General features: G+C 53.8%; 1 protein-coding gene across 1 annotated transcript; it reads right to left on the bottom strand.

Annotated features, from left to right (window-relative positions):
• Nucleotides 1-8,871: 8,871 nt before the first annotated feature.
• WFS1 (wolframin ER transmembrane glycoprotein) lies at nucleotides 8,872-88,901 on the bottom strand. The gene is made up of 15 exons (XM_021677666.2): nucleotides 88,447-88,901; nucleotides 87,127-87,251; nucleotides 85,321-85,401; nucleotides 85,043-85,176; nucleotides 76,227-76,353; nucleotides 65,119-65,210; nucleotides 62,530-62,659; nucleotides 35,412-35,517; nucleotides 32,521-32,735; nucleotides 23,163-23,245; nucleotides 22,435-22,579; nucleotides 20,449-20,619; nucleotides 18,868-18,948; nucleotides 16,072-16,217; nucleotides 8,872-11,414 (listed from the first exon to the last, which is right to left on the bottom strand). The coding sequence occupies exons 1-15, from the start codon at nucleotides 88,899-88,901 to the stop codon at nucleotides 9,606-9,608; spliced, it is 3,900 nt and encodes a 1,299-aa protein (XP_021533341.1). The 3' UTR covers nucleotides 8,872-9,605.
• Between the last annotated feature and the right edge of the window lie 36,690 nt (nucleotides 88,902-125,591).

Here is a 125,591-nt window from a genome sequence, read left to right as displayed (position 1 = left end):
TTCGGATCCCTACTTTTGTATCTTTGGGGTAAATACCCAGTAGTGCAATTGCTGGATCATATGGTAGCTCTATTTTCAACTTTTTGAGGAACCTCCATACTGTTTTCCAGAGTGGCTGCACCAGCTTGCATTCCCACCAACAGTGTAGGAGGGTTCCCCTTTCTCCGCATCCCTGCCAACATCTGTCGTTTCCTGACTTGTTCATTTTAGCCATTCTGACTGGTGTGAGGTGGTATCTCATTGAGGTTTTGATTTGGATTTCCCTGATGCCGAGCGATGTTGAGCACTTTTTCATGTGTCTGTTGGCCATTTGGATGTCTTCTTTGGAAAAATGTCTGTTCATGTCTTCTGCCCATTTCTTGATTGGATTATTTGTTCTTTGGGTGTTGAGTTTGATGAGTTCTTTATAGATTTTGGATAGGCACCTGGGGACTTTTAAGGGGATTGGGGGCGAGATTCTGGAAGAGACAGGGCTGCTGGCCTGGGGATATGCTGGGGGCGCAGCTATAGGAGACCCAGGTTCAATCCCAGGTTTAATCGCAGCCTCGTCACTGACCAGCATATAGGTTGTATCTGTTATCTACTGCCACCTAACAAATGGCCCCCCAGTGTAGAAGTCTGAAACAATGGCATTTATGGTCTCACACGGTTTCTGAAAGTCGGGAATCGGACATCGGTGAGCTGGGTGTTTCTGGCTCAGGGTGTCCTTCATCTGTGAAGAACGGACTGGGGCGGAGGTTCTGTTTCCAGGCTCACTTACACGGCTTGAGGCTTTGGTTCCTTGCCGCGTGGGCTGTTCCCAGCATAGCCTACTCACCCGGGGTGACCGATCTAAGAGAGACACAGTGCCCAAGCCGAAAGCCACGGTCTTTCTGTAATCTCCGAGGTGCTACCTTGGATTGGTCACATAGCCCGATCCTGGGCCATGGGGCAAGAAGCTGCAGCAGGTGGTGGGGGTCCCTGGGGGCCATCTGGAGACTGCCACAGGGGTCCCAGCAAGCCACTGCACTTCTCTGAGCCCAGGGTTTGTTTACAAAGCAGTGACAATAACATCGACCGCATGAGGGGTTTTCGAGAGACTCAGGGGTGCTGATGTCCACAAAGCCACTGTCATGGCATCTGGCACGTGGGAGGTGCCGTGTCTCTGTAGAGACCTAGCCAGCCGTCCCCCGACCCCTTGCCCTGGGCCCAAGTGCCCTCCTTGGGAGGGCTGACATCCTGAGGGCTCTTCCAGCTCTGAGGAGATTGGGAGGCAGGGGGGTGAGCTGATCTCCTCACCGCTGGTCTCCCGGTGGCTCTCAGGGTCAGGTGCCCCTTAGCCTCACCCGGGGGCTCTCCCAAACCCCATGGCCCAGCCATCAGCATCTCGGACTGGGATTCATTCAGCATAGGAACTTTTTAAAGCTCATCAGAGGTGGGACGTCTGGGTGGTTCAGTGAGCTGGGCGGCCGACTCTGGATTTCAGCTCAGTTGTTATTGCGGGGTCGTGGGACCCAGCCCCATGTCAGGCTCCGTGTGAGCGTGGGGTCTGCTTGTCCCTCTCCCTCTGCTCCTCCCCCTGCTCACTCTCTCTTGCACTCGCTCAGGCTCTCTCGATAGACTAAATTAACAAAATCTTGAAAAAATAATAAAGCTCATCAGAGGACTCCGCCATCCTCAAGAGACGGGTTATTCTGTTAATTAAATAGGAAAACAGTGCCTTTCTGGAGAGCAGGAAAAGCAAATGATCTATATTTTGTTGGGGGGAAGCTAAAAACTGTGTGTGGAACAGTTGATTTTCACCACTTCTGGAAAGAAAGACCCAGCGCCCTGGTCTTCTGTTCTGTTTCTCCCAGACTACTTTTCAGGGCCACCTGCAGAAGGTAACCACGTGACAAAAACTTGAACAAAGGCTTATCAGCTCTGGGGTGGTTTCCTAGCAACAGAAAAGCTTTTCATGCTTGAAATAATTGCCCAACTTGCAAGTGATTCATTTCAAACAGCCATGTCCCTTTTTTATTTTTTTTTTTAAAGATTTTATTTGACAGAGAGAGACACAGCGAGAGAGGGAACACAAGCAGGGGGAGTGGGAGAGGGAGAAGCAGGCTTCCCGCGGAGCAGGGAGCCCGATGCGGGGCTCGATCCCAGGACCCTGGGATCATGACCTGAGCCGAAGGCAGACGCTTAACGACTGAGCCACCCAGGCGCCCCTGTAGATTCTTTATATATTTGGATACAAGTTCTTTCTTAGATGTATGAGCCACAAATACTTTTTCCAGTCTGTAACTTGTCACGTTATATATTCTTTTTTTTTTTAAAGATTTTATTTATTTATTTGACACAGAGAGAGACAGCTAGAGAAGGAACCCAAGCAGGGGGAGTGGGAGAGGGAGAAGCAGGGAGAAGCAGGCTTCCCGCCGAGCAGGGAGCCTGATGCGGGGCTCGATCCCAGGACCCTGAGATCATGACCCGAGCCAAAGGCAGACGCTTAACGACTGAGCCACCCAGACGCCCCCAAACAGCCATGTCCCTTTTTTAAAAAAAAACAAAGTCCCATTATCTCTACCTGGAGACTGTTCACATTTCCACAGGGCCCACGCAGTCGGATGACATGATGAATTTCAGGGAGGAGGGACTGAAATCTGCAAAAGGCAGTGCCAGCATTCGGACAAAAGTACAAATGAAAATGGAAAGGAATCCATTATTGGAATCATGCAAAAGAGAAGTCTAAACATGCAAAATAGATATGAACGTTTGGAGCAGTGAATTATCCATTTAATTCGTCTGTAAAGCCTATGAGAGGTGCTGATGACCATCTTGTTCGTGAACGTGCCAAGTAAGAGCTAACTTCACCTTGGAAGGATCATCTTTTCTTTTGGCAAATCTACTTAATCATTCGCCCGACGGAGGGCTTCTGAGCACCCACCCGTGTGAGCAGCACGGCTACCCCGTGGCTCCAAGCTGGGACACTGGAGCCCAGCGCTGGGACTCACATTCTGGCTTTGGTGGGTCCTTGGGGATGTTACCCCCACCCCCCACCTCCGTGCTTCTCAGTTTTCTCACCTGCAAAGCATGGAGAATGACAGTATCTAGCTCGGGGAGGTGGTGTGGGTTAAACAAGAGAATCTTTACATAAGTGGTCAGCCCACAGCCGAGCTCCCTGGGAGCCTGTTAATGACATCATCGCTGGTCCCTCCCACTGTGACCCCACCTTCAGCGCAGCCCTGCGGAACGCTGCATCATGGCCCCCACCATCCTTGGGGGACACCGGGGACAGCCGGCGTCCGTGCTGAGCATGAGGAGGGAGCACGGGGGTTAGCTGCAGCCCAGATCCACAGGCTGACCAAGGCTGGCTGGTCTCATCTAGGGTTCGAGGGTCTCCGCAGGACCCCTGGCGCTGCTGGCCCGAATCGGGATTCCCTGCAGCCGTGCGGGGTGGGAGCATGGTGGACGTCTGCCACTTACAGCCCCAGCAGCCTCTTTCCCTCTGGGCTCTGCCCTGGCCAGGGAAATCCCTGCTCCCGCTGAGCACGGGGTGGCCGGGGGTGTCAGTGCCAGTGCCCTGTCCCCCTGGCCCCAGGGTTGCCGTGTGGCTCCTGTCAAGAGCCAGGAGAAGAACGGCCTGCGAGGCCCAGCTGAGCCCCATGACTGCGGAGTGCCTAGTGTGGTGGCTTCACTCCACAAGGCTGGCAAGAGAGAGCAGGCGCAGAACGCGCCTCTGTCCTTAAGGCCACCGCCTAGAAGTTGCCCGGGTTCCCTCCGATCACTCCCGCTGGCCGGAAATGCACCGGGCCAGGGAGGCTGGGAAACGCGGTACTTGCCGCAGGCTCGGCTCCGAGTCAGGTGCTACTGCTGTAGGAGGGCACCTGGGGGGACATCGCGGTTGTGTCTGCAGAAAGCCGGGCTGGTGCGCCTGCCCCTCAGCGCTCGGGCCCAAACAACTCCCAGAGAAGCCGGAGTCAGCCAGAAGCCGCCAAACGATCCTGGCGGAGAGAGGACGGCCGCGGCCACTCGGTGTGACTGTCGCCAGCTCCCGGGGGCCTGCTTCCGGACGGTGGCATCAGTGCCCAACTGCTGACTCTCCCACAGCTTAACGACCCACTCAGGGCAAACAACGCCGCTTTCTGAAGGTGCCGACAGTGAACCGGGGAGGAGTGGGGGCAGGGGCCGCGGGACCAGGGCCCTGGGTGGGAACCTCAGCCTGAGGGCAGGCGCAGGTGAGGCCACAGGAGGACGAGCAGGGTCCTGACATGCGGACTGGCTCCCGCTGGAGAGCCTCTGCGTGGCTGACTTGGCGGGGTGGGGCAGGGAGTTTTGGTAAAAGGAAGAAAACCCCTCACTTCCAAGGGTGAGAAGCAGAGCAGGAGGCACCTGGGGGTGGGGTCTCGGGAGCATGGGGCTCCTGACACTCCCAACCATGCTGTACTCACGGGGAGTGTGGAGCTCCCTGACCCCTGGGCAGGGGCAGTGCGTTCCGGGACCCTACAGCTGGCCCACATCTGATGCCTGTCGCTCCCTCTTGGGTGGGCCCGTCACCATCAAAGAGCCTGGGCCTGGGGCACCTGCGTGGCTCAGGCGGTTAAGCGTCCGTTTCTACTCAGGTCATGATCTCAGGGTCCTGAGGTGGAGCCCGCATCAGGCTTGGCGCTCAGTGAGGAGTCTGCTTGTCCCTCTCCCTCCCCCTCTGCGCCTCCCCACCATGCTCTCTCTTCAACTGGAGGAAAAAAAAAAACAACCAAAAGCCTGGGCCTGTTTTCATCAGCAAGCCAGGGGGAACGAGTGCTGGGACAGGCAGCTCGCGGGACGGGCCCCGCAGGGACAGAATGGAGGAGGCAGCTGGGAGGCGAAAAGGACAAGCGAGAGGAGTCCTCAGGTGCTGGGTTCAAGGAGACACAGAGAGATCAGGACGTCAGCCGAGGCCCAAGGAGCGTCCCCGGGCCGGGGTGTCAGAAGAAAGACCACCAGGTTCCAGTGGCAGGCGGGTGGCCAGCAACGCTGAGCCGCCGGGCCGGGGGTGAGGCCACACCGGTCAATAGAGACGCCGAGGTCGGGGAGGCAGAATGTGGACGGCGGGGCTCCCCCCAGGGCTGTGCTGTGCCGCCCGAGGATTCGGGGTGCTGACAGGCGCTTCTGCCTCCAAGCCGGGTAAGAAGGAGAGTGGAGAAGGAAGAGAGAGTGGACCGGGAAAGAGCCCCAAGGTCCTGGGAGGAGGGACGCCCACGCCAGCCCCTGCTGCCCACGGCCTGTCACACAAGGGCAAGTCTGTCCCTGCCGTTCGGGGCGCCCGCCTCTGTCAGCTCGACACTCTGAAGAGACCTCATGGTTCTTTGTGCCACCCAAGTGGGTCTTCCGTGAGCAGCTTCCTGGTGCCATATTGTTCCCCAGAAGCATGACCAGACGCCCCCCCCACCCCAGTGCAGACCCTCCCTGATGCTCCCTGGACGGTGGGCCCAGCAGGGGCTTAGACACGGTGTTGACTGACAGCCGGCTGCCCCTGGTTCTTTCCTGCCGGCCCGAGGGACAGCCCCTCTGGGCGGTGTTGTGGAGAGAGAATTTAAGCCCCAGCACAGTGTGATTTCTTCGTGGCCCCGGGAGAAAGAGTGGGACCTGGTTCCCATCCCAGCTCTGCTCCCTCCTAGCCACGTGATGTCGGGCAAGTCCTGCCCCATGACGCTGAACGATGCTCATATGTGAAATAGCGTGTGTGTGTGTGGGGGGGGTTTATGTGGGACCTCTGTGTGTAGTCCAAGTGAGTTCATGCGAACGACGTGCCAGACCCACAGCCCAGCTCTGAAACTGGTTTCGGGGCACCCTTGGCCCCCAGCAGCGTGAGCTCAGCAAGTGCGTCCACAAGGCTGACACCCGGTCCTGTGCCGGGTGGCAGCAGCCTGGTTATCACCGGGAAAGCGGGACAGCCAGCACGTCGGGGAGCCCCCGGGGCCACGGGCGCCAAGGACAATCTGATGGTCATGGCTCCTTGGAAGTAGCCGGAAGAGCAAGTGTCCAGAACTGAACGGCTCACAGCCGGCCAGGTCGGATGAGAAGCAGGGGACAGCCTTTCAGGGTCTTACTGGGGCCTTGGCTTCGGAGCCAAGAGGGCCTCCCAGCTGCCCAAAGGACCCAGGCGCCCTTCCAAACTGGCCGCTGGACTTGCAGCTGTGTCCAGCAAGCCGTGGCCTCCTGGGCCATGCCTGACGCCTTCCAGTGGGTGCCCCGAATGATACGTAGTCCTCTGACCTCTCCAACTGCAGTCCCTCCCTTGCTATCAGAATGGGGAGCATCCTGTCCTTCCAGAGCCTCCTGACCCCGATTCCACCCCAGGCTGGAGGGCTTCCCTCCCTGCTTCCTGTGTCTGAGGTTAGGGGGGGCCCTTCTGATGTAATCAGGGCCACTGACATCCGGCCCACGTGACTTTCCTGGGGGTGGGACCTGGGTTTGACTCAGACTGGGGAGCAGCAGCATCTGCTCAGCATCACAGTGCAATAAATATTTGCTCATGGGTGGCAACAAGTATATTCAAGACTCATTAGTTAAGTTAAATAAGGAATGTTTTAGGTATCGGCCAAGCTTTTCTGAATGTGCAGTCATGAGGAATTAAATCTGTGATGCAGGACGGAGGGCGGGACTGTGTTCTGGGGGGCCTGGGGGGGTAGCTGCAGGCAGGTCATCCTGACACCAGGCCCACTCAACCAGACCCAATCTAAACATGGTTATTTAAGTAAAGTTTAAGTTTTTTTTTTTTTAAAATTTTATTTATGATGGGGAGGGAGGGAGGGAGCAGGGAGAGGGACAAGCTGACCCTGTGCTGAGTGCCGAGCCCAACTCAGGGCTTGATCCCAAGACCCTGAGATCATGATGTGAGCTGAAACCAAGAGTTGGACCTTAACTGGCTGAGCCACCCTGGTGCCCCAAGTTTAAGTTTTTATTTTTATTTATTTATTTTTAAAGATTTTATTTGAGAGAGAGAGAGAGCACAAGCAAGGGGGAGGGGAAGAGGGAGAGGCAGGCTCCCCACTGAGCAGGGAGCCCCATATGGGGCTCGATCCCAGGACCCCGAGATCACGAACCGAGCTGAAGGCAGATGCTTAACTGACTGAGCCACCCCGGCCCCCCAAGTTTAAGTTTTTTTGTTTTTGGATTAAACTTTATTCACCCCCTCAATGATTTTTTTTTTTTTTTAAGATTTTATTTATTTATTTGACAGAGACACAGCGAGAGAGGGAACACAAGCCGGGGCAGAGGGAGAGGGAGAAGCAAGCTTCCCGCTGAGCAGGGAGCCCGCCGCGGGGCTCGGTCCCAGGAGCCTGGAACCATGACCTGAGCCGAACGCAGACGCTTAACCACTGAGCCACCCAAGCACCCCCCAAGTTTAAGTTTTTAAAAAGCTAGAGGGAACCTTACAGGTGGTGCAGTGAGGGTCTAAAGGTGCAGGCCTGGAAAGCTTGAACCTGCCCGAGGTCAGACAGCTGGGAAGGCACAGGAGAGGTACTCCCACCTGCCATGGATGATGTTGCTCCTGAATTTACAATAACACCTTCTTCACCCTGTGGATTGGAGTTCTGTACATTTAGTTGAGAAAGGGTTTCATGGCTAAGTTCTGGAAACCACGGATATAGCCCAGACTGTTCTGCAGATCAGGGCACAGGCCTGGGGACGGGGATGGAACCGCTGCCGGCCACACAGGGGTTTGTGATGGAGGCAGGAGGTCTGGGGTCCAACTCCCAATCTGGGGTGATCTCCCTGAGACCACACCATCCCCTGCACTGAGCAGGCGGCTCTGCTGGGGGCCGAGTGGCAGCGTGGCGGCCCAGGGGACAGATCTCAGTGCAGCCCTGGTCCCGCGGCTAGTGTGCAGTGTGAACCCGTCTCTGAATCTGTCTTCCCCTCCGTGTGTCAGAGTTGTCCCCGTACATCCCCTCTCCGAGTGCAAGGATCACATGAGGTCACCGCGTTCCCCCCTCTCTGGACCATCAGTGGGGACTCTGGGAGGCAAGGACACACTGTGAATGCATTTTGTGGCCTCGCAAATCTGGGATCAGAGAGGGGGATGGGCTGAACTTTCACCTCCCCTCACCGCCCAGGGAAGGAACCCGGGAGCAAACCCCGCACAGAGGGATGCCGCCCTGCGAGCACCCCCAGCACGCAGGATTTCAGGCAGACCCCCAGATGATGCAGGAGGAGTTGACACGGGAGGGGTGCAGCTGCCACCCGCCGTGGCCAAACACAGGCAGCCACCCCCGGAATGGTCAGTGCAAGGTCTCCAAACCACAGAAAGAATGTAGAAAGGACTCCAGGTTTCCTGACCTCTGCAAAGACACGGACCCACTGCTCACCGGGGGTCTGCCCCTGGGGAGGAGCGGGGTGGTGACTTTGTCCTCAACCTCAGGGAAGAAACAAAAGACCTGGGGGACTCAAGACACAGGTCGCTGAGGGGGCATAAGTTTACGGAGGGACCAAGCTGCTCTAGCACCCCTAAATGGCTGAAGTTCTGATTGTCTTTCTGTGGCATTATCATTGTGCATCACAGGACATGGTTGCACAAACTTCTTGCCCACGGTGGCTGCTCCAAACCACGAATAACCACGTGTGTGCCATCTGATCCCTGACCTGAGTCTCACAGATCCCTGGGACCACGGGGGCTCCTCCGCCCGTAAGACATGATGCACAGCTGGGCAGCCGTGGGCAACACTGGGGAAGGGGCGCCAGGGTCCGCGCACTGACGGGGGACGGGGAGGGGAAGGGGGGTGGTCAGCTACTGAGAATGTCAGTTCTGCTCTTCGTAAGTCACTTTAGTGAGTTCACTGCAAGTACAGACAGCTGTTCACGAATGTCCAAGAAAAGTTTAAATAAAGAAAAGACAAAGATTTCATGAAATAGTTTTATTTTGGCTGTTTGAGGACCTTCACTTTCTGCTTTCCAGTACTGAACGTGGCCAAGCTCTTCTGGGCGCCACAAAGGGACACTCCAGAATCTTCCCAATTCCTGGTTCCGGTGGATGCAGCAAGACCCTCGTCAGCTCGCCCACACCCACCCGACAGGAGAGCCGCAAGGCGGGCCGTGGGACCCAGAGCCCCGCCAGAGCGCACTCTGCCCGGAGCCACCGCCCCCGCCAGCCTCGGCGCGCCGCCGCAATCCGCAGGAATCCGCCGGAATCGGGGCTGACGGGCTCCCGGGCCTGCCTCGGCCCCAGATCGGCAAACGGCGTCCAGGCTCAGCAGTGACCAAATAAATAAGAAATGCTCTCAGGGACTTCACACAGCGGCACACGTGATTCTTTAAAAACAAATCCAACACAAAGGGGAACAGGCCCGGGGGAGGGGGGGGGGCTTGGAAGTGGCGGCGGGGAGCGGCTCAGCCGTAAAGGGCTCTTCCGTAAAGGGCTCTTCGGGGCGAGGTCGTGGCTGTGGGTCGGCACTGCATGCAACTCCCCAGGGCGCCGGCGCTGCAAGGGCCCAGAGCGGGCGCTCCCGGCGGGGGGCGGGGGGGGCGTGAGGGGGGCTGGCTGCACGTGCCCGGGGTCTCCGGAGTACGCACGCGCACGCACGCACGCGCACGCACGCGGCGTCAGCGCTGTGCCGGCTGGCCGGCGGGCCACACGGGGGCGGGTCCTGACGGCGCACGCAGCCTCACACCGCCGACAGGAACGGGAAGAAGAAGAAGTCGAAGGCGAACTTGATGGCGCCGTGGACGGTGCTGCGCCAGTCGTGCTCGATCTTCACGTGCCGCTGGGCCGGTGACAGCCGGGCCATGCAGTTGAGGCAGCTGATGGCCTTGAGCTCGAAGACGGGCCACTTGCTGCCCAGGCGGCCCTCGAGGACGGTGCTGAACTCGATGAGGCTGCCCTGGCGCAGGCTGAGCAGCACGTCCTTGAACTCGCCGCTGGCCCGCAGCACGATGTCCTTGGTGACGTCGTCGTCCTCGGGGCTGCGGGAGCCGTTGGCGCCGCTGTACGGCATGCCCACTGTGATCTCGAACTTGTAGCGGTCGAACTTCCTGATGTGGCAGGGGTGCTTGGCCAGGCGCTTGAGGCGGCAGAGCTCCTCCTCGGCCGTGGAGGCGTTGCCGGGGCTGCAGGCCGGGTAGGCCTCGCCGTACAGGCAGCGCATCCAGTCGCCGATGAAGAACGGCAGCATGTTGATGGCCGACTCGGCGCTGTTGTCGATCTCCGTCACCCGCACGTACTTGAAGCGGCCCGTCCACGTGACCCGGTGGCCCTCCAGGTGGCTGCACAGGATCTGCGTGCGGGCCATGTTGGTCTCCTTCCAGGCCCGGGGCCCGCACAGGAAGCCGTACTGCTGCCAGGTCAGCGTGGAGTTGTAGACCTTCATGCCCTCCGACCGGTACACGTAGAACCAGCAGAAGAGCACGATGGCCGTGAGCCACACCAGGATGAGCTTGACGACAGAGCTGCGCGTCAGGGACTTGACCATCTCCACCACCGAGAAGCTGGCCTTGGTCCAGCAGCGGAACAGCAGGGGGATGCTGCACACCACCACGGTGACGACGATCTTGGTGAGCTCCAGGGTCAGGAACCAGCGGGCAAAGTGCACCACGCCCATCAGCGCCAGGCCCGCCACCAGGATTGGGAGGGCGAACAGGAAGAGGCAGTAGCCCATGGAGGCGCGGACCAGCCCGAGGCCGGTGGACTCGAGCAGGATGACCACAGACAGCTCGCACCACATGAAGCAGACCAGGTAGGGCACCAGGTAGCAGTAGGTGCCCTTGAAGTTCCTCAGCTGCGCCATGCGGAAGAAGAGGTAGAGCAGGTAGACGTAGAGCAGGCAGGGCAGGCTGACATTCAGGACGACGAGGTGGCCCACGGGCACGGTGAAGAAGGTCTGGCCCAGGAGCTTCAGGTGGTGCCAGTCGAAGGGCAGGGTGGGCAGCAGGGAGAGCAGGCCGGCGGCCACCTCGGTGACCAGGGCCCTCCTGGTGTAGGGCTCAGCGGAGGTGCTCAGGCTCGCGTAGCTGGTGGCGGTGAAGAAGATGGACACGACGGCCAGCTCAGAGCAGGGGATGCAGTCCTTGCTTGCGATGGGGAAGGAGAAGATGACAAAGACGACGGACAGCAGGAAGTGGAGGTAGGGCTCCAGGTGGTTCCAGCCGAAGTTCACCTCAGCCTGCTCCACGTCCAGGTTGGGCTCGAAGCGCAGGAGCAGGCCCGTGAGGGTGCGGAAGCTCTCCCAGGCCCTGCTGTCTTGGAAGACCTTGAGGGTGCAGATCACCATGGAGACAAACGACAGGTAGAAGACGACCAGGGGGACGAAGAAGGCGAAGAAGTCGATGGTCAGGTTGCTGATGATGAAGAAGAAGAGGAGGGCGTTGATGTGGTGGGTGGGGACGATGGTGGACAGCCAGTGCATGCCCGCCCGGGAGGCCACGTCGATTAGGTACTCTTTGATTTCCATGATGGCATGCAAGGGGTACTTGACCACCTGGGGGGGGGGTGGACACAAAGACAGGGCATCGGAAGCAAGCCAGCACTGGAGCCCCGCTGCCATCCTCAACACTCTGCCCACCACCCAAGCTCTGCTCCAAGTGAACGGCTCACCCCGGAGCCCCTGGTCCCAGCGGGTCCTTCCCCTGGTCAACACCATGTCCGTGCCGTGACGTCGTCCCCAGGCTCTACGGTCTAGACCGAACCTCTCTCAATCCCACCCAGTCCTGCAGGTCCTGGCTCCTCTCCTCTAGGCCGCTGGAGTCCATCCCTTGGCTCCCCTCCCGTCCCAACCTTCTGCCAGGGTTTCCGGACTCCTGTGAGCCAGTGTCCCCTTCTAGACCTCAAGCACCTGGAGGAACGCACCTGGCTCCCCTCCTCCCTCGCCACAGGGCCTCGCTGGTGGAGACAGGAGCCCTGGCTGCCAGGGAGGGAGAGAGGCTTGTGACCTGGCCACCCCTGAGGCAAGGGCTGCCCTCCCGAGCCTCGGCCCCCCCCAGTCCATTAAGGGCAGAGGAACCGATACTTTCAAGCCCATGACGGGCTCTGCACATCCCAGGAGCGGCAGCGGGTGCCGGGACTCCAGAAGAAGGGCTCCGTGCAAACGTGAACCGTGGGGGCTTGGCATGTCATAACCAAATGGAGATGATTCATCTGTAAGGGGCCAGAGGAGACGTGCTCGCTCGTGGCGGTGGACCCTGAGAAGCAGCTGCCTGCTACCACCTGCCTACACAGAACAGACACACAACCCCCGCGGCCGCTCCCACAATCTGCACCCAGTACAAAGGGCAGGGTGACCCTCAGACTTCACACAGCAAAGAATGAACGAGGGATGTGGGGGAGGTGAGCAGGGTGAGGCAGGGGGTGGTTCTGCCACCCAAGCCAGACCCTACACCTGTGCACAACTCCCAGAGGCTTCCGGCCCTGCCAGGGCTCAGGGAAACGAGAGAGAGGCTGGAGGTGCCAGCCTTAGGTGGTGTGGCGTGGAGGAGGGCAGGGATCTGGGTGTGTCTGGAGGGCCAAAGGCGTGGACCGCTGACTGCCCAACAACGCCCACGTGTAGGGGCAGGGAAGCCTGGTGATGTGACAGACGCCCGCCCCTGCCCGGGTGAGGTGGGCAGCATGGCCTCCGCCTCTTCTGCCTGGCTGGAGCGTGGAGAAGACTGGCCAAGGAGGGGGATCCTGGGGGGATTGTAACTGAGCGACCATACCCGGTGTGGCTGTCATCTGTCCAAGAACCTTGGCTGTCAACTCAGGATGATCTGGAAGCAACTGGATAGTGTGTTTTCCACAGATGAGAGGGAGCCGGGCTCATACAGGAGTCGGAGATATTAAAGAACGTGTGTGCGTGCACGCCTGTGCACACACACGTACGTGTGTGAAGAGCTGCATTCCTTCTTACACATCTGTGACAGCCCACTGACTCTCGTTCTAGAACAAGCAAGGAAGTGAACAAACGACCCCCCAGCTCACAGGGGCCACCCTCCTACGTGACCGGGGATGGGCACTGGCGACATCGGGCCCCGGAATGTGAGCCTCGGCGGGTACTTTTGAGCCGCTGTGAACCCGGACTCGCTCCAGGCTCCCCTGGAAGGGGCCCTCGGACACAGAGCCAGGCCAGCTGGCCCAGAGTCCCTGCATGCCCCTGCGTGCGTCAGCCGTGGCCGGAGCAGCTAATCCCCCCGGAGGCGGCCCCGCCAGCGGCAGGACAGACCACAGGCATCCCCCGGGGCTGCCTAGCTCACTGCCCTCCTCTGTGCAGGCAGCCCGAGCCTGAAAACCTGAAGATGAATCTGACTTTCTCCCCTCACCTTCTGAACCATTCACACCTCTTCTTTGTGCCCCTGAGGCCACACAACAGGGTGGAGAGGAACTTTAAGAAACAATGAAGCTTCTCAAAAAAAAAAAAAAAGCAATCTGGAACTAGAGGGTATCATGCTAAGTGAAATAAGTCAGTCAGAGAAAGACAATTATCATAGGATCTCACTCATATGTAGAATTTAAGAAACAGAGGAGCACGGGGGAAAGGAGTGAAAAATAAGACAAAATCAGAGAGGGAGACAAACCATAAGAGACTCTTAGCTCTAGGAAACAAATGGAGGGTTGCTGGAGGGGAGGGGGGTGGGGGGATGGGGTAACTGGGGGACGGGCATTAAGGAGGGCACGTGAAGTGATGAGCACTGGGTGTTACATATAACAGATAAATCACTGACCTCTGCCTCTGAAACCAGTAATACTCTATGTTAATTGAATTAAAAAGAAGAAAAGACAATGAAGCTTCTTGAACATGATGTCCAGTGGTGTCCGGCCTCTGTCTGCACACTGAGGTGCCTGGGCCACCAGGACCAGGGAGTCCCCTCCTTTCAGGGCCCCAACTTGGCCCCCGGGAGCTTCCACCCAAACCCTCCTCTGGGGGCCCCACCCAGCTGGGAAACTGAAAACCTTTTCTGTAGACCAAGTCCAACAAATTAAAACGAGCTGTTCTCTGAGCAGGAAATAAATTTTTAAAAAATGAGCAGGGAGTCTGTTCTATGACAGGACAGCATCTGTCACCAGGCAGGTCACAGCAAGGCCATCTCAACCCAAGCGAAAGCGTGCACACAGTGGACTTCCCGATGACTCAACGTGTAACTGTGGATTTTTAAATATTGCTAAATTTACTCTGCCCCGAAAGGCTGGGGCAGCGCGGGGCTCAGAGGCTGGAGCGCGCCTGTGGGGGCCACGCCGGCTGCCGGAGGCGCCTGGCATGTCGCGGGGGCGGGAAGAGGGAGCGCACGGCCCTTCCCCGGGCTCCACAAGGCCACGAAAAGCTGGGACAGCCTTCGGTTTTAGAGACGCCTGCTAGGATTCATCATCTCTTTTACAAAAGACTTTTAACGAGACAAACTGTAAAGGCATCAAAGTGCTCTGACCATTTCAAAAACTGAAAAGAAAACAGAGCCTCTTTTACTTCTTGTTAGAATACTTTAAATCTCCTTCCCAAAAAGGACTCTCAGACATTTCTGACAACACTGAGCTTGTCACCCATAAGAAGGGGGACATAATTTACCGTCCCAACCAGGCTGCCGTGAAAGCGGGCACCGTTAGCCACTATGCTGGGGCGGGGCATGCACGGCCTGCCCCTAGTCCTCCGGACTCGCCCCTTCACCTTCGACCCTCGCTAGCATTTGGGGAGCGCCTCCTCTTGCCCAAGAACCAGGGCAAGCGCTCCACACTCCTCCTCCCATGTCCTAGGGAAACTAACAGCATCTGTCTGTGAACACACTTAGCCCAGGCCTGTCCAAGCGGACCTGCGGTAACAGCCGTGAGCTCCCTTGGTCAAGCTCCTTGGCCCTCCTGGGCTGCGGCTCAGAACCTCATCCCGGATGCAGCCCCTCTCCTCGGCGGACTCCCTCAGCCCGCTGGTCCCGAGTGTGGCCACCACACCGGCCGCCCTGGGCCACCGCATCTGCCCCCCCGGAGGGCGCCCGATCTGAGCCTCCACATTCAGGCTCCCATGAGGGGCTACACGGAGCTGCCTCCAGTGAGGGGACTTCAGCGCACCTCCTGTCCCCGCCACTCCCGCCCGCTGGGGGCCGCGCCACCCCCTGCCCCCCGCCTCACTGATGGTGCTTCACACACACGCCTGCTGAGCTCAGAACAATGGACTCTTGGATGACAAACGCCACGGGCCTCAGGACGATTCGTGGGCTCGGAGCCCCGTGTGCTGACGGACCTGCCTGGGTCGGGTGGCCGCACTTGGGGAAATCCTGGTGTGTCTGCCAAGTGGGAGAGCCGACCTGGGGAACCCAGGAGAGCATGGCATGGCCATGCTGACCGCCTGCACCGTAGGTCTCAACCACGTGACCCAGAGCGTGAAAGCTGTCACACCAGGGCCATGGCCCGCCATTCCTGGCTTTCTGCACCTGTTTGTGGGCTCTGCGCTCGTTCTTCGCTGGCCAATGGCAGGGCAAGGGTGCCTCCCTTCTGGCCAGCCCGCCGGGACGTCCTCGCGGCTAGCCGCACCTCACCCACTCGTCCCCGCAGATCTGGGCAAACAGCTACCCCGGCAGGATCCTCATGGTCTCTGAACACTAGCACTCTGCTTTTGCGGGAAGGTATCTTTGAGAAACCGACCTCCGTTCCGTGCCGTAAATGGATCATTTTTCAAACTGAGAAAGTCTAAGTGAAAGTCAGACTCTAGTGCATGGCTCACTGCTGCCCACAGCGCTTTGCCGACAAAGACACGAGGCGGCTCATCCGTCACTCCTGAGCAGGCCCGCCCCCAGTAGCGCCCTTGGCTTTGGAGGCTGAGTGCGTATGAAAGGTCCCCAGGAGGAGAACACATCCTGTCCTCCAGGCAAAGAGACGGGGAGCCTGGGGAGGTGTGGTGAGCGAATAACCATGGGGACCTGCTTCTCCCTCTCCCACTCTTCCTGCTTGTGTTCCCTCTCTCGCTGTCTCTCTCTGTCAAAATAAATAAATAAAATCTTAAAATAAATAAATAAATAAGCATGGGGACCACCCTTACAGGATGCGCCTCCAGGGACAAGCTGCACGGTCCGGAAGGCTCCCGTGTCTGGCAAGGGCCTCCCCCCTACCCCTCCCTGGAGAGCACCAGGTGCGTGCAATGGCAGGTGGGGGCCCTGGTGTTAGAGCTCTCCGGGCCCGCTCACCCTCAGGCGCAGGGGCAGGTCCTCAGGGCTCTTGCCTGCCAGCTCATCGTCATCATCGTCCTGCAGGAACAGGTTGGCGGGAATGATGCCCTTGGCATACTTCTTGGTGATCTCCACGAAGTCGTCCAGTGCTATGTAGCTCTTAGCTGGGCACAAGAGAGAAGGGCACAGGGTCACCCCACACAGGGACAGGCCAGGCCGCGAAGGTGGCTGGGACCCAGCGGAGAGGGAAGCCGAGCAGGCTCGGGAGCCAAGGCCTCTCTGTCCGGGACAGACAGGTGGGCAAGGACGGCCGGCGGGGAGAAGAGAGACGGGACGGCCTTCACCCCGCCTCCTTGCCTTGGTGACATGCTGTCCCTGCCCTGAGCTTCCCTCTGCTCAGCTCTCAAGCCCAGGGTCTGCCTGAGCGGGCCGTGTAGCCACCTTCACCACCAGCGCCTTCCTGCCCCCTCCTTCAGCCCCGGCTTCTCACAGGCTTGCTGACGGTGGCCCTGCAGCCCTGCCAACTACTGACCCCTCCACTCAGCATGCAGACACTGAGGGCCGACCCAGCACTGGGAATACCTGGATCTGGCACCAACCCAGCGTGGGCCCGAGTCTGGGCTCCTGGTCTAGCGGGGTCACACTCAACAAGGCTGACCGCCAGACGAGGCCGGCTGCTCGCCACGGTCATGTCTACATCAGACTGTCCTCCAGGCAGGGAGAGGGGAGCCAGGGAGGCGCGGTGAGTGAATTAACCCAGCGGTCACATCATGTGCGGGCCACCAGCTGTGGGGCCGTCACTCACCAGGTGTCTCTGGGGCCGCCCGTGTGGGGGCTGTGTCCTGGGCACTGGGGACACTGGGACAGAAGCCGACCGCAGAAGAGAGCAACAAGCAGCAGCAAGAGCAAAGGCAACAGTGTCAGGAACGAGGCGAGCACCCCGGGAGAGGGCAGGCTGCGGACCAGGGGCTGTGTGCTAACCTGGGGGGCCGGAAGACGTCCAGGACTGCACCCGGGCCACAGGGCCACCGTGAGATGGGGCAGCCTGGGGCGGGGCCCGCACTGGTGGCAGGTGGACACGCGAGGCTTGAGCTGACACGAGACAGACAGTGGAGAAGACAGGGCCCAGTGGCCTGGCCCGGGCTATGTGTTGGTGTCGTGGGCGGTCTGACACCATGAGACCCGCCCCGAGGCACAGAGTGTGGATACAGCGGGGTCTGAGGACGGGTCACCAGTGACTTGGACAGGGCCATTGCGGTGGACGACGAGGGGGAGGGCCCAGAGAGAAGGGGGAGGGGAGCCAGGATGGTGACTGCAGATGCCCCTCTCCAGCTTTGTTAGAAAGGGGAGCAAAGAAACAGGGTGGTTGCTATGGGAGCAAGGGGTCCAGAGAGTGTCTCATCCTTTTTTTTCTGAGGTGAGGGGAATAAGCACATGTTCATAGGCTGCTGGGAATGTCCTGGTGGGGAGGGGCCAGGAGCCTGGACCTGAGGGGAGGCTGGCCCGGCTGGCTGATGGCCGGAGGGGGGAAACCCCTGGATGGCACTGTCCACACCCACCACGGAGGCCTGGAGAGGCCATGTCTCTGCCCAGCTCTCACCTCGGGTGGGCTTCAGACCCATCCCTCTGAGCCCAGAGCACGGGGTCTCCCCCAGGACCCCAGGACGTTCTAGCAGTTACCAGGTGCACAGGAAAGTTCTGAGCGGTTAAGCATAAGGTGACTAGGGTGGAGAAGGCAGAGCCAAACTCTCTCAGGAGGAATTACCCCTCACTGACTTCTGCCCGGAGGCGCCTCTCACCCCAAACACAGACTCCTGGCACCTCTGTACTTAAAACCCATCTAGAACCTCTGAGTCCTCTGCTGTCCATCAGCCAGGGTCCTACACTGCTTTGCGTCCCCCAAACACAGCAAGAAAGCACATGTGTGCATCCGTGCCTGAGGCCCTGGGAAAGCCAGACTTGGGATTTGATACGTCACCAGAGTTCCAACAACACCTCACGGACGGACTGCTTATTGGCCCGATGGGAAGGGGTGTGTGTGCCCCTCTGTACGATGCCCCCTGTCCTGCTCCAACAGAAGCTCTCAGGACTGGTGGGGCCCTTGGCCCTCTAAATCTGACTGTGCACAAGGGGAAACCAAGCCCCAGAGAGGAAAACCAGGCCTGCCTGAGGTCACAAGGAGTGTGGCAGAGCTGGGGGAGGAGCCGGGCCTCCTGTCAGTGCTGAGCAGCCCCTGGGTCCCTCCTGTCTGGTCTCCTACGGGACGGGGGCCCTGGCCACCAAGACCAAGAGTCTGCCCACACGGCTGGGCAGCTGCACATGGGAGGATTGAGGACCTCTCCTAACTGGATGTCCCAAAGGCACCCACTTCTGCGTGCCCCCCAACCCTGCATTCCTCACCTTCCCACAGCCCATGCTCGGGGCAGCCCCCACACTCCCTGCTGGGCGCCCCCTCACTGGGCCTTTGTGTGTGGTTCTCCCCCCTTGCGCTTCAGGAGCTGCTTCCTCACCTTGCTGACCTGCTCAGGCACTCACGCACCACCCCCGCTCCGTCCTGCACGGACTGTGTTTACTGCCCTCTGTACCGGGTCTCTTTTCCCTCCTACCGTGTGCTCCCGCTGGGCAGGCTCCAGGGCCCACTGCCCAGAACACTGCCAGCCCCAAACAGACTGGACTGAAGACCCATCATGCCTCCAAGACCCTGGGGGCCTCAGGCCTGGAGTCTGCAACAAGGAGTGGACGTGGTGCCCAGGGTGGTGGGCGTAACTGCTCAGCCAAAGGGGTCACAGGTGCAGGACAGGAGGCCATACTCACATTCGCTGCTAACCAAGCGTTCCAGTACACGCCTCTGCTTCTGTAGGGACTTGGGGACCGGGCCTGGCTGTGTCCCTCCATCTGTAGATGACAGAGCAAGGAGAGAATCAAAGCAGGCTGTTCCCATGTGCCCTGCAGCCCTCTAGAAACTGGCCCATGTGCTCCCGGGGTGTCCCCGAGCTCTGGGGACCACAGGGCCTGGGGTCTCCCCACAGCCCTTGATGGGCAGAGTGAGGGCCACCTCTCGGCCCCTGCTGGGCACAGTCATGCCCTCTACCGATGCAGCCTTGGCAACAGACACACAAGTTTCTGGTCAGCATAACTTATCCCCAAATACCTCTGCTGGCATCATCCCTTGGCATGATTTTCCTCTGGAAAAGACTGAGCTCTCTGGGGGCCGGGCCTGGCCGTCTCCCCAGCCCTGCGGCTGGAAGGCGCTCCACACGAGTCTGTTCAGCGGCTGAGCGCTGAGCCCGGACTGAAGTATTCTGCCCTTTTGTCAACATCCACCCCCTGCCGCACCCTCAATCTGGTGAGCATTCAAGTCTTCTGCATGCCAGGCACCAAGGCATGCCTTTGCGGAGTCAGGTCAGGCAAGAGACAGACAACATGAGGGGAGAGGCGCTGTGACCCAGAGAGACCGAGGGCCATGGAAGGGGCTTGGTCGGGGAGGGGGGCAGCAGGTGGGGGCTGAGCTGCAGCACTGCAGGGTCTCTGGGGCCCCACAGGGGTGGCCCTAAGCTCGTCACATCAAGCATGGCTCTCCAGGGTGCTGCCCCTCTGAGACCCAGGCCTCATGGACATCTCTGCTCGCCCCAGCACATAGTCTCCCCAACCCCTGTCCAGAGAGCAGGCTAGTCCCCAGAGGGTCTAGCTGGACAGGAGTCCTGCCCGGAGACCCCAGGAGAAGGGGCAAAGGTGTCTGCCCAGCAGCCTTCTCTACTGCTCTGCTGTGTTGGGAGGGGACCCCAGTCCTGGGGGGCCAGAGAGGGCTGGGTGCAGCCTGGGCAGAAATCACATCTGAACAGCTAGAGGCAGGTGCTCCTCCAGTAACGGAGAGGGAAAAGTCAGGTCAGGCCTGGGGAATGGAGCAGCCACGCCCAGTCAGGGCCGCCCGTTCTTCTGCCCCATCTGTCCTTCCGGCTAGTTGCCTGCTCAGAAGGCTGGGGGAGGGGCTGTGGAGGCCGGTGATGAGGCCTGCCTCAGGGAGGCCGTCCGAGCCACAGTCGGCTCAGTGCCCCCTGGAACCTCGGGGATTCAGGGACCCAGGTCCCTGCCCGCATCTGTTACTCTCCCCCGGCTTCTGTCCCCTCAGGAGGAACAGGACACCCTGAGAATGACAAGATTTGTGGTTCTGCCCATGGACTGCACCAGAGCTCAGGGCAGGTAGGGGACCCCAAGGACAGGATGACACCCCAGGAGGGACCCTCCCTGGGCCTTAGAGGACACCTATGAGGTCCCCACAGCAAGGTCCCTGGGAGCCCCCAGTTAGGCTCCCAGCGTCTCCGCAGGGCTCCCATAGGGAAGCCCCAGAACTCCCACAGAGAAGCCCATGAGCTCCCCATGGGAAGGCTCACGTACCGTGCTCATTGACCTGACCAACGTTCTCGAGCAGCTCTGACATGGCCACCTGCTTCTTCTTCTTGGGGTTGAGCTTCCAGTACATGACCAGGGCAGCCTTGCGCACAGCCCGCTCCAGGTCCGTCTCAGAGGAGAGCTGCTTCACCTCTTGCTCGTTCTCAGAAGTGATGCCTACAAGACAAGAGGCATTACCGGCCTTGTCCCGTCTGCCTGGGGGCCGCTAGTGACGCTCTGAGCCCTGACCAGCCCTGCCTGCAGGGGCTTGGGAGGGGACTCACGCAAGATGCTTTGCAGGCACCCCTGGTCACCAGGGCAGAAACAGACATCCGACCAAAAAGGACATCTGGCTAAAGACCCTGCTGGGACCCACTCTCCAGATTGGAGGTCAGCCTGGTCCTTCAGTGGACCCTCCCTGGAGTGACCCCGAGGACAAGCACATGCCAGGCCTTCCATGCTCCTGGCAGACCTCCCCAGATGACCCCCCCAGCAGGCATGTGCTAGACCTTCTTGTGCTCCTGGCCCACTTCTCTGTCCAATTTCCTCCTCACAAGCACCGTCGGGAGTAGGTACCGCTCCCTCATTTACAGATGGGGAAGCCGAGGCACAGGGGTGTCCTGGCTTGCCCGAGGCCAGGGAGTCGGAGCAGGCAGACCGGCAGGTAACCATGGGAGTCAGAGACAGGTAACCACGGTGACCGGCCTGGGTGCAAGAGCGGGCCTCCCCTGCGTCCACAGCTCTTCACAGGCCCTGCCCCTCCTGAGGCGGCTGGGAAATCTGGTTCCCGCACAGCCAGCCCTTTCCCAGGGAGACAGAGACTCCCCGTGGAGAGAGATGGGCACAGGTTTCACAGGCTGGTCTGCGGCCGCCTTTTTCCCTTCACCCCCAACTGTCAGGGCCATCGGCGGCCCCCCACCAAGAGCAGTAAGACTTGAGATGGGGGACGGGATTTTTTCTCCCTCTAAACATCTTCCAAATTTTCCACCTGAGCGCATGTTTCTTTCAAGATCAGGAAGCACTTGGTGTGAAACAGTGGGAGGTGCGGGGCACGCAGGGATTCCCATGGCCCCCTGCAGTACACGCCCTTGGGCCTGGTCCTGACCGGGCCCCCTCCCTCACTGACTTGCTCCACAATGGGAGGGCAGGCTGGTGAGAAACCCTGGCTGACAGAACCCCTCTGTTCTGTTTTCAAAGGCATCGGTCCAATTTCCAAAAAAAAAGGAAGATTCTATGTAATAAATGTAACTCTTAAAAACATTATGATACAAAACCAGAAGAAAACACACCAAACTAGAGAGCATTTCTCTGGGTTTCAAGGTTATGGGTAATTTGCATCTTTTTACTCTCTATATATTCCAAGTTTTCTATGATAAATATAAGACACTTCTACAATCCAGAGAAAATCATTTAAAAAACCCTTTATGACACACCCTTCCGTTTTTCTCTGAAGTTGAAACTTCCACAAGCACCGCTCATGGCCCCAGGGACGAGCCACATCCCCAGGGCAGGATAATGGAATAAGTGGCCGTGTGTGGCCGGGCTCAGTCTCACTGCCCCCCCACCCCCACCCGCTCGCTTCCTGGCGGCGAATGCACCTGAGCAGTTCTTTACTGGCCTGCGGTCCCCCAGCTGTTCAGCCCAGACTGGATGCAAAGTCAGCCCAGAAAGTTCCATCCTGACCTCAGGCCACTGTCACAGTCTCCTACTGCACCCTGTGAAGCTGACCGCCCGCAGGCTCTACGATCCACTCCTCGGTCAAGATTAGAAGCCAGCAGGGATCTACCGACAGACACCAGCACACACTGAAGAGGGGGACAGCGGCTTTGCTCACTACACATCCCATGTCATGCTCCAGAAACGTCTACATGACAACCCGCCGGCGGAACAGAATTTACACCTGCTGCAGATTTCCTGGCGTCACCTGCTGATTTAGCCAGCAGCGCGTGTCCCTCAGGTGGGATGCCTGTACCGAGCCGCCCGCGGACCCACCTTTCCTGTCCGCCAGGCACCGGCGAAGCAGCTTGACAGCCTCGCGCCGGCCCTGCTTCGCGGCAAGGATCAGCCAGCCCACCGCCGTGCAGCTGTTCAGTTCCTCGTCCACGGTGCCGGCGAGCTGCAGGTAGCGTTTCCCCACCTGCGGCGAGAGGCCCGTCAAGCCCCGCCCCGCGGCAGCACCCCCCTCCCCCCACCTGCTGCGCCAGAGCTCCTGCTCCGCGTCCTGGCCTCGACCTGCTCCCCACAGCCCCGCAGGCTGGGGCTTCCCAACCCTCTCCTGCCCCCCGGGGCTCCTGGCTAGCCCGCCTCCCCACCCCGCTCACCCTGGGCCAGGAAGACGCGGCGGGGGGCGGGAATAGGGGTCCCCTGGGCGTCTACGCCCGGTGGGGCCTGTGGGACCCTCGGGGCCCTGGCTCCTCAGAAGACTGCGGGGAGGGTGTGGCCCCCCCTCCACAGATGACAGGAGGGGGGCCGGGGCACCGAGGGCTGGCAGGAGGCAGGGAAGGCATCCTGGAGGAGGGGGTGCCCAAGATGGGGTATGAGCTGGACATGGAGAGAACACGGGGTCCACAGAGGGCGGTGGGGGGCAAAATGACACAGAGAACATGGGAACACTACAAACGGGAGCCCGGCAGCCCTGCTCCCCATTCACACGGCACCGGCCTCTCCTGGGGCCACTGTGCAGGGGCCGCGGGCTGAGCCTCCCAACATGCGGTCCTCACCTCCGTCTGTGCCTTGGGGTCCCCCGCCTTGGCCTTCTCCAGGACTTCTTCAAAGGGCACCTCCACGTCTCCCTCCATGGGCCCTTTAACACAGGAGAAAAGCAGACAGAATGTTGCGAGGCTGGTCCTTGTTGCCTGTTTGGGAGTAGAGGGGACTACAACGATGGGCTCGGACCCAGGGCAGCTTCATTAAAATCCAGGTCAGATGCAGATAGAATATGCCAGAATGCTGCCTTCCAGTGATGCAGACAGCCCTGGACACGGACAGCAAAACTCCCACTGACGGTGGTCTTCAGTAACAGCTCAGAGCGGCGGGAAGGACAAGGGGGCACAGACCCCAGTCCTACCCTCACCCCTGAGCTCAGGCCTGCTTGAGCTGGGCTCTAGAAAGATCCCGGCACCCCCGTGCCCCAATAAACAAACCAAATCCATGTTTTCCAAGACTGCCATCTATATGCACATGATTTTTGGAGGTCACAATCGGTGCGCGCACGCACACACACACATACACACATGTTTATGACAGTGAATCGTAACCAATTTCCCACATTACTCTGGTGAAATGCACCGTTTCCACGGTTCAGAAACCCAACGGAGAGACATGCTCAGGGTGCTGGGCCTTTACATTATTCCCAATATTCACTAATTTTATAAAATGGTGCCACAAACCACTCTGCGTATACGTTTTCTTTTGGGGTCATTCTCCCAGCGTAGGTTCTTCAGGTGCATTACTAGGCCCAAGGGCCCAAACATCATACGGCTCACGCTATAGTCTCCTTTCTAAAAAGTTATCCTGAGTTACGAAAGCCAACTTTCACAACCTTACCAGCAATAGGCAGCATAACTAACAATTTTAAAAAATAGTTTTTTGCTTTGTTTTATTATTTTTTATACTTTTTACCAGTCTGATTTATACAATGAATACTCAGGGCCTCTACCCCGCTCCACACCCCACCTTGGCAGGTACGACAACACACCTCTAGGCAACCCGTGGGATGGACCACCAGCACTACGGACTCCACTGTAGGTGCTCAGTAGACACTGACAGCCTCTCACTCTCTAGAAGTTTCTGGAAACAAAAATGGTCCCCCGTAGCACCACCCGAGGACCAGCCCTCCTGATGGGTTCATCTAGGCCTTTCCCAGCACCAGCTCTGCCAGGCTCGGAGCTGGCTCTGCGGCCACCAATGCCACCAGCCCGTGTTCCAGGCACCCGAGTCCACAGGACACAGGACTCCGGGAGGAGGCGACAGGGGCCAAGGTGGAGAGGCACGGGGGACTGCAGACAGCTCAGAGTGCGGAGGCTTCTGAAGACCTCACAGCTCAGGTACACACTGCGGCCCTCTTGGGGGATGGCTGGAAAATACCAGGCCACCTCTCCCTGAGATCAGACCGGGCTTCCTCACCGAGTTCCTCAGGGCCCCTGCCCAACGTGGCCTCAGCATGCCCACCCTTCCCTCGTGCCCAGGACCTCGGTGCCTCCTGAGCCAAGGCCACCTCTCCCTTCTGGCCGCTGTCACCCACCCCCTCCCCAGCCCCCTGGCCCCTGGATGCACTCTCTGGCCTAGAACAGGAGAACACAAAGCCCTAGGTTCCAAGCCAGTCCCTTCCACGGGCTCCCAGGGGAGCAGTGTGCGCACGGAGGGAAACCTGGCCTGTGTGTGACTCTGCCTTTAGCATCCAAGTGCTGCGTGACCCACCCAGAGTCATTTTCAACCCAATCGTTAATATCCATCCAACGGGACGGTGAAGGACAAGACACTTTGTATTAAGTGACTGGGCCAGAGTTGGCATTCCCGAAGTGGGGGTTTCTTTTCCCTCCCCACTTCCCACCTCTCGGCTGACCCCAGGGCCTTTGCTGCTCACTGACACTGCACTTCCCACTGCAGTGCCCACCAGGCAACCTCCCACAGGTTCAAAACTTTTCTTGACTAGCTGAATTCACAAGCCCACGTTCTTTCTGTATTTTAATCAGAATATAGAAGATTCAAGCATGTATCTGCTGGCTAAAGATTCTGTCCATGATTAATTTTTCACAGAAGTTATTCATAGCCTGACATTTCAAGAAGTCTCCCCAGTAGACAGAACCTCCTTGAAACACACACCACACCTTCTTCGTGATTCCAGTTTCCACTTGGCACTGACAGAAATATTTCTACAACTACTCAAATGTTGGGCCCATGCTGCAATCAGAGGGCTCTGGCTCTTTTCATGTGAGGAGTCTTCCCACAGGTCAAGGGCTTACTGTTCAGTGTCATAAAGAATACCCCCCAGAGCTGGCTGAGTCAGTGTGGACCGAGGACCATGAAGCACACTGTTCTTTGCATGCACGACCTGCATTCCTGGCTTTTTCTGGTCCTAGCACTTTGATGTTCCTTTTGGGTACCCACCCTTCCCCATCTCGGCCGTCAAGTTCTGGTGGCACTGTCCCTCACCCAGGCTGCGGGGAGGTGGGGGGGTGTGCAGCAGGGGCTCCGTCTCCCTGACCACAGCACTTGGTTTTCAGGGATGGACACAGACCCAAGCCAGGTGGGGTTTGTGTTGAACTGCTGGGAAACCAGCCTCCTCCTTCCGCTAGGTCTCGGCTGATGGACGTCAGCTGGGAGCCCGGGAGGGCCGCCCAGTGAGGAGAGCCCACCTGAGGTGAGGGAAAGCGGAGCTGGGGTTCCTGATCACATCATCTGAGCCCCTGGATCCAGTCCTGTGTGAAACCAGCACACCCTACGCTCTACAGATACCTGGAACTGAGAAATTCCTCTCAACCCGTTTTTTTTTTCTGGCTTATGTCAATGTGCATCGTGTCTCTGTGTCACTTCAACTGGAGGGGTCCTGACTCTAACTCATTTTTGAAAGGCTTCCTGTCATAAAGCAGCAGTAATCAGAGCTGCGTGGCCTTGGGCAGGTCTGCACACCTCTGCCAGAGCCCATGGAGGACCACGTCCACACCCATCCCCATCTTTTCATTGTTTTTCTCCCCAGATCCTGTGCATTAGAAAGATGTGTATGTGCCCTGCTGACTTGGTACATGACCTTCATCTTCTCGGACCTGGCAAGGGGAGCACAGCCCCAGGACGCTGTCTCCTCTCCCCAGCGGGGTCCTTTGCCGTTTTCCCACCGCAATCTGGGACGTGGTGTCTCATAGCTCCCCCAGGCTTCACGGGGACACTCTGTCCAGTGGGTGGGTCTGACCCAACGCACCCCAGCTGCCGGCACAGCGCTGGCCCCCGCAGCTCAATAAGCAGTGCAGGATGGAGGGATGAGGATGGGGGCCACCGGCGGCAGGATGGCGGGCAGGGTCTGCGGCATTCCTGTCTCCCTATATCCTGGCGCAGGGACACAGGACACGCTCCACACGGTGACTGCGCTGCAAGTTCAAGCCCCTGCCCCTGCGGCCGGAGCAGGCGCTCTGCAGAAAGGGAGAAGGTTGGTGAGCAAGCCCCGCGCCCACTCTGGAGCGCATTAGGACCCTGAGCCGTGAGCGGGGAAGCCCGTGCACGAAGCTCTCCCAGACATAGCGGGAGCAGGACAGAAGCTGGCTCCCTTGCTCCCTACTGCTGCTAGCTAGATCTGCTGAGTGCATGCCAGAAGCTCCGGGAAGGGGAGGGCCACCTGAAGCCTGCAGGAGGAGAATGACGCAATACTCCTGTCTTCAGGCGGCTGCTGTCAGCTCCTTCCTCACCGCCCCCCAGCCTCCTAGACTCCCTGGTCCTCTCAGGGCGCCCGCCATGGGGGCTGCAGGGAAGGGCAGGGTGAAAGGCAACCCAGGGTACATCGTGTGTCCTCCTCGTTGTTGTGGCCACCTTGTACCAATGTCCCACACATGGGATGGCTGGGCTGCCCTACACCAACAGGGTGTCCCACACACACGGAGCTGGGGACGCCTTGCACCAGGGGGGTGTCTTGTCAGCCTTTGTGATGCTGACTCTGGTTCTCATGAACAAACAGGGTGAATAATCCTTGCCACCCCATCTCTGCCCAGGGCTGGCTAAGCTGAGGCAGGGTGTCCTGGCCAGGAGGTCCACTCTCCTGACAGCCTCGGGCACGGGTCGTGGATTCAGCTCCTTATCACACACCCAGTAGATGTGTACTGAGTGCTAGCCGCGTGCCAGCCGGGGGCACCAGGAACTAAGGGCACCAAGCTGAATGAGGCAGGACCCCCGCCTTCAAGGCCCATCCAGGGGCTGGGCGAGGACTGTCGCATTTCATCAGTACGGGCTGTGGAGGTGTCAGAAGTCATAGATCCTGATGGGGGGGTGGGCGGTGCTTCCTGGAGGAGGTGACGCCTGAGGCTTGGAACGCAAGTAGATAGTTAAAGGTAACTGATGAAGGCACACGGCCAAGTTTCCAGAGGTCTCAGGAAACCACCACACCCAGGACTCACCCAACCCTGCCACCCCGCCGGCTCACGATAGGGCATCCTATAGCGAGGGGGTCATCACACGGGCACGACCATCAGATGGAGCAGGGCTTGTATCGGGGTCAGGACAAAATATCGTGTGTAGAAAAGTCCCTAGATTGTCATTGGCCAGCACCTTGACCAGAGCACAAAAACCCCAGCTGTTTATCGCTGTGACTTGTCCCAGGACGGCAGGGCCTCAACACTCTGCATCTGCTCACACTCTCACATTGGCATCGGTCCCGACCGACCAGCTCTGCACCCCAGCACCCACCCATGGCTCCAGCCAGAGACCTGGGGGCCAGCCTTGCTTCCTTTGCCCCCTCTCCACCGCCCCTTGGCCACCGCTCTGCCCAGTAGCTGGGGTGGCCTCCTCTTTAATTTGACACAGAGCATGTCATTCCTCTGATTTAGACCCTCTAACGCTCCCCCAAACACCCTTCTTATCATGACCCTTGAGGGCCTGCCTGGCTGACCTCCTGACCCTGCACTCTGACCCCTGCCCAGGGGGCCATCAGTCTTGGAGCCCTTGGGGTCCAGCACACCCCCACACTGTGCAGGTCCTTCTTCATGTAGTCACCCGGGATCCCTCCTGGAGGTCAGGGCCCCACCTGCCTCACCCATTGTCTCTTGCACCTGCTGGGCAGGTCCTCCATCAGCACTGGGGTGAATGCTTCCTGGCAGCTACACCTCTGCCCAAGGGTTCCACCACCCCCGTCTGTGGCCCCGCAGCTGGGAGGCCTCACGGCGCTGGCGGTCCCGTGGCGATTAGCTGGGGCCCACCGCGGGTAGCAGAAAGGGTGTCTGTCGCTCCCCAGGCCCCCACAACATCAGCTGTCCCCTGCACAGTGCCTGCCCTTCAGGATGGTTACTGTTTGCTTCTGGCTCTCCCTGGCCCAGGGCTCCTGGAGGGCAGGCCTGAGCCTCACCAGAGATCACCCTGAGGGCCGGCTGACGAGCCCAGACTCCAGCCCAGCTGGCTCTGCTTCAGTCCTGCGCCGGGCTCCCTGGAGAGGCGGCGCAGAGTACTGGGCACACGCGATGCCCACCTGTGGCCCTCCGATAAGCAGAGAGTCCCAGAGTGTGTTCAAATCTCGACCTCATGGCTCACGGGCTGGGGGCCCTGGGGGCACCCACTTCACCTCTCTCTCTAGGTTTTCCTGTCTGAACATGTTGGAGAAGTGAGCGGGCTAATGCCCGGCATGGAAAGCGTTACTTCCACACTCATGCTCGTTGTGACCTGTGGGTACCTAACCGGGGCTCGTTACACCTCTGTAGACACACAGGTGAGGGAACTAACCGAAACAGGCCCACAGAGCCCTTCCCCGGCAGCCGCTCTCTGGGCTGCACAGGGCCGGCAGGGTGGGGCCCACTGCGTTCGCCTCAGTGACCTGTGAGGGACGCAGAGCAGCACGGCCTGGACATGGGGGCTGGGACCCCACGCCTGCAAGACTGCCAGGGCCTGCTTCTCTCCCTCTTTAGGGGGGCGGATGGCAAACAGAGCCCATGGCTGTTTCCTGACTCCCACCTGAAGCTTCTTGCAGTCTTGCTGCTGCCCTCCGAGGACGGTCTGCACTCAGATTGAAACCAAGTGTGCTTCCAGCCCCGGTTTCTGTGCTCTGCAGCCGTGAGGCATCGTGGCTCAGAGCCCAGGGTCAGGACCCCTCGTCTGCCCAGAGGCCTTGGAAACAGAGCAGAGAACACGGCGGATCTTTCAAGGAGATGCAAAGATCAGAAGTGCCTAAGGACTGGGTGAGTTTCTGGAATAAATCAGGCACTGGCCTGGCGTGAACTTGCACAGGGGAGACTCTAGCCTGCTTCCACCACAGCTCGATCTCCGCTGGGCAGGGCTGGTGTTAACCTGGGAGATTCGGGTCACCTGTGGGCCCGTCACTTGGCAGCTGGGTGCTTGGGCAAGTCTGTGCCTCAGTTTCCTCATCTCTAAGTGGGGTAACAACAGAGCTGCCCTCACAGCTAATCCCCATGAGGGGATCAGATGTGGCCCACGGAAAGCCCCGAGGACAGGGCTGGCCACGTGGTACACACAGATGTGCGCGGCAGATGCTCATCGTGGGTTGGGGGTTTCTGCATGGGCGGCATGGCTGAGCTGGGGGTGGTCATCTTTTTTTTTTTTTTTTTAAAGATTTTATTTATTTATTTGAGAGAGAGAGAATGAGAGAGAGAGAGCACATGAGAGGGGGGAGGGTCAGAGGGAGAAGCAGACTCCCCGCTGAGCAGGGAGCCCGATGCGGGACTCGATCCCGGGACTCCAGGATCATGACCTGAGCCGAAGGCAGTCGCTTAACCAACTGAGCCACCCAGGCGCCCTGGGGGTGGTCATCTTAAGTAGCGGTCTCTCTAGAGGAAGGAAAAAATGACAAAGCCTGGGGGAGCTGGAGAAAGGGGAGGTGAGGTGTGACCAGGTGGCGGCAGGGGCTGGACTTCCTTAAGTCGTCCAGACCACCTAGGGGAACGAAGCCTCCTCTCAACGGCCTGGGACTGAGGAGAGATGGCCCAGCATCCCGCCCATGGTGGGGGAGGGGATAAAGAAAGCACCCCCCCACACACACACACACCACGCACCGTGCACATGGCCAGCCTCCCTTGGGGGAGAGAAGAAATCTGGAGCACACACATAGCAGCTAGACACGCACAGCCCCGAGCTAACATGAAGCCAGTCACCAAAGAGGTTCGTGGGGGGGTGGTTTGTAAAATAGCAGGCACCCCCCAGGGGGTCTGAATAGGATCTCGGGGAAGGAACCAGGGGACCAGGCTGCTTGGTGACATGAAGCACAAGGTACGCATCATCTCTGGGCCCCCACGCCAGGTGCCTGTGGGGACGAAGGGGCCCCGTCTCAGCACAGCACCCCCAGCTCCTGCGTGAACCGGGGCCTGAGGGATGTCCACCGAGGTGCACGGTCCCGGCACTGGTGTGATCTCCACGCAACACCACGTTGCTGGTATGGTCACGCCCACTTTACAGGTGCAGAAACAGGCCCGGTATGGCGTCCTGACACCCTCAAGGACACATGGCTCAAGGGCATGGGCCAAGAGGGGCCTGTCTCTGGCCCTCCCTGGGCCACCTCCGGGCCCTGACAATCAGTAACAGCTTGTGTGTACAGACACGTGCTCCAGGGAGTCCCAGCTGGGAAATGTTCATGGAGAACCAGCGCTGGAGCCAAACTGCAGAAAGCGTTTTATAAACTGTAGGTTTCAACACAGCGAATCACAAAATCCATTCAGCTGTCCACGAGCAGCATTGCTTTTACATAAAAGGAACAGAATGGCCCTGATCAGACTCCGCACGCGCGGTAAGGAGAAGCGGTGTTTGGGAAGTCTCTGTTCCCACTGAGTGCGTGTGAGTGCGTGTGCGGGCGTGCATACACACACGTGTGCGGGCATGCACGTCAGCTGAGGGTGGCACGGTATTTCCTGCTGTGGGTCGAGGCCAGAAGTGTAGGAAGCAGTGGTGCCCTCCGAGCGGGTAGGGTTTCAGCAGGTGGAGCTGGGGAGGGCACATTTTGGGTGGAGCTTCCCGCCTGGCAAAGGGAGGTGGGGAAGCATGGAGGCAGGCCCGGAATACGGGGACCAGTGTTGCTGTGCGGGGAGGTGGGGACCTGGTGCGAGCGGGACGGCACGACCCCATCTGTAATCGGAGCGAACGGTCTACACGGTAGGGCTGGTTCCCTTGAGAGGAAGACACCCAGCGTGCTGGAAAGCGCTGTGGAAAGTACCAGAAAGAGCAGTGCGGGGTACCAGTGACATTTCCCACGAACATCAGAGCCAGAGGCCTGGGGCTCCTCCCCCCCACGGCAGCCCCTAGAGCATGAAGAAACTCTCAGACAAGGCTGGGGCTCCGGCCCAGGGACCAGTCCTGACCCCAGCTCCCTCCTGGCGTATCTCCATCATAGGCCAGAGCCACGACCATTATCACCCTGAGCCCTCCTCCCTCCCCCCTCTCGACCCTCACCTGGGAGGCCTGGGGCTCTCACGGCCCCACCTCTACCCTGGGCGAGGCCGCCTCTTCCTGCCAGCCCTCGCCCCTGCCAGGCCCTCTCCTCCCATCCTAACCCTTGCTCGGCATCTCCTCTTCCCACAGAGCAGGCTTCCCACCACCCCAGCCCTGGGTCCAGGGCCACTTCGGTGCTCCCCAGGCCCTATGCTTCCCTCTGCTCCCCACCACACTGGACTGCTGGGGGTCGGGGGCAGACCTGACTCACCTGTGAAACCCGTGGCCACTCAGGGCCATGCTCATGAGCAGGAGGTGGACGGAGGATGGACAAAGCCCTAGCGCCCCTGCCCCAGGGTCAGCGAGGTGGCCGGCCCCATGACCCACCGTCCTGTCCCACTCAGGTCCTCACACCAGCTCACCTCTGCCCCTGGGAGGTGCCTCCGGGGAAGGCCTGGGGGAGCAGAAACCTGAGGAGGCCCCAGAGTGGCGGGGGGTGGGGGTGGGGCGGGCAGCCTGGGGATGGAGGACAATGGTCCACAGCGCACTGGGGACCCAGGCCTAGGGGCATTCCACGGTGGCAGCCGGATCCTGAGGGGAGTGGCCAAGGACCAAGTAGAGCTGCCGACCAAATGGCCCTGATGGGCAGGGGACCACGTGGGCTCCCCGAGCGCTGTGCGGGACTAGGGTGGAGGGTAGTCTTCCTCTCACTGCTCTCATACTCCAGCGCCTGGTGCAGAACTGCCTGGTCCAGAACCAGCCCAGAGTGTGCACAGATCGGCACTGGAGCCATCAGGTCATAAATAAAATAGGGAAATGTGACCTCTGCTACCCTCCAAGTGCCTGCATCAGGACCAAAGCCCACTGTGCAGGAGACAGCCGAAGAGGCCTGGCCCGCAGGAGGAACTGGGCAGGGCTCCTGGGCTGCGTGCCAGGACTCACTGCTCGCCCGGCTTCCACGCAACAGCCCCGGCGTGCGTTCAGGACAGCCAGCTTCCAGCCCCAGCCCCTTACCTGTTTGATCTGCTCTTTCTCGGCTCCGAGCACTCGGGGCCTGGGCCACAGCTGGGGCAGCTGTGTCTCCCACATCTGGTCCAGGAGCTCGGGGCGCCTCACTCTTGTCCTGTTCCATTGAGGCAGTGGCATTGAGCCTTGAGCGGGCCTGGGGCTGCAGGGGTGGTGGAGGCTGTGGGCCAGAGGGGCAGGCAGGGGGGGCACCGGAGTCCATCCTGCTGGCGAGAAAAACCGAGGGTCAACACAGAAGGGCGGCCAGGCCCAGCCTGCTCTGGCCTCGAGTGTTGGGCAGAGAGGGGACAGAAAAGAGAAATGGGGTGGGGAGCCACCTCATGTTCTATGTGGGATCTCATTCAACCTCACAATAGCCCCTGAAGACCATGCCCATTTTACAGATGAGGAAACTGAGGGAAGAAGTTCACTCAAGGCCTCTGGCTCAAGGGGTCCCACAGCAGGCATGAGCTCGGGCCCTACATCGTGAGGCCTGGAGTCCCTGCTTCACTGGATACGAGCCATCTGACCTCAGTGTCCGCATCTGAGTGGCAGGGATGGTGCAAAGCTGTGAGGGTCCAATGAGATAATCCACATGGAGCACTGAGCATGGTGCCTGGCTCGGGGGGCTGCAGGGTGGCCTCCACATCGTATGTCTACCCCCAATCCATGAAGGTGACCCTACTTGCAGATGTAATTAAGGATCTTGAAATGAGATCATCCTGGATTAGGGTGGGCCCTGACCAACAACCAGTGTCCTGAGAAGAAGAGGAAGGAAACACAGAGAGAAGAATGCCATGTGACGGAGCCAGGGACAGGAAATGTGGCTGCAAGCCAAGGGCCACCAGGGATCATAAGCCTTCAGCAGAAGCCAGGAGAGAGGTGGGGAAGGATGGCCTCTCAGAGCCCCCCCAAGGAACCAATCACAGAGCAAGAGTTAAATAAATGTTAGCAGGTAAGTGGAAGGGAGGAGGGGAGGGGTGGGGGGACCAGGAAGCGGGGAGGCAAACAGCCCATTGAGCCAGGATTTAGGCAGATGTGCCCGACTGCAAAGCCCTCCATGCGAGGCCTAAACCGCTGGGCTAAGATGCCACCAGATACGAATACGCACTAAAAAAGCAGAGCGAGATGCCTAAGAACAGGGAACGAACTGGAACAGACTAGGCAGCGTGGTGGTTCTACAGCCCTCTCATGACAGGCGAAGGGGCTCAGTCAGTCAATAAAAGGGACCTCATGTGCTGATTAGCAAAACGGCAGGAACCACCACTGACACAATTGAGGGCAACAAGTCACCGAGCCTGGAGCTGAAAGCCCTGGGAGGTGCCCCAGCCCCAGGATCCCCAACCCGGGGACTCAGGATGGACTTCAGGGGACACAGTCCCCTGAAACTGCTGGGATGACGTGTGCACTGGGTGGGGGACCCGGTGGCTTTTCCTCAGACTCCGAAAAGATGCCGTGACCCTCCACAGACTCAAGGCCACGCCCACCCTCTTCACTGCACTGAGGAAAGTGAGTGCGGAGCAGGGAGAGGCTGCCAGTGTGGAAATCTGGCCCCACGCCCCCAGCTTTGCGGTCCTGAGCAGGCCACGCGCCTCTGCTTCCTCCACTGTAAACGGGACAATCCTCTCAAGTGAGGGCCCCTTGGGGACCAGATGTGACTACAGGCTGCACACGGGGGCCAGGCATCCCCAAACGCCCAGCGCCAAGCACCAGGCCTGCCAGGGTAGGGGCCCCCTGGATGTTTCTGGAGACAAATGTCACAGGAAGAGTTGGGGCGGCCCCAGGTGCCACAAGCCTGTTCCCCGGGGGGCTACACAACCATGCCTGCCCTGTCCCTGCCACAGTGGGTCCTGAAGACGGGATCTGTGTCCATCACTCCCAGGAAGGAGGCACTCCTTGCCCCCAGCTCTGCGGTCCTGAGCAGGCCATGCCCCTTGAAACAGTTATTTTGACTGCCGTGCGACATGCGTAATACTTAGCCCAGAGGCCAGCCACAACCTGTGGTTGGTTTCCTGCAGTTCCTACCAGAATGTGTTTTCCAACGGAATATGTCCTTGTGGAGCACCTGGGAGAACTAGCTTGGGTTTATTTGGTTGGTTGGAGGTCGGATGGCTCGTGCCCGGTGAGGCAGGGACTCCAGGCCTCAAGACGTAGGGCCCAAGCTCATGCCTGCTATGGGACCCCTTGAGCCAGAGGCCTTGAGTGAATTTCTTCCCTCAGTTTCCTCATCTGTAAAATGGGCATGGTCTTCGGGGGCTATTGTGAGGTTGAATGAGATCCCACATAGAACATGAGGTGGCTCCTCACAGATTTCAATCTGGTCATTCCTCCGTCTGAAGGACTCAGTCCTTATTTTAAAACATCCCCCAGAGGCAAGACCAGAGCACGGCCGAGCCACATAAATCTGCTTGGAAATCAACGCACTGCTTCATGCTGTTTCCAAACTGTAGGCTTCAGGGAGCCCAACAAGGAGGCGACTTCTGTGAAACTCGCCATTTAGCCACAAGTGTAGACCAGAGTGAGCACGTAGCCAGCCACGGGCGGGGGAGACCCACGGTGACGCGGCACACGGAACCCAGTCACACAGGTCACCCCCTGACCCAAGACAGCAAACACGTCAGTTCTTTAGACCACATGGGGCCACATCCTGCCAAGCCACCTCTCGTGGCCTGCTGCCCCCAGAATCAAGGGCCACCTCCTTGGAACAGCAGAGCGCAGCTGGCCTTGACGAGAGCCAACTTGCGTCGGGAATAGCAGCAGGAACGGACGTGTGTCTGGGCGCGCTCTGCTCTCCGCGCTTGCCGTGCACGGTCTCGGGGTGCCGCACACAGTGCTGTAAGCCAGGTCCTGCCACTAGCCGGTGTGACAGACGGACAGGTGGCTTAGCCTTCAACCCTCACCCCATTTCACAGATGAGGAAACACAGGTCCAGAAAGGTAGGACCCGTGCTCGAGGCCACACAGCTCACGGTGTTGGAGCTGGAATTCAAATCCACCAAGCCTGTTTCTGAAAAAGGGGCCTCTCACAATCCGACCCCGACCACGCCTGCCCTGTGCTCTGGCAGAGAGAGAGCCCTCTTCCTCCAGTGCAGGGCCCAATGTGCCTCGTTCCCGGGAGCGTCCCCGATGCCTCTGCTGAGTCGTGTCTCAGGTAGTATCCCCCTCTACCAGGAGACCCCAGGCCAGGAGGGACACAATTTTACTACCACGAGACATGGGGAGTGAGTCTCAGTTTTACCCGGGACCTGCAGCTACTTAATCTCACTGTGTCTCAGTTTCCTCATCTGTAAAATGGGAATACCACCTCCCATGTAGGGGTGCCATGGGGATTAAGGGTGTGAAAGAAGAGAAAGTAATCTGCAAACTATGAAATATTAAAACGAACAATCAACCAACCAACCAACCAACCAACCAAATAAACCCAAGCTAGTTCTCCCAGGTGCTCCACAAGGACGTATTCCATTGGAAAACACATTCTGGTAGGAACTGCAGGGACCCAACCACAGGTTGTGGCTGGCCTCTGGGCTAAGTATTACGCATGTCGCACGGCAGTCAAAATAACTGTTTCAAATAAAATCTCTGCTTAGTAAGAATGGATGAATAAAAGAAAATTAATTTTCGGATTCTCTAAGAGTTGGTCAAGCCCTTTGGGGAGCAAAGGGCTTATTATTTTATTTTATTTTATTTTTTTAAAGATTTTATTTATTTATTTGACAAAGAGAGAGATAGCGAGAGCAGGAACACAGCAGGGAGAGTGGGAGAGCGAGAAGCAGGCTTCCTGCTGATGTGGGACTCGATGTGGGACTCGATCCAGGGACTCCAGGATCATGACCTGGGCCGAGGGCAGTCGCTTAACCAACTGAGCCACCCAGGCGCCCAGGGCTTATTATTTTAAAGCAAACGAGACAATTCACTGCCAGGGTTGGGTCACAGGGAGGATCCCAGACCATCTCCTGGTGGAAGGACCCACACAGGGTCTGGCCTTTCCAGCTGTAACACGTTCTCTTTCCTGGGGTTCTGGGAGCCTGCATCTCATTCCCCTGGAGCACCTGCAGCCTTGCCTGGCACGCATTGGTGGCCTAATGTGCAAGGCACACCGGGACAGTCTGCCCTCAGGGAAGCAACAAGCTTATAGGACCTTGCTGTGTGACTTTAAGCAATTCCCTCCCCCCAGACCCCAGCATCCTGATGGCAAAACAGGAGCGTCTTCATCCAGCTTGGCCCCAGCTCCAAGACTCCTCCAACCTGCCTGCTGGTGGGGCGGCCAACCCCACTGCCCCCTGATGGCCAGGGCGGTAGCCTGGAAACCTGTCATTGTGTAAGATCCAAAAAAACAAAATGGCTGGCATTCTTTCCACGTGAGTCCCAAGGCATATTTTTATCCCATCAAAACACAAAATACCAGCACCAAGGAGCTTGGCTGAGGAGCTGCCACCCCTAAGGAGGGCTGCAGGGACCATGCATCTATGGAGACATGGAGCAGAATGACCCCATGTGGCCTTCTGCCCCAAACGCTCTAATCTGTGTGCAGGCTGGCCCCCGCTCTGGTCCCCCGGGGGGGCAGCCCCACCTCTGAAACAAGCCCCCATGGGAAGCCTTAAAGTTGTTCAAGTGCCCTCTGACCAGAGCCGCCACACTACCATCCCAGCCCCGGGGAATAAGCAGGGGTGCCCACAGGTGTCACACACAAGGGGGTCTGACACCAGCAAACTTGCCAGCACCATGCAGAGATGGCAGTTAGGAACATTACAGCCCCTCAGCACGGTGCTCCCCTACAAAGATGTTAACCATGACCCCGTATACAAATAAATGTTTAAAGTCGAGGAAAATGTTGGTGTAACACTGTTAAACAGGATTTAAAGCAGCATAAGAATTATCCTGTCTCTTTAGAATGAAAACGAAATCTACCTGCAGAAAAAGATGAAAGAAAATGTCCCCTGAACTGTTAATACTGGCTCTCTCTGGGTGGAGGGATTATGAGTGGTTTTATTTTATTCTTTTTCTAAATGTATTTCCCTGATTTTCTATAAAAAATGTGTAAGGTGTTTGAAATGAAAACAAAACATATTTTAAAACCCGCCTGTGACTGAGCCCTAAGGGAAAGGGCCCAGGGGTTCTCAGGGTCTGAGAAGGCTGCTCCAGCATGGCCCAAGGCAAAGGGCTACTCCTCAAGACAAGGGCACAAAGCCCTTGGAGGCTCCCAGATACTTATTTTTGCTCCAGAGTATTAAGGGCCAAACCAAGGAACATTCCGATTCCACTCAATGTGCCAAGTCCATAGAAACAAAGTGGGAGGCAAGTTGGGAATGCCCAAATCCTTGATCAAGGACAGCCACGAGTGTCTGCCCAATGCCGAGCCCACACAGCACACCAGGCACCTGCTCTGAGCCCAGCCCCGGCGGGTCAGCAGACATGGACTGGGGGCTGATCCTTCGCTGGGCACTGTGCTGGGCCTCCCGGCCCCAGACAGCACTCCCATAGGGCTGGCCTTCGAGCAGCTCATGCCCAGTGGGAAGGATGACACCTAAACAGACAACTACAAAGATGGAGCAGCATTTGGGGTGCAAGCACCCAACGGGGGGTCTCACTCAGCTTTGGAAGGCAGGGTAGGGATTGTGGAAGAGAGCCCTTGGCTCAGCCTTTAAGACAAGCAGGTGTGAGCCAGGTGAGGGTGGAAGGAAAGAGGAATGGAGGAGTGTGGGCATTCCAACAGGGGACTGCCCAGGAGAAAAGACAGCAGAGGGAGAGTGACCAGCTATGTGGCCAGGAAGGTGTGGATGGCTGGGAAGTGACCGCTGGGGATGGGACACAGGAATGAGAGAAGAGGCTGTGTGGGCAGCTAGGGCAGGTCCCAAGGGCCTGAAGGACTCCAAGCTTTGGAGGCAGGGCTGAGCCTAGGGCCAGGAGGAGTTCGGAAGGACAGTGCTGAGCAGGGAAGTGATAGTTAAAGAACCACTGGGGCTGTGTGGGGACAGGATGGAGAGCCCAGGAAAGGGGCTGGGTGACCATCCAGGGAAAGGTAAGGAGGCCTGGTCCAGGGCCAGCATCTGACAGCAGCTCTGGGGCCAGAAGAGACAGGAGTATCACCAACTGAATGTGAGGGGTGGGGAGCAGAGGGTGGCTTGGTTTGTGGCTGGGGGCCACAGCAGTGGTGCCACTTTCTGGGGTGGGGACGTGGGAGAGGGCAAGAGCCATATAAAGCATAAAGCTCCCTGCCTGTTATGATTCTTCTTATCACCATCATAGACCAGGGCTTGATCTCTGTCCCAGAGCTCAGGCACTTCTGGGGGCCGGGACTGAGCTGGGTCTCCTCTTTGACCAGCCCCCAAGGCCTGTCCAGCCCTGGCGTAGGAGGGGCTGGGGAGGCGTGAGCAGGGAGCCCTCCACATAGTCTTCCATCCTGGCAAAGAAGGTGTGATGTGGTCTCCCAGCAACCTTCCCTGTTTTCAAAGGTCCATCTGCTTGGGGGTTGGGGGGTGCAGGGGGTGCAGCAAAGGAGTGGTTATGTAAGGGAACCTTCCTCTAAATCTCTGGTCAGACACCATGGGGCTCCCGTGAGAATCACAGCCCCTTAGAGACACAGGGGCCAGGACGGGACCATGGAAAGCGTGGCCTCTGGGTTTCCGTTGATATGGCTCCCTCACTAGGGCTGCAGTGAGAACAGGCGACCAGCATGGAGGGTACCCAGGGCACTCTGCAAGTGACAGATCCCAGCAGAAGGGAAAGCCCTTTATAAACAGGCCAAATGCCAGGGGTCACTGTCCAAGGTGAGGAGAGGCAGGACTGGGCTTGCTTGAGGAGAGTGCAGATCAGGGTGCAAGTCTTCCCCCAGGCTCTTTGTGGTCCTGGGCAGGTCACCAATCCCCAGTAAGCCTCAGCTCCATAATGTGTCTACTGGGGCTATAATTCCCACTCCTATAAGCCGGGTGGGGGAGGGGAGTGTAAATATTGTACAAACGTTAGCTCCTTAGAATTTCTTAACATCAACTACAAAAACTGTTGGGAGGGTATGGTTTCATCACATCCCTAAGGGCTGGGCGAGATTCCTCAGAAAGTTTCCATCTGTCACAACAGAAATTAATGGTACGGAGGGCCGGCGGCCAAAGGCCGGCTTCACCCCAGCAGGGGCCGGGAGGGACTGCCACTGCCCCTGCCTGCCCCCCTTACCGAGGAGGAGCCCCAGGGGGAGAGTGAGCGCCGCACTGATTCTAAGTGGGCTCTGGGGGGGTTCAGCCTGACCCAGGGGCTGCCCCCTCCGGCGGGCCCGGTCCCCAGTGCGGGCTGGACCCCGGTCGCCCCCGCCGCCCCAACCGCGTCCCCGTGGGCACTGAGGGCCGCCCTGGGTCCCGCCGACGGCCGCGGGGGAAGGGCCATGACTGGGCACCTCGGGACCGGCGCTGCGGGGTGCGGGGAGGGGCGCCTCCGGCCACCCTCTGGCCACCCGCGGGTCCCCGGGGGCCACGGGTGCTGGCCTCTCGGTGCTCGCAGCGCGCGGGGTCCTGCGACTCCCGAGGGGGCGCGCACCCCCCCCAGGAAGTCTCAACCCAGGCCTGGGCGGGGGTCGCCCTGGGCGTCGCGCTGCGGGACCCCAGCCCCCCACTTTCTGGGGAACTTGTTGGGGGGGCGCTGGGAGCAGCCGCGCAGATGGAGAAACTGAGGCCCAAGGCGGGCGGCGCCTCCCGGGTCTCTTTCCAGTCCCCCGCGCGGCCGTCCCCCTCCCCGAAGTACTCACCCGCCCGCAAGTGGGCCGCACGCGACTCCGCGACGCCTTCGGACCTCAGGGCCTGTCGCAAAGTTGCTCGCGAGGAGCCGGACGCCCAGAGGCGGGAGCTAAGCAGCCGGGCCGAGCTAGAGACGCGAGCTGCTGCGGGAGCCGGCGAGCGGGGCCCACCACGGAGGGGCAGGGCTGGGGGCGGGGCCGCAGGCCGCGCTCCACTCCCGACGCGGCTCGCAAGACGCGGCGCCGGCTCGGCCCGCTGTGCGGCCGGCACGCCTGCCAATCACCGCGCGCCTCCGCCAATCACGGGGCGCCTCGCCTGGCCGCCGCAGACTGCCCCCTGGTGCCGCGGGGCCGGAGGGCGCCGGGAGGGCGGGTCCGAACCGCCCAGAGCGAAAGTTTCTGAGCCGAGTCGGCCCCGGCCCGGCCCACCGCGTCGTGGCCCGGCCCCCGCCCCCGCCCCCGCCCCGCCGGGCCACGCCCACAAGGCATTCCATCGCAGAGGGAGGCCCCTTGCCTCTCTGTCAACAGGTGGTTGGACCTTTGGACAAGACGAGGGCCACCTTTCACCCACCACTCTGGCCCCAAGGTCCCCAACTTCAGATTCATAATCGTTGCTATTGCAGTATTAACTAACAATTGAGTGCCTGCTATGCGCCAGACCCCTAAATTCCAGCCCTGCCAGAGACAGAGAGGGCTCTCCTGATACAGTGATAGACAAATATGGCCCATTTAAATGTGTACAAGTAACCAAGTGCAGCTTTAAATGCACGAAATTAAATGCAATGTCGCACGCTTTTCACGAGGTAATTATGGGATTCGTTTAAGAAAAGATATCAGCCCTGATGCAAGGCTCAGGCAGTTTGGAAACGCTCTTCTTTCAATCTCACCTCTGTGTCTGAGGAGGTGCAGCTTGGAGATGAGGGGAAGGGTCTATCCTTAAGTCAGGGCCTTGGGAATGTGAGGTCGTGGCCCGTGACCCCCCCCCGGGCTGTGTCTGCTCTGTGTCTGGTCCTCCTAGCCAACCTGGGATGCCTGTCCTGGTCATCATGACAGAACCTGGCTCAGAGTGGCTGCCAGAGATATGTTACCAACATGTGGGGAGCAAAGATCCCAGATGGTTTTGGAGATGGATTCTATATACTGAACACACAGCCCTGGGGACTTTCATCAAAGCTGTGTGATTCACACCAATCACCTCATCTGATTCTTCAGCTGCGCCCCCTCCCCCGGGGCTACCCCGTCTCATCTAAGGCTGTGAGGCTCACAGGGGAAGGAAGGAAATGGGCACAGAGCAGCACCTGCTTGGCCCCAGGTTCAGTTTTGGGGGGCTTTCATACATTGAGGTTTTCACTGCACCCCTAATGAGTGCATGGGGCTTGTTTTAACAATGAGAAAATTGAAGTTCAGACATGGGTAGTTATTTGCCCAATGCCACACAGAAATCTTTCACCTCTTATAATGTTTTTATTACAGAAAATTTGGAGAATTACAAAAGGTAGAAAGAAGAAAAAATCATTCAAAGACTATTACTGTTCATGAGTTGGGATCTATGCATATTGAAGAAGGGGTTTCCAAAGGTCCCCGTTTTCACACTGCAAGTGTGTGCACATACCTTTTTAATTAGGGCCAAGTCCTAGAAACAGAAGCACTGATCCTGGTAGGCTCTTTCAGGTCTCTAGATACATTTTTACAAAACAGATTTCTCAATATTGTTTCCAGTTCACATCTGAGGGGTACACACTGGCATGGGGAACTACCTTTTTAACCCTTTTCCTACTACAGTAAATGAAAAATGGCCTTCGTAACCTGCATTTCCATGCTAACTAATGAGGCTAAACTTTTCATGTTTCTTGATTTTGTTTTTTTTTTTAAGATTTTATTTATTTATTTGAAAGAGAGCATGAATTGGGGCAAGGGGGAGAGGGAGAAGCAGACTCCCCATTGAACAGGGAACCTGACCCTGGGCTTGATCCCAGGACCCCAGGATCATGACCTGAGCCAAAGGCAGATGCTTAACCGACTGAGCCACCCAGGCACCCCTCATGTTTCTTAATTTGAAAAGCACCTACTTTCTGATTCATCTATTGGGCTTCTTAGGTTCTTTGAAAACCGATGAGATGAGTTCTTCTATTTCCAGCCTACCTTCTTTACCACCTGTCCTCCCCATCAGCTGGCAGGACGGGGGCAGACCTGAAAGGCCTGTGCAGCCCACCCTTGGGGCCAGCAGCCATCCTCGCACCTGGGAGGCTGGGAGCAGACAAGCCTCCTCCAGGGACATGGGAGCACCTTGCCAACGCTGTCTTCCTTGTCTACAAGAACATAAATGACTCGTCATTCACCCCCTTGCTGGTTGGCCACCACCCAGGAGACCACCATAGCCTGGTCCTTACGGGCCTGACACACGATCACAGAGAAGCCAAGACACTCCCCTTCAAGGGGACTCAATAAGCAGAGGACGAGGATGGGTTGAGCAGCCAGGGCCCAGCCTGGAGGCACTCCATGGAGCGAAAGACCTTGAAAATCATTGGCAGATTCAGAAGGAGAACCATCAGGGCGAAGAAAATGAGCCAACAGGAAGATAACATGGAGCAAATGCCTTTCAGGGTGGAGGAAAAACACGTGAAAATCCTCTGGGAGAAAACGAGAGGCTGCGGGCAGTTCCAGGAGGGAGAGCACCCACCTCTCAGGAGCACCAGAAGGAGTTGGTGGGCAGACAGCAGTGAAAGAAACAAGGAAATTTCCAGAGGAAAATGTCTTGGGCTGAAGCTCTGCGGTGAAGGCTCCAAGGTCCAGAATGGGAGACCATAGCTAGCAGAGTTCCAGAAAGAACTAGTCCCAGGTGAAGGCAGGAGAACCAGCATAGTGCCAGTTCTTAGGGGACCTCGGAACAACTTCCAGGGACTGTGATGATCTGATCAAGGACCACTACCCCTGCTATGATGGAATTCTGCTGGGGAAAAAGAAAGAAAATACCCCACACGGCAAGATGCACAGAGGGTCCCTTTTACCCACAGAAGGTTCCCTCTCACTAAGACAATTCAAGTACAGCAGAGATCTCAAGATAGAACAGAAGCAGAGAACAGAAAATGCTGGTGGGCAGTGACCCTTGCAAAATGCTCGATTTAATCTAAATATGCCTGGGATTTTGTACGATAATTGCTAAGTAAGAATTCTTGAAATCTGTGCCCCATACTGTAAGGGAAACCCATATTCATCTGGGAGTAAACATAGAATCAATCTCAGCCACCCCCGGAGTTGAAGGAGCAACGGGCCCTGGAGAGTTCGGAGGGATGTTCTCGCATCTGGTGGCAGGGAGAGGCTTGGACAAAGGGCTTGCTCTGCTGTGAGCAGGAGGGGTGGGAAAGGAAGAATCTTGTGGGGGGTGCTGTTACTGCTTACTTTTCCTACATTCACAAGGGAGTATCGGTGTAATTATGACTATCAGGAGCTGGAAGAGGCAGGAGGGGGGAGCAGGTGAGGGTGTCGAGAGTGAACAGGGAAGCAAAATTAAGGAAGGAGGAAAGAAAGAAATGATAGCAATAACAAAGTTCAGTCCAAGTAAACACAAAGTGAGGCAAAGTAAATAAAACCGCACATATTGGCTTTCGTATACAATGGGAATGGGCTGAATTTCCCATCAAAAGCCTATAAGATTGGGGTAAAAATAAAAATCCAATAAAGTTGCAATTTACAAGAAATGCCCTCCAAACTGACGAGAAATAGAGGCCCAAAGTGCACAATGTTTGAAAATTGAAATTAAAAAATGACAAGAATGGCAAATTTGTATTACATCAGGAAGAATTCAAGGCAGAAAGCATTCACAGGAACAAAGAGGGATATTACGTAATGGTGCAAAGTACAATCCACAAAGATTCAATAATCATAAATCTGAATGTACCAGAAAATACAGCGGCTCTGATGTGCTGTATTTTATGTGATGTGCTTTTATATGTCACGGTGGCCAGGCCATGGTACCTAGCTTTGGTCAAACACCAGTCTAGATGTTGCTCTGAAGATACCTTTTAGATGAGAGTAACATTTGAATTAGTAAACTTTGAGTAAAGCCGATTACTCTCTGCAATGTGGGTGGGCCACATCTAATCAGTTGAAGTCCTTAAGAAAGAAAGACTGAGGTCCCCTGATGAAGACAGAATTCTGCTGGCAGGTGGCCTTCGGGTTTGAGCTGCAACATCAACTCTTCCCTGGGTCTCCAGTCTGCCATCCTGCCCTGCAAACTGGATTTGCCAGCCCCCAAAATCGCATGAACTGATTGCTTAAAATAAATCTTTTTCTCTCTGTCTTTATAATGTGTGTGTGTGTGTGCATGTGTGTGAGTGTGTAGGGCAGGAAGACTGTCTTCCCTCCCCCACAGAGCCAAGTCCTGAGCTTGGATGGATGAATAAATGAATGAATGAATGAACAAACGAACGAATGAATGAACAAATGAACAAGTTGCCCTATGCAAGGACCTCATAAGGAGCTCTTTCTTGTCATCAGGACAGTGCCCAGACTCTTTAATGTGACATCTAAATATGCCTCCCACACTTCAGCCCTCGGATTTTTTCTACCCGCTTTCAGAGTCTGCATTCATGTCCCCATCCCACTTCCTTCCCTACCTGCTGCTTAATCCGTCAATTTACCCAGCAGACATTTAACCACTTCCCACCCGTTCCAAGCCTTGGGCTGCATGCCAAACCTACAAAGAAAAGTGAAGAAGGAGGTTGATGAGTTATCTTCTGGAGGAGAGCTGGGTTAGGGGTTTTTGCAGACTGTCAGTGCACTAGACCGAAAATGACCCCCCGAGATACAGGTCCTGCTTCCCAGGACCTGTGCATGCTAGCTTATTTGGGAAAAGGTGTTTGCAGATGTGACTGGATTACATATGCTGTGTTTGCAGATGTGACTGGATTACATATGCTGTGTTTGCATGAGATGGGGCAATTCTCCCAGATTCTTGGGCAGGCATCTAGATGCAATCACAGGTGTCCTTCAGGAGAGAGGTGGGGGCTGGGGGAGTCCACCACACGCAGAAAAGGCAACATGGAGATGGATCAGGAGACATATGGAGATGATGGCCTTGAAGATTGGAGGGATGGGGCCATAAGCCAAGGAAAGCCTGCTGGCATCGGAAACTAAAAGAGGCAAGAAATGGATTCTCCTTGATTTTTTGGCCCAGTGATCCTGATTTCAGACTTCTGGCCTCCAGAATTGTGACAAAATACATTTCTGTTGTTTGAGCTCCTGCGTTTGTGGCAATTTGTTATAGCAGCCTTGGGGAACTAATATAATCAGCGATGTGTCAGAACTCTGGTGTCACTATTACCTGGTGTCCCCATGGGGGCCTGCAGATGAGCTTGGGTGCGGCACAGAAATTCCGACTCTTGGCAAGCTGGCTTGGGGTAAACACAACTGGAGCACTGAATCAGCCCCTTGACATTCAAATCAATATTCGTCAGAATCAAGGAATCAAGGGGCCAAAGCACCCTTTGTGGTTCCCAGGAGAATAAGCAAGCGGTACTGATAGTTGGGAGATGAGCTCAAAAGACCAGGCTGAGTGTTCCAGAGGTTCTATGGCTCTCACGACATCTGCGGCGCTCGGTGACCTCAACTCTGAGTGTGTGGGTTAGTCAGATAAGAAGGACACATGGGAACATGCCTGGCATGCCCCACTTCGGACAGCTACCACCGTGTGACCTCAGGACCCCCCCATATCGGTGTCTGCCCCAGAGCGAGGCCCAAGAATCTGCATTTCAATGGTTGCCCAGGGAAGTCCTGACCTACAGGGGGATTCGATACCCATGACTGTAGAGCTGAGTGATTGCAATGGATCTGTCGCTGGGCCAGCAGGCACTGGAATCCTTCACCTGGACAAGTGTTCAAAATGCAAAACCGCTCATGCTTCCTGAGTCAGAATCCACATCTTAAAGAGACACCCCTGTGATCTGTATAGCTATTAAAGTTGGAGGGGCCCTGCTCTAGGTAGGAGGCTCCCAGCCCAGGCTGCACATATATCAGAGCCACCGAGAGCCTGTCCTGCCCAGGCCAGCAGAACTGGAAGTCTGGATTCTGTGGGCCATCCTGGAGAGATAGGGAACTGAGGAGCCACATTCAGGATTTAGCGAGGTCTAGAGTGCACGCAGGTCATGCTCCCACCGCAAGCAGGATCCCTTCCCAGCTTCCTTGCTGGAGGCTGTCCCACCCACCCTTGGCCACATCTAGGACAGAAAGGTCCCTGGTGTCACTTCTCAATGGATCTTCCTGATGCCATGGCCAACCGGGTGGCCTCCCTCCAATTTCTGAGGAGCTGGAGGCTCCCCACGGTCACACCATGGTCGGTGGCAGAGCATTTGCTCTGTCCTCTTCTCCCTCTGTCCCTCCACCCACGCACCCCCATGTCTCACGAGCAGCTCCCCTCCCTCCTTTCCTACGCTCCCTGATGGAGGGCTTGGTGCTGGTCACGTGGCTCTGTGTCACCAGGACTGGGTGCTACATCAGGGGCTCCCAGCCCCACCCTCCCACGCCCGCCTCCATACGTTGTCTTGCGGCCAGGCAGCTGAGGCCCCCCACGAGTCTGAGTCGTGATTTACTCAACTCCGAAGGCGGAGAGTTAATGCCACTTAATGGCCTTGTGATGAGTCACCAAGTACATTGTGAAGTTTCATATGGGAAAAAGAGCATTGAGAATGGGCACGTAACTTTGAGGCAGAAGAAAGACAAGTGGCCTGCAAGAAGAGAAGAGCTTTCCAAGACCTCTCCTGTGTCCCGTCACCCCACTGACACTAGCCATGAGCCATTGGTCATTAGTCGGCGTTGTCCAGAGAAACAGAACCGATACAACAAATATAGAGATATAGACACACGGGGGATTGGCTCACAGACTTGCAGAGGCTGAGAAGTCCCACGACTCTGGGGGCCCGGGAGAGCCGTAGTACAGCCCTAGTCCAAGACAGAAGGCCCGAGCCCCAGGAGCGCTGGTGTCCAGGGGCGGAAGAGGAGGGATGTCCCAGCTCAAGCAGAGAGCCCTGCTGCACCTGCGTGTTCTCTTCAGGCCCTGACCGGATTGGACGGTGTCCCCCACACTGGGGAGGACGCGCTGCTAAGCTCTCGCGGAGACATCCTCATGTGCTCAGAAGTGTGCTTTAACAGCTCTCTGGACACCACTCAGCCCAGCTGAGTCGACACAGGAGCCCCTGGGGACGTGGCTGGGTGTCACCAGGGCTGGACCCAAGGGCTGTAGTGGCAACTTTTGCTGAGCACGTGCATGAGCCTGGCGCCCCGCCATCTCCCATTTGATGGCCAGGCCATCTCACACACGTCCCCCATGGACGGGGGCACAAAGAGGTGCCTCCCTGGGCGTCACCCACGGCAAGGAAAGAAACACCCCGTCCCTGCTCTGGAGGGGCTAATGGGCTGGTTGGGTTCAGAAGCCAGAAAGCCACCCACCTGTTAGTAAACACAGGATAACCAGGGAGAACCCACACTGGCCTGCAGATTCCTGACATTGGGAGAAATTGCAACCAACTGCGGTGGTCAGGGAAGGCTCCCTGGAGGAGGTGCTGACCTAAATTTTTTTTTTGTCCTTTGTTTGCTTGTTTTATTTATTTATTTATTTTATTTAAATTCAATTAGTTAACATACAGTGTATCATTAGTTTCAGAGGTAGAGTTCAGTGATTCTTCAGTCTTATATAACACCCAGTGCTCATTACATCACGTGCCCTTCTTAATGCCCATCACCTGGTTACCCCATACCCCCACCCCCCGCCCCTCCAGCAACCTTGTTTGTTTCCTATAGAGTCTCTTCTGATTTGTCTCCCTCTCTGATTTTATCTTGTTCTATTTTTCCCTCCCTTACCCTATGATCTTTTTTTTTTTAAATAGACTTTATTTCTTAGAATAGTTTTAGGTTCACAGCAACATTGAGTGGAAAGTACAGAGAGTTCCCATATGCTTCCTGCCCTATGCACATTCTTCCTTACTATCGGTGACATCCCACACCACAGCGGCACATTTGTTACAATCAATGAACCTACATCAACACATCACAGTCACCCAAAGTCCTGAGTGTACATTATGGTCACCCTCGGAGCTGTACGTTCTCTGGGGTTTGACAGATGTATAATAACACGTATCTACCATTACAGTATCACACAGAGTGGTTTCACTGCCCTAAAGATCCTGTATGATCTGACTATTCATCTTCCCCCCAACCCCAACAACGACCCATCCTTTTCTGCCTCCACAGTTTTGCCTTTTCCAGAAGGTCATGTAGCTGGAATCATATTCCTTTCCCTGAGTAATGTGCATCCGAGTCTCGTTTAGTCTTTTCATGGCTTGAAAGCTCATCCCACTGCAGCGCTCAATAACATTCCATGGTGTGGATGGACCACAGTCTATCCATCACCTACTGGAGCACCCAGGAGGTGCTGATTTTATATCACAGAACTGAGCATGAGAGGGTCATCAGGTAAGTCTGGCTAAGGTGACTCACAGACCTCTTGGAGGGTCACCTCGCATCCCCCGGTCCCCTGTAGGTTGTCGGGACAGTCCACGAGTGCTCAGTGGGACTGCTGGATGCTGGTTCCTTCCATAGCACCCAGAAACCATCGCCACCCTGTACTGAATGGTTACTATACCTGGTGGCTCATTACATTCACACAATGGCCCTGGGAGGCAGGTATTATCCCCAGGTTACGGACGGGGAGCAGAGGTTCTAACAGGTTGAGGAACGTGCACAAGATCATGCTGAGACACCTCTTTGATCGGATTGTCCCCAATCCCTGCTGGCATGCCACTCCCATCCCCCCTCCCACCGTAGACCCCATGTCTGAAACCCAACAAGCTCCCACGTGGGGCGGGGTTCATGTGGCCCTAAAGCACGTACACCTTGTGTCACGAAGGGCCTCTTTGAAACAAACGCCCCCGCGGTGTGGGTTCCTCACATCTGTGCCTTTCCGGGGCTGGAGGAGGGTGCGGCTTCTCCTCCCTCCCTTCTGAAGCGAAGTATGCTTTCAGTCCTGAGTTCCAGCTATCATCGTGACAAAACCCAGAGCTGGTGGGAGAGGGGACGTCTTGCTCACTTCACCAGGAAACAATAGAAGAAAATGTAGGCATTTCAGCGCTCGGGAAATGTCAGGGGGAGGTGAACACTACCCGCTTCAAAACCCTCCCCAAGACTTTGCAGACGGTGCTCAGAATAACAGATACGAGCCGCGGGGAGACTGACAGGGAAGACTGAGGGAAAAGCACTTCTGATGTTTGTGGGAGCAATTTGGACACTTAAGCAGAAGAGATACTGTTTTTGACAATTGTTGGAAATATAAATTACCCAGAAAGCTCACTGAGATCACAGATAATTGTTTTCTTTAAAATTTCGATACAATGGAAGCTGTCAGGTTCTGATTGCAACCTGCTTTGGGGCATGCCGGGGAACTTCTGGTACGAGAACAGAGCAGGAGCCTGGGTACGACGTGATCCTGGTGCTCACTTTGGGACTGTTATTGTGTGGGGCGTGAGATGTTGCATGGATTCATTGAATTGAACATTTTTTCCTGGAGGAAGCACAGTGTCAGTAGCTAATCTCAATGCCGCTTGCCTTTGTCCTGCCTGAGGCAGAGACCACAAGCTGCCATCCTCAGTGTACATCTGCCCTTCAGCCCTGAGCAAAGGGGAGGTGGGTCTGGCCCGACGTCAGCATGGAGACTGGCCTGGGGAGACGCAGGGGCCCAGGACACATGCCATGTCAAGGGAAGCAGGTAGTGCTTTTCCGAATAAGGCTCAGACGCATGCATGAAGGCCTGTGGAGTCCAGCGGTGCCTGGGGGCCGCTGGGGAAAGGGTAACATTGGAGCTGGGGCCTACAGAAGAAAGGGAGGTTTGCTCTAGGAAGGGGAAAGCAGGGCCCTTGAGAGAGAAGGCAGGAAGGGATGGGTGCAGAGCCATGGAGGGAAGTGGAGTAGGGGGTCCTGGCAGATGTTTGGGCTGCTGAGAGCAGAGGTGGTGGGGGCAGCTGCCCATGAGGCCAGAGAGGACCAGATTTTGGGGGGGGTGGAAATTGTCTGATAGGGAAAGGAATAGCACCCCGTTCCCCACACTCGCTTGTCCCAACGTGGTCCCCTGTGGAGAGTGAAGGCATATTTCATGAGCCTCGGTCATCTATTACCGCGTCCTAAACCATGCCTAGACTTAGCAGCTTGAAACAAGTGCTTTACTTGCTCATAATTCTGGGGTCAGGAATTTGGGCAGAAGTCAGCTGAGTGGGTCTTTTGCTCTATGTGGCATCAGCTGGGGGCAGTTGCTCCGATGCATGGAGCTGGTGGTGAGCAGGGCTGGAAGGTCCAAGAAGGCTGCATTCACATGAAGAGGATGTTGGGTGTCCTCCAGATAGCTTCTCTCTCTCTAGGGCTGCTTGGGCTTCCTGCTGACGTGGCAGTCTGGGGCAGTGCGGCATCTTGCATGGCAGCTGGCTTCCATGCAGGGATTGGTTCTAAGGTGTGCAAAGCAGAAAGTGCACATCTCTTAAGGCCCCGCCTCAGAAGTTAGCATTTACTTCCACAAGATGTACACGGGCTTTTGTTCAAAAGAGTCACAGAGAAACCAGCCCAGACTCGGCGTGATGGGTGATGCAGAACATGCGGGCATTTTTAGTGTCCCACAGCAAGGGAGCCCCAGGACATTGAGTGAGCAGCTTGGTTTCACAGCCGAGGAGGGCAAAGTCAGAGCTGAGCTTCTCTCCAGGGCGCCCCACCAGGTTCCTTCTCTGTTACACAGTCCTCCATGGCACGTGGTCAGTTTCCTGTGAAACGTGAAATAGTTTCCTGTGAAACTATTTCAGCTGAAGAGTCAAATTGCTGGAATCAGGGCTCTGATTTTCTCCTCCACTGAGTGCACGGGACTTTTTAAAGTGTCTGTTTAGCGGAAGGAAAAGAGCAAGTAGGAAGACTTTGTCTTTGGGAAAAAAAAAAGAAACAGGAGACAATGATACTAAGCAACAAATTGAAGGTAAAATGAGCAGCACCAAGTTAAATAGGGCTTTCCAATCTTTGTCACATCACAGCACACACAGAAAAAAGTACTTGTGCAGACTGTGGTGAATGGTTGAGGTTACTTGCGTGGGTGCTCACTGGTCCCTGGAACTGTGTATCCCCGTGCTGAGGAAACCACTACCCAGCACACAGGAACCCATCTATGATCACCAGCATCACCATCATCACCATCACCACCATCACCATCATCACCATCATCATTACCATCATCATCATCACCATCATCACCATCATCATTATCAACACCATCATCACCATCACCACCATCACCACCATCATCACCACCATCACCCCCATCACCATACCATCATCATCATTATCATCCCCAGGATCATCACCATCACCACCATCATCATCATCATCACCACCATCATCACCACCATCACCACCATCATCACCACCGTCATCATCACCACCATCACATTCTGCCTGACTGTCATCTATGGAGGATGTGTGTCTGTCTCAGCTCTATTCAGAGGGCAGGAAGGGCAGCCATCACTGCTGAGGGCCTGCTGGATACCAGGAGCTGTGGAAGAGGAACTCAAGGGTCAGAGAGATGAAGTGACCACATCCAACATCTAATGCATGGCTGTGGTAGGATTTGAATTTAGGACATTTGGCCATGCCCTAATTGGGGACATTTGGCCGTTCTGGGGGACAGAAATTAACCCCAACCCCAGGCAGTCCCTAACAAACATTTCGGTGGCTCTCGCCCCTAGCCACACTCAAATCTCTTGGAGAACTTTTAAAAACACAGATGCTCAACAGCCCCCCTACCCTGCCAACACACTGATTTTTGATTCTGCTGGTTTGGGTGAGGATGCCCAGGGACTGTGATGCGAAGCCCAGGTGAGGGCCACAGTCTGTACGTAGGTCACATGCCCAACCCTACACTAGCCCAAATAGCCCTATCCCTAAGGGCCCAGCACCCAGGACAGAAGCAGGAGAGAATTTCACAGTGAGAACTTCTTTAGGGCCTACAAAGAAATTATTATGCACATTCAGAGGCAAAAGAAGGTATTTCTACCTGGGGGTTCAGGGAAGAGCAGCTAGGGTGGGCACTTGGCATTTGAGCTTTAGTTCAGTGAACATCCAGTTGTCCTTTGATCACAGATTGCAGAGAGCGGGTTCAGGCAGATGGAGCAGCGTTCACGAAGGCTTGGAGGTGGGTAAGTGGGGATGCCTCCGATGGTCTCCCCACTTCCACCCTTGTCCCCCATCTCAGTTTGCTGGGGCAGCCAGGGTGATGTCAGGTCTTGTTGTTCCTTGGACTAAACCCTCCAGGGGCTCTGCCTCTCTCAGCGTAGAAGCCGAAGTCCTTCCAGTGGCCCCCGAGGCCCTTGGCGCCATGTTACTCTTGGACCCCATCCTCCACTCCTTTCCTTTTGCTCCCTGGCCTCATGCTGGCCTTGCTGGTCCCAGAACACACTGAGCCCACTCTTGACCTGGGGTCTTTACACCTTCTGTTCTCTGCCTGGATGCTATTCCCCAGCCCCACACTTCCTGGTCTCGGCTCAGGTGCCACTGAGAGGCCTTCCCTGACCACCTCGTGGAACATTGCAACCCTGCCGTTCCATCCCCCTTGCTTCCCTCCCTGCTCATTGCCATAGTTTACGGTTGATTTCTTGCTTGCCTGTCTCCCCTTGAACATGAGCTTGGCCAGGGCGTGGTCTTCTCTGCTCACTGCTGCCTCCTCAGGGCCTGGAGCAATGCCCGGCACCTGGTAAGGGCTCTATAATAGGGGTGACAGAAGGCGGGTGGGCAGGCTGACTTGGGCTTATGTACCAACGCAGCCCATGGGCCTGATTGGCAGGGGGGCTGCACGTGCATTAGCAAGATGGTTGTGTCCCAACTCTGAAGGACATTGACACCAGGCTGAGGCGCGCGGGATCATCTGCTCCATCGCTCAGGCAATAGGCAGCCACTAGGGGCTTTTGAGCAGGGGGATGGCATGGTCAGAGCTGTTACCAGGCTCTGGGATGACAGCCCACCACGTGGCCCACCAGGCTGGAGTTAACGTCTCTGGGGCCAAGTGGAGAACCGATGGCACCCAGCTGTGAGCAGAGAGACCCCTTCTCTCTTTCTGGCAGAAACCCCCACAACACTAGGATCATGGGCAGCCCCTGCAGGCCTTGTCCTGTTCTCCTGGCCAAGGCTCTGAGCTCCCCTCTGGGTAGCAAGTCCCCGTGAGAACATCAGCTCCCACGGGCTATTTCCCCCCAAAGACCCAGTCAATGAGAATCCATCCAACTCCCGAGGAAGGAAGCCTTGAGCAAGTGGGCTAGTGCCCTCAGCCCCTGGATACTTAGGCTCTAGTTCCAGCTTCCCCATTGATTCCTCTAGGGACCCGGGAGAGCCACATCCTTCCCTGGACCTCAGTCCCCATCTGTGTGATGGTTGGTTTGGTCCAGCTCTGTTCCTCTGCCATCTTATGCCTCTCTACCCATGCTCAGAACCCTCTCTACGTGGCACGGAGATGAATGTGCCATGGCCTCCTGAACGCCAGGTTCCTTAAAAGTCCAGACCTGCCAGACACCCTGAATTCCAAGGCACAGCCCCTGGTCTCCTAGGGCCCTGAAGGCCAGAAAGAGGACATTTTACTTGTGGAGACAGGAGCCTGGAACTTGGTTCTATTTCTTTGGCAAAGTCGGGGGCCCAGGACAGAAAGCTGCAACAGGAAGTGAGGGGGACCCTGAAAATCTCATGGTCCAACTGCCCATACTTTATGGATGGAGGCACGTAGGCCAAGAGAGGAGAGGCGGCTTGCCCGAGCACTGGTCCTTGGCTCCCCCAACCCACCAGGCTGGCCTTTACCTGGGGTTTCCCCTGGGAAAACCAGCGATCTGACCTCAGAAGTGTGCCCTTTGCAAATGCATATTTCTGATTAAACATGCCTTTGAGGAGGTAGGCAGAAGTTCCAGTACTGGGGGAAATGGCAACTCCCAGCGCTGTTCTTGACAGCCTCTCCCCTCCCCGAACTCTTGGTTGGCAAAGCAAATCATTAATCACTTGGCTCTGGTGACCTCTAGTGGACAGACTTTTAATAGCAACACCGAGGACGCAAAGGGACAAAGAGCCTGGACAGGTTGTCCCCAAGCGCTCTATCTAGGGTGGTGGGTCTTAGACTCCCACATGCCTACACTTCATCTTGGAATAAATAGCATGAGAATGCAGAGTCTGCCTCCGCAGGTTTGGGGTGAATTCGAGATTCTGCATCTGTCCCGTGCTCCCCGTTGGTGTCGATGCTCCGGGAGCTTGTTACCTGCATTACCATCACTTGGCTATGTAACTGGTGCAGCTCAGTGGAAAATAAAAATGTGGGGCCCCTTTTGATTTAACTTAAAAGCAGGGGGAAGTGCAGTTGAAAGTATTAAATATAAAGATCTTCCCTTTAAAATATTTTATTACTTATACACTATGGTTGCGACAACAAGGGACACATGGGTCACAACACAAACTTGCATATTGTAAAACCAACATTTTTGGTGTCATAAATTATATAATACAACAAATAACAATACCTTTTTAATGGGAGAGCTTGATTATAAGATTTCCCGGATTTGCTTTACTGCAAATTCATTAATAGGTCATCGAAATGTGTATTTTAGCAGCTCGTTTTCAATCAGTATAATGGGACGGGACATCCAATGCTCTTGGCAAATTCAAGGTCACAGATCGTTTTCGATAATTTTTCATCTTGAGGACCTTTCTGCTGGTTGCAACCGTTACTGGGGCTGCTGAGTATTCTGCAGGTTGTGATAACATTGGGATAAATTTCAGTTCAATTATTGATTTGAAGTATGAATTTTAGCATATCTAGAGCTGAGGGTTGTTGCAGAACATTTTTCTAAAAAGATTCAACTCTTTTTTTTTTTTTTTTAAAGATTTTATTTATTTATTTGACAGAGAGAGACACAGCGAGAGCAGGAACACAAGCAGGGGGAGTGGGAGAGGGAGAAGCAGGCTTCCTGCCGAGCAGGGAGCCCGATGTGGGACTCGATCCCAGGACCCTGGGATCATGACCTGAGCTGAAGGCAGACGCTTTACGACTGAGCCACCCAGGCGCCCTAAAAAGATTCAACTCTTTTCAGTAAGTCCGTTTCATGCAAGTCTGAATTTACTTTTAAATGTAATTTTATACCTGTTATTTTAATGTCTAATGTCTGACACTTCCTGTAACCCGGGGTGGTTTTACAAAAAACCACGGTGGCTTCATGATTTGTATATAGCTCAATCTCCTGCTTATGCATTCTATCACTCCATCTTGAATTACAAGGGAAAACTTAAAAAATTGTCTTCCTCTTTTTTTATTTTTTAATTTTTTAATTTTTAAAAAATTTTTAAAAAATTTTATTTATTTATTTGACAGAGACACAGCGAGAGAGGGAACACAAGCAAGGCGAGAGGGAGAGGGAGAAGCAGGCTTCTCGCGGAGCAGGGAGCCCGATGCGGGGCTCAATCCCAGGACCCTGGGACCATGACCTGAGCCAAAGGCAGACGCTTAACGACTGAACCACCCAGGCGCCCCCTTCCTCTTTTTTTAAAAAAAATATTTATTTATTTGAGCAAGAGAGAGAGAGCAGGAGAGAGAGAGAGAATCTCAAGCAGACTCCCCACTGATTGTGGAGCCTGACGTGGGGCTCGATCTCATGACCATGAGATCATGACTTGAGCTAAAATCAAGAGTTGGACACCCAACTGACTGAGCCACCCAGGCACCCCCAAAATTGTCTTCCTCTTTAATAATGGGCTTATCAAACTTTGTACAGAAACAGTGTTCTTTTCTACCGAATGTAACAATCTTTGCATTATTCCTAATTCTAAACCTTAGGATATTTGCTTTATAATGTTGTCATAGTTTTTAAAACCAGAGATTCTAAACTCATTGAAGAATTCTAGTAAGTGCCTTGCTTTATTGCAATGTCCGCGTGTTCACTTCTATTCTGTAATAACTTACTGACGGAGTTTACTGCCGAAGCCTGGCAGATCCTGTCCTGGTGCTCAGGCCTGAGAGTTAATATTTATGCAGCTGCTGAAAGGACAGCTTCTGGGCAGGGAGGGGCCAGCTGGTCTCCCACCGCAGTCCAGGCACCGATCCTCGGGGAGCCCTTCCCTCTCCCAGGGTCGCCCACTGCTGCCATTGTCACCATCAGCCCCTGTCATCCAATGGCCAGGCCAGCTTCTTGGAGGATGTGCCGCCCACTGCGTCCTCTACTCAGGGGCACGCTCCGTTACTCCAGCAGACGTCACTTACAAAACACGAGTTCAAAGAGAAACTTAATAAGATTTTCAAGAGGATGACAGCGGAGCATGACCCCAAGCGGACCTCTGTGTGACTCCAGAGGCAGCACACCCGGGAAGCTGGCCCGGACTAGCATCACGGCCGATGTTGACCGAACTCGCCACATGCCAGGCCCTGGTCTACGGACCCATTCAGTCCTCACAATCCGGTGGGGTCCTGCTATCAGCCCTGTTTTACAGATGGGGAAACTCAACATGCTGCCCGTGAACTCAGCCCAAGGTCACGTGGCAGCAAGTGGGAGCGTCCGGACCCCAGGCAGTAGGGCTCCAGAGCTGTACCATTGAATCCTCCTTCTGCAGCAAGAGGATGAACAGCCCCCTCTGGCTCTCGGGAGCGTTCGTGTCTCACCCCAGTGCATGCCCGCAGGGAAGCAGGGCCAGATGCTCAGCCCTGGTTTCTTGCCTCCAGCATGAAGAGAGGCCAGAGTTCAGGCCTGGAACTCCCACCTACCGAACTTCAGGGCGCTGGGGTGAGGATGACTGAGAAATATTTTAAACTGTGGATAATGACCTATAAAGAAGTCCTGAAGTCAGTTTGGTGGGCCGTGCCCGGCAGTTTGAAACCACGAAACCGAAAAAGGAGACAGAGGGTCAGAGTGCACCCCTGAAGTAGGGCAACTATTGTTTTGCATTGGGTTGAGTTTTAGATCTATTTGTGTGTGCTGGGTCACATGTTAATTGCATTTCTTTCTGTGCCTCCTTGGATTCTTCTGTTTCAGCTCTGCTGGCTGGGGGCGGGGGGCACACTGGACATGCTGTCCAAGTGTGGCCCCCATTCCTGAAATCCAAGTCCCACCACCCCAAGCGATTTGGTTTCCCTGGGGTGGGTCCCGTGGAGGCCTGGGCCCGGAGCCAGACCTGCAGGGAGTCACATTTCGGGGGTGAGAGCAGGGTTGCTGCAGGTGCGCGGTGAATGGAATTGCTTCGGCCAAGAGGTTCGGATGTGGGGACAAACATGAGACCTGTGTAGCACCCATCAGGGGGTCAGTAAAGGTGTCCTTGTCACTGTATGTCCCAGGATGGGTCCTGGGACAGCTGTTGTCAGTAACAACGGGAACAACCGTGTCTGGAGCCCCTACAGCAATGTGTAGGCACTGTGCCGGGTGCTTCATAAAACACAGCTCCTCTTCCTCTTATAATAACTCTGCCAGGCGTTGATATCCCTATTTTACAGATCAGAACACTGAGGCTCAGGGAGCAGGTGCCTTGCTCAGAGCCCTATGGTTGCTATGTGGAGAGAACATTTGGGTGTGGGTACGGTTTTGGCTTTCAGATGTCAAGTATTAAACCCGAGCTAGTCGACCTCCCTTGCAGTACGTGGCGATGTGCTCCAGGTCCCACAGGCTTTCAGAGGTAGAGCCGAGGCCAGAACCCAGCCTGCCCAGCAGCCACAGGTAAATCCTTCCACCTGCCACCTGAGGAGGCCGGCCCTCACCTCCTGGACCCCTGGGCCCGCCCCCTTCTCACTTGGGACCTTCCACTCCCTGCTTCTCTTGGCTGTTCTGTGAGAAAGTAGGAGTCTCAGACCCTGGCAGCCGGGGAGAGCTCAGCGACCGCCACCAATTTGCTGTGTGTCCTGGGAGGAGTTCGTCTGTTTTCCCAGGGATGAAATGCAGGGTCGAGCTGTAGAAGGTACCTGGCCTGTGAGGCACTCGCACTGGGTTTGCCAGAAAAAATTCAGGATGTCCAGTTACATTTGAATTTTAGATAAATAATCAATTTTCAGTAGCAGTATGTCCCAAATATTGCACAGGATATACTTACACTGAAAGGTATTTACTGTTTATCTGTGTTCAAATTTAACTAGTGTCCTATATTTTTATATGCTAAATCTGGCAATCCTCTTCAGGGTCTCATTTGGATAATTTGGGTGTTCTTATTCAGTAGGTCTTGCTGAGTGTGCACACGGGGACAGCCTCTGTTTGGAGGAGCTCTTGACCGGGGGCAAAGAAATAGAATGGCCAATGACCATGGGCTGTTGGCAAGTGGGGGGTCAGCGTGAATAGGGGTGGGGTAACTGTAGGGAGGGAGAGGCTGAGCTGGTTTGGAAAGAGGAAGACGTGCCAGTGCCAAGGGGCTGACGGCCCTGCAGGCCCCAAGGTCAGAGCCACACCTGGCCTGCTCGCTGATGGCATCTCAGGCAAGTTACGTCTCAGGCTTCTCTCCTTCCGTGCGTAAATGGCTCGATGAGACCTGCCTTGCACCAGTGTTGGATGCAGGAAATGAAATGATGTATACAAAGTGCCAAGTACAGAGCAGGCCACCAACAAAACCAGTGAACGGTTATCACCCTGACGTTAAGTCTAGCAATAAACACGTCCAGAGACACACCACCCATGTCTCCTGAGTGGAGGATGATGCTGGGTTCCTTTGCAAGGCCTCCAGCCAGCCTGCACACAGGCCTTCTCAGGATCAGAACAAGCTGGTTTCCTGCTATAGAAATCATGTCCCCTGCAGTAGACACTGCCCTGGGCCCTCCCAGTTCTGTTCTGCTCCCTTTTTCCTAAGCCAACCCAGCTTTGCTCCAGGCAGTTTTCAACTAAAACTACACTTCCCAGCCTCCCTTGCAGCCCTCTTGCTCAAAGGCTGCCATCTTGGCCCCTGAGATGTAAGTGGGAGTTGCTTTCTGGAAACTCTTTCTAGAAAGTAGGGCTTTTTGGAAGCTCTTTAAAAATGAGGCAGACCGGCTGTCACCTGCTTCTTGTCCTTCTTCCTTGCCCCCATCCTGCCTGGAGTGCAGAAGCAATGCTGGAGGCTAGGGAGCTACCTTGGGGGCAAAGGATGTACACACAAGAGCCACACGCCGGTGCCCGCACCCCTCTTGGTGACTGCTGTCCCAGCCCCTGCTGCTCACAGCTGGACTTTTTATTATGTGGTGAGGCCACTGTGGTCGGGTCTCTGCTGCAGGCAGCCAGACCCAGCCCCTAATGTCTATACCCTGTGTGTGTGGAAATCACCATGACCCCTCACCCCCATCTTCTGGCTGCAAATCCATTAATAGGCTAGAAAGCCTTACAACAGTCCCATAATAGACACTGTTGATGCCCCAACCACATCCCTTGTTCTTGCCACCCCAGGGGCCCCCTGGCCAGCCTTCTACCTGTAGCATGCATTTCCCAGCCCAAGGCTCTCTGGTCTCCCACGCTCCCTTTACCCGCTGCACAGCAGGCCAGAAGGACAGGGGACTAACCCTCAGGAAGCCACTCTCCAGCAATGATTGAAGGGAGTGCTGGAGGTGGGACGTTCCCAGGTAAGTGTCCTGTAGTGGCTCCCAGGGTTTTCCCAGGGCTTAGCCTGTAGTTGCCTTCGCTGGTTTCTTGGTAAGATAGCTCACCCTTTCCTGGCTGTCTCCCCTTCCCTACTCCCCAACCTGGACTCAGGTCCCAAATAGCCCATTTGCATGCAAACCCTGATCCCAGAGTCTGCCCCCTAGGGGACCCAAACTCAGACAAGCTGATCATCTGACTTGATCTTCACCCCATCCTTTGAGGTCAAGCCTTATAACAGCAGAGGAAACCAAAGCGTGCCCGAGGGAAGGGCATGTTCTCCGAGAGCAGGCTTGCACCGTACTCCCTGTGGAAGTCACATGTGGAAAGGCAGAAGCCCTGGACCCAAATCTTCCCAAATCAAAGCTGCTCAACTCTTTGCCCCCAAGAGGAATACTTACAGAGCAGACACTGCTCAGCCCAGGCATAAAAGACAGATGGAGTCTGTTGCACAAACATACACACACAATTTATTTTCTCCGGTCAGTAGATCCATCCTGACTGTCCCGTATGTAAGTCCCAGAATCTTTGGTCCTTTCTCCGCGGAGAGAGGTGCCTCTGTGGAAGCTGAACCCGGAGCTCCTGGGAGAGGTCCTGGCCGCGGGTGCGGGGGAGGGGCACCACTTTACGCTGCAGAATTAGAAGGGGCGTTCAGAGCAGTTTACTGCCACAAAAAAGGGGTAGAGCCCAAGGGCTCTTGCAGATGTCAGCACAAACCACACCTGCTCTCCATTCACCTGACCTCACCTCGAATACTCCTGGAGGCCTACTAGGCACTGGGCCTGGGGCAGAGAACACACACGGGGTCTTGAAGGAGGAGGCCCCTGCTCCCCGACTCATCCCTGGAGGAAGGTCTGGGACTCAAGCTCATCCCGGGATGGCTGGGTTTATTTCCCATGTGCCACCCCTCTGAGCCTGCGAGCTCGGTGAGGTCATAAAACATCTCCTCTAATTTCTGAGTTCCTGGCATGGGGCCCAGCGCTTGGCATGCGCGGGATGTACACAGATGTCTTAGGAATGAACTGAGTGTGTGGTCTGGAGGGGGAGCGGCTGGGAGCAGAGTGGCCAGAGCAGAGAAGGTGCTGGGGCAGGTGGCTTTATGAACGTTAAAGAATGTGCCTCCTATCTGCTACCCACACCTGATGCAGACCCATCCTCTTCTTCTATAGGAGCCCTTAAGCCTGGTCACCTCTCCTTAATCCTATGTAAGTGTAAAAATTCACATGGAAGTCATGGCAAATGCTCTCAATCAGGATAAAGGGCTGGGAGGGGAAGGGGGTGCATGGGAGAGGAAGGTCTCCAAGTTTCTGAAGCAGCAAGACCTATTCCCCATCTCTCAATGCCAGAGCCCTTGGGCTGAGGCTTTGCTATTGAAGAGAGCAGGAGTGCTTCCCCGTTCCCAGATGTAGTGTGTTCTGGACTCCCTGCTCCACGGTGATGGTGAAACCCTGGAGGTCCCCACGTCAGTGCACATTCGCAGGGGACCGGTGTGCTGGGGTCGCGACACCCCGCCCTGCAGAGGTTAAAACGAGCGGAGCTGCACTCATGGATGGAGAGGTCTCTAAGACACATACAGAACAACACCCTGACGGTGATATGCACACATTTGTGCCGTTAGCAGGAGACGGATAAGCCGCAGACGGGCGAGTTTGCCTCTTGTCTGGACAGTGTGGGCGGCTGGCCCATGATGCCATACCGGGTCTGAAAATGTTGAAAACCGCCAGACTGGTTGGTAAGCAGCCACTGCCCAAGGGGCCCCCAACTGCCAAGACCCCACCATCAGTCTAGCAGGAGGCCCAGCAACCCTGTGCCAAGGTCATGGTCCCCCAGTGTCCCCAAGAGTTCCCGTTGTTTTTAATTTTTAATATCACCCCATTCGTGGATGTATAGAAAGACATATGGAAGGAGGACATGCATGAAGATGCTGACAGTCACAACCTCCAGGGCCAAGGGTTTGATGGGGGTCGGGAGAGAGTGAAGGGAGTGGTCGTGTGTTATGTTTCCTACAAACAGTCATGTTTAAGTATTTCACGATGAAATGGTACTCATGAATTTTTTCTTTAGAGAAAAAGGTACTCCGTAAGTTACCACCTGAGGACACAACCATCTCCTTGCTATGTCCCCCCCCTCATTCTGCGTTTCCAAACGTCCCCGCCTCTGCAAACATGGGGTCTCCTGCCCGGTGTGCCTGTGACCCTTTCTCTGCCTGATGGGTTTGTGACTGGCTTCCTGAGCCCAGCTGGAGTGCCCCTTCCTCTGTCAGTCCCTTCTAGAAGCCCACAGATAAACAATTGCCTCCTTCCTGAGCCCATGACCTCTGTCCATGGAGGGCAGCCCCCTCCAGGACACGGCTGGCCAGCAGCCTAGTAACCCAGGGTCTGACTCCCTGACTAACTCTCGAGGCCAGGGGCTTTTGGTCTCTTCCTCCCCGAGGTGCCCGGCCCAGGGCTTGGATTTGGGATCACCAGCACCATGTTCATTTCCACACCCCCACCCCCACACCCAGCACAGAGCCGGGGTGCGCTGGCCGCGTAGGAAAGCGCACTGTGTCAAGAAATGGGGGAATGCAGTTGTGAACAGGTGAGTGGCCAGGAATCCCCCGTGGCCTTGATTTTGCTGGCCAGTGAGGACCTAGAGGGCTGCATGGGGCACGGGGAGTGGGGAGGAGCTGCCTGAGACAGGGGCTCACCCGTGTCCATCACCTGCAGGCCGAAGTGGGACAACATCAGCACCATGTTCAGGTTCTCAAACTCCTTCTCCAGGACGATCCCGTAGGTCTTCAGGCCCACCAGCTCTACCTCCAGCCTCTGCTGCTGGTCCTGAAAGGGGTACCTAGGGGTTCACGGCCGGCCAGCCCTCGGCAGGAGCACAACACGCCAGCGCGTGAGTGCGTGAGTGCGTAGACAACAGAGTGAATAAAGAAGTACATAAATATGCATATAAGTGAATAGGAAAGTACATAAGAAAAAGAGTAAGTAAATACATATATAAGTAAATTAAAAGTAAATAAGTAAATAAGCAAGGAAATAAATAAGGAAATAAAGTACAAAACAAGTAAATGAATAAATAGGTAAGTAAATAAGTAAACTCCTAAGTCAACAATTAAACAAGGAAGGTCTTGCGGCTGCTCTTGCAAGACACACCCACAATCCTCAAACGTCCCAGATCCCCCCCGCCCCACTGCTCCCGGAAGCAGGACAGCCAGCCACAGACAGAGCCCCCACCCATTAAAATCTTTCTACGCCCCCACCCCAGGCCCATTCTGCCTCACTGTAGCTCATTCTATAGGCTGGGGAAGCACGATTCCCGGAATCAATGCCCGGCCGGGCCCTGCAGCCAGGTAGGGGGGCCTGGATGCACAGCGGGGCTGGACTTCTGAGCTGGCTGTTTTCAGGCTCCCAGCCACATGGCCCCACGGCAGAAATTAGGCCTGGGCCAGGGAAGACGTGGCCAGCCTCAGGGTGAGGTGCGTGCGCAGGGGGTGGGCTCCCACCCATGGAGAAAGTGTATCTATATGCCAGGGCCTCGGCAGCAGGGGGCACAGTGGTCTCCCCCTAAAGATGTGGATTGGGATCTCAGTGAGCCACCCCGCTCCCGAGGTCGTGGACAGTAATGGGCAGGCCCCCACCCCCCATGGCACACACCTTTCCTGCCGCCCAGGCTGCTGGGTCACGTTGTGGTGGCTTTGGATAGCTAGGTGTTTTCTTTCCTGTTGTTATTTGTGGGTTTTTTGTTGTTGTTGTTGTTGTTGTTTAATATTCACTGTTCTTCAGGATTCTTTAACAAGCTGCAGGAAAGGGGATGAGCTACACTCAAAGGAACCGGGAACTGCAGTGGAACTTAGGGGAGCACGGAAGTCTGAGGTGAAGAGCTTGCTGGAGGGAGCAGGGGGGCGGGGACAGCCCCCAGAGGGCGATCCTGTGACGGTGACACCATCGGGTGCCAGGTACCCCTCCAAGAACTCCAGGTGGAGTCGGGGAGTTCGTGGCTCACGACCACCAGAGGGGGCAGACCCACCATGACCCCCCAGCTGACACATGAAAGACCGAGGACCAGGGCCATTCTCTCGGCACACAGCTGCTGAGGGCAGAGCCCGGTTGGATCCCCTAGAGCCTGTGGGTGACCCTTGTAGGCGTCCCTCCCGAGGGGAGCCTGAGGATGAGCAGAAGTGGACAGAATGTTCAGCGCGGGGTCATTTATAATAGAATACCTGGGTGCGACCCAAGTGCCCAGGGACTGGGAAACGGGGACTCAATTAGGGTTCTTCTGTCTGACGAAACATTATACGGTCACGAGAGGCAATTCGTGAAAGAACATCGAAGGAGACGTGCAAACGCTTACCGTGTAATAAAATGGAAACCGTAGGAGTCAAAACTGTGGTTTTTCATCCCAATCTTTTCTGTCAGTCTGTCTGTCTCTCCACCTCCCTCCCTCTCTCTCCCTCCACAGAGGGAGACATACTTATTTAGACATAGAGATCCATGATAACATATAGACAGTATAGACGTATTTATCTACATGAATAGACAGATTTAGCTGTGCATAGAAAGCCCAGACACTGTTGCGCTGAAATGCTAAGGATGCTTGTCTAACGATTGGATTTAAATTTTCTTCACACTTCCGAAATTTCAAAATTTTCTTCCATGAATATGTTAATTTTATAATCAGAATAAAATAACACATTTAAAAACTGTGACTTTTGGCATGGTTTCACCTCATTTTCTTCTCTTCGCTTTCATTAAAATAGATGCCACCCATGGATGCCTAAATTTATGCATACTTGTCCATGGAAAGGCATCCACCGGCTGCCTCCCGGCCCCCCTTCTTGGGGTGTGTGGTCCAGACCATGGATCCCATAACGGGACACACGCAGGGACACTCATCATACCCCCAGCTCTAGTCGGGAGGGGCTGGGCACAAACTGGGGGCCACCAAGAGGGGAATGGGGACAATGGCCCCAGTGAGAAGTAATGGGCCAAACGCCACATGGCAAAGTGGTGAACACGGAACACTGAGTGGAATAAGCATGCAGCACGAGAAGGCTCGTGGCACAATTTCTGGGCATCAAAACCAGACAGAACACTGCATTTTACAAGGACACATAACATGCATGCTCGTGCCTGGATGGTGTGGAGGCGAGTGAAACTGGGGTTTGTGATGCGGTGTTTTGAGCAGACCGTGTGGTCTTCATCCCTGCCTTGCTGACACCTCAGGGCCCTGAGCTGAGCAGGGGGCCACGGAGCCAGGATGTGGATGCTTCCCTCCCCGGGCGCCTCACCTGGAACTCTACCAGCTGCCTCTGCAGGGCCTCCTGCTCCACTCGGGCTCTTTCTAGAGTCTTCCTCAGCTCTCTGAGCTCAAATTCCTTGACTGGGAGGAAAGGTACGAGAACGCCATCTTTTTCTGTTCTTTTCCATCAAACACCTCCCCTTCTCTTTGAACTGCCCCCTCCCCCCCGCCAGGCAACAGTCGAGGCCCCCACTCTGGGCAGGTCATCCCCCAAATCCTTTCTAAGAGAGTTCTTTCTTTCTCTGATAATATGAAGGACATCTCTGTCCAGTGGGGGGGTGGGGAATGTGCAGACACAGAAAGGAATAAAGAAACACATAACCCCCTCCTCTTGCCTGCTAGAGATAACCACCGTTAACATTTGCGTGGATTTACCTATGTGTAATTTCACATACTTGACTGTGGGGAAGTTGTGAAGAACACAGGTCGTGGAACCCAATGGCCTGGGGTTAAATTTCAGCTCAGCCATGGACCAGCTCTGCAACCATGGGCAAGTTACTTAACCTCTCTGTGCTGCGCTTTCCTTATTTTATTTCAATGTTTGTCTTTTTAATAATCTCTATACCCAACGTGGGGCTCGAACTCATGACCCCGAGATCAAGAGACACATGCTCTTCCGACTGAGCCAGCCAAGCACCCCGCACTCTCCTTTTTTTAAAAGGAAGAGATACTATTACCAACCTCGCAGTACTTTTATGGGAATTAAAAGAGGTAATTTGTCTAAAGTTCTTGGACCTGTGCCTGGCTCAGTGGATGTTCTTGGTTATTTCCCATGTGATTATTATTTTTATTTACTGTTATTCTCCTAGATGGCATTTTTTTTTTTGGTTCCACTTAATATCATAACTTCTTATTGGACGTTATTCTGACTAGGATCATAAAACCTTAGGTTACAAAGCTACTGGGAAAGTGCTGAACTTGACTACTTACTTTTCAGAAGTTTAAAGATAAACTCTTGCAAGAAACACAAGTCGAATGAAGCAAAATGCTTCTCTGGAATCAGGCCTCCTAGCGCAAGTGGATCGGGCCACTCAGCTTCCTCCTCTGAGTCTTCTTTGTGCAAATTTTGACCTTCCTCTTTCTCCAGAGGTTCCAGATGCTTTAAGCACTCAGTGGAATCTTTTTCGAATTTCCCTAAAAAGCAAAGAAATCCCACGGGGAAGGTCAGCCCCATGAGCAAAAATGAGCAGCATCTCTGGACCTGGCCCTGTGTCCAGATGCAAGCAAGGCAGTCCCTGCTCCGTGTCCCCGGGGAAGAAGACAAATAAGCGGAATGCAGGGGGCCCTGGGCCAGATGGGTGGCAGCAAGGGGGCCTCCTGGGGGAGGAGTCCTTGGCTGAGCTCTAAGTCATGGTACCACACAATTTGCCCATTGAAAGTGCTGAATTCGGGCGCCTGGGTGGCTCAGTCGTTGAGCGTCTGCCTTTGGCTCAGGTCATGATCCCGGGGTCCTGGGATCGAGTCCCACATGGGGCTCCCTGCTCCGCGGGAGGCCTGCTTCTCCCTCTCCCACTCCCCCTGCTTGTGTTCCTGCTCTCGCTGTCTCTCTCTCTGTCAAATAAATAAAATTAAAAAAAAAATCTTAAAAAAAAAAAAAAGTGCTGAATTCAGTGGTTTGTAGTATATTCAGAGTTGTGCAGTGATCACCACAGTCAAGTTTGGAACATATTTATCACCCCAAAAAGAAACCTGGTGCCTTTAGCCACCTCTCACACCTCCCCACCTGCTCTCCCCTCCCCCAGCCCCAGGCAACTGCTAATCTGCTTCCTGTCTCTACAGATTTTCTTATTCTGGACCTTTCATACTCCTGGGACCAGACACTATGTGGTCCTCTGTGACTGGTTGTTCAATTTACCATGTGTCCAAGGTTCACCCACACTGCGCCATGCATCAGTCCTTCACTCCTTTGCAGGGCAGAATACTATTCCATGGCACAGGCCCACATTTTGTGTGTCATTCTTCTGGTGATGGACGTTTGGGCTCTTTCCACTTTGGGGCCATCATGAATAACGCATGTCATGCACGTTCACCATGTCGTGTGAACGTACGTTTTTAGTTGGCTGGGTATCACGCTCAGGGGCGGCGTCTGCAGGGTCATATGGTGACTTGAGATTTAACCTGCTGAGGAACCACGAGGCTGTTTTCCCCTCCAGCAGCAAATCAGGGCTACAGTTCTCCCACATCCTCACCAATCTTGCCTTTCTTAGGGTCTCGGGAAGGATGAACAGGAGGGAGACTGGCGTGTGGATTAGGGAGGGCCCTCTGGGGACAAGGTAGCGGGAGGGGGGGAGGGGGAGATGCACAGGCACCGCAGGGCAGGGGCCACAGGAGGCAGGCGCTGCTGACACACTCTGGCCAAGGTCCCCGTAGTGCTAGGGGGACCCAGGGTGTCCTGGCGTGGAGAGGCTGCCCCAAGATCGCCTCCTCCAACCCTTACATCAGCCCGATGAGGTCCTCGGTCACTGTTCCCATTCTGCACTTGCAGAAACAAGGGCCACGGGTGGAGGTTTGTCCAGGGTGTGGAAGGGAGTAAGGGGCAGACAGAGCAGGGATTCATGCTCAGGCCCTTCGCGGCGATGGCGCTGCTCCCCGAAGATGTCATCGGGGCGGAGAAGCCTGGGGGATGCTCCATGCAAAGCTGACATCAAATGTTAAAAAACTGTGCCTGCCTATGGGGACAGAAGACGACTCAGTGCTTGCCCAGGAGCGGGGGTGGCTGCTAATGGGCCTGAGGCTTCTTTTGGGGGCGATGAAAACGTGGTACCCTTAATTGTAGTCATGGTTGAAAGTATCCGAATATTCTAAGAACTGCTTTCAGTGGGTGAACTTGAGGGTACGTGAACTCTGTCTTCACAAGGACAGAGTTCTGGGGCCTCGCCCCCTTGAGTGGAAGCAGAGACTGGGGTCAGGACAGCTCAAGTTCTTTTAGGGGGGGATCAACGAGGACAGGTGATCCTGGGGCTCACTCTGCCTCGGGCTGGGGAGGGGCAGGGCAACAAAGCCAGGTGAGGCCTGGGCCCCCAGGGGAAGTGGGGCTGACCCCCCTCGCCCCGCAGGACCAAACCTCAGAGGCTCAGAGACGGCGCCGTCCCAGCAAAATTGCAGCCGTACAAGCAGAAACGGAAAAGCTCTCAAGAGCCCGGCCATTAAGGTAAAATCTGTAGGCGGTTTAAAGGGAAGACGGAGTGAGGTTTGCCCATGCCTGTTTCCTTTTCAATAACCGCAGAGGCCCTCAGAGAGTCGCACCGATTGCAGCCGCACGCAGCGACAACTTCATGGTCCCCCAGCACACGATTGTATAGATTTTGAAATAAGCCTTAACTCGCTTCAGCGGGTATTTTACACAGTGCAACTCCAGGCATCCGAGCGTACAGGTTATGCTCAGCTGCAGGTAATGAGATGCATTTTCATCTTCGTTGCCATTACTCACCTTAAACAAGACATTACTGAAAACGGTTTATTTGCTTTTAAACCGCAGCCTTACCGTGGGCCTGCGGTACCTCTGTGCACGCTTTCATCAGTGTTTACTACCTACTCGGGGTCGGAGGGCAGTCCTGACCCACCCCCGCCTTCCCGCCGGGAGCGCAGACCAGTGCGTGTGCACATGTATGTCACGGGGTGGTGTTGACAATATGGGATGATCCTCGTACAGCCAAAGGTATGTGTGGGGCCTCAGGAGTCCCAAGGAAGCCCCCCACCCAAGTCTGGGATCAAGGAAGCCGTCGGAGGAGGTGGCATCTCGGCCGTGCCAGGCTCACACAAGGCACCGATGTCGGTCCTCAGAAGAGCCCCGAGGGGTGGGCAATCTCATCCTTCCTTCACAGATGAGGCAGTGGAAGCACAGAGAGGTTAAGTAACTGGCCCCAGGCCACACAGCAAGCATGGTGCCGAGTAGGGGCTTAGGTCCGATCTAGTGGAATGGTGGAAAAAAGAAACAGTGTCACCCCCTACTGCTGCACTTGATGTAGCTGCTCTCATTCTTGGGGGATCTTTGCCAGCCCCAGAGCACGCCTGCGATGCTAGGTGGTGTAATCATCACGGGGCCTCCCTGTGCTGTGGGATTCATTTCACTTGAATGCAAGACATCTTAACGCGATGCTGTTGTATTAATCTGCACACTTCAGTTTCCTTGGGGCAGAGCTCTGTGTTATTCTGTCTGCGTCCCTAGCATGTGGCTCAGTGCCTGGGAAGGAGTAAGTGCTCAAGGGTTATATGTTGAACATGTTCATTCATGCATGCACGCATTCACTCCACAAACATGCATGCAGAGCCTGCTAGGCGTGCCGGGCATGGTTCTAGGCCCAGGAGGTACTGCAGTGAATGAAAGGGAAATATCCTGAAACACGAGAGGCTTAAATCCTGGAGAGAGACGGCAAACAACATAGAGGGCAAAGAGGTTGCTAGAAGATGGCAGGATGGAGAGAAAGAAGGCAGGGGAGGGCGGGAGGGGTAGGGGGTACACAGCTGTGCACACTGCAAGCTGTCTTCCAGGAGGTGACACCTGAGCAAGACCTGGGCGAAGGAGCAAAGGGAGGGAGCGAGCCCGTGGTGACTTGGACACAGAGGCTGCAGGCAGGGAGAATGTGAAATCCAGGCCCCGAGGTTAGTGAAGAGGCAAATCACACAGCAAAGGAAACCATCAATAAAACAAAAGACAACCTACCGAATGGGAGAAGATATTTGCCAATGACCTATCCAGTAAGGGGTTAATACCCAAAATATGTAAAGACCTTATACAGCTCAACACCAGAAAAACAAAAAACCCAATTAAAAAATGGGCAGAGGACCTGAACAGACATTTTTCCAAAGAAGACCTACAGATGGCCAACTGACACATGAAAAGATGCTCAGCATCACTCAGCATCAGGGAAATACAATCCAAACTACAAGGAGATACCACCTCACATCTGTCAGAATGGCTAAAATCAGCAACACGAGAAACAACAGGTGTTGGCGAGGATGTGGAGAAAAAGAGACCCTCGTGAGCTGTGGGTGTGAACAAAAACTGGTGCAGCCACTCTGGAAAACAGCATGGAGGTTACTCAAAAAATTAGAAATAGAGCTACCCTGTGATACAGTAATTCCACTACTGGGTGTTTATCCCAAGGAAAATAAAAACACTCCTTCAAAAGGACCTAGGCATCCCTATGTTTATCACAGCATTATTTACAATAGCCGAGACACGGAAGCTGCCTGAGCCCATCCATAGAAGAGTGACCAAGGAAGGTGTGGTATATACATTAACTGCGGCACTTACGACAACATGGATGGGACTAGAGGGTGGCGTGCTAAGCGAAATGAGTCAGAGAAAGACAGATACCATACGATTTCGCTCATATGTGGAATCTAAACAAAAAAAAGACCCAATGAATAAACAAACAAAAAGCAGAATGAGACCTATAAATACAGAGGACACGCTGCTGGTTGCCGGGGGCGGGGGTGGGGCGGGCGCGGGGACGGGGGATGGGGCAAAGGGAAGGCGGAGGCACGGGCTTCCAGGCATGGAATGAGGAAGACATCTGGAATAAAAGGCACAGCCCAGGGCGCAGACTCAATGACACCGTACCAGCGTTGTGCGGTGAAAGGTGAACAAAACGTTGAAACTAGCTGAATCACTAGGTTGCACGCCAGAAACTAATGTCACATCGTGTGTCAACTACACTCAAAAAGAAAAAAAATCAGTAAAACAAATGAAGAGGCTACTCCGTAGGCTCTTCCCTGAAGACCCACCCCCTCCCGCGTGCACGCCTGATATTAAGAGCATTTGGTTAGATCCGGTCTTAACATTCAAACGGAAAAGCAGGGTGGGCGGGTTACCTGTGAGGTTCTGCAGGTGCTGCTTTCCCAGCAGGTGCTCCTTGTTATGCAAGGAGCTGAAGAACTGTCTGCAGGTGCTACAGTACCAGGTCGTTGCCTTCATCCCCCTGCGGACAGAAACGTTTCGGAGGCGGGCGGACGCGCGCGGCGATCCCACCATCTCTGAACGTACACTTGGCTCAGAGGGGCTTCCGCACGGCTCTCGGGCTGGGCTGCGTCCTGCTCGTCCCTTCTCCCCCGGGGAAACCACTTGCCGGCTTGAGGCCTCTCCAAGCACAGCTGAGAATTTCAAATCATCCCAAGACCTCTGTCACCGAGTGGGAAATGCGAGGAATGGGGCCAAGAAGGAAGAGCGGGGAGTTCTGGTAACTGGCGGGATTGTTTGAGAAAGCGCAGAACCAACCCTGGGTTCTGCTTACTTGCAAAGAGTTTACTTTGAAATCCTAAACCAGAATGAGCTCTATGACTGAATAACAAAAATGTGTCCTTTTATCAAAATATCTGTGCACGAGCCCATAGGTGCTTGCATGTATCCACGGGCTATTTCTGGAAGATGCCCTAGAAGCTGGGTATAGTGGATGTCTTGGGATGCAGAGGTGGGCTGGTGCCTGTGAGCAGGACCCACCTCTTCCCAGAGGCCTCTGTGTGCTGTTTGCATTTGTTTTTACCATGCACATATATTATTATTATTCTTTTTAAAGATTTATTTTTTCACTTTGCGGGGGCAGAGGGGGAGAAAGAGAGAGTCCTAAGCAGACTTCTTGCTGAGGGTGGAGCCGGACATGGGGCTCAATCTCATGACCCTGAGATCACAACCTGAGCTGAGACCAAGAGTCGGATGCTCAATGGGCTGCACCACCCAGGTGCCCTGCACATATATTATTTTTAAATGAAAAACCTAATTAATTAAGAAACATATATAACTATATGCATTTGCTTATGTTTATTAGTTCGGGGATGTAAAAATTCCCTAAGCTTTTGGAAGAGATGCTTCCTGACAAAGACTTATACGTTTTCCTGACCCCGGGCCAGCCAGACGCTGATGAGACTCAGGACGTTCTGCAGCTCACTGATTCTTAGGACTTCTGTCCCTTATCAGAGAGGAGCTCCTTCAGCCTGGAGATGTGTCCTCAACCTGGAAGAGGTCGAGTGATTTCTTGCATACCCTCTTGCCTACCTCCTGCTAAAGTGGAAGGACCCTGCTAGGAGAGGGCAGTGAGGGAGGAGAGCCCTGGGAGCTCCAGAGAGGGAGAGATGGGGGAGGGCTGCTGGAGAGCCCCGAGTCAGGAGGGAACTTGAAGGGAAAGGGGTCTGTGGTGCAGCACATCCGAGAAAGGGCCTGCCCCCGCCGGGGGCTGGTGCCGAGACATCAGAGTAAATGTCCAAACTCAGCTCACATGCACCTCAACACAAAGTTCTGCACTCTCACGTTTGCTTATAGAAATATATCCTTATCATACAATCCATCATGACAATGCAGGATGACCCTGGGAACAATTATGGAAGGGACCCCACCCTCATTCAGATGATCCCTACCACCAACCCTCTTGCAACCTGAAGCCAAGATTGAGAAGGGCTGTTAAGCGAAAACAAATCGCAAGGTGCCCAAGAAAAGGTGTCAAAGAAAAAACTAGCCAGGAACCATTTATCTTGTAATCTATCATGCTGTATATCTAGTCACACGGCCCTCAATAGAAGCGTGAGGTCTTCATCTATTAGAATCAATTCATGTTTTCAACTTCCAATTCAACCAGAGGTCACTGAGCACTCCGTTCACAGTCGCGCTCTGAGCTGCGTGTCGTGAGGACAGCAGGAGCTTGTCTGAGGTCACAGGGTGGGTGAGGAAGAAAGGGGAGGCTCTGGATCAGCAGCTGGCAGCCCTCCAGGGCAGGTGGGCACATGGAAGGCAGAGGAGACTGGACAGGGAGATGGACGCCAGGTCATGGACAGCCTAACATATAGGCAGTGGGGCGGGCGCAGGCTCCGGGGAGGGGTGCCTGCGTCGGTGAGAGAGCACCGGGCTGCACAGGGCAGAGGAGGGGCGAGGGGCTTCTGCCTCCGCAGCCCCGCCTGGGCCCCAGGGGGCTGACCTTACAGGCAGACGACAGATTTAGGAAGTCCTTGGCACTGTAAGTCCTCAAATCATTTTATCATCATGATAGAAGGTGGTGTACTTAAAACAACTTTTAAAGTTATTATGAATGCATGCTTAAAGTAATAAAAAAAAAAAAGGGGAGGTGTAAAGTAAAAGTGTGCCCCATCCCATTTTACTCCCCCTGGGTGAGAGTTTCTTGTGTGGCCTTCCAGAAAATTTCAGCATAAGCACATCTGGCTGCCCCTTAAAATTCATTTTCAGTGATTCCTTGTTTGTTAGTGAAATAGATATTTCTTTGTCAGTTAAAGCTCAAACGGAAAACACCTACCAATTACATCGCAGCTCGTACCGTCCGGCGACTCCAGGCACGGCTGCCCTGTCCTAGTCCCCATGTGCCCACTGTCCGCTCCCCGCAGCCCAAGCGGCCCTCCGTGCCCCAAACGCCCTACGCGGGCTCCCTTCCCTGGGTCTCTGCCCATCCTGTCTCCTCTGCCTAGAGCTCAGCTTCACGTCCATCTGCACCCAGCATGCCCAGCATGCCTTCTGGGAATTTCCCACGTATTCTCAGGACTCCTCATTAGGGGGAGTCAGAATCGCCTGCTGTGTGAGTAACACCCCCAGACAGCACCGGCCTGTCTCCATCATAGCCAATTCCTGGAATGATCTCCTGTAGCTTCTGTCATCAGTCACCACACCTGGTGATGTAAAGGAGCAGAACTCATTCTCCCAGAGTCCTGGAGACCAGAAGTCCAAAATCAGCCTGGCGGGGCCAGAATGAAGATGTTGGCAGGGCCATGCTCCCTCTGGAGGCTCTAGGGGAGAACCTGTTTCTGGCCCCTTCCAGCCTCTTCCGGTGGCTAACGACATTCCTCGGCACGTGGCCACATCACCTTGACCTCGGCTGCTGTGGTCACGCAGCCTTTCCTTCCGTCTCCCTCCTGTAAGACCACCTGTGGCTATCTGATGCCCTTATTTCAATTTCATCACATCCCCAAAGACCCGCCCCATTGTCCGTAAGGTAACATTCATGGGTCACAGGTACTGGGACCTAGGTATCTTTGGGGATGAACATTTTTCAGTCTCCCATGCCCGATGAGGTGATGTTTCAAAACCACTACCCGCCCCCCACCCCTGAAAACAAATACTTACATCAAGTGGTGAGAACGGAAGGCCCTCCCTGTCCAATCTGTTTCCTGGTGTGCCTGGTCCTGCTGGAAGACAGGTGGCATCAGAAAGCATCTGAGGGAGGGGTGGTCACCTTGAGGGTCGGAAGTGCTTCCCGAGGCTAAGAAGTGACCCCAGGCTCCTGCTGGAGGACCAGGGCTTGGCTTCAGCGGCTCAGGTCCCACTGAGGTCTGAACGGCCCTAAAACCCACGAGGCTACCCCTGACTTCCATGTATAAGCATCTGACCAGCTATGGAACGATGAGCCAGAAACCAGGAAAAAACGAAAAGAGTGCATTCTTCTGATTAGCATGGCCGATTCTAGGTGATGTTAAAAAAAAATTGTTTATTGTAATTAATAGATTTTTATATGGTAAGCTTTAAACAATTACCATGTTTTCCATCAGGCAGTAACACAACTTGTTTGTTTAAAAACCACGCTCTATTGGAATGGCCTTTCTTTGTAGCACACTAGCTTTCTGTGTGGGGACAGTCTCCAAACAACCACAACGGTTAGCAGGCCGAGGGGCTCCCACGAGCCTGAAGGATTAAGTAAGACGAGGTGTTCCCTGCTAAGTCTGACAAGTGGCATCCTTAGGGAGGAAAACACCAGCAGGGAAGACAGCTGCTCTCAGTGGACCCTTGGCCAAGGGTCTCAGGGCACAGTTTTCTTAGCTCTGACGTTCATAGCGAGGACCGGAGGCCCCACTATGCTCAGGGATTGTCCGCTAATAGTTACATGCTAGATCAGTGGTTTTCAGGTTGATGGTTTTTTAATCGGCAGGTGCTTGATTAAAAATAAATGTGAGGTGGAAACCCAGTACGTACAACGCGCCAGAGTGGAGAGGCCCGTGGACCAACTTGGTCTTCTGCTTGTTTTTATAAATAAAGTTTTATTGGCACACAATATACACTGTCTGTAGCTGCTTTCCTGCTTCAACCAGAGCTGAGCGGTTGTGACAGAGACCACGTGGCCCACAAAAGGTAAACTATTTATGGTCTAACCCTTTGCAGCAGTTTGCTGATCCCCGCTCTGGATGAAGCTGGGGTGGGGTGCCTTTGCTGCAGAGCGAAAAGAGGGGGGTAGCCAGAGTGAAAGCTTGCTGAACTCTTGCCACGTGCCAGGCACCAAGCTCCCTACAATTTAACCCCTCTGCTCTGCACCAAGCCCGGCCCAGAGGGACTGATTACAGCCGATTTTCATGCGAGGACACCGAAGCACAGACTGCTTCAGTGGCTCGTGCTGAGTCACAGAGCCAGCATGTGGCAGAGCCGGGATTTGAACCCAGGCACTTGGACTCCCGAGCCCACGCCCTGACCACTGAGGCGAGAGCTCAGGTGGGAGTGAGAAGTGGCAGCGTGGGGGCCCGATGGGCTCTGCGTGGAAGCCCTGGGGACGGTGGTCAGCCCCAGGCACGGAGAGTGCAGGGCACAGCACTCCGCATGGACGGTGGTGGACCCCAAACCACTGAGGAGGAGCCCACCTCCCTGGACCTGAGCTCCCAGGCCCCTGCTGCTGAGGACTCCCAACACTGCCCCATGGGCATGCGCCCCTAGGAGGGGGCTGGTGATGCCTTCCAATGAGGAGGAAGAGACGATGAATGGGAGGTGCCCTCCATGGTGAAGGCATGGTGAGTAGACACTCAATAAATGCAGCTCTCTTCTCTTCCTTCGGCTGGGACCCCCAGAGCTGGACCCCAAGACAAGGATTTGGTGTGAGTGGTGTTTTGGGTGGTGATGCCAGGAAGCATTGGTGGGGGTGGGGGCCGGTGAGTGGAGGACAGGAAGAAAGCCAGTGCAGGGTGTCTTGCTGGGCAGGGGCCACCACAATCCATCTATTGGATAAAGGGCTCATATCCAAAGGATAAGAGGATGCGGCTTTTAAACTGGAGGTGACTGGTGTGAACACTGGGTGGGGTTAGGGCTAGCCCCAAGGGCTTTCTAAACACGCCTCATGCTCAAAAAAATCCCAGAGTGGCAGGGAGAGCTAGCCCCAGCCCCCGTGGCCGGGCCCCACTCACCCAACAGTGTGCGTGCCTCGTGCGCTGCTTGTCTCTGCAAGAAGGCTTGGCACGCCTGGGAGCTCTGGTAGGCCCGCAGCTCACGGATGTAGCGTTGCTTGTCCTCATCCGCCTCATAAACGTACCTCTGGAAGAAGGAGCACAGTGGTGACTCTCAGACTCTCCTGATCTGGGAGGTGTGGGGGGGTGGTCTTCTTGTCCAATTTGCCTTGGGTTCTCTAGGAAGGTCCCAAGAAGCTACTACCCAGCTTCTGCTTGCACACCCCTGGGATGGGGACCTCACTACCCACCAGCAAGTTCATTCCTTGTTTAAATGATGCTGACCCTACAGAAGGTTTTCTTCCAATCGACAGGAATCTGCCCCTCCCCCCACCCTGAGGCTTTCACCGTTCTGTCACGTGTGATCTGGTGATTGCAGAGGAGGGTAGCACTATTAGGTCCCTCTCAAGGGACATGCCACTTCTATTCAATCATCACTCATACAAAATCAGTGCTTTACCCTGTGCAGCGTGCTGGGCTGGGTACTGTTGATAAAGAGACAAATCAGAGCCAGCCCCAAGCTACTCCCTCGGCTACTGTTTTCCCTCCATCAGAAACACCCATCTCAGGGTGCCTGGGTGGCTCAGTGGTTAAGCGTCTGCCTTCGGCTTAGGTCATGATCTCAGGGTCCTGGGATCGAGCCCCGCGTCGGGCTCCCTGCTCAGCGGGAAGCCTGCTTCTCCCTCTCCACTCCCCCTGCTTGTGTTCCCTCTCTGGCTGTCTCTCTCTGTCAAATAAATAAATAAAATCTTAAAGAAAAAGAAAAGAAAAGAAACACCCATCTCGCCTTTCCTCCTCTGGATAAATGCTACTTATCCTACAAGATCCATCATAGAACATTTATTTACCTCCTCAAGAATCTTTTTCTGATACCCTCAGGCTGGGCTGTGCCCTCAGACCTCCTGGAGCATGCCAGTCCCTGGTACAGACCTTTGTCCCAGGCAATCCTCACCCTAGATTGTATGCGTCCCCTTCAGGGGTCCTGACCCCCTTGACTCTGAGCCTCTGAGGGTGGGGACTTTGACTCATCTCCAGCCACACCAGGCAGGTGTAACCCAGGGACAACAGGGGGACAGCATGGGTGGTGTGGGCGGGGGAAGTTTGTCCCAAGAACACTTGTCGGGTAATGAATATCCACAGTGGTTATTTACTTGAGGCACTTGGTAATTTGAAATAAATAATCATGTTATTAAGTTAAAACTATTTTAAAGCATTGATATGCTGGGTTGGTCCTCCTAAAGTGTGGAGCAGGCCATCAGATGACCTCTTTCCTCAGGCTTCTGGACCCTCTTTCCACCTGTCAGGGGGCACACAGCCTCAGCCCCATTCTTACAGGGACCTGAGTCCCATCAAGGGGACAGCTGATGATGGTGTAAGGCAGGGTTTTTAAAACTAAGCTTTGGAGGAGCTCCAACCATGGCAGCTGGGGCAGGGAGAGGGTGGAGGATTTCTGAGATCATGAAAATAGCTCAGTGATACCCTAAACCTTGGATCAGAGACTCTGCCTCTGGATGTCCCACCAGAGATGCGCTAGGCTTTGCCAGCACCCTGCTTATTTGCACAGCAAATTGTAATTTTGTCTCAGCCGCTCAGACTGGAGTGTTAGGGGGTTAAGTCACTGTAACAGGTGGGGACCTGCCCTAACCATCCTCACCCAAGTGTAACCACAGTAGCTTTGCTTTAATTGGTTTGACATGTTAACATGTGTGTGATGGGGACACTTCCTCCCCACTTCTGATGTTTCCATTGGCTTAAACCTCCTGCCTCTCCTGTACTGGCAGAAGGAGTGGCTTCTCTGAGTCATAAGCCAGGGCCAGAATCAGAGATGCTCAGTGGAGTCCCGCCTTCTCTCCCCTCCTCTGAGACCAGCTGTCTAGCTCTTGGCCACAGTCAGGGGCCTGCCCTGTCCAGGACGGCCAGGGGTTGTCCAGTGCCTGGGCACTGGATCTATTTCCCAAGTGGTTGTAAAGCTGGGTTGTAAGACGAGGGTTGATATGGACACCCCCCCCAACCCCAAATAAGGACTTCTCCCTAATAGTTAATTTGAACCCCGGGTTTTCTGTGGCCAACACAAGTTGAAAGTGCAGAGGTTTAAAGACGTTCATCTCAGGGTCATTGCATTTGACCCAAAGAAATGACACTCTGAAGGCAAGAGGCTGTTCTGGGAAAAATATGGGCTTTGGGGTCAGACCTACTTAGAGGGGGTTTGGGAAGGCTTCTCGTAGGAGGTGACGTTGGAGCAGGCATGGCTTGACCAGTGTGGTTGACAAGTATAGAAGGGGGATGGCAGAAGTTGACAGGGGACACATTTGCCCTACTAAAGGGGCTTTGGCTGTACCCCACAAGTTGGTGTTTCCTCCCCTGTGACCCCAAGAACATACTGCGGGGAAGATTACAGGTGCTCTGTAGAAAGGGGGTTCCATGTAGAATTAGTTTGAGAACTGTCTCACCCTAGAGCTGAGACTCGGAGACTTTCATGCCCCCAAAGTGCTTTCCTCCATCTCTCCCTCCACGCCTCCCTCCACGAGAGCATGGGCCTCAAGTGAAATACTTTTTAAGTGGGGCGCCTGGGTGGCTCAGTTGGTTGAGCGACTGCCTTCGGCTCAGGTCATGATCCTGGAGTCCCTGGATCGAGTCCCGCATCGGGCTCCCTGCTCGGCAGGGAGTCTGCTTCTCCCTCTGACCCTCCCCCCTCTCATGTGTGCTGTCTCTCATTCTCTCTCTTTCAAATAAATAAATAAAAATCTTTAAAAAAAAAAAAAAAAGAAATACTTTTTAAGTAAACAGAATCCTATTAAATGCTCCCAAAACCTTCTGCAGAGGGAAAAACCTATTTCACAGGACTTACTACAGAATTTCCCAAACTTATTTGACAACTTACCTGTTTCGTGGGTTAGTCATTCTGCTTAACCCAGTTTGCTAAATGGTGAGTGCCAAAAGCAAGGGAGAACTGGCAATTGCTTTTAAGGGGTGGGGTGAGAGGCATCTCATACCTGCTTTCCAGAAGGTTCCCTGTGGCTCCTGTGTGAATAGATGGGCTGGGGGGGGACAGCCCCAGATGGAGGCTGTTGGGGGCCACTTTCTCCTCATTCTATGCAGAAAAGGACTTACTTGCTTTTTCTCTTGAGACAGCTGAGCCCACTGAGCCGCCAACATCTTCGTGATTTCCGTAAATGGCAGATCCGGGTGCCTGGCCCTCAGCTGGCTCTTCTGCTCGTTTAGGAAGATCCTGTACCTGTGCCGGGAATGGAACAAGCAGCAGCTCTGAGCAACTGCAGGGGGCTGGGAGGGGCAGTGGGCCCGGGGGAGTGATTTCCACTTCTGGTTTTTTTTAAATAAAAATAAGTAATCATTGGTTTGCCCATAGTTCCAATCTAACCAGTGAATGGAGGTTAATTCAAGAGGGGGAAATACTCAAATGGCTGATTTATCCAGAGACTCATGAAAGACAAAGGAGCCAGAAGAGGCTCCCCAAGGTAGAGGCACGAGGCATGCCAAGAGGGGGCGGCAAGTGTGAGCCTCAGTTTCCCCCTCTGTGGAATGGATGTACATAATGCCACCTGTCCACAGGGTTATAGGAGATGGAGAAGAAGGCCTTCACCCTGAGAAACATGGGGATAAAGGGAAAAGAGCAGAAGCTTCTAGAACAGCAGGGTGACCTGCAGAGCAGTGCGGAGTGACTGTCATGGGATCTGTTTTCTGCAGCCCAAGATGCCAGGGGACAAGGGACAAGGTTTCAGGGCACTGGGAGGGGCGTCTTGAGCCTTGATGGTGGTTAACTAGCTCACCCCAGAGCACCCACATCTGCAAGCCTGGAAGGGAAACCAGACCTACTTGGCCCCAAAGCCACCCCCTTCTGGTCTGTGACCCACACACAGCTCTTCTCTCCTCTCCTTTGAGCATCAGAACCTTATTACAGCTTAAAGAACTAACAACCCCCACCCCCTCCCTATGGTGTGTGGCCCCCCCCATTGGAAAACAGATCAAGGCTGAGATGGGGTCACGGCCAGGCCCTGCACACATGGCCACTGTATTAGCACACCGTCAGGTAGTCTGCCCCGTCTTACCCTGTCATAGGAGCACGGGGAACAGAAATATCCCTCGGTGGTTTCCTTTTCCTGCCTTTGGGCCAGCCCCCTTTCCTTTTCTGAAAGAGAAATAGCAGAGGAAAAAACCTCAAGACTGTCAGTCATGATTTACCATATTCCCATCAGAGTTTACATCAATAATAACAGGACACTAAAGTGTCCTCTCCATCCATGTGGCCTCTCACAACCTAGCAACTCTGCAGAGTAGAGATGATCCCCTGAACACGAGAGGACTGAGGCATGGAGATTCGATCACTGCCCCAGTCCCCAGCAGGTGCGGGAGTCGGGATATTCCTTCTCATCCAAGCTGCAGAATGCTCATTGGGCATGATCAACAAAACAACGCAAGGTTTAGGTAACTAGTTGCACAGGAGGAAGGGACCAAACCTCAGCACTGGGGCAGGGGATGGGCAAGAGACAGAAGGTTAACACATGAACTTGACTGGAGCCCAGCCCGGTTCACATCTCAGTTCTGCCACTTACCTGCTGTGTGGCCTTGGGCAAATTAGGAACATCCCCATGCCTCAGTTTCCCCACTTGTAAAATGGAGATCATGATAGTCCTTACCTGTGGGCTGTGGTAAGGACTAAGTGTGCTAATATTCGCATAGTTCTTAAAACAGGGCCAGGCACCCAGGAAGTACTCAGTCAGTGCAGGCTGCTATGATTGAACTCTCTCCCACTGAAGCCAGTCTTGGGAGAGAGACCCAAGCTGCAGACTTACTCTTCCATTCATTGTGTGTGTTGGATCCATCGACACTGCCTAATCCTAACCCTTGCTATCATCAGGGCTCTGTGCCTGCTCAGAGTCTAGATGGCTGAATAGGACACAGGCCTTGCCCTCAAGCAGCTCACAGCCCAGTGGTGGAGGCTGACTTGTATAGAAATAATTGCAACAATTCATTACAAGGGGTAGAGGTTACAGAATGACAACCTGGATGTCCTTGCACTCAGGGCTCAGATTCCAAGTTTTCTAAATCAAACATATGCATGTGCCCAGAAGAGTAGAGAGAACTCAGAATGGGTCCTTGTAAACCTCTGTTTCAACTGTTCCAGCTTTTCTGTTCAAAGCTTCACCCCAGACATGCCCATTTCGGTCTTCCCAGGGCCAGGGGATACAAAGCTGGCCTGTGACTCAGCAGGCTGCCTGGGCAGATGTGCTGGGGACTGAATGACAGAGAAGGTCAGGACAGCGGTTGGCATCAGGGGGCTTAAGGAGCAGGAGGGCAGAGCTCAGGCCAGGAAGAGGCAAAGAGCCAGGATAGCAAACATGTGTGGTAATGAGATAGTGCCGCAGAGTACCCAGCAAGGTGCCAGGCATGCAGTAGGTGCACAATAATGACACTCTCCCTCGCTCCCTTCCAACGCACAGACTACGCTGATCCCTGGAGTCTGAAAGTGAAGAACAATTCTTTCAGGACCCTGGAGAGCTCCCAGGGCCTGAGGTCTGCGCTGATTTCCTGTGAGGGACATACCCCCGTAACAGTGGAGCTCACCAAGGGCTTCCCAACATGTGCGGTCCCGAATGTGAGTCTCACATCCCCCCAGTGAAAGTAAATATTATCATCATCCCATGCCGCGGGAAGACACTCAGAAAGGTGGTGTGATTGGCCACTGAGTAGCCGTGCCAAGCCGAGAGCCGGGAGCACGCCGTGGCTTCTGTTAGAGCCGTGCCTCCTGAGGGAGACCCCACAGCTGCCTGGGGTCAAGTGGCACGTGGGGTCAAGTGGCCAGCTCACCTCTGCCCTGCCTCCCCGCCAGAGCTGCCCCCTTCTCTCTGCTCAGCTCCTCTGCTGTAGCACAGAGGGGAAGTTGTTTGTTTCCAATTAGAGGAAACATTTCCATGTATTTTATTGTACTTCTCTATCTCCTCGTATTATAAATCAAAATAAGTGTGCTTTTTTATAATTTTACTGCTGTCCTTGGCCCTTTGTTTCAGCTTCTTTATTACAAGAAAATCTTTCCTGAGTATTCTCTTAGTTTGCCCACAAACTATAGTCATGGAGACAGGGGCGCTTGGGATAAGCCACTCTGAAGCCTTTTGTTCTTCCACCAGTTCTCACACAGGATTTGCACTTAATTGACTCTGCCCTAAATAGATCTGGCCATTAGCACATGGTGTTACTGCGTGTAGAACATTCCCATCCACTTGAGGACACCCATTAAAAAGGAGAAGGCAGCGCAGAACATGGTGAGCAAGACAAGAGTGAAGAAAACAGTGTGGTTGGCAGTGAACAAGAAAGCCCACTTTCAGCAGAACAGAGGGTCGATTTTGCCATTTTGATTGTCAAAATCCAAGGGGGGGAAATCCCTTCCGAGAGGATTCTTGACCAGCACAGACTTTTCATATTCAAATTGCAACAGACGGTGAATTTTGGATATTTGGTTCAATAGACAGAATTTTCTTTTACAGAAAAAAGCTCCTTCGGGAGTCAGCAGGGTGGAACAGAAGGTACTAGGGGCTGGAGTAACAGACACACACACCCCCTCCCCGCCCCCCAGCTCTGATGCACCATGGGTCTGAGAGCTGCGCTTACCCCTGCAGCTCCTACTCCAACACAGAAGGCAGCACTGGGGCCATGAACGAGTGTTTGTTAAGGGCTAGCACAGGACCGGGCACCTAGCGGGGACTCTGTACATGTGTCTTCTCCTTGCCAGAGAGGGAAGACCTCAAGGACATGCTCATGAACAGGATTCTACAAGGAGACTGAGCAAGCCTCAAAGAGAAAGATAGTTTAATTTATGCAACTTTTCATGTCTTTCTTTTGGGAACCAGGCCAAATCTCTGATGATGCTTACTTACAAGCATGTTTAGGAAAAGACTCTTGGCCACTGTGCGTTTTATAGTCAACTCCCCAGCAAAGTTTGGGTCCTGGCTATTTGCATGAGGGAAGTAGGGACTTAGTTAAAGGGCATGCAGGCCAACCCTCCCTACCCCACCGCTGCATCTGAACAGTGAGGACATTTATTACAAAATGGTGCCTGCATCACACGGTTCTAGATACCATGAGAAAGGTTAAACTGTTAAAACCTGGGTCCCTGCCTTTAGATATCACAGTCCTCTTAAATCAGAATTCTAGTACATTTATTTCTGGAATAAACCAACACTACAAAAGAAGTGCTTTCCTTTTTTTTTTTTTTTTTTAATGGAAGGCTATTAGACACCAGTGGCACCCCCTAGCCTAATCTCTCATCTCAACCTTAACCAGCTTTGCAGACTAGATGCCTCAGGGAGAATTGATGATTCTGTGTGGCAGTGGAGGGTGGTGGTGAGAGCATGGATTCAGGAGTAAGACGGTCCAGATGCGAGTCCCAATGTCTCCACAGACTGGCTGTGGAACCTCGAGCACATTACCTAACAGCACATGGAGATGCCAGGTCTTCCCTTGCTGGCTGTAAAGGTTATATAGGCTAGGAAGGGTGCCAGGGCCCGGGAAGCCCGTGGGGTGACTGTTACTGTGACTGAGGTCAGCCCTCTTGTGTTCTAATCCTGCTCCACTGCCTTCTGCACCTGTTGCCTCCAGAAAGTCCTTAGACCTTTCTGAGCGCACCTCCACCCAGAAAGTGGGGCTGGCTTGTTGTGACGGTCACACGAGGAAGATATACACAAGAAAGTGCCACCATGATTGGGATTTAGCTTTGGCTTAAGGGGAGCCAAGCCTGAGTTAAGCTCTCACACATCTCTCTGTGGCTGTGGCAGACACAGCCAGTCATCTCCGCAGTATCCATTCTACCCTTCTTTATTAGGAATTGAACCCTGATTTTTAGCTGGTCACATGGCCACCTGGAATAAATATGTTTCTCAGCCTTCCTTACAGCCAGGTGGGGCCGTGTGACTAAGTTCTGGCCAATAAGGGCAAACTAAAGTATGGTATGCAACTTCTGGAACATCTTCATAAAAGGAAGGCCTCTTTTTCACCTCTTTCTCTCTCATGCTGGCTGGATGCAGACATGAGGACTGGTGCTCAAGCAGCCACCTTGGACTATGAAGCAGCATGCTAAGGATAGTAGGGCAATGAGATGGACAGAGTCTGGGCCCTTGTTGGTTGTGATACCTCCGTAGTGCCCCAAACCACCTACCTTTATATGTCATTTACATGAGAAAGAAACAACTTTCGCTGTTGTCTAAATCACTATGACTTGGGGGAGTTTTCTGTTATGTGAAGCTGAGCCTCATCCTAATGCATACAGAGGGTTATTTTATTTTTGTGTTTCTAAGCAAACCCGGTCATCTCTTTCTGGTACTATTACAATAACAAGGGAAAGAGAAAAAAAATCATTGTGTACCTATTATGGAACAGACCCTTTGGTAGGCGACAGTTATTTAGACTTCAGAATGGATTGGGCTATCTCCATGTGAGAACTGCTCACCTCACCCCAGAATGGTCACCAGCGACCCCAAGTTTTCTGGAGTGGCTGGGCTCAGGAGCCAGACTCTCTGAGCTTAAATCCTGCCCTGCCATTTACTGTGTGACCCTGGGCAAGTTCCTTGACTTCTCTGTGCCTTAATTTATCCTCATGGAAAAGTGGGGGTAAAAATACCAACCTTGCAGGGTTGAGAGGGTTCAGAGACAAGGCACAGGAGTTCCCAGCCCAGAGTTCAGAACACAGGAAACATTAAACATGCAGCTGGTAACAATGCTGGCCCAGCACGTGAGCCCTCCGTGCCTGGCCTGGGTATTGCACTTGCCTTTGGCTCCTCTGTGTCCTGCTCCTTTGGGTCACCCCGGTTGGCCAGCACGATGTGCTGCATGGGCAGAGATGCGGGGTCCTGGCAGTGTGTGCGGATCACAGAGCATCCTGGGGGCAGGCCACCCGTCTCATCTGGAGGTGGGAGAAGGGGGTCTGCAGGTGCTGAAACAGGAAGAAATGGCCCCATAAGGTCCGAGGTACTGAAATCATCGCCACCCCCTGGGTCCGTCTGGCACAGGCACTCTGTAATTGACACGTGCATTTTCAGATGCTCACAAGTGACAGCAAACTCTGGAAACCGGAGCTGGTGGTCACTTTTCTGGGGCACAAACAGTAGCCACACAGAGGAGGTGGTGCCTAGAAACAAGGCAGGCTCCAGTGAGCTGGCAGAGCCTTTTAAACCATTTAAGCATTGAAAAATGGTTAAATGTAAAAAAATATCCGTTTATAAAACCAAATACCCAAAAGCCACCATCTGTTGCAATTTAACATTTTAACCATTTAACCATTGTTAAAAGTGTGGGCTCTAGACCCAGACCGTCTGGGTTCAGACCCCAGCTCCCATGGATGAGCTTCACGTCATTAGCAACACGCTTCCACCACAGGGACTGCAGTCCCCGCTGCACATGTTGGGGCAGGATTCATGCCCCATTACACCACAGGTGTCGACGGGATGCTTGCTGTGCGCTGGGCATGCACACATCAGTGCACACAACAGACAGCAATCCAGTTCTCCTGGAGCTGACCTTCTGGGGAGTGGGGATTAGACTAAAACTCGTAAAGTACAGCACAGGGCACTTAGGAGGCTCTTATTCCGGTGGCATTTTAAATTGGTGTGTTAGCAGAAATCTATCCCTCAGGAATGTCGACTGTGGCCAAGTTATCCCCTGATCCCATTTTACAGATGGGAGGGAAGTAGGAATGGGACGCTGTATAGCTCGGGTGTAGTAGGTGCATGCACAGACGACCGTGCTTTCTCCTACCTACACACACGTGGAGGCCAGTGTGTGGATGGGGAAACCGAGGTACAGGGAAGCAGAGTGATTGTCCAGAAAAACCCAGGTAGGAAAGGCCAAGTGGAATCTTGAACCCACGTCTCCTGGCTGCCAGCCCAGTGTTCTGTCCTCCTCCCCTACCTGTCCCGGCTGTGGCTCCCCACGCTGAGGAGAAGGTTACAGCTCTCAAGGTATGTCCTCAAGTGTGACCCCATTAGTATCCTGTCTTAATTAACAAGCCACGATGGAGGAAATGCCCCCTGCCAAACTGTTCCAGGCACCAACTCGTCCGAGAGTGAGGAAAGGCAGGAAGGAATCACTGACTTCCTCTCAGCTTCCAAGGAAGAGGAAATGTGGCAAATAGTGATGACCAAACCCAGAGTTCCAGAACTTTCCTGGCCCGTCCCCATTTCCGTAGCCACATGGCCAAGGTCTTGTAATCATTCACTGTTCTATTTGTTTTGTTTTGATTGAGACGGTATTTTTGAGTCATAACTCATGGGTATGGCTTAGAATTCAAAGGGTTATCAATGGGGTAATGGTAAAAGCTAGAGCTAGCTCGCCCCTCTCTCATCCTGCAGCACCCAGGTCCCTCCCTGTTAGGGCTCACTGTTAGGGGGCATGTCATATGCCCTTCCGGAGCTAGTCTGTGCATTTACAAACACTTCGTCCCCCTGCACAGTGGCCAACTAGTTGCACTGAACTTAATTTGCTTCTTTTGTTGACTATGCTTTGGAGCTCCTTCTGCTGGCCATTTAGAGCCGCCACATTTTTTGGGAAGGCTGCATCATATTCTCAGTGTGGACGGGCCACTGTGCATTTAGCAGCCCCTGGTAACAGATGCAGGTTATCCCTGGTCTTTGCACACATGGAATCACCTGCATGTGGCGGGCTCTCTAGGAACTGGGTTGCGGGGTCAAAGGGCATGTGTGGTCCAGAGAGACCAGATAGACCCTGGCTGGCACATTCCCTTCCATGGGGCTGGACCCATCTCACACCTGCCAACAGTGTAAGACTCACCTTCCTCCCGGAGATCCCTGCTTCTGGGCCCAGAGATGACAGTCCCACCACCTCCCTCTCTGCTCACATCCCTCTAGCGCTCCCTTGACTTCGGCATGAAGTCCAGGTCCCCTGGCCTGGCATTTGAGGCTCCAGGAGGCTGGGCCTTCATGCTCCTCCAGCCCCACATTCATCCAACTGATATAAAGGACACTGAAAGGTAGAGTCAACAGGGGGGGTCAATAGACCCTTTACGTGTATTATGCTGTTTAATCTTCAGCATGGCTCATCACCATGGTGACATCCACAGCGGAGAAGGAAGTTCAGGGAGGTCAGTGACCTTCCTGACTGCCCACAGCAGGGTAAGGGCAGATGGGACCTTCCATTTTGGGCTGCCTATCCTTTCCACCTCCCTAGCCACCTTGCCAACAAACAGAAATCCTATCTCATTCAGTACCACCTGATTTCAGACACCCTCACCCTGCTGGGCCCAGCCCCAAATGTCCCCTGCCTTGGCCCCTTTCCAAAGGCCCAGCACAGTGGGCAACAGAGAGGAGCCCATTTGGGAGTCAGCCGTAGGATGATTTATTCATTCCGGGGACAGACATATTACCAGGGTCGGACAGAGTGCCAGGCCCCAGGCAAAGGCTGCAGAAACAGCAGTGGACAACAACACAGACTACACAGAGCTCTTGGTTCACACCAGTCTTAGTTCCCTGGAGGACAAAAGCTATGGTGATTGCTCTCTCTTTGCTTATGAGTAAATGGAAGCTCAGGAATGCTCTATGATGGCCTAACGATCTCCAGTCCAGAGACAGGCTGTGCCTACCCTGGAGCCCTGGCTCCCGCTGCAGTGTGCAGTGGTTACACCTACAAGTAAGCTAGAATGTCCGGCTCTGCCACCTACCAGCCATGTCATCGCTCAGTGCCTCAGTTTCCCCACCTGTAAGATGGGAAGGGGCAGTGAAGATTGAGGCTGTTGTTACAGGGCCTGGCACCCAGGAAGCAGGCAATAGCCAAGAGCCAAGAGCTCCTATTCTAAGTCAAAGTCGGCTTTGGAACATGAGAATACCTTCTGGGCGTTCAACTTTAGGCTCGAATGCCACTAGCCCTCCAGGGCCAGAAACACATTAGCCGTGAGCAAATTAAACCATTTTCACTTAATTGTCCTGTGAGGTTAGGAAACGGGATTTTCTGCAAAAGGGAAGGCTCTGGACAAACCCCGAACCTTTCCAGCGTCAATTTCAACATCTGCGCTCTTGGCAAGAAGCTCTGGCACCCACAGAACTGGGTTCCAATCCTGTTACGCCCTAAAGACCCACGGGACCGAGATCAGGTTACTGAACGCCTTGCGTTTCTCACTGTGGAGACGTGACAATGCCTGCCCCCAGGTCGCTGGGGGCATTACGTGGGACAGGTGAGCACAGGTTCGCTGAGCCAGAGCTGGAGCCCGGCCAAGGGCCCCACGACGCAACTGGGGTCATCCACTGACTGCGCGCGCCCGTGTGCCCCAAGCAGCGCCTGGGACCCTGTGTGGCGGCCCGGAAAGCAGGCCAGCTCCGGAGCCCGGGCCGCACCCGCTTCGGCACTGGCCGCCGCGGACAGCACCGCAGCCAGGCGGCGGGAAGTCCGGACGGTCACCTGTGCCCCGGGACGCGCGGGGAGTGGACCGGGCGGGGCGCAGGCTGGGTCACGTTCCAGGGCCTGGGCCCGCCAGGCGTGGGCACCCGAGCCGCGTGGCTGGCTGCACCGGAGCGCGCCCACCCCCGACGACCTCCGCACTCCCTGGCAGCGGGGCGCGCGCGACGGGGAGGGGCGCAAGTTCAGCCACTGACCCGCAGCCTGGCTGCCGTCCCGCTGCATGTCGCCCGCCCGCCCGGGCCGCCGCCTCGCGCCCGAGGCTCCGGTTCAGAGCCCCCGGTGCGCCCGCCAGGCGCCCCTCCGCTCCGCCCCGCCGCTGCGGGTCCCCAGGGCGAGGGCTCTGTCCGCTGGGAACGGCGTCGCGCTGCCAGGGGCCTGGGCGGGTGCACGGGGCCAGAGTCCCAGCCGCGCAGGATGCCCGGAGCTCCGGGCTTTCCGGGCAGCCGGGGACTGGGCGGGGCCAGGAGGGGCGGGGCGGGGGCGGGGCGGAGGGCCGGGCGAGCCTCTCCCCGCGCCCCCGCTTCTGGCTGAGCCTGTCACTCCGCCCGCACCGCCGTTATATGAGTGCGCCCAGTTGACGGGGAAGAGCCAATCAGCGACGGCTCATCTTTGAATGATGTATTTTAATATTTCCAGATCACACCAGAATACACAACGCATTATCACTATGGCGAAATTAGAAAATTCAGAGCAGTCCCTCTCCTGGAAGCTAGCGCTTCAAAGCCAACCACCTGTTAACCCATTGGTGCCTCCCTTACATTAAACATGTTTTTTTCAAAATAAAATTTCTAAACATATAAAAATACCCGCAAGCTCCAACTCTCCTTCCAATGGCAACACTTCCAAGATCTTCCGGTCTGTGGCAGGTGACAGGAAGCGGTCAGGGGCTTCATACACTCTCTGGGTAATTCTGAGGTTGCCTATGGGACGGCACAGCCCCTAGAGCCAGACGGTCTGGTTCATCAACCTACCTCTGCTGGGTGACCTTTGGACTGCTTACTTCATCTCTCTGGGCCTCAATCTCTTCATCGGTTAAATGGGGACAGTAATAGTGCTTATTATTAGGCACAGTTGTGGGATCAAAGAGTTAGTACTCCTAAAGCACGACGGAGGCACTCAGTAAATATGTCAGTTATTATTTCTGAGGTCTTCTGCATATGTCAAGGGTAATGAGCAGTACTTATGTAACAACAGATTTTGGTTTTTTCCTACTCCGCGAAGTTCCCAACTCCATTTCCATGTTTTCTTTTTAACCAACCAAGGGCTTCCACAAATAAGTCAGGAAAGCTCTCTGTTCCTCAGTTTCTTCCCTTGTAGAATAGAGGTAGTATTAATAGCATCACAGGGATGTTTGAGGATTCTATGAAATGCTGTAGGGGTGCATGTATATAGGTTTGCTATTAATCGATACTGCTGATAACTGGCTAGCCATCTAAAAAGGGAATAGATTCCAATCTAGTAAATAGAAAAGTAAACTCTAGATGGATTAAAGACCTAAATTAATAAAGCAAACAATAAAAACCACATAAGAAAACTGTGGCATCCCAACAGCATGCTCAGATAAGAAGCTCTCAACAGCAATACCTTGTCAGATGAAAATATTGAGACGGGGGATTATTCATACTTAAAATGCCTTCCTGACCTCACAAGAAAATCAGGGGAAATACCCAAGGACCACACCCTTCCCCACAAAAAGAGGAATAATCAGCCCAAACAGGAGTATGAACCCAGAAGTCTGGCTTCCACTGGGTACAACCACCTGGGACAGGAGCTTCAAGTTTGAGGAACTCGGGCGGGTGCCATGGACCAATGAACAAATCTGCCCATATCGGCTGCCTCTGGTGGAAAAACCGAAGATGATATAAATAAACAGTCTCTCCCGTGAATGTGTAGCCAGAAGACTGCTCCCATGTATGTCTGAGGATCAAATCTTTACTGTCCGGCAGGGAAAATCTCACCCATCAAGCTAAAGTAAAATAGCTCCAGGTTAGTAGCACCCCTGGAGCCTAGAAGAAGCCAATGCAAACTGATGAATCACTAAATTCTACCTCTGAAACGAATCATACAGTATATGTTAATTTGAATTTAAATAAAAAATTTAAAAAAGAAGCAAATGTAAATGCTCTCTGGAGAACAGTATCTTCAATCCAGGCCTATCATTTTGTACAATAGATGAGCCCATAATAAAAATGAAAAGACCAGTGAAGGTGACTCCATACCTATGAGAATGTGTAAACTTAAAAGACAGAGCATAGCAGGTTGTGGTGAGGATGTGAAGGGACTGGGGCTCTACACATTGCTTCTGGGGATGCAGAATGGTGGAACCACTTTAGAAAACAGTTGTCCGTTCTTAAAAAGTTCAACATACATTTCCACACGATCTGGCCATTACATTCCTAGGTATGTGTCCCAAAGAAATGAGGGCATATGTCCACGCAAAGGCTTCTACACAAGTGTTTACAACAACTTTATTTGTAATAACCTTGAACTGGAAACATTCCAAATGGCATTAATAAGTGACGGGAGAAACGACCTGCAGTCGTCCCATGCAATGCGGGGCTCCTGAGCAATAAAGCCATACTCCTGGCACATGCAACGACCTGGACGAAGCTCAAAATAACTATGCTTCGTGACACAAGTCCAGAAGGATGCCAGGGACCAGGGCTGGGTGTGGGGGAGAGGAAGGGGTCACCAAGGGGCTCTGGGAAACTTTCAGGGGGACGGATGCATTCATTATCTTGACGGTACTCATGGTTCCACAGGTGTATACATGTGTCAAAGCTTCTCTGCATTTTGTGTATATGAGTTTATTCTAGACTGATTTTACCTCAATTAAGTTGTTACAAAAATATAATTGACAGTTTTAAGCAAAAGTAATTATACTGCACTTTAGAATTTGTAAGAAATATGGAAGGAAAATAGCACAAAGTAAAGGCTGTGTGAGGGAGTCTATGTTATTGGAGTGAGACCATGATAAAGATGCACATTATAAGGACGCCTGGGTGGCTCAGTCATTTAAGCGTCCGCCTTTGGCTCAGGTCATGATCCCAGTGTCCTGGGATCAAGTCCCACACCAGGCTTCTTGCTCAGCAGGGAGTCTGCTTGTCCCTCTGTCTGCCGCTCCCCCTGCTTGTGCTCTCTCTCTCTCTCTCTGACAAATAAAATCCTTAATAAGAAAAGATGCACATGGGGCGCCTGGGTGGCTCAGTCGTTAAGCGTCTGCCTTCGGCTCAGGTCATGATCCCAGGGTCCTGGGATCGAGCCCCGCATCGGGCTCCCTGCTCGGCGGGAGGCCTGCTTCTCCCTCTCCCTCTGCCCCTGCTTGTGTTCCCTCTCTCGCTGTGTCTCTCTCTGTGTCAAAATAAATAAATAAAATCTTTAAAAAAAAAAAAAGAAAAGAAAAGACGCACATTATAAATTCTAGAACAACCAGTAAAAAAATAGAATAGTGGGATAGCTGTTAATAGAAGATATAAAATGGGATGCTAAAAAGACTTAATTTGAAATAAGAAAGGGAAAAAAGAAACACGAATAAAGAACTGGTAAGAAAAATGAAAAGCAAGTACTAAAGTGGCAGACTTTAGCCGGACCCTGTGAACAATTACATTCAGGGTGAATGGACTCACCACCCCGTGGAAGAGGCAGAGACTATCAGACTGGGTACATAGAAGGACCCGATGAGGTGCTGGCTGCAAGAAACTCTCTTTAAAGATTTTATTTATTTATTTGAGAGAGAGAATGAGATAGAGAGAGCATGAGAGAGGGGAGGGTCAGAGGGAGAAGCAGACTCCCTGCTGAGCAGGGACCCCGATGCGGGACTCGATCCCGGGACTCCAGGATCATAACCTGAGCTGAAGGCAGTCGCTTAACCAACTGAGCCACCCAGGCGCCCCAAGAAACTCTCTTTAAACATGAGGAAAAGGAGGCTGACAGGAGAAGGGTGGGAAAACAGACCATGGAAGACCTAAGGATAACGGGTTTCACAGGGCTACGTGAATATCAGACAAAACAGACCTTGCGACAAGGAATAGTGCCAGAGATGAGTCACAGTGGCAAAGGGCCAATTCATGAAGAAGCCATGACAATTTTAAATATGTACATCTGTATTAATAAAGCTCCAGGACACACGAATCAAAACTGGCAGAACCGAAAGGAGAAACAGACAAATTTGTAATTACAGTTGCAGATTTTTGGACATCATTCCCTCTCTCAGTAATTGTTAGAAAAAGAAGATAAAAGTCAGTAGGTATATAAGGAGATCTGGAAAGCCCCATCAATCACCCTGACCTGGTTGACATTATGGGATCCTCTCCCCAATAATAGCAGAAATTGCATCTTTTCACGTGCGAATGGAAAATTCACCAAGATAGACCATGTGCCAGACAATAAAATACATCTCAAATTGAAAACAACCCAAACTATACAGAACCATGTTCTTTGATGGCAGAAATGTTAAATTATAATTTAGGAACAATAAGATGTCAGAAAATCTCCCGAATATTGGGAAATTAAGTAACACATTTCTAATTAATACATCAAAGAAGAAATCAAGAGATTGATTGGAGACAAAATATTTAAAACTGAATGATAATACACATTGTGTCTATAAAATGGGTGATGTTTACTTTACAGGGTTAAAAAAACCCCGGAGGCTAGAACTACAATACTGGACAGATACCTCGTAACCTGGGAGAGCAGTGATGGAGGTCAAACCATTTATTGTTTGAGGCAATGGCTGAGATTTTTTTTTAAATGATTTCATTTATTTATTTATTTATTTTTAGAGAGAGAGAGTGTGTGCATGTGGAGGGGCAGAGGGAGAGAAAGAGAGAATCCCTAGCAGACTCCATGCTAAGCCCAATGAGGAACTCTGCATGGGCTTGTTCCTACAACCCTGAGATCATGACCTGAGCCAAAACCAAGAGTCGGAAGCTTAACTGATTGAGCCACCCATGCACCTCTGATGGCTGAGATATTAATTAAAGCTTTGTTGAATAAATATGGTAAAATTTCTACGTTAAGCACTGAAAACATGGAAATAAACTATATAACTTTCAAACAGAGGAAAATGGAATAAGAGCAAAAGCTCAAACAATCCAAAAGAAGAACAAAAAATGGAGAAAAAGGAGAAGTAAAGAAAAGCAAGACAAGTAAAAAATACAAAATCAGATGGGTAGAAATAGCTCCAAAGATACCAGCTGGTAGTCACAGGCTGCACAAACAAGTCAGTGGCCTGGGTCAGAGAGTGTCGTGTGGGCAACTGTACAAAACCTACCATACGCTCTTTGCTTGGGATGCACCTCAAGTGTGAGGAAGACTGGGGGTGGGGGTTGAAAGTCAAGGGATGGATGAGAGTATACTAAGTAACAGAAAGCTGCAGTAGCTTTAATATTGGACAAAATAACATTTAGATCAAATCCTCATGGAGGTAGGGGGAACCTGGGTGGTGCAGTCAGCTGAGTCTCTGACTCGGTTTCAGCTCAGGCTCAGGTCGTGATCTCTGGTTATGAGATCGAGCCCTGTGTTTGGCTCCACGCTCATTGCGGAGTCTGCTTCAGACTCTCTCTCCCTCTCTCTCTAAAATGAATAAATAAATCTTTTAAAAATCATTAGCATGAAGAAGATTGCTACCAGATAATAAATCCACCAGCAAGAGACCACAATTCTAGAATGCATGTGTTTCCTATGAAGCGAAGACAGAGCACCAGAAGGAGGAGCTGAGGAATCCGCATCTCAGTGGGGCATCTCGATATGCCTCTTTCCAAGGTTTTGTTTGTTGTGATAAAATATGCATAACATAAAGTTTACCATCTTTTTTTTTTAAAGGATTTTATTTATTTATTTGAGACAGAGAGAGAGCATGCAGGAGCAGGGTGAAGGGCAGAGGGAGAAGCAGACTCCCCGCTAAGTGGGGAGCCGGACGTGGGGCTCTATCCCGGGACTCTGGGATCATGGCCTGAGCTGAAGGCAGCCGCTTAACCGACTGAGCCACCCAGGTGCCCCTAAAGTTTACCATCTTAACCACGTAAAATGTACAGTTTGGTGACATGAAGCACGTGCACACTGTTGTGCAACCGTCACCAGCATGTGTCTCCAGAGCTTTCTTCCCAAATGGAAACTCTGTCCACATGAAACGCTACCTTCCCATTTTCCACTCTCCCCAGTCCCTGGCACCCACCCACCACCCTACCTTCTGTCTCTGTGAGTCTGACTGCTCTAGGACCTCCCTCACGGACGTGGACCATACCGTGTCCTCTCAGGAGTAGCTTATCTCACTCAGCATGTGGTGACATGTGTCTGGATTTCCTTCCTCATTAAGAGTGAATAATATTCCTCTGTGTGTGTGTGTGTGTGTGTGCGTGAATCATGTATAATTCATCCATTCCTCTATTGATGGCCACCTGGGCTGCTTACACCACTTGGCTGCCGTAGCTAATGCTGCTGTGGACATGAGCGCACGACTTTCTGTTCAAGCCCCTGTTCTCACTTCTTTCGGGTGTGGACTCAGAAGTGTTACCGCCGCATCCTGTGGTGATTCTCAGTTTCATTTTTTGAGGAATCCCCACATCATTTTCCACAGTGGCCGCACCATTTTATTATATTCACGCCAACAGTGCACAAGTGTTCCAATTTCTCCACATCCTCGTCGACACTTGTTATTTTTTTTGAAGAGCAGCCGTCTTAATGAGTGTGACGTGTTGACATACCTCTTAATAATTTATAGGCCAAATTGCAAAAAAAAAAAAAAAAGCTGGTAAGGATAGAGAAGACTTGAACAACACAACTAATTAACTTTATTTATTTAAATTTTTAAAGAAGATTTTATTTATTTATTTGAGAGAGAGAGTGCATGCACAAGCAGGGGGAGGGGCAGAGAGAGAGGGAGAAGCAGCCTCCCAGCTGAACAGGGAGCCCGACTCAGGGCTTGATCCCAGGACCCCCGGATCATGCCCTGAGCCAAAGGCAGATGCCTCACCGACTGAGCCACCCAGGCGCCCCCTAATTAGCTTTATTTAATAAATGTAAACAGAATCTTCCACCTATCATATAAAGAACAGTTATAGTTTTAATAAAGATACCATTTATGGCAGCAAAATAAAATGAGAAATACATCTGCAGACAGATAGGCAAGACCTTTATACAGCTCTCTATCGAAAGATGTTTAACAAGACCTATGTGAATAGAGGGATTCATCAGTGGGAGGAGTGGATAGAAGACGTCATATCTCTCCAAATTGCTTGATAGATTTAATGCAGTTCTGATCAAAATCCCAATAAGGTTCTTTGCAAAATGCACCTTTCTTTCTAATTCCAAAGTGTATATGGAAGAGCAAAGGGCTGAGGGAGGGCTTGCCTAGGCAAATATCAAGACTCAACTATAATGCTGACATGGTTATGACAATGTGACAGTGATACCAGAGACAGACAAATAGACGAAGGAACAAAATAAGCAGACCATGAATGCTTGGACACCTGAGGTATGTCACAGTCCATACTGCTGCTCCCTGCGAGAAAGGACGGGGTTTCTAATAAGCAATGCTTGGACAACTGGCTATTCCCAGGAGGGGAAAAAATGAAACAGGACCTCTTGCTCTCACTGTACATAAAGCTCAACTCCAGGGGCATTAGTCTCAAAACCAAAAAGTAAAACTTGAAAACACTTAGAAGGGAATGTGAGAGAAACTTCTTTTTTTTTTTTTTTTTAAAGATTTTATTTATTTATTTGAGAGAGAGAATGAGATAGAGCATGAGAGTGGGGAGGGTCAGGGGGAGAAGCAGACTCCCTACTGAGCAGGGAGCCCGATGTGGGACTCGATCCCGGGACTCCAGGATCATGACCTGAGCCGAAGGCAGTCGCTTAACCAACTGAGCCACCCAGGCGCCCTGTGAGAGAAACTTCTTAAGGACTCTAGATAGGGAGGAATTTCTTAAAACACAAAAAAGCACAAATCATAAAGGAAAATATTAAAAATGTGGATTATGTTAAAATTAATATTTCTACTCACCCAAAGGAAACATAATAGAAAATGGCAAGTCCTTACCCAAAAGGAGGTACGTGCAAAAACATATGCCCAACAAAACATTAATAGCTGGAAAATATAAGAATCCCTGAAAGACAATAAGAAAAAGACAACCCTCCCCCACCAAAATGGGCAGGATACGTGAAAAGGCGTGTTCATGGAGAGAAAGTATGAAAAGCCAAAAACAGACAAAGAGCCTCTGTTAGAGAAATTCACAATTGAATTGCTCCGAGACAACAGTTCACTCTCCCAGGGCCGGTAATAACCTAACATCCAGCTAAGACTGTAGGTTGGCAAAGATGCAGAGGATCTGGATTTCTTAGAGACTGTTGGTTGGATACTAAATTGGCACAAACATTTTGGACAACTATTTGGTAGTGTCTTGTAAAGATGGAGATGTTCCCGCCCCATGCTCTAGCACTTCCCATCCTATGGTGTAAACTCTAGAACACTGGTTCTCAACCAAGGATGATTTTGCCTTCTCGGGGGACATTTGGCACTATCTGGAGACATTTCATTGTCATGTCTAGGAGGTGGGTACTAAGGGCATCTAGCAGGTGGAGGTCAGGAACAGCAACCTCTACAAAGGATTATCCTACTTCTGCTGTTGAGAAACCCTGATGGAGAAACCTCTTGTCTATGTGCATCAGAAGATACGGATGCAAATGTCCATGGTTGCACTGTTTAAATTAAAAAAAAAAAAATTGCCAGAAAGTCTATTCCCAGTTCAGCCACATGTATCAAAATGGATGAATTTTTAAAAACTCAGTGTGAAGTAAAAAGGAAAATGTGGGAGAATATATATAGGTATGATACCATGCATAGGAAATTAGGAAAAAGATAAACACGCACAGAAAAGTCTTGAAGTAATGAATCTGATGGCAAGTTCCTATGTAACAATTACTTGATGGAATCCTGTCCTCTGTCCAGCCCCTGTCCTCTAAACGGCCCCTAACATTTCTTACTATGTGAGGGGACTATGATCACCTGGAGCTCTCTCAGGTCCCTAATGGGTTATTGTGTAGGTATAATTTCACTGTTTTGTGTGTGTGTGTGTGTGTGTGTGTGTGTGCGCTTTTTTTTTTTTTTTTTTTTGAGGAGGTATAAAAATGCAACTGACATTTTTGGAAACCCCCTTCCTGGGCTTTGGAAAATACATATGTTATATATATTACTTGGCATTCTTGAAATATTTCTACTAAAAATATTTTTTAATAATTGGAAATTTCTCTATTTAAATGTATTTTATAAGGTCACATTTGCTAGCCAGATCACGGGGAATAAACATGCATAGCAGCTGTCTGAGTCTTCTTGTACTTATAGGAAAATCTAGGCTACATCTACTGTCTAGGTGCCATGGAGACCATCTAACCAAGAATGAAACTCAGAAGCTATATTAAAAAGAAAAAGAAAGTGACAGTTCTATCTACACATTTGACTACACAACAAGGTTGTTGTGTAGCAAAAGATGCCAGAAGCAAAATCAAGAGGGGAAAGCAAGATCTGGAAAAAGTGCTTGAACCCCGAGAACCAGCAGACAGGTCTGTCTGTTGAGAACATTTAAAAATGGACAAAAGAAAGCAGACTCATAAATATGGAGAACAATCCTAAAGAGAAATACGATTTTCTACATACAGTTTCCAGATGGGAGGGAGTGGGGTGATGGGAGAAACAGGTGAAGAGGAGTAAGAGGTACAAGCTTCCAGTTATAAAATAAATGAGTTGCAAGGATGGAAAATACAGCACAGGGAACATAGTAATCCTGTGATACTGCTGAATGGAGATTACACTCACTGTGGCAGGCACCCGCTAATGTGTAGAATTGCCGAATCCCTAGGTTATACACGTGACACTCATAGGACATTGTATGTCAACTATACTTCAATAAATTAAAAAAAAAACAACCTGGAAACAACCCCTTCCCCCCAACAAACGGACTAAAGAAAAAGCCCCAACTACAAATGGACAAAGGGTATGAAGACAATTTTCAAAAGAGCACGTCTAAAGGCACATATATATTCACGTTCTCCTCAGTTTCCCAGGAGGCAAGGAGATGCACACTAAAATCACAAGGACATATCACTTCGCACCCATAAGGGCGGCAACGTCCCCAGTGCCGAGGCATCGGCTGATGATGAGGAATTCGTGTACTGGGGCAGAAGGGTGACATGTCACAGAGTCCTGGGAAGGTGATCTGTCAGCATCAATTAAAATAAAAGTGTATGCCTTCAAACCAGCAATGCCCCTCCTGGGAATTCATCTGTGGAAATAAAAATACTGATACTGGCCAGGATATTTACCGCTCAGCTGGTTCTCAGCTGGCGGGGGCGAAGGGGATGCTCACATGGTGGGGTGTCATCAGCCTTTCAAAGAACGAAGCTAGTTCCCTCTAGGTGCTGGCGGGGATTTCAGCAGGTGTTGGCGAGCGTGAAGAGTAAGAAGCAAATAAATGTGATTATATGATGGATTCATTTTGTAAAACAATGACCCCCAAAGCCCTGTATGGGTGTGTGTATATAGTATAGACTTCCATATGTCTAGAGAGAAAAATGTGAACCAAAACAAGTGAGTTTGTTATCATGGGCTACCTCACTACATGGGGGATGTGATATGGGAATGGGAAGGGGGAAGCATCCATAATAAAATATTGTGTTTCGATTATGCCCATTCATGTAAATGACCACGGAGCCCTGGTCACCCCGATGCTCCTGGGGGTCACCCTGGTGTGGCGAGATTCAAGGTCACCTTCTTTATATCTGCCTATACTGTCTGAATTCTTTACAATAAGCATGTATTATTCATAGAACCAGATATAGCCCACAGAAAGCTGTTTTCATTGCGAGGGGGCGGGGAGAAGAAAGAACGAGTCCTGGTGTGGGGACCCTGCGTCCCAGGAGGCCGGACTCTCCTGCAGGGACAGTGATGGAGACCTTGGGCCCTCTGCCTGCCTCCCACCCCTCATGGCTGCTCCCTGTTGTTTCTGGGGGAAAATCTACAGGCCCTCAGTGCCCATCCCCCTGCCCCAGGGACAGCCCTGTCCCACACAGGCGCCTGGGGCAGCTAGCTACCTTCCCGGTCATCACTGTCTTTAGAAACCCTTTGTATTGAGATTATCGGACACTCATATGCAGTTGTAAGGAATAATGCAGGACCAGTATACCCTTCACCTGGTTTCCCCCAAAGGTAACACCTTGCAAACCTATAGCACAATGTCACAAACCAGGCACCTAACATCGATACGATGCACCTGCCTTATTCGGATTCCCGTGGCTTTACCTGAACTCTTGTGTGTGTGTGTGCACCACGCAAGTTCCACGCAATCCTACCGCATGTGCAGACTGCTGTGTGCACCACCCCATGCAGGACACAGACCCGCTGCACACGAGGACCCCTCCTGCTACCCCTTTACAGCCACAGCCGCCTCCCTCCCCCTCCCCAACTCCTGGTAGCATGAATCAGTCCTCTCTTTCTAGGATTCTGCCATTTTGATAAAGTTCTATAAATGGAATCATGCAGGTGTTTAATGCATTGTAATTCCCACCATCATCCTTTAGGATCTGAAAGTGGACTGATGACAGTGTGGGCTTGGGGCCCGAGACCTGGCTGGAGTTTCCAGATCCTTTTGTCTGAGTCTCCGTTATCTCATTCAGAACACGGGAATACAGCGCTTGCAGGGATGGAGGGAAGTAGGCTTTTCTGCTCTGAATACCAGCAGTGTTCACCCACTGCGCGCATTAGTGGCCCAGCTGCTTTAGGTGGGTCACAACTGTGGTCTGCTTTAACAGCCTGGCCTGCCCGTGAAGTATGTTCTCTTCTTCCCAGCACTCAGATGGTGATGGTGGGAGCAAACGGTGGAACCAGGACTCACATCCCAGAGTGTCCGGCAAGTGTGGGGGGCGGCACGGTTTCTATTGGATAGGGAGGAGCCCAAGGCTCAGAGCACTGAGGGGACTTGTCCCAGGGACACAGCTGATTTGTGGCCGAGCCCGCAGCAGAGCCTGGGGCTCCCCACCCCTCCCCCAGCACTGGTTCTTCTGTGCCCCTCGGCCTCAGGGGGACACCGGAGCCTTCCCGAGCGTCTCCTCAGCAGTAGGGGGGTTTTCTGCTACTTAGGAGATGCGGAGTGCCGGGGTGGTGTCTGTCACTGTGGGAGCCCGGCAGGGCTCACCGGAGCCCGGAGTGGCTCACCTCAGCCACTCACCAGCTGGGGACCTGAGGTAAATTGTTGAACGTGTACATTTCTCAGCATCTAAGGCTAAGGAGGGATTAAAATGAATTAATTTGTATGGAGCTCAGACAGTGCCTGGCACACAGTACGTGCTCCGTAAATGTGAGTCGATATTAACAATGTGATGGTTTCTTTATCCCCAGAGCTAGGCTCCAGCCAGTGCTCTGCCTAGCTCTGGGGAGGGAGAGTGCGGTGCGCTCTTGGGCAAGTTAGCTAACCTCTCTGTACCTAGGGTGGTTGTGTAAATAGGTTGATGCTCACAGAATGCCTGCATCAGTACCTGTCAGACCAAGCTTGACCAGCTCATTCTTATTACTACCCCTCCCCCAGCACAGCCCACCACCCAGAAGGCTAGTCTTACAAGTTAGATCAGTTTCAACCACCTAGTCGGGGGTGGGGGTGCTACCTGACCTGTCCTCCCGGGACCATAGCTCAAACTGCCCTGGTCCTGACCTTCAACCTCCCTCATCTCAACCAATTCAATAGTCTCTCACCTCTACCTTCCTACCCAGCCTCCATGCAAATCCTAGAGATTGCCAACCAGCTCCGGTGGTCTGTTCCAAATTCCTTAATGACCCGAAGTCCCAGTGGGGCTTCCAGGGTCCTTGCCAGCCTCTTAACCTTGTGTGCAGCCTACGGGGCAGTAGGCCTGAAATCCATGTCTCAGTCTTCGATGCCTCCACCGTCCCGCCGCACCTGCTGTTCCCTCTGCCTGGAAGGCCTGCTTCCTCCCCGCCTTGTCTTACCTCAGTGCAAGGGTCTCCTCCTCCAGGAAGCCTTTCCTGACTCCCTGAAGTGGTCCTAGGAGTTCCTTCCCCTACACTCCTATTGCCTGGACTACCCCATCTTAATGATCCACTGTGGTCTCTCCCACTGACCCATGAGCCACTGGGGAGAGACGAGCTGTTTCCAGGCCATGTCCCTGCTGCCTGGGCAAAGTACCGATGTGCAGTGGTTGCCCATCTATGTCTGTGGAATCACCGATGGGGCTGGTGGGGCCTGCCCGCCCTTCTGCACGTGACCACGCCTCCTTTAATCCTGTCACTCATGCCCTTCCTCAAGAACCCTTGATGGCCCCCTTCCCACTGGAAGGTTAAGTCCAAACTCAGGGCCCTCATGCTACCACTGCTTGCTCTCTCTGGAGTATTCTCTCTTCCTCTTTGTCCAGCTAGCTAATACTCAGGACGGACTTCCTCAGGGAAGGCCAGGCCCTCAGATCAAGCCAAGTTCCACATGATGCGATCTCCTAGTACCTTCCCCCCTCCTCGATCGGAACAATTACAATTGTAGTTAAATAATTCTATAATTTATAACAACATCCTGGAACGTATAAATGTGGTCTTATTTGGGAAAAGGGTCTTTGTAGATCTGATTAAGTTAATCTTTTTTTTTTTTTTAAAGATTTTATTTATTTATTTGAGAGAGAGAGAATGAGAGACAGAGAGCGTGAGAGGGAGGAAGGTCAGAGGGAGAAGCAGACTCCCTGCCGAGCAGGGAGCCCGATGCGGGACTCGATCCCGGGACTCCAGGATCATGACCTGAGCCGAAGGCAGTCGCTTAACCAACTGAGCCACCCAGGCGCCCAAGTTAAGGATCTTGAGGTGAGATAATCCTGGATTAGCTCAGTGGGTCCTAAATCCACAGACCAGAGTCTTTATAAAAGAGGAGGCGTAGGAGCACCTGGGTGGTTCAGTCGGTTAGGCGTCCAGCTGTTGATTTTGGCGCAGGTCATGATCCCAGGGTTGTGAGATCGAGCTCCACGTCAGGCTCCACGCTGGGTGTGGAACCTGCTTGGGATTCTCTCTCTCCTTCTCTCTCTGTCCTCCTCCCTGCACCCCACTCCACTCCCATGCTTGTGCTCTCTCTCTCAAAGATAAATACATGAAAAAAATTAAAGTAAATAAATAAATAAAAGAGGATGCACAGACAGAGGAGAGGGCCTTGTGAAGGCAGAAGCAGAGATCTGAGTGATGTGGCCACAAGTCCAGGAGCACCTGGAGTCCCTAGAAGCTGAGGGAGGCAGGGAAGAATTTCCCCTCAGAGCTTCTAGAGGGAACACGCCCCTGCCAATCGCTGGACTTGGGACTTTTGCCCTACAATATCACGAGAGCACAAATTTCTGTTGTTTTAAGCTTCCTGGTCTATGGTAATGTGGCAGCCTTCAGAAAGTAACACAGATACATACATACTAACTCATTTAATCCCCACCCAAACCCATGAGGTTGTTACTATTTTAAGCTCCATTTTACAGATAAAGAAACTGAGGAAAGCAAAGGGTCAATAACTTGCCTAAGGCCAACCAGCTAGTAAGTGGCCAAACCGGGACCCGCCCCCCCCAGACAGCCTGGCTCCAGCAGAGGCGGGTTAACAGGCAGTCACTGCTGCTCTCCTCCCCATCTGGAAAGTGACAGGCGCCCCTTCCCCAAGACCCTCAAACGTGGATGGCCTGTGGAGGGGATGGCAGCTTCGAGGCCTCGGCACACACGACAGGTACCACGGTACTTGGAAGGCTGCTCTGGAGACAGTCGGACTCTTGGTTCCCACGCTGCGGCTTGCTGTGTGTTCTGGGCCCCAGGGCCTCCTCATCCCTAGTGAAGAGAAAGGGATGGTACCTGTCTTTTGGGTGGTCCTGAGCTGGGTACTGTCCATGCGGTGCCTCTCTGCTGAGAGGCAGAAGCAGCAGACCAGGACATTTAAAATACGCACATCCGACAGTGGTCCCACAGACCACCTTTCCTGGTGAGAGTCTCAGGATCAACTCCAAAGTCTTTCCCCACAGCCTACAGATCTTACACGTCCTGGCCTCTGCCCACCTGCCCATCTCCATCCTTGCCATTCTCCTCCTCACCTCTCTGTAGCTCAGAGATGCCCCTCTTCTTTAGATTCTCCAATATGCCACACTTTCCTCCAATCAAGCTGCTTATGCGAATGCTCTTCCCTTTCTTTTCTTTGCTGGAATATAAGCTCTCCAGGAGGGCGGGGGCCTTCTTTCTGTTCACTGCGGTATCCCTAGGTCTTAAAGGCTCCCTGGTACATAGTAGGTGCCCAATAAATATTTGTGGAACGGGACCGAATGAACGGATCTTTGCCTTGCTAAATCCTACCCTCCCTTCAAGCCTCCACTGGACATCACATCATTCCTTCCACTATTTTTGGTGACAGGGTGATTTTTCCCTCGTGGTAAGACTCCTAGCTCTGCCACTTGCTAGCTGTGTCGCTTTCAACATTTCCGTTAACCTGTGACCCTGAGATTTCCGTCGGCACAAAGGGGAGAATACAGGACCGTCGGCAGTTGCGTCTTCCCTGACCACCGATGGCCTAGGATGGCCACAGTCCCAGGTGAGGGCAGGGATGGGCCTCCTGGGGCCTTTAGCCCTTACTGGAGCCGGCAAACTCCTCCCCAGGGCCGCTCCGACCCAGCGGGCGCCACGACCCCGGGCGCCACGGGGCGCTCGGCCGCGGGACCCTGGCCCTTCCCGGCGCTGGCCGCGAGGCCAAGTGCGCACGCTCAGGCCTCCCCGCACCTCCTCTGGCTGCCGCGGAACCGCTCCGGGCCTCGGCCCCGGGCGGGGGCGGGGCGAGCGCATCGCCTTCCCCCTGACTGGCAGGAGGACGGGCCAATCGGAGGGGCGACCCGGGGAGGGGCGGGGCCGCGCCGCGAGCCGGGCGCCCGGCGGTCGCAGGAGCTGCAGCCGGGAGCGTGCTGCACGCGCCTGCCGGCTGCCCCGAGCGCCGTCACCGGCGCCGCCGCACCTCGACCTCCGCCCGCCGAGCCGCGCGTGCATCTGTCCGTCTTCCTCGGTTGCTTCTTACGATTTTTCTTTCTTTCTCTCTCTCTCTCTTTTTTTTTTTTTTTTGCACGCAACCTTTTTCTGTTCCGTTTTGTCCTTTTTAAGGCGGGGGCGGCGGCAACGTAAGCTCGGGGCGGGGAGGGGGCGGCCGGAGGATGCGGCGCGGGGCTGCGCTCGCTACGTCCGCAGCTGCTGCCCGGCTCGGGCCTGAGCGCCGAGCAGGTGGGTACAGGTGCGCCGGGCGGGGAGGGGAGGGGACGGGAGGCGCGCCCTAGCCGAAGGGGACCCGCGGACCCAGCGACCGATGGGCGGACCCCGCGGCAGGGGACACGGTGACCGGTGCCGCCCCGCCCCATAGCCCACCTCCCCCTCTTCCAGCTTTCTCGCCCCTCCAGATCCCCTGCCGCTCTCTCGTCTCACCTCTGTGGTCCCCCACCCTTCCGTTCCCATCCCCCATTCCCCTCCAAATTCCCCTGCAGTGTCTCCCAGCAGGAGGACTCTGCGTCGCCTCCCTTCATAGGCCCCCTCCCCGTTCTGCCCCCAGTTCCCCTCTCTCCCTCACGCCACCCCCATTTCCACTCCTCCCCATTCCGCCCCCGAGCCAAGGAGGGGGAGGGGGACCCACCGGCTGCCTCCAGGGAGTGGCGCGGGGGGCGTGGCCGGCCGGTTCCCTCGGAGTCCTAGCCTCTGAGTAAGTCAGGGTCCCCCCCAGGTCCCTGCCGAGGTGGCACAGAGGTTGGAGCCCAGGGCCGCTCCGGGGCGGCGGGGGGCCAGGAGGGCGAGGCCGCCCTGCCTGCACCCCCGCCCCACGCACAGCACCCGCCGAGGCGGCCCCTGCCACGCACATCCCGCGCTGCTCCGCCCACGTGGGCTCCGGGAGGAGGCTGAAGCGCTGGGAAGAAAGGCTGGTACCCACCCTGCTGCCCCGCCAGAGCGCCCTGGACGCACGCAGCCTGGGGAGATGGCGCACAGGGATTGGTTCCGCGGGGCGGGGCACCTTGCCTGGACACCCTGCGTTCAGGCCCCGGCCTATGGGCCTGCGTTAGTGCACGTGCCCTCGTCACCAGCCCCCTGCCCCCTCACTCCATCACCACCCTCCCTGCTGCGGGCTCTTGAGGATCCGGCCTCGTCATCCCTGATGGAGGCCACTTGCCAGGCTGGAGTCTTTCGCCATAGAAGCATGCCCCCCTCCCACACACACCACCCCTACACCACCACCCCTCCCCACACACCGTAGTCTGCATTTCTTCTGATGGCTTGGCCGGCCCAGGCTCTCTGCCCGCCTCTGCCCGGCTCTTCAGACTCGAGAGATACTGTATCTAACCAATGGTCCTGCGCCACCCCCACCCTTTCCACGCACACTCATGGGCACACTGTCCTTGGCCTTTGCTTGCGCTGGTCCCTCTCTGGGAACGCCCTTCCTTCAACTGGCCAGCTCCTTCTCCACGAAGGTCAGGAAGAACCCCTTGCCCCGTCTGAGTTTCCTTGTATGGCAGAGCGGGACACATTGTTGTCCTGTCTGATGGTCTCAGCCTCCCAGGCCAGATGAGATTTGGAAGGGCAGGGGCAGCCTCAACCCTCCACACAGGGCTCTGATCACAGTAAATATCCCACCGGAGGGGGGCCCTCCCTGCTAACTGAGTGACCGGCCAGTGTAGGGTGAGTCTGGCTTCTCCTCCAGACCTTCGGCAGGTGGGTGGCACTTCCATGAGCCCAGATGGGCAAAGACGTTTGGGGATGGCATGGGGTGGTCAGGACCCCTCTCTGATGCTTGCCCAGCAGGGCGACTTCCAGGAGATCTGCTCACTCTAAGAGAGGTCTTCCAGACAGGGCATGATTGGGAAGTGTTTGTTGTTGAGACTCTTGCACGTGGTCTGTAATGCTGAGCATCTCTCCAGAGCTTGGGGGTAACTCCCACCTTGAGAGCGCGGGCCCAACAAATGCGATCGTTGCCATTGTCCTTCACAAACCATCCTTAGCTCCCACTTGCCTCGGTGACCTCACATGGTTCTTCACATCCTGGCTTCCCTGGCCCACCTCTCTCGCTGTCCCACTGTCTCAGCCTCATGTGCTACCTCTGTGTTCCCTGGACCTGTCTTCACACCTAGGCTTCTCCCCACGTTTTCAGTTTTCCTGGGAAATGTGCCCCTCTCTTGTCTGCCTGGAGAACTCCTATTCATATGTGAAGGCCCAGGTCTCCTGTGACGTCTTGGTGGTGTTTCCTGACTTTGCTGAACAGATTGTGGGTTCTCTGGTCTGTGCTCTTTTAGAACATATATCCATGTATACTTTCATATGTGTGTAGTTTTTCCTTAAGCAGACCTTGCCCACCGGAGAGTGGAGTCACAGTGAGGTCTGAGGGGGAGCCCTGCTTGGACGGGGGCTCCACCCTCCTGGGGAGGCGGTCATGCCCAACAGCGATCATGCCAGGTGCTATAAGAGGGACATGCATAGGGAGGGACAGAGCTTGACAGTCTCCTTAGCCTGGCTGGAGGATTTCACAATGAGGAGGCAGGATGGAGGCCCCACTCTGTTAGTGTCAAGGGTCTGTTGGGGCCGGGAGATGAGTGGCAGAAGGAATAATTGCAGAGCAAGGTGTCTGTCAGCATGAGAATGGGACCTGCCTCTCTGCAGGCTCTGGAGCCAGGCTGCCTGACATCCACTGGGGCCCTGCGCCTCCCCCAGCTGGGGCTGAGGAAGTGCCTCCCACCTGGGCTTTGTAACCAAAACGGGGTGTCTCCCTCAGAAAGATTGTGGATGACTGCGCCGTGTTCTGGGGCTCCTCGCTTGGTCTCCTTGGGGTGTTTGAGTTGACTTGTGGGGGCTCCTGAAGTCGATTCACCTTTGTCCTGTTCCTTAAGGCTGTGTGATCTCAGGCCACAGGATTAACCTTTCTGAGCCTCCATTTCCTGTACGACTGGGGGCAGTGGTCCTCTGGCCGGGCTGGTATGGGCATCAGAGTGTGGGCTCTGGGCACTGGCATCACTGAGTAAGTGGTCATGATGTTGAGGGAGTGTGTGGTTCAAAAATCAGTCCTTCGGTTTTGTCCCAGAGCAGCCACCCCAGTTAGAGGCCCTCCGTGTCCCTCCCCAGCTGACAACAGCAAGCCAATATGCTAAATATTCCATAAATGGGAGTGAGAGACGGAGGGAGTGGGTGCGTGTTGGCTAATGAGAGTTGTGCACATTTGTGTGAGAAGGTGCTGAGGGATGCAGGCAGGAGTCCTGAGCTCATGGTGCCCTAATAAAGGCCACCCACCTGCCCCGAGCAGCTCCTTTGATGCTTCTGCCATCTGAGCTTCTTTCCTGCTCAGCGGTGACAGTGATTTCCACCCAGTTCCTAAGAAGACTCTTAACCCCCTTAAAGGAACAAACCATCAGCACCAGCTAGGTGAGCTGAGCCGTGAAGGAACAGGGCTGGAATAGGGCTGGGTCAGAGGGGCTGCGCTGAGGACCAGCTCAGACCCTCCTGGCTGCGCAGCCTTGGGCAAGGCACTTAACCGCTCGATGCCCCGGTTCCTTTTCTTGGGATGCTCACATGAGGAATAGAGCTATTGTTGCTTAACCTCCCACTCCTGCTGGAATTCTCTTGCTGAAGCTGCCGAGCACCTCTCTAGGGAAGGGCTTATGTGAATACCTGACAGGCAGGGACTGAGCCTGGAGGTGGAGGTGGAGGGAGGCAGAGGCGGAACTCGCCAGCGGGGGTCCCACGCTCTAGAACTTAGGTGTTGCTCCATGGAACATGCTGATCCCTGAAATGGAAAGTCAACCTTCCTACAGGGCCCATGTGAGGAATCAATCAGAGGAGGCTTCTCAGTGCTTTTGATGGAAATCTGTTACCTTGAAGCCAGTAGAAACCATTCGTGTTGCTGTGATCTGAGGCTCAGGAAAGGACTCCAGGGCCAGCCAGCGGTGGGACCTTGCTTGTCATTGTCCCTCTAGCCCTGAACACTGTCAGAAAATGTTTTCTTTGCTCTAGCCTTTCCAAGGCCAGGTGGAAAGCCCAGAGACCATGGGCCAGTGGGGGAGGGGCAGGAACAAGGAGGCGGGAGGGGGGGGGAGGGAGGGGGAGGAGGGAGGGGGGTTTGCTGGGAGCCTCAGGCTGTGAGGCAGGGATTAGGAGCCCCTTCCTGTAGGAGATAGCAGGGGAAGAGCTTGCAGAGAGTGGCCGGGGCTGGTCCAGCATGACCCGAAAGCAGCAGAGTGAGGGCGGGCACTGAGGTTCTGCTCTTGCCTTCCTATTAGTATTTATTTTTGGAACTGCAACAGGAAGTATTTTACCTCTCATTCATCTCTAGAAATGAATTGAGATAAATGCCATTTTTCTTGATTGTAGCAGTTAACATTTGTTAAGCACCTACCAAGGGCCAGGGTGTATGCCAGGGGTCGGCAAGCTGCGGTCCTATCAGCCAGCCACCTGCTTCTGTAAATAAAGTTTTATTGGCACCCAGCCCTGCCCATTGGCACACCTGTTGTCTGTGGCTGCTTTCCTGCCGTGTTGACAGAGTGGCGCAGCTGTGGCCGGTACCTGTAAAGCTAGAAACCCTCACTACCTGGCCTTTTGCAGCCGGAGTTTGCCGCACCCTGGTCTGCGCTGTCCCTGATTTGGGTTCATTCAGTTCTGGACGCAAGCCCAGAGGGAGGTGCCTTGTGTTTCTCACTTTACAGATGGGTACAGACAACCTCTGAAGCCTGCCGCAGGGTCACAGAGCTGGTAAGTGGGGAGCAGGGATCTGCACCCAAGCAGCCCACATTATTACTTTTTTGGGGGGGGATTTATGTATTTTTAATTAGCTTCTAATTGAATTTTCCCATGTTTAGAGAATATGGTCTGTATGATATCTATTTTTAAAAATTTACTGACCATTTTTTTTTTTAAGATTTATTTATTTCAGAGAGACAGAGAGAGAGAGCTTGCATGCACGGGGTGAAAGAGGGGCAGAGGGAGAGGGAGAGAGAGAGAATCTCAAGCCGACTCCCCGCTGAGTGTGGAGCTGATGTAGGGCTCTAGCCCACGACCCTGAGATCATGACCTGAGCCAAAATCGAGAGTTGGATGCTTAACCAACGGAACACCCAGGTGCCCCTATTGACAATTTCTTAATGACCTGGTACCTGATCATTTCTTAAAATATCTTTGTGCTACATATATATGTAATATTTAATAATGGTTATCCCGTTAAGCACATTTAAGTGTACTGGTCAGTAGCAGTAAGTATGTTCACATTGTTGTGCAGCCGTCCCCATCCAAGTCCAGAACTTTCCCGTCATCCCAAACTGGCAGTCCACACTCTTAACCACGACCCCAGGCTGCCTTGTAGGAGTTTTGTAGGAAAAAAGCAAATGTCATTGTCATCATAATTTAGCGCAGGAGGCTTTTGGCGGCAGCTTTGGGTTCAAATGCTGGCTCTGACATTTGCCAGCTGATGGTGGACGAGCCTGTGTCCTCCTCTGTGAAACAGGGACAGCCCTAGGTCCCTGTCCCTGCAGACCACATGGGTAAGGGGATGAAATAAAGAGCAGAGGTGAAGGCCCAGCCTCACGCGGTGGACAGTGGCTACGATGCTGTTCCCTCGAGCAGCCACACCTTAACGGGGTGTTAGGTCCGTCCTCTCTGTGAGGCCCGTGGTGTCCCCTTTATCCTTGCCAGGTCCTGAAAGTATCCTCAGGACCCGTCACATGTCCTGAAGCCCCCGCCTGGACCTCAGAGGACCCAGATGCTGGGTGGATGTGGACTCCTGCTGTGCTTTCTGCCCCAGGGCCCAGACTTGGCTGAAGGGCCACTCTAGGGAATGAAAGGAGGTTCTGTATGCGACCGTCCCGAGACTGCCAAGGGCTGCCCATGTGGCAGTAATGCCCTTGTGTGTGCCAGGTCAGGGGACGTGCTGGCTTGGCCTCCTGGCCCCAGCGCCTCCACCTCGGCTGCATTTTGATTTGGGAGCCCTGGACTGACCCCTGGTCCCTTCCTCAGAGCTGGAGGGGTGCGACATACCACCGAGGGGTGTCCTGCTTCCTTTGCAGGACAGGCAGCCTGTGAGGATCCCAAGCTATCGGTAGTGGGGTCACAATCTGACTTTTCTGTTGAAACAAGTCTCCCCCCCCCCCCCCCACCCCTGCTTTTTAAAAATTGAGGTGAAATTCACACACCCTAAGATGAACCATTTTAAAGTGCACCACTCAGTGGCATATAGCGCATTTGCAACGTCGAGCAACCACAGCCTCTTTCTAGTTCCAAAACATTTTCATCTCCTGCGATGAAAGCCTTGTCCCCGTTAAGCAGTTCCTCCCCATTCCCCCCTCCCTCAGCCCTTGGCAACCACCGGTCTGCATTGCGTCTCTAAGGATTTGCCCATTCTGGACATTTCGTAACAGTGGAATCCTCTTACATGTAGCCTCTTGTGACTGGCTCCTTTGACTCAGCATCATGTCCTCAAGGTTCCCCCAGGTTGTATTGGGTATCAGTGCTGTAGTACTTTTTATGGGTGAGTAATATTTCATCGTGGGGATAGGCTGCACTGTATTATCCACTCATCTCTTGATGGATGTTTCGGTGGTTTCCACGTTTTGGCTGGTGTGCGTAGTGTTTGAAGCAAGGCTTATGAAGTGTTAAAATGTTCTTGCTGGGGCCCCTGCTGCCCAGATTCCCTTCTGGCACTTCCAGGCCCTCCTCTCACTGCCCATGCATCATTCAGCCACTCAGCAGATGCTCCTGGATGCGGACTCCATGCCAGGTGCTGTGCTGGGAGCTTCCAGCCTTGACTTGTTCTTGACATCTGGAGAATGGTTTGTTGGCTTTTCATTTTCCAAGCCGGGGTGTGGGAGTGTCCTGAGGCAGGAGGAATGGCAGGGGGGCCAACCCGCTTGCTCCAGAGAGGCTTCAGGCATGGGAGCCCGGCTGCCTTTCTGTTGGTTCCTGGAACATGCGGGACTCTTCCTGCTTGGAGGTTTGTGTTTGCTGCTTGCTGTCTGGCACGCTCTTCCCTGCCCTCGCCAGAACTGTGGTCTTCTCATCCTTCACGTCTCGGCTTAAATTTCTCCTCCTCGCAGAGGTCTTCCCTGTGCACCCCAGGTAGATGCCCACCTCCCCTCTGCTGTTGATTCTCCCCTACTGCAATCTGTTTTCTCTTGAAATCATCACCATCCGAAGGGGGTTTTCCTTGTCTACTATCATTCTGCCATCCCCCAAAAGCTAGGGCAAAAGCACCAGGAGGGCAGGAACCTTGCCTGGTGTGTTTGCGCTCATCTTTCAACACAGGATATTGGCACACAGCAGGTGCTCAATAAATAATTGCTGTTGTTGCTTGGAGTCAGATGTAACTCGACTTCCCAATTGCACCTTGTTAGCTCCGTGACCTAGAGCACATCTCTTAATCTTTCTGAGCCTCACTTCCTTTTTCAGTCAATGTGAAGACCAGCCAGGGTCCCTAGCTCTTGGGTTGGTGCAAGTTCAGAAAAAAACCTGTGCAGACCGCCCAGGGGCGTGTTGGTGAGCAGTAGGTGTTTGTAACCGGTGCTGCTGCTGGTGGTAGTTGGAGATGTGGTCATAGTGATCGTGAATGAGTCTCCATGTGCTGGGTGACGTCTATGCTTGCTTGCCCAGAGGTGGGCAGGGGGCTCCTGGAGCCGAGCTCCCGTCCCCTCGCCGCCCCTCAGCACCATTGAGCCCTGAAATGTGGCTCCTCTGAATCGACCTGGGCTGGTGAGTGAAAAATACACACTGGATTTCTAAGACTTTGTATCAACTGGAGAGTGAAAAAGATCGCAGGAAAAAATGTTAACATTGACTACACAGTAAAATGATACTCTTTTGGATCTGTTGGGCCAAATGAAATGTGAAATACGTTTCATTTGTTTCTTTTTATTTTATTTATTTATTTATTTTTAAAAGATTTCATTTATTTATTTGAGACAGAGAGAATGAGAGAGAGCGAGCACATGAGAGGGGGGAGGGTCAGAGGGAGAAGCAGACTCCCTGCCGAGCAGGGAGCCCGATGCGGGACTTGATCCCGGGACTCCAGGATCATGACCTGAGCCGAAGGCAGTCGCTTAACCAACTGAGCCACCCAGGCGCCCTCTTTTTATTTTTTAATGTGGCAACTAGAAAATTAAAAAATTAAAAATTGCGGGTGGGGTTCCCATTGTATTTCTTTTGGGCAGCGCTGCTCTAGATTCTCGCCTCCTTGAGGGCAGGGGCCGGGCTCCAGGGGGCCGTGGTTCTGCCTTCTATGAAGTGCATGGCCCTCGGCAAGTTAATTAAATTTTGTTGTGCTTCAGATTCCTCCTCTGTAAACAAGAAGCTCAGTCTGATGATAAGCAATGACAGTGCATATTTGAGGGCTTCCTGTGTGTCCCTGGAAGGAACGAGGGCCCCATGACGGAGAGGTGTGGCGAGGTCCCTGCCCACATCAGCTTTCATCCTGGGGAAGGAGAGACCCACACAATCTAAATAAATCACAAACCCAGTCAGTCACTGAGACTGTGCTTGTTCTCTGAAGAATCTAAGGAAGGAGGCGCTGTGGACGCAGTACCTGCCACGAGAGCCGGCAGTGATGGATCTCCGCCTAGCCCGGTGCATGGCTGCTGAGATGGCTACTCCTAAGAGCAGTGGGCCACTCTACGAAGACAGACCTCCATCTGATGGCTCTAGCCTTAGTAATCCCAATGCATGTAATAGCCACATCAGGATTTTGTTGCTATTCTCTGAGGAATTTGCAACCTCACCTGCATTTTCCGTGGCTACTGAACGCCGGAGTCCCATCCCAGCAGCTTCTCCATGGCCAGCTCTGATTGGGTGAGAGCAGCTGATCAGCCAGCTCTGATTGGACAAGGGTAACTGATGGCCAGCTCTGATTGGTCGAGGGCAAAATGGCAAACTGATTGGTTTAGGGCAGCTGCTTCTTAGGGTGTGGCACGACCGCCCTCTTACTGTGCGCATCTCCTCTGCTTTGCACCCCATCTCCACTACTTCCTACCAGGCCTGGGAGTGAATCTGCCTTTCATCCCCGATCCAGCCAGGAGCCACTAGGGGGACAAGTCACTTCACCCCTGGGAGCTCTGGTGTCCTTCTCGGGGTGGGGGGTGGGGGGGGGGTGACCCCCTGGACCCATCACAAGGTGCTTGTGTTCCACATAGATGTCTGGGGAGGGCTTTGTTTCAGTTTTGCAGGGGTCCCCTAATGTCGTCCTTGTTTTCCACATGCACACCTACCTGCAGGTGCCTGGCATGGTACTCTCTGCTGGGGTGGGAGGTTCAGAGTGGGGTGTGCTCCCAAAGAAGCAGAAACGAGCCCCAGGGTGGCTTATGGAGGGCGGGAGAGTCTTTCTTTCCTACCCTCATCGGGCCCGCACTGCCTCAGTGTTGCAGAATGAGTGAATTACCTGAGGTTGCAGGTAGAAATGGCAGTAGTGGGCCTGCACCGGGCACTTGGACAGTTGCTGATTACATATGAAAAGTGTGCAGACCTTAGCTGGGCGTTCAAAGCCCCCTTACCTGCTCCCAACTCAGTTGCCATTATTTACCCCAGTAGACTGTACCTGCCTGCTGAGCACTGCTCTTTCTTCCAGATCCTTGTTTGCCAGTTCCTTCTGCCTAGAATGGCTCCCCACCTCCCACCTGTGACATCCTGCTTGCTCTGTGGCCCGGCTGGGGTGTTACCTCCTCCATTCTTCCTGGGCCCCCAGGAGAGAGCTGTTTGCTTACTCTACAAGTTCGGATTGAGTGAATGAAGTCACCAGGGCTGGATTAAGACAGGAATAGCCTGGAAGCAGAAGAATGGACCAAAGGGGCTTCTGCTCAACCCAATTTTGCTAGCATGGTGTGGCCTGCTCCTGCCTCCCTCTCTTCCAACGCCTTCCGTGGTGCATGTGTCCAGCTGCACCGTGTGCCCACGGCTCCTGATGGAGCCAGGCTTCTGCACATGCTGTTCCTTCTGACGGATTTGCCGATTCGCTTTTCCTGCCCTCATCCACGTGGTGAACCTCTTCCACTTGGCTTAGGATCCACCATCGGCCTTATTTCCTCCAGAAAACCTTACCTGATGTCCCCCTCCCCCTTCCCCAGGCCAGGTCAGGCATGTTCTTGGGGCTCCTGCTGCCCTAAGCACCCCCTGCCCCTGCCCTGGACGTGGAATTGCAGCTGTCAGTGACTTATCTGGCTCTTCCTCTAGACAGAAGGCTCCAGAAGGTTCTGGGAGGCTTGAGATACCATCTGATTCACAGGAGGCTTCCCAGAGCCTGGCAAAGGGTGGGCTGCACAGTAGGTGGTCAGTAGATTTTGGGCCTTTAGTCTCGCAGATCCCGATAATCCCGATAATGGCAGTGCTGGGAGGGGCCCCATCAGGGAGGTGGTTGGTTGTCTCTGTTGCTTGTGTCGGGTCCGCTCTGTCCTTAACTAGCCTCACTCCACTCTCTGCAGCAGCTCCCTCTCGTGACTACCCTGCGAGCCTTAGATACCACAGTGCTCGGGCTGAAACACCCCGGTGGCCATGTTAGCCTAGAGAGGACATTGTGGAGCATCTTAGCTTCTTCATAGTCTCCTTCCCCTGCACCCAGGGATCTCACCATCTCACCTTCAGTTCAGGACAACAGATAGACTAGCAAGCTGTTCTTCAGAATCACAAACCTCCTGTTTACTGAAGGTTGTAGTTCTTGTTAAATTGTCCTGCTTTTTCCCTTTCCCTCAAAGTGACACCTCATAATGCATTTGGAAGACATGCCTTCTTTTCGGAAGTTGGCAGAATGGCTTCCTGAGCCAGGGCAGCAGGGTGAGTGAGCTCATTGAGCCGGGCAGTAATTGGGTTCCTGCAGCAAGTCTGGGGTCCTTCCAGGCTGAGGGCTAGATGTTCTTTTTGCCAACCAGATACCTTATTGCGAACAAGGGCCTGGATGCCTACAGATTGTGCCTAATCTGTTTAGACCTTCAGGCAAACGGGTTCTTTACTGACATTTACCTCTCCCTGGAATTACCCAGGATGAGCCCAGTTGATGACTGCCTGGGCATTTTAGATCCCCTGAGACTTCTACAGAGGTGACTAAACCCAAATGCAAGACACTTCAGACCAGAGACACAAGCAAGTCCTATTGCTGGGTAGGATATTGGAAATTGGGGGTGCTTCAGGTGGAAGATGGGGGAGGGGTGCCAGGTGCCGTAGACCTCAGGTGTTGACAACATAGATGGTGAATTTGAGATTGCGCAGTTCACAAGGTCCTGAGTTGTAGCTTCCCTTCATGTTTGTTGATGAACCAGAGGGCTTAGTAGGGAAACTAAGAGGTCAAGTCACCAGGAAGTTGGGGGCATAAGTCACTCAGGCAGGGATCAGTTTGGGATGGGGTCTTAACTGTCCATTGTGACAGGTACACAAGGGCCCTCTGTTCACCAGAGCCTCGTTAGTGTCAGTGCCAGGTCTGCAAGAGCAGTGCCATGCATTTGAAAATACCCATACTGTGGACTTTGTTGTAAATTCCAACTACCCCTTCTCACTTTGGGTTGAAGCACTGAGCTCTCACCACACTTTAGTTGCTCCATGTCATGAAGGTGATTCCCACATTGTGAATGGCCCCATCCCTCCTGGTGGGTAGGTCAAGTTGTATCTTCAAATCCTCCAACCCAGGAAGCTGGTAGTAGACATTTCTTTAGATGGTGTCGCATGACTATTGGACAAATAATTGATGTGCGCCTGTTTGCTGGAACTAGAGAGAAAAAAATCATGATTGATTTGAAAACCAGCCAGGGGTGCCTGGGTGGCTCAGTCAGTTAAGTGTTCAGCTATTGACTTCAGCTCAGGTCATGATCTCAGGGTCAAGAGATTGAGTCCTGCATTGGGCTCTGTGCTGGACGTGAAGCTTACTTAAGATTCTCTCTCTCCCTCTCCCTCTGTCCCTTCCCCTCCTGCTTGCAAGCACTCTCTCTCTCTCTTAAAAAAAAGGAAGGAAGGAAGGAAAAAGAGGGAAAGAAAGGAAGAAAACAAGCCATTTCAGAAACTAAAAATTGTCAGAGAGGTAATTTTGCTACCTGGATTCAAAATAATTAGCCTTTTGAAGTTCTTGCTCTACTCTTTATGGCAAACTGTGTCTGATTCATTTAATGCAAAAGAATGCAGTAAAGGAGGAGCAGAGGACCAAAAAGACATGAGACACATAGAAAACAATCAGGAAAATGGCAGACATGAACTTAGCTATACAAATAGTAACATTAAATGTGAATGGGTTAAACAATCCAATCAAAAGGCAAAGATTATCAGAACATACGAAAAATGATCTAACTATATGCTGTCTACAGGAGACACACATCTTTGGATTCAAAGATAAAATAGTTTGAAGGTAAGAGGTTGGAAAAAGATATATCATGCAAAGAGCAAAACCACAAGAAAACTGGAGTGGCTGGACTGGTACTATATAAGATAGACTTAAAAAATGGAGATAAAGAGGGCGCCTGGGTGGCTCAGTTGGTTAAGTGACTGCCTTCGGCTCAGGTCATGATCCTGGAGTCCCTGGATCGAGTCCCGCATCGGGCTCCCTGCGCGGCAGGGAGCCTGCTTCTCCCTCTGACCCTCCCCCCTCTCATGTGCTCTCTCTCTCTCATTCTGTCTCAAATAAATAAATAAATAAATCTTTAAAAAAAATGGAGATAAAGAGGGACATTTTATAACAATAAATGGGTCAATCCATCAGGAAGATATAAACAATCATAAAAGCATATGCACCTGCAACAGCGTCAAAATCCATGAAACAAAAACTGACTGAAATGAAGGGAGAGATACATAATTCAATAATACATAGTGGGATACTTAAATACTCCACTTTCAATAATGGATAGAACAACTGGATAGAAGATCAACAAGGAAATAGAAAACTTGAGCAACAATGTAAACCAACTAGACCTACCAACAACATCAGGATACGTATTCTCAATTGTACATGGATTGTTCTCTAGGACAGATATGCTCAGCCATGAAACAACCTCAATACATTAAAAAGGGTAGAAATAATGCAAAGTATACTTTCTGACCACAAGGCAATGACATTAGGAGGCAATACCAGCAAACAGTGCCTGGCCTGTAGCTGATGCTCAACTCCTCTCTTGTCAGCCCGACATCCAAGACCTCCACTTGTCCTTCCCATTTCATCCTCCATCACCCAGACTCTCACCTTTACTTCCTGGCCAGACTGAGCTACTGACTTCCCCACCCACTGTTTCCAGCTTCCTTGCATTTGCTCATGCCGCCCCACTTCCTGGAATGCCCATTCCTCTGCCTTCCCCACCCCCACCCCACTCCTAAGTTTGCATCCTGCCCTTCCTACCTTCCATGAACATCTGCCTCAGCGAGCCACAATGAGGAGAGTGTGTAAGCAACTGACCAGGGCAATGGGTCTCCAAGTGGGGTCCAGGACCAGCAGCATCAGCATACCCTGGGGGCATTTTAGAAATGCACCTTCTCAGGCTCCAGCCTGAGCTACTGGATCAGAAACACTGGGTTGGAGCCTGGCAGCCTGGCTTTTAACAAACTCTGGAAAATTCTGATACTCCCTCCAGTCTGAGAACCAGGGAAGGCAGGGCTGGTCCCCACTTATCCCTTGTTACACAGTCTGTTTTTTGGGTCATCACTGAGATAGTTAACTGGCTGGTTCCCTCCAGCAGGCAGGAATCACCCCTGCTGTCCTGAATCTACAGCTGAGCGCGGAGACCCTTGCTTCTTAAGGGCAGTTCCTAGAGGGCAGATCTCTGTCCAATATGCACACATCCCATGTTGGTGCTCAGGGTGAAGGGTGCTTGGCTTCTAGTGGTTTCCTTTGGAAGAAGGAAGATGTCCTGGCCTTGCTCTACGGTATTCTCTCCCTCTTTGTGATGGATGTGGGCTGTCACTTCATTTCTAGGAAAGAGGGAAAGTGGCAGAGTGTAAAAACCAGCCCTGAGCCAGGAGTCCCAGGCTCAGGTTCATGTGCTGCCCACCTACGGCTGTAACACCTTGCAGTGGTCCTTCTTCCCCAGGGTGTGTGTGGAGGGCCTGCTGGGTGCTGGGCACTTGGTGTTTGCTCTCTCGAAGTGCAGTGAGCAGGGATGATGATCACAGATAATCACTGAACAACGCACTAGCCTTACCTCTCTCTGGACTTGTTTCCCCATCTGTAAAATGAAAAAAAATTTTTTTAATTTAACAGCTATACCATAATATACCTGAATATAAAAAACAGGGAAATGATGGTTTATTATTGCATGTATTTTATGAGCTTAAATTCATAACACTTACTATAAGGTCAGTGCGTGAGAACAGCAAGGTCACTTTGATGAATATAACTTCCAAAATGAAAAATTGGGAGCGATAGTTGTGGTCTTAACAGCCGTGGCATCCTCAGTGTTGCCAAGCTTTTGTTATGGTTGTGGAAATAGTCTGTGCTTTGCGAATCCTTGAATACCATACTTGCAATTGGTAAGGGTTTGATCGGTCACTTGGCTTGCGATCTCAGGATGCCCTGTACTGGAGGTGATGAGAGAGGCTTCGCAAAGCTGGGTATTCACCTGGCAGCTCAGGTCCATGCAGTGGGGTCTCCAGAGGGTTAACATTTGGTGTGCGGCTCATTTGAGTTCGTATGCTATCTGTGTAGTTTAAAATGATTACACCTGAAAAGATAGAATCAAACATTTGTCGCCGTAGATCCCTGACCCCCAAGCATCTTCAGGGAGTACCAGGGCTCCCTGGAATGGGGTGTGCAATCCAGATCCTCAGTGTCACCTCCCAGGCCCCCGACATGCTGATGGTTCTGCTCTGTTTTAGACATTGGCCGCCATCCCTTCCCAGGCACCTGTGCCCATTTGTTGTCATCCACCTGTCGGTACCACGTTTGGTTCTTTGTGGGGTCTCAAACTCCCAAGAGTCCCACGTTGCTCAGTCTGGGGCCTGGGAAGCCGGAGCCTCCAGGACCATCACTGACGGAGCTGAGCTACGTGGGAAGAAGAGCCCCATGAGGGCCAGCCCTTGCCTCACCTTGAGTCTGTGGACAGATCCTGAGGGTCCCAGGTCCTCCTAGGAGGGCTGCAGGTCCTGTCTGCCCACTCCTTCTGCATTACAGCTCTTGAGTTATTGGGTGTTTGGAAAGAACAGCAGTCATACCAAGAAAGGGTGATCTTTTCCTGAAATTACACCTGGCTATATCACTCCTCTGCTTAACGTGTTCCCTGGGGCCCAGGATGAAGCCTACCCTCCTTGTCATCACATCTGTGACCTCTCCTGATGCTCTTGCTTTTCCGACTGTCTTAGCTCAGGCTGCCATCACAAAAACACCATAGACTGGGGGGCCGAAACGCTGGAAGTGTATTTCTCATTGTTCTGGAGGCTGAGAAGTCCAAGATCAGGCCTATTTCGACGTGAGCTCTCTTCCTGCCTACTTACTGTGTGCTCCTGAGGGGGCAGGAGAGGGAGAAAGCCAGCTCTTTTGTGTCTTATAAGGGCACTAACCCCACCTTGAGGGTCGTACCCTCATGACCTCATCTCACTCTAATCACTCCCCTGAAGGCCCCATCTCCAAATAAGATCACACTGGGGATTCGGGTTTCAACACAGGAATTTGGGTGGGACACAAACATACCCTCTGTGACACTGACCCCTCCCTAGCGAACCCTGTGCCTTCCTTGAACTTGCCAGGCTCCCTTCCTTCTTCCTGACCCTGGGCTTCTGTGCCCTCTTCCTAGCACTGCCTTTCTGCTGCCTCTCTAGGTGCCTCAGGCTCATCTCCTTGGGCGCTTGCCCCCACCCCCCCGCCCCCGGGCCCTGCACATCTCTCTGTCACCACCCTGACCACACTGTGGGGCTGTCCTCTTTCATAGTCTTTTTTGCTCACCGGCTGCAGCTCAGGACCCATGTGGGAGTCATGTCTGAGGCTTCCGTGCCCAGCCCGGGGCCAGCAAATGTCTACACCTGATGAGGTCATTGTTGACCATCCTCCTCCCCGGCTCAGCTGGTTCTAACCTGGCAGGGAGTAGCCTGGTGGTAAGCACATCTTGGGCCAAGCACCCCAGCTCTGTAATTATGTCCCTCTTGGAGGCCCTGGTCTCTCCCTACCTGACTCAGCCCCACCCTAGCCCCGTCATTTCTAAGGTCACCTGCTTGAGAGGAGCTAGGACACAGGCTCTGTGGCCACTCCGCCCTAGCTTTGTGCACACAGCAGGCGCTTGGTCGGTGTTTGTTGAAGAGTGCCCTAGGCACATTGAGTGGCTGGTGTAGAAAGGATGTGGAAACCACAAACGACGTTTCCTTGAAAGTCACTGGCTGCCCCTGCCTGTTCTTGGTGGTGTGATTAGTTGTCAGCCTGGTGACTCATTTCAGCAGAGGCGGGACAGAAACCACCTGACAGCTGGGGCCTTTTCTGGGACTTCTTCACAGGGGACTTTGCCCATCAATAAAGAGGAGATTCTAAAATGGAGCAGGGAGTTTGCCAAGAGCCAGCAAGTAGCAGTTGAAAGAGCAAAGGTAGGGACTTGAGAGAATCCTTTACTCCCTTTAAGCTGATATTTTGTCCTTGTGAGATGAGACTAACACATGTCTCTCCGGGACCTTGTGAGCCCTGGGATTATGTGTGTAAAGCACCTGATGCCTGGTGGCCGCCCAGGGGCTGGCAGCCTTCTCCCCTCCCAGGTATGCACAACTGCCGGGGCTTAGCTAGCTGCTCAATAAATGTAGTCACTTTGACCTTCCTTTGGGCGAGGCAGTGTCCCGGCCACCCTTGGGGCTCTACGCTCAGGTCCTGGTGTAACACCTGTTGCCGGGAGCTACATAGAAGAGCAGGTAAGGACGTGGACACTGGAGCCAGACCACCTGCTCACATCCCTATTTGCTAACTGGGTCCCCTTGGCCAAGTTACCTACCCCTTCCTGCTGGGACACTAAAATGGGGACCCTAATAATACCCATGTCTTAGGGCTGTGGAGTAATAGATACCTGGGAAAGTTTGGAACACTTTGTGGCACACAGGGATGGTGGTGTGAGTGGGGACCGTGGTTATTATTACTTGGTGCATGTTGGTTGAGTTATATTGCATTGTGTCTGATGGGAGAGGATGTGGGTCTCGCCAGGATGCTTTACTTTTCTTGCAGCCCAAGTATCAGTTGCCGTTGCTTGTCCCCACCTCAGATTTTCCCTCCCGTTCAGCATCTGTAAGATTTTACAGTGAAGGGCTAAAGAAAACTCCATAGGCACAGAATGTTCAGGAGGAAGTTTTCTCACGTTCTTGTGAATGTTGATAACAACTCCCAACCCTCTATTTGACGGGAGTTTTCTGATGTGGGTTTTGAATGTGAGTAGCCATTTTATCAGAAATTGTTTGTGTTTGTGGGAGTGTTTGGTGGGAAATTGAAGTAGGTGGTTTTTTATTGATATTAGAAGCTTTTAATGAACTGGAATATTTTGAAACTATAGCTTTATGGAAGTGTTGAGGCTAATTCAGTGGTATTTAATTTGCTATCAATATGCTTTGTTCTGGGAAGGTGATGGCACAGTGAGCCTTGCTGTTCCTCCCTAAAAATGTGCTTGGGTGCCTTCCGGGAGTGTGCCTGGCATGCTGCTAAGTCCTGAGCATAGAAAACAAACTGACACAGTTCCTCGGGCAGCTGGGAAGTGGCCTTAGGGTGAGAGGGACCTGGGTTCGAGTCCTGACTGATAAGCTGTGAACAATGGGCAAGTGACTTCACTTCTTTCAAAGGTGTTCCTTATCTGTCAAATGAGGATGGCACCGTTCTGTGTTTTACAGGTTTTGAGGATGGGTTGAGATGGGTATGCCCTGCACATTGCCTGGCCGAGAGCAGGCTTTTAGAAATGGCAGCTCTTGGTTTGGCTGCAGCTTTTGGGCCCGGGGCCAGGAGCCTGACTTGGGGCTGCCCTTGGGCTACTTCCTTGCCTTCGCTCTCTGCCTGGCAGAATGGGCAGGGTCACTGTCTGGGAGACGCCTGTGTCTGAGGGTGAGAGGGGCCTGGTGTCCTGTGGGTTTGTGGCTTTGCAGTATTGTCCCATCGATGGCACTTGGGAGGGTCTCTGGGACGCCAGGGAGCAGGTGGTGGGGGATGGGGCAGGGCTCACGTTGGGCTGGGCTGCCTGGCCTGGTGCGTGCAATGGGCCTCTCCGCAGTTGTTTGTATTGAGTACCCCCCAGGCGGGTGCTTTATGTTCCTCTCAAGCACTGTGCAGGAGGCCGGGAGGAAACCAGGCCCTCGCAGGTGGTGGAGGTGGCAGAGGCGTTTAGTGGTCAGAGTAGGGGAGCCTGGGGCCTCAGGACGAGAACTTGCACTCACCCACACATGGGGGATGGTTGCGGGCTGGTTCAGGGAGGGCAGCCTGGGAGTCAGGTTTGGGCAGCGGGTTGTTCCAGAAGCAGCAGCTCCGTGTGGACCCCCCAGCCCCCACAAGATTTCATTGCACGAAAAAAGCAAAACGTGTTTGAGAAGCACCCTCTGGTCTATTTTTCTTCCCGCACTTTTGTGTGCAAATTTCATATTTTACCAGGCCTCACTGTACCAACTTGGTAACCCGGCCTTCTTTTTAAACACCACAGTCCAGGGATGCCTGGGTGGCTCAGTTGGTTATGTGACTCTGCCTTTGCCCCAGGTCATGATCCTGGAGTCCCAGGATCGAGTCCTGCACTGGGCTCCCCGCTGAGCGGGGAGTCTGCTTCTCCCTCTGACCCTCCCCCCTCTCATACTCTCTTTCTCTCATTCTCTTTCTCTCAAATAAATAAAAGATCTTTAAAAAAAATTAATAAACACCACAGCCCATTCTGAAGGCTTCCCCACTACTGGGTTCCTCGGTGGTAGTTTCTTCATCCCTGGGGAAAGGGGGCGGGGCATAAAGTGGAAGGGGAGGAGTCAGCGTGACTGCCTGGAAGTGGGGCAGGACCAGAAGTGGGCGGGGTGGTGAGGGGTGGCTTCGGCACCCTGGGGCCCGGCCTGGCAGGGGTGGGGAGGCCTGGCAGGGGTGGGGAGGAGAGGCTCGGAGGCACGATGGAATCAGGTGCTTCCCAGGCCGCCAGGGGGTTGGTGACCCCGATGTGGGTGGCGGCGTTGATTTTGGAGAGATGCGGCCATTATCATGTCCTGGGTCGGTCCGCGGGTCAGTCCCGGGAAGGGGTTGCCTTAATTCACTTAATCTGTGCCACAGCCTCAGGAGGCAGGACAACCTCAGCTCAGGTGACATGACTTGATGTAGGTCCCACAGGCAGTAAGGGATGGAGCCAGGACTCAATTCTGGATCTGACCGACAGGCTTCCTGGGGAGGCCCGAGCCTTCAGGGGAGCGATTTTGGTGATCATGGAGGGCTTCCTGGAGCAGGTGGTGGTGTGGCTTATAAACCTTCACTAAGCTGAGTATGACACCAGGGTAAGAAGGGTCGGGGTTCCAATGCTGCTGCCCTGTGTGCATGTGGATTAGACACACCCTCCTCTCTCAGCTCTCCGTCCCATCTGTACAATGGGGAAATGGCACCAGATGGCCTTTTAACATGTCCCTTCCAAGTCTGGAGCTCACTTCTTCTCTACATCAATGTTTGCTAAATATTTTTCACTTTAGGGAGCCTGGCGTCTGACTGCTGACACCCTCTCCCTCCCCAAGTTACCCTTGTGGTTTTAGGGTGCCAGTGGGTGTCCAGGCGGGGGTCACTGTTCATGACAGCAAGGACTTTGCCCTGCCCACCATTTTGACAGGCTCTGACTCCTTCTGGCCACCAGACTGTGGATGCTGATAGGAGGTTCAGCCTGTAGGGGATACCACAAAGCAAGCCCTGGAACCTGACAGATCTGTGTTCAAATCCCTGGTCTTGCATGTTCAGTGGAAACGTCAGTCCATCAGTCCACCTCTGAGAGCCTCTGTTTCCCCCTTTGTAAATGTGGAGGTAGTCTCTCCCAGCCTTTATTCTCCTTGGCCCCGCTGCCCCATTCCGAGTGGGTCAGGGTCACGTGGCACAGTGCTTCTCGTTCCTGCAGTAAAACAGCCCAGCAGCTAGGAGTGATAAGGAGCCTGGCAAATGTTTGGAGAGATTCAAAAATAGATCAAAATGTGTAACACAGCTTAACTCAAGCTTTAGGAATTCTTCCCTGTCCCTTGCACTTGGGCTGTAAGTCCCGTGTGGGTCCTTATCCGTGGCTTGCCTCTGGCCTGTTCTCCTTCACCAGATGAAGACACAGCTTCAGCGCTGTCTCTACCCCCAGGAGGTCCCTTCCAGGCAGCCCTCAGTGAGGACCCTGAGCAACTGGTCTGAAATGCACAGGTGTCCAACCTTTTCCTCCCTGGCAGAAACCTCTCCATGGCTCCCTGCTGTGCTCAAGGTCAAGTTCAAGCCCTGAAGGGATTTATAATTCTTCTTTCCACTACATATCCATTCACCCCCAGGGCAGAACTGCCTTGTTCATCTCTGTATCTTTAGTGCATGGGAAAGTATCTGGAGCTTAATAGGTTCTCAAGAAATGATAACGATGCCGTTTATTGTTTGTGGAACAGAGTACCTCACCACTATTAGGAATGTCAGTTCCGGCCCCCTGGATGTCAGTATTTCTATCTCTTACATGGATGAGGAAACAGGTGCAGAGAGGACAGGGGCCTTGGTGGGATTCAACATGATCATTAAGTAAATACATGCTTATCCTTTGAACCTCTTTAAAGGGACTTGTGAAGCATCTGTTGCTTTAATTGGAGAGAAGAAGTCTGAGCCCTGAATCCAAAGCCTTTTCCAGGTTCAGAGACAGCCAAGGATTGGCCGGCATGGGGCAGGTGTTGTCTAGGGCAGCGTCCCTCTGCCTGGGCAGAGCCGGGTGGGAAATCCCGCCTGGTGCCAGCCACGCTGGATGAGTCCTCAGCTCAAATCAGGCCACCAGCTTTATCACCTCTACGTAGCGTATCTGCAAT

The sequence above is a fragment of the Neomonachus schauinslandi genome, chromosome 2, assembly GCF_002201575.2.
Source record: "Neomonachus schauinslandi chromosome 2, ASM220157v2, whole genome shotgun sequence".
NCBI classification, from domain to species: Eukaryota; Metazoa; Chordata; class Mammalia; order Carnivora; family Phocidae; genus Neomonachus; species Neomonachus schauinslandi.
Note: the sequence above shows the minus strand (reverse complement) of the source record. Positions and strands in the feature narration are given on the sequence as shown.

Excerpts from the sequence above, each read along its gene's own strand:
- WFS1 (XM_021677666.2), bottom strand. The coding sequence starts at position 88,901 with ATGCAGCGGGACGGCAGCCAGGCTGCGGGTCAGTGGCTGAACTTGCGC. Across the intron at positions 85,402-87,126 it reads CAAGGGAGCGCTAGAGGGAT|GCACCACCTCCTCTGTGTGG; the intron begins GTGAGCAGAGAG and ends CCTTGTTTCTAG. Across the intron at positions 32,736-35,411 it reads TTCCTCATCTGTGAAATGGG|GATGGACTCCGGTGCCCCCC; the intron begins GTGAGGGTTGAA and ends TCTCGCCAGCAG.